The 141,224-nt window shown below is 32.9% G+C and overlaps 2 protein-coding genes and 2 long non-coding RNA genes across 16 annotated transcripts; 2 read left to right on the forward strand and 2 right to left on the reverse strand.

Annotated features, from left to right (window-relative positions):
- Positions 1 to 26,150: 26,150 nt before the first annotated feature.
- LOC127702905 (ankyrin repeat domain-containing protein 12-like) lies at positions 26,151 to 78,046 on the reverse strand. Its single transcript, XM_052207208.1, has 14 exons — positions 77,991 to 78,046; positions 68,566 to 68,728; positions 64,905 to 64,998; positions 63,579 to 63,755; positions 60,939 to 61,133; positions 60,104 to 60,246; positions 52,505 to 52,736; positions 47,660 to 49,198; positions 41,158 to 41,375; positions 39,727 to 39,858; positions 38,942 to 39,040; positions 36,193 to 36,336; positions 34,411 to 34,506; positions 26,151 to 30,491 (listed from the first exon to the last, which is right to left on the reverse strand). Exons 2-14 carry the CDS (start codon positions 68,632 to 68,634, stop codon positions 30,312 to 30,314), a joined length of 3,318 nt encoding a protein of 1,105 aa, XP_052063168.1. The 5' UTR covers positions 68,635 to 68,728; positions 77,991 to 78,046; the 3' UTR covers positions 26,151 to 30,311.
- On the forward strand, positions 30,571 to 43,664 carry LOC127702906 (uncharacterized). The gene is made up of 2 exons (XR_007982567.1): positions 30,571 to 30,624; positions 42,069 to 43,664. It is a non-coding gene; the product is annotated as an uncharacterized LOC127702906 (long non-coding RNA).
- A 1,486-nt stretch (positions 78,047 to 79,532) lies between the features above and the next one.
- LOC127702555 (uncharacterized) lies at positions 79,533 to 85,062 on the forward strand. Of its 2 annotated transcripts, none has more exons than XR_007982487.1 (2): positions 79,533 to 79,608; positions 82,882 to 85,062. It is a non-coding gene; the product is annotated as an uncharacterized LOC127702555 (long non-coding RNA). The 2 variants fall into 2 exon arrangements; XR_007982486.1 differs by lacking the exon at positions 79,533 to 79,608 and adding an exon at positions 79,622 to 79,801.
- A 20,038-nt stretch (positions 85,063 to 105,100) lies between these two features.
- LOC127702554 (toll-like receptor 8) lies at positions 105,101 to 118,618 on the reverse strand. Of its 12 annotated transcripts, none has more exons than XM_052206807.1 (4): positions 118,546 to 118,618; positions 112,180 to 115,013; positions 111,860 to 111,923; positions 105,101 to 111,663 (listed from the first exon to the last, which is right to left on the reverse strand). In XM_052206807.1, exon 2 carries the CDS (start codon positions 114,982 to 114,984, stop codon positions 113,452 to 113,454), a length of 1,533 nt encoding a protein of 510 aa, XP_052062767.1. In that variant the 5' UTR covers positions 114,985 to 115,013; positions 118,546 to 118,618; the 3' UTR covers positions 105,101 to 111,663; positions 111,860 to 111,923; positions 112,180 to 113,451. The 12 variants fall into 12 exon arrangements, with proteins under 12 accessions (XP_052062767.1, XP_052062769.1, XP_052062763.1 ...); XM_052206809.1 differs by lacking the exon at positions 111,860 to 111,923 and adding an exon at positions 112,052 to 112,115 and having other exon boundaries at positions 105,101 to 111,729; XM_052206803.1 differs by having other exon boundaries at positions 111,860 to 112,115.
- Between the last annotated feature and the right edge of the window lie 22,606 nt (positions 118,619 to 141,224).

The raw sequence follows: 141,224 nt of genomic DNA on the forward strand, positions 1-141,224 counted from the left end.
TATGTATTTATATATATATATTTTAATCTAGCACATTTTACAGAAATTTTGAAATTTTCGAATTAGATTACTTTTGCGTTCTTTCACATGTCTGTTTACTTCAAAGTATAATTCAAATTCGTTTTTAAAGATATTGTATATATCAGCGGATTTTGTTCTTTGTTCCGATGTGTAAAATGATTTGTAAATTGAGAAACCTATCAAAGTTATAATAAGGTTTATGTCATTATAATGTCGGTCTCCGATTTTATATCCAAAGACTATATCTATTAGGGTTATTTTCTTACAAAAGTTTATGTTTTTCATTTTTTCTGTTATTTTATTCCAAAAGTCTTTTACAAATCTACAGTATAAATAAAATGAGAATAAAATTATTAATACTGTTGATATTCGTATATCTCATTTTGAAAACAATTCTGAAATTAATAATAGGGTCCATGATATGCCCATTTCTAGAATAAAAAATAAACTCCAAGTACTCGCAAAGCGGTTTGAGTTCGTACCGGCAGACAAAGCAGCCAATAATGTAGTGGTGGTGTGACGCATATACTACACGGAAGTTCTCCAAAACGAAACTATCAATTCGTTTACATTCAGGTACGTACGCTCCACAGAGAGTCAAATAGTAAACAAGCATATCACTGCCACTACCCAGCTTAAAGCCTCTTCCGAACATTTGAAAGTCCCGACTATGTACTGGTTACCTAAATTACACAAACAACTATTTAAATTCCGTTTCATCTCCGCATCTAGTAAGTGTTCTACTACTCATCTGTCAGTGCTTCTAACTACCCCCCTTACTACTATCAAAGAACTTGTTATTAACTTTTGTAATATAGCTTATGAAAATAATGGTAATAATTATTTTTGGAGTGTTAAAAATTCTGTAGAGGTTTTAGATAAAATACGTGCTTTTGATGGTCCTTTTAATTCTGTTTATGATTTTTCTACTCTATACACTACGTTTCCACACAATCTTATCAAGAAAAAGTGTTCATATTTGATTAAATGGTCTTTTGAAAAATCTCATGGCAAATTCATTTGCTGTAACTCGTTTAAAGCCTTTTTCTGTAACGAAAAAGATAAGTATGCTAGATACACTTACTGGAAATGTGAAGATATGATTAAAGTTTTAAATTTTCTCCTGGACAACATATATGTACCTTTCGGCGAGAAAATGTATCGACAGGTAGTAGGTATTCCTATGGGCGCTAACTGCGCCCCTCTAATAGCAGATTTATTCCTGTATTGCTATGAATCTCAGTTTATGACCAAACTCAGTAAAGACACGTCATTGTTACATTTGGTTGATACATTCAACAATACCTACCGTTATCTTGATGATATTTTTTCGTTAAATAATTCAGAGTTTTCTAAATATACTACCGAAATTTACCCAAAGGAACGTACTTTAAATAAATCTAACATAAACAGCAGTAGTTGTCCTTTTCTAGATTTAGACATTTCAATTTTTAAAGGGAAATTCCATACTAAAATTTACGACAAAAGAGACGATTTTTCATTCCCTATTGTTAATTTTCCATTTTTAGACGGCGATGTGCCTTTGGCTCCATCATACGGTGTTTATATATCTCAACTCGTTCGTTATGCCCGTGTGTGTAGTGATGTCATAGATTTTAACGAACGTAATCAATGCATCACTGGTAAATTATTAAGTCAGGGATTAATTTTCATAAATTACTTAAAACTGTTACTTAATTCTTTCATAGAACATTAACTCCTGATCCGAGACCGGTACAATTCATGAAATTGTACTATAGAGTGCACTTAAGCCGGTGTCAATTTCAACACAAAGTTTATCTGCAAAATTATTCCGTTGATTAAACGGAATAAAAGGTGCAAAGGTATATCAGGCGAGAAGAAATTGTTTAAAGAACCACACTATTTAAGTCGGATAGGGAGCAGTTGCGGATACAAAAGTATAATTGTGTAAAAGATTGACGCCACCCAGCATTAATATTTCAAAAGCATTGCGCAGCAGTGTGTTTGATAATTACATTGTGTAACATGTTTATCGCATTTTCCCGTGTTTTCAAGTGTACCAATTGTAGAGTATCCCTTGATTTTTTTTTTTTGCTGATTTTGCTATTTATAAATAAGATGAGACACATATTTAGAACCATAACATAAAAAGAAGTACTATGTTTCTCGGGGAGAGCGCATTGTTCTCTGCTGTTTTTGGTTGGCGACAAAATATGGCCGAACAAACAATATTGGCACATTTATAAGACAACAAATTTTTCAAATACCCAAGAGTATGAATAGGAAATGTAAAACATTAAATAGACTTATTACACCTGTAGATGATTAGAGATTGAGAGGTTGAACTCGCCATCTGAGGATAAACAAAATACAAATTTATGGGGACTTTGTGATGACATACAAATCTGCTGTGATCATATGCACCGCATCAGTGTGTCGTCGAAAAGACTTATTTACACCATAAAAAAAAATGGTTAGACTTTGTATTTCTTTTGGTTTTTATTTTTATTTTGAGATGACCCTTTTGTTTATCGCCGACTGTAATGGTAAGTCTAAGTGTAATCTTAGGTATAGACCTACCTTACGCAAATTTCAAGTAGTCTACATTCTAATGTGTCTGTCCAAAGTCAGGAGCCTGTAGTTCAGTGGTTCTTGTCTGTCATATTTCTTTTTCATAAATTGTGTTTTTTTTATAAATGAAGTCGTTAGTTTTCTTTATTGAAATGTTTCATATTTTTCATTTTGGGGCCTTTTATAGCCGACTATATGGTATGAGTTTTCTCATTGTTTATAGACCGTACAGTTGCCTATAGCTGCTTACATCCACCTCAATTGGAACTTTGGTGGAAAGTTGTCTTATTGACAATCATACCACATCTCCTTATTCTTATATAGGTACTGCAAGATGTATAGGTGTATTGTTTGTCATTTGTCTATACGACAATCAGGTGTTGATTGAAGAATTAAACCAAACAAAATAATCTTGTGGTACATGAAGCGTTACTAAACGAAGTTGTAAAGGACACATTAACTAACAAAAGTAAATTATAGTCCATTATCAGTCCAGTGGTTATGTTTGTAGTCTTTCTATACGACAACAATGAAGACTGGTCATGCTAACTTTAGAACGACTGTATTTCAGTCTTAAAGCATTTACTTAGAGCGTGATAAGATATCTTAATGCGACTATTTATTTTCCTGAAATATGTAGCTCTGACTTTGGACCTAAATTACTCTTCAATCTTTTAAATCTCTTTGGCAAATTTCAAACAAAAAATAAGTATGTAAAACACTTAGGCTTAAATCAGCATGTCAAAAAAAAATTACAGGTCTACACATCAGAAACTTTACACACAACAACAAAAAAATTACAGTCACAATACAAGTACATGTAACTTACTCAAACAGAAGGTACAAAAAACCTATCTTTCAAAAAACCGGGAGAGAAAGATCTGAACAAAAGATATAATTAACATAGGGCTGTGATTGCGGGTATTTCAAGAATATAGATTTAAGTCGATCGTCGCGTCAACTTGATAAAAATATGACCTGCTTAGAGAAAATTGATTGGAAGAATGACCATACGAATATAGTGATTTGAAAGGAAAACTTTACTGAGTAGAAATTACAAACAGGACAAATTGAAATGGAACAGCTAAGTAAAATGTAAAATTCACTGAACCAATGAGAAGAAAATGTATCACTCTAATCGTGCATGCGGATTTAGTGAACCAGCACTAAGGAAAAGTAAATGATAATAGTTATAGAAAACAAATAATAGATAAATGAATTTTAATTATGCACTTTTGGAATAAAAATTTTACAACTATAAAAAGATCGTGACCACTGCAGACAACAACATCGATATTTACATAGAAGTGTTAGCATTTATCAGCAAAAATGTTCAGATTATGACAATTAAACAAGAAAAAAACAAGATAGCACAGCGATTCGTATTACCATACAAAACAAGTGAAAAGGAACAAAAAAAAGACGCAATCAAGATTTCATTCCAAATCCATAACTATGAAACATCTTCTGAGAGTGTTACTGCATCTGGAAAATTTATGATAATGACTCTTTTCCTGTTTTATCAATTGATCTTTTTATAAGAAAAGAGGAGATAAAATATTTATTTATCACTTCAATGTAAATCAGATGAAGTCGTCTCATATCTTCGTGGCTAACGTCCCTCGGATATGAGAAGCCTACATCATAAAGCCCGGCTGTCACTATCAAAGTTTTGGTCAAAGTTTTCTTTGAGTTCGTATACTTGCTCCAAGTCATCAGTTATCACTATCAAAAGTTTCTTCAAAAACAAAGAAAAAACTGCACTGTGATTGGGTAATTCCCGTCCAAGTCTATCCAAGTTTTAAGGAAAATAGTCCGTCAAAGGTTTTGATCAAAGTTTTGTTTTACGGTTGTCACTATAAAAAAATCCATCAAAATATTTGAGCAAGAACACATTTTGGATGAAATTTTGTTTTCTTCCTTCCAATGATATGAAATACAGCGGTGTGTTATTTCGTTAACCCAAATCGATCAAATTTGTTGACTTGATTCCCTACTAATACATGATTAAAAAAATAATAATTAAGAAACTTTTCGAAATAAGATTTAAATTTAAATATATAGAAAGTGAATCAGATTCAATACACTCTTGAACAAATCTTGTATATATATATATATATATATATATAACAATAAATTCACGAACAAAATGTTTTTTACTTTATTTTTTGTTTTGTTTTTTAGTTTATTTATGTATGTATGTTTATTTATTTGTTTGTTTGTTTGTCTTATTTCATATATAGAACAACAAAATTTTGCAAGTTCTACAACACAAAAGTGTTCTTTTGTATTATTTTTGTCTATTTTTTCAAATTTCATATTTACTATAACATAATTTTGCAAGTATTTCAAATTTATTCCTAATTCTAAAGGAATAATTTATAATGCTTAAAAATAATAAAATTGAGAATGGAAATGGGGAATATGTCAAAGAGACAACAACCCGACCAAAGAGCAGAAAACAGCCGAACGCCACCAATGAGATTAACAAGGGCCAGGGGCTTCTGACTTGGGACAGGTGCAAAAATGCGGCGGGGTTAAACATGTTTTGTGAGATCTCAACCCTACCCCTATACCTCTAGCCAATGTAACATAAAAAAACACACATCAATACACACAGTAAAACTCAGTTTAAAAGAAGTCCGAGTCCGATGTCAGAATAAGTAACAAAAAGTAAAATCACAAAAATACTGAACTCCGAGGAAAAATCAAAAAGGAAAGTCCCTAATCAAAAGACACTAAGCAAAATGACAATGATACATAAATTAACAAAGGAATACTAGCAGTTACTGACATGCTAGCTCCAGACTTCAATTAAACTGATTGAAAGATTATGTCTTCATTATATGAAAATCAAGCACAATCCCTCCCGTTAAGGGTTTAGTATCATATCATCATAAAATATATGAGAAGAACATAACCCGTATCATGCCAACAAGTGGTTTTAGAACAAATGTGTTTATTTCCGATGCAAAGACCCTATGAGTGAATCAATATTAATACCAAAATATGCCATCTTCAATGACCTGACAACAGTATAGTAACTATATCCCTTCTGAATAAGTCTGTTTAAAGGTTTGGTTAGCTTTGGAGGTGAATGCCGACATTTTTGTGCTTTGTAAAGAAAAAGATTGGATATGAAATACCTGAACGTATAAGATGTCTGCACATTGATTTATATTTACGAATGATGTCCCTGTACCGATGATAAAATTTAGTAAATGTTTTGACTAGTTTGTGATATCGAAAACCCTTGTGTAATAATTTTTCAGTAATACAGATATTTCTTTCGTTAAAATCAAATACGTTGTTACATACGCGAGCGAATCGAACAAGTTGAGATATATAAACACCATAAGATGACAAGGGAACGTCACCATCTAAAAATGGATAATTAACAATAGGAAATGAAAAATCATTTCTTTTATCATAAATTTTGGTATTAAGCTTCCCGTTAAAGATATAGATATCAAGATCCAGGAAAGGGCAGTGTTCATTGTAAGTATTAGCTTTATTTATTTTTTAAAGTAAGTTCAGCAGGATAAATCTCTTTAGTGCACATACTGAAGTCGTCATTATTGAGAGCTAATGACTGTGTTTTACCTAAAATTAATTAGAAGTTGTTATAACAACACCTATTGATTTTTGTGTGTTAGCATAGTTTGGGATATTTATTTTTCAAATGTTGGCATAGTTTGGGATATTTATTTTTCAGTTGGCATATGTTGGGATATTTATTTTTCAAATGTTGGCATATGTTGTCATATTTATTTTTTAAAAGTTGGCATAGGTTGGTATATTTATTTTTCAAATGTTGGCATAATTTTGTATTTATATTGTGTCAAAGATCAAACTTATTCGTTCAGTGTATGTTTACTTGTTTTTGTTTATATGTCTTTTTGATCGAGTTAAGCCATTTCAATTGATATCTTATAATGTGTCTTTTTATGTTGTAATGTTACACTACTGTTTCAGGTTAGGGTGAATGTTGGTGCCTGTTAAAACGTTTAAACCCGCTGCATTTGTATGCACCTGTCCTAGGTCAGGAGCCTGTTGTTCAGTGGTTGTCGTTTGTTGGTGTGGTTCATAAGTGTTTTTCGTTTCTCTTTTTTTATATAGATTAGATAGTTGGTTTTCCTATTTAATTTAGGCCGTACTTTGACCTATATTTGTTTACTTTCATACATTGTACTTTTGGATGGAAAGTTGTCTCATTGGCACTCATACCAAATCTTCTTATTTATATATAGGTTGGGATAATTATTTTTCAAATGTTGGCATATGTTGGAATATTTATTTTTTTAAAGTTGGCATAGTTTGGGATATTTATTTTTCAGTTGGCATAGGTTGGGATATTTATTTTTCAAATGTTGGCATATGTTGGCATATTTATTTTTTAAAAGTTGGCATAGTTTGGGATATTTATTTTTCAGTTGGCATAGGTTGGGATATTTATTTTTCAAATATTTGCATAGGTTTGAATAATTTTTTTCAAATGTTGACATTGGTTGGAATATCTATTTTTCAAATGTTGGCATAGGTTGAAGATAGGGGGTAGTGATAATCTTTGATCAATGAGACACCAAGGCCAAATGAAAATGAAAACAAATTATACACAACGAACTATTAACGGATAATAGCAGCCTGGGCTATTTTATAAATGTTATTTAAAAAAAATCACGCATCGCTTTTTTTTTTATTAAAAAACCATATACTGAAACTAAATACAAAATAAATATACCTGCTATTGCACTGTAATTATTGACATAAATTTGTGTCTTTAAAGTATTTCTATCTCTGAAATCACTGATAGAGATCAATTTATGTAATTAGAGAAAATAATCACAAGAGTAATTCTAAGGGAATGCGTTTTCAACATCCTAATTTTTGCAAGGAGATATTTTATAAAAGTAAATGTCCATATTGAATTTTTAACAACAAAACAACTTTAACAGATATATGCACGTGTGTGTGCGACTATTTGTCGGTTTTATATATTTCTTGTTTTCTCATACAGCTGATAATCTGCGATGAAGATTACTTTTATCTTATTCAGTTACATAAAATAATAGAAAATTGTTTTGTAAAAAACAGACTTGCGTGAGACATTTAAAAAAAGTTACTTGATTACAAACAAAAAACAAATAGGAACAAAATAATTTGGTAAAATATTATTGTTTCTTTTGTGTAAAAATGCTAAAAATGAAGCTGGACAAAATATCTAATAGTTTTCTGGTCGTCTTTTTATGTCATTGGACCAATATATCTACAACATCAACATATGTACTTGGATCACCGTTTAACCATGTGTTTGAACTATTTTTGTAACATCATGGTCTGAATTGTTTTTATACGACCGTTATCGTTGTGGCGATCTATTGCTGAAAATGTTCAAGATGGTTGTCGTTGAAATCGGTTACCTAATATTTAAAAGTTCTGAGATTCAACATAAAAGGTAAAATTTACTAAACGTCATAGCGCAACATTTGAAGCATATTCCGAGGCCGAGAACAAATTGACATTAAATGAAGCAAAATGACGATTATCACAAAATTTAGGATTTTCAAATATTATCTTGATGAAATAATATATAGACAGAAACTGTAAACAGAAAAAGTTATCAGCAATACAAGATTTTTAAAAGGGCTGAATGATTTAAGCCATCTATTGGCTCATTATAGGAGTTATTGGCCTTAATGTTAAGTTTTAGGTGTGTTTGATTATTGTCTTGAAAAGGATAATAATAAGAAAGAAAATGTAATTAGCAAAAGAGTCCCGCAGTATAAGAAATCCTGTTATTTGATTGAATTCATCAATTGACTCCTTCTATAAGTTATTTCCTTTAATTGACATGTTTTGTGTTTTTGCTTATTACCTTGAAAAGTATTGTGTGCCGACTGAAACTGTAAACAGTAAAAAGTAAAATAAACAAAAATACCAATCTCCAAGGAAAATTCAAAACGGAATATCCCTTATCAAATGACAAAATCAAAAGCTCAAACACATCAACAAATGGATAACAACTGTCATATTCCTGACTTGGTACAGGTATTTCCTAATATAGACAATGGTAGATTAAACCTGGTTTTATAGCTAGCTAAACCTCTGACTTGTATGACAGTTGCATAAAATTCTATTATATTGACAACAATGTGTGAACAAAACAAACAGACATAATAGGTAAAAATGTCAAATCAAAAATAGGAGTAACGCAGTCAACATTGTGTTATAATTTTAATCACTATAAAAATAAACAAATATGTGAAACAAAGAAAAACAAAATGTTATATAGACAAAGCACATAAGCAAAAATGAAAGACAAGAATACAAAAAATGATTATAGCACAATAACACAATGGCGGAATGTATAAGTACCGAGCCACGCCAAAAGGATCTATTATATCTAACGTGATAGAATTTAAAAATTGTGTCAAATAGAAACTAGCAGCTTAACTAATCATTCCTACCATGTTAAAATTCAAATAAACAAGCAACTAGATTAGTTATACCTATCATGTAAAAATTCTCTGAATGATCTCTGAATCACAACCCGGGACAACCAACGCGCTTTAAATCATATCATTCAAAAGTTAATTTGTCAAGGTCTATTGCCTTTAGTTGATTCACTTAATTGTAATTTTTCAAAAGACAAATTACCGCATTTTAAAATTTATGGAGCAAATAAAACTAGAGGATTTAAAGACCGGGGCTAGGGTATAAAAGGGAGACAATTCATGAAAATTTGATTTTATTCAAATATTGGGAAGGGTTAAGAAGTTTGAAGCATTTTTTCAAAATTAATTAAAAAAATGCTACCTTCTTTACTTTTAAATTTGTACAGTTGTCATAACATAAATAATGGTCAGTTTAGGCTAAAAAGTGAGAAAATAAAATAACTCACAATAATGACATTTTAAATTAAAATCCTGAAGCACAGCTATTTTTGTGATGAACAAGTAGGAGGAGATAACTCAACAACTTTCTGTTTTGGTTTACAACGGAATTTACATGACAAGCAAATTCACTAAAAATAATCTGTTTCTTATCTTAGCACCGCCCATATCCAAATAGGCTTAATTGCTGTAAGGGTGTACAGTTTTCTAGGTCATCCCCGGTCTTTAATGAACCTGTGTCACTCACATGTCTATTCAACAACGGCCACTTTTTAGTAAAAAATCATCATTAAAAAGGAATACCTCTATGAAGAGTTAACTGACAATTTCAGTCATGCTGATTATTTCTCCTTTTTTAATTTCTATCTATCTATAATAGTGTTCAAGAAAAAAAGGAAAATCGAAATATATGTCTGTATTAAGTTCGCCTTACAGTTTTCCTTATATATTTTATTTATAATCCATAATTGGTAATAAATACAAAATACTAGTAGATCGTTAAGACATGCAGTAGTGTGGCGTTTTCTTATTTGATAAAGAAATTACGGGTCCTTTCTATCTAACGGGAAAAGGAGATTTCTATAGAGTAACAGTCTCGAATTTGATCAAAGTAGACAGTTCACTTACAAAGTAGTAAACTAGTTTTAATTGTAGAAGCTTGTTTGGATTACTGTGGATTTTTTTATTTTCATGGAAACCAATTTTCGTGGATTAAGGAAAACTTACATGTTCGTGGATCTTTGATTTCGTGGTTTTACCGAAGTCTGCATACAAGCATATATGAACTGTGTCATTCGTTGAATATTTGATTTCGTGGTTCACCTATACCCACGAAATCCGTGAAAATTAGTATCCAACGAAGAATAATGAAACCACAGTAATATTCGGAGCCTATAAGGTTTGTCAAGAGAACACAAAACTAAACAAAGAAACCGGGTTTTAATTTACTCCTTAAGCAAATTTGACCTAAACTGATGGATCCGAAAAATCTTTTTATGTCCTTTTTGGTCATATTGATGTTCATGGTTTCAGGTATTTATACAGGCTTATACCCCCATCATGATATTTCATGTTAGCACTGAAGAGTTGACTTCTTGGCTAGAACGGGAACGAAAAGTAGACTGATAAAATCATATTTCATTTTTACCGGGGATGTCAATTTTCTGATATTCTTGTAGTAATTATGACAAGTATATGCTTTAAACAGTTTTTCATGCATTTCTATGCAATAAAAGGGAAGTTGCCCGTTAAAAATCTAGTTAACGTGAAGGTTTAATGTAGACTGGCTATGGTAGATTTTTTGTTTTAGAATGTCATTTAAATGTTACCTATTTATCATAATAACTCTGATAAAATTATTGCGGAAAACTTTTACAACTGTTTGTGTAATATGTTTAAGTAAATGATAGTACACGGTTCCGAAAATTTTTCATTTATCATTATTTCAAGTTTGTTCCCACCATAATTATCCTTTTTTGTTATAAGTTATTTGCAAACTTTGTGCATTTGTTATGTAGAAAACAAACGAATTGAAGAATTCTATTTGCTGAAAATATTCAAGTCGTTCTTCTTATCTAGTCCATAAGGATCTAGACTACATCCATAATTCCATATACATAGTAATATCATTCGTGCCAACGGTTCAGGTTGAAAACTTATCTCACATTCCTTAATATTTATCCTTTGCTTGGACTTGACCTAGCATTAAATATCTTTCCCGGTACAACTGAAAGGAATAATGATTTGGTGGCAAAACAACAGCAGATGAATAATTCCGTAGACACATTCAACAATTTTTTCGATGTTGTGAATGAGTTTGAAGGCCTGGAGAACTGGAGTAGCCTATGTAATATATCACAAACTCGTCACACTGACTTTAACGTTGTGTGTATCATTAAAGGTAATTCCAGTATAAAGTTATCAGAATTTAGAAATTTTACCGATAAAGTATCATCAAATATCAGATTTGACTTATCCGTCAAGTGTGAAGATGGTATCATACACTTTCCCTGGCCATTCAGAGCAGACAAACTACATAGAATTTATATCAAAGACTGCAGAATTAAGGATTACAACACTGATTACAAGAATCCATTGATAGACCGCATTCTCGACACAATCAAATATCTACAAAAGAGGGACGAAAGATACCAGAGGGACAGTCAAACTCATAGATCGAAAACAAACTGACAACGTCATGGCCAAAAATAAAAAGACAATCAGACAAATAATAGTACAGATGACACAACATAGAAAACTAAAGACTAAGCAACACGAACCCCACCAAAAACTGGGGGTGATCTCAGGTGCTCCGGAAGGGTAAGCAGATCCTGCTCCACATGTGGCACCCGTCGAGTTGCTTATGTTATTACAAATCCGGTAAATCGTCTAATTCGGTAAGTCACATTCGTGAAAAGGGAAGGGTATTGTAGTTACGACATAAGGAACATATCCGATATCATCTGTGAAACGGTTATTCCATAACGGTCAACCAACTCGTGATGGCGTCCGTAAAATTTACGAAGGGATGACTTCAACTTCACCATTTGGAACTCTTGGTTTAATAGCTTCCTCATAATAATAAAGAAACAAGTCGGCAAGAAGAGGGGCACAATTGGTTCCTATTGGAATTCCGACAGTCTGTTGAAAAACACGTCCTCCAAACGTAACAAATATGTTGTCAATCAAGAAATCAAGCATCTTGATAATGTCAGTTACAGAGAATTTTTTGTTTGAATCAGAGTGATTCTTTACAAAGTAGGATTTAAAGGTAATTCCAATATAAAGTTATCAGAATTTAGAAATTTTACCGATAAAGTATCATCAAATATCAGATTTGATTTACAGATACAGTTAAGTCTGCCTCATATCTTGACTTACAGTACAAATGGATAACGTAACAACTATTCTAAGATTTGAAGAAGTATATGACTCACTGTCAAAAGCTAACTCCCCTATAACAAGAGCTGCAGAATGTGGACCGGAATATGCTTTTTCCATAATTCGGACAGGGACAAAGGCGAAATATGAAGATATACAAAACTATAGTTTGTTTAAATTCAGCACTGCAATAATGCATCATAGTCATTACTTTAACATTCAGAAGAGAACCTGTTTGTACAACAACCTGGAGGTTTTTGAAATAAGCGGAATGACAGATATAACGAAAAATGCGGCCAATAAGATAGTTCATACAGACATAGCAGATAATCTCAAAATTAAATTTTTTTCTGGTAATGGTATGTATGACACTATTTATAAACTACAAGGCTAGCGACTACAATTCCCAGTGATGGAATATATAGACTTTTCCAATGAGACGAGATTACGGAATGACCGTGAAAGAGACAAAATCAGTTGGAATAATAAATATGAGGCGTAATAAAAGAGGGACGAAAGACACAAGAGGGACAGTCAAACTCATAGATCGAAAACAAACTGACAACGACATGGCCAAAAATAAAAAGACAAACAGACAAATAATAGTACATATGACACAACATAGAAAACCAAAGACTAAGCAACACGAACCCCACCAAAAACTGGGGGTGATAATTATAAGATAACTTCAATAACAAAAGGTATGATAGACTCGTTCTCAACTCACGAATTTGTTAAAGTCGACAAACTGAAAATCCGTTCGTATGTGACTGTGGAATAATTGACGTAATGGATTATCTATCTTCAAAGACTATGACAAAAACTTATGATTACCTAGGGTCGCTAGAGTGTGCAAATCCCTCAAACCTCCGTGGACGTCAGCTGATACGTCTGTCTCCTACAGAACAAAACTGTAACAAAGAAACTGTCCTAAATTTATCTATTTAATTATTTCAGAAATATGATCAAGGTAAATTTATTTTCTAGACTAAATAAAAATGTGGCACTGGTTACGATAAGGAACCGATTTATGACGAAAGTAACAATAATATTTGTGTCTAAGGTAACGATGTGTTATTGTTAAGTTAATGCATTTCAATGTATGCTAGGAATAGTAATATAGTGTGTCCCGTATGTATGTAATAAAATAAAATACAACTTGAAAACTTGTATTCTTAAAAAAATCAATGATACAATATTGCATACAGGTTATATATTTAATTTACAATGGCAGCGTCTGCACATCCAGTATGTGCTTTTGAGTACATGTTTAAGTCACATTTTTTGTGGTACCGTCACATACGAATGACGCCGAAATGTGCACGTCGATTTTGCAAAATAAATAGTTCGACTCTGCAATTTCCCTTTTTAAAGTTATACCAGCATTCAATGCCTGCCATGCTTCAAGAGAAAAGCATTTCTTAATTCTTGAAATATTTAAATTTTTGTCCAAAACTGTTGTGGGAAACATGTGATGTTGTTTTATGTTGTCTTTTAATATTATCTTTTTTCCGTCCATTATGTTATGTTCAACTCGGCTTTTCATATCCAAATTAGCATGGCTGAATTGGAAAAAAGTAAAACATAAGTAAGAAGGCAATTGATTTTGACATTTGCCGACAGGTGTCAACAATATTCAGCTGAAGATAAACCGATTTTCATTTTCATCGTCTAGATGTTTTGTGATCATAATTTCATTCTTATTGGCGATAGTACGTGCTATTTAAAACATGTCATCAAGTATCAAGTACCTAGTCACTGCATTCTGTTTCAACATCATATTGAATTCCATGATGTCTACATTAAATCATTAATTAATAGTGCCACCAAAATAATACTTTTTTTTACTCTGTTTTTTTTTTATTCATTATTTTTTTCTGTTAGCTCTCATCAATAAATACTCCCTCATATTGTTGTAATCAAGTTATTTACCTTCCTCTTTTTCCTTTTGTCTTTTGAGAAACGGCAAGACTCTCTTCATTCTTCGGGGCAATCCAACGACTGCCGTTTTTGCACCTTTCGGTCTTCCTGACCTCTGCGTGTCATTTTAGGAGGAAAATTAAAAACGGCACTGCTATTGGCGGGAAATTATCTGAAATAATGTAACGTCAATTCAAATGTAACGTCAATATTAAATTATAGTTAATTATGACTCATCATGACAATGGAAAATATATCGATATAAATACCAGACGAAGGGATGCCATTATCGTCGATCAATTCAGTGTTTGATTCGTCATCTTTGGATAATGATTCTTCCCCTCGTCATCCCCCCCCCCCTCTTTCCGCTCCCGTCATGAAGGTAGATTAAAGCAAGCATGCAAGATCATACAGATATTTATAACGAAAATGTGCAGTAAAATTTACCCCCAGTTAAAGGTCTTGAAAACACTTAAAAAAACACACAAAAATGGATTCCTTCGAATATCAACCGTTAGTTTATCAAAAATGCTACGGAATCATCTCCTTGATTCATGTAATCTGATATATTTTATGTTATTATAACGTAAATCTAAAAATCCTTTAGTGCAATCACCGTTGTATTGATCATGACAAATTATAGGAAACACATCTTCGATTAAGTTGTGACTGAGATCTAAAGTTTTAAGTCTTTTGATTCTAGCCTCCAGTCCTGTAAATGTTTTGGTGTTTCTATCATATAGGCTGCACTTTAGTTGAGCATTTCAATATTAGGATATATGGATTTATCAATCTGCCGAGTAAACGGTTGTATTATTGAAAAACTTTTCTGCAGATGTCGAAGATATTTATAGGTGCAGGTGCGGTCATGAAAATCCGGTCGCGTTTGATAGGTTTCTAATCGTGCAAGTTTACTCACATTACCAATCAAGCAAGAACTGTTGTATTCAATTGTTTTAACAGCGTTTACATTAAAGCATTGAAATGCTTCATTCAAATGTTTTGCTACTTGAACCTGACCTAAATCATTGAGACATATATAATATGTATATATAATACCTGTCATGATGACTTTATTTCAATAGTTGAAGTTTATTATATGAATGTCATGTAAAATACTGTATGTTGTATCAATTATATATGTTATGTGCATATGCCCCCCCCCCCCCCTGGGGACCTAATTTGGAAAATAAAACTTATCTTATCTTATCTTATATATCGCTGAATTGACCTAAGTAAAATATTTCATGCGATCAGGTATTGAATCAATGACATCAGATGTTGCTTCGGGTGTAAATCCATTCAAAACACAGTTTTAGATTCGTAATGAATAAGGGAGACGTGAATGTCAAGGGTTGGGGAAAAAACAATTCCATTATGGCCACACGTTATTAAAACGGAAAATAAAATATTTTCCTGAGTTCTTGATGTGAAGTGACGAAAATTGAAAAAAAGAAATCAAAACATTGCTGTTGAGATTGCAGATAATCTCGATATGGTATTCAACAGGTTTGTCTTGTTTTGGTAACTCATTTATATAACAAAACTGTTGCCATGGTTGTAAGATAGAAAACGAAATAGTATTCAGTACATAACCTGACAGTTGAGGTGATTCCTTTGATGCTTAAATCTTGTTTAAAAGTATACACAGTAGGACAGTAACACGGAATCGGCATGATTGAAATGAACAAAAACACATAATATCGTATTCTCTGAGTGCAGTCACTTCAATAACTGTATCTCTATCTGTATTGTTACGCATATTGTTATCTTCGTGCTGGAAGGACTTAGTCCAACTGTTGAAGGGTGTCTCGACTTCACAAAGAATGCATGATGGTCTTGAAGTATAGATTCTAGGTACTGACCTTGGTTATTATCTTAATTACGTGTTATAGTGTTCTTTTAATTTTTCCTTGAACATTTTTAACCTTTACCGTTTAGTCCATTTTTAGTCTGAAAACATCGATTTAGGGGAATACTAATAAAATTTAATCTTAAAGAAATGTTAACAAGAATGTGTCCATAGTACACGGATGCCCCACTCGCACTATCATTTTCTATGTTCAGTGGACCGTTAAATTGGGGTCAAAACTCTAATTTGGCATTAAGATTAGAAAGTCATATCATAGGGAACATTTGTACTAAGTTACAAGTTGATTGGACTCCAAATTCATCAAAAACTACCTATACCAAAAACTTTAACCTGAAGCGGAACAGACGGACGGACGAACGGACGGATGAACGGACGGACGAACGAACGAACGAATGAACGAACGGACGCAAAGACCGAAAAACATAATGCCCCTAGGTGGGGCATAATAATTCCAAATTGAATTGTATTAACATTACTGTGCTTTTAAATTATTCGTGTTACTGGAAGCGATTTGTTCAATCATTTTGCTCGTTATAACTTTTTTGTGTTTCAACTCTGCACCGTTGGTTTATGATTTCGGGTTCCTGAATGTTTTGGCTTCGAGAATCACTGTATTATGAGGTCGAAATACGAATCTTGTGTATACTATTCAATGTTATTAGTTGCCTTACACTTTTATTCTTAGCAGATCAATCACCATTAAGTATTTATCTATTTAGTTTTATTGATAAAGAAGGATTGCAATTAAAAGATATACTAGTGTTAAAAAAATATATCAAATGTAAGAGCTTTACAAATTTCATAAAATATACAGCAACTAGGCTTATTATACATAATATGTTGAAATTTTAAAATAGCATAAAAAAAACTAGTAGCTAAACTTATCATTCCAACTATGTTAAAATTTAAATAAACAAGCAACTAGATTTATTATACCTATCATGTTAAAATTCTTTGAATCATCTGTATTAAAATTCGGGATAACTCACGCATTGTAAATTATATTACAACAGTTCATTTGTCAAGGTCTATTGTCTCCCTCTTTCGTAGAATAACTTAATGACTAAAAGACAAATAAAAGAAAAAGCACCTTGCGCAATTTTTTTAATTTTACTTTCAGATATATTGATGATGTCCTATCACTGAATAACCCGTATTTCAGTCAGTAATTACATCTCATATATCCCAGTGAACTTGAAATTAAGGATACTACTGATACTAGAAGGACTGCTTCATACCTTGATCTTTTCCACAATATTGACACAGATGGACGACTTCACACTAAAATCTATGACAAACGGGACGATTTCAACTTCCCAATTATCAATTTCCCATTTCTCAGCAGTAACATACCCTCTGCACCATCTGTATGGTGTTTACATATCTCAGTTGATACGTTATGCTCGTGCATGTTCACACTATACGGACTTCATATACAGGAGTGTGCTCCTTACACAGAAACTTCTCCAACAGAGTTATGAGGAGGACAGATTAAAAATGACACTCCGTAAATTTTGTGGACACCATCACGAATTGGTTGATCTATACAATGTGTCTGTGTCTAAACTAACTAATGATTTTTTTACCACGGCTAGATGGTGGTTTACCATCTACGTCGTCTGGTCTGCTATGTACCGAATGTGACATATTCCCGCATATGACTGTTTTGCCGAGTGTGAATTCGCATTGCTATTAGATGTGTCTCGGTATTTATACATCCAACATTCATGTATTTAGTTATGATGTTTCGTTTGTAATTATGGTTTGTATATTATGTTATGTCTTATCGTTTGTGGTTTGAATTCTATTTTTATTTTCTATATGTATGTAAAAGTAAAGATAATTAATCAGTTATTTCATTTTTATGATTTTTAGTTGAAAAAAACTATATGCACAGGATTTATTTGTTTTTACACAGTTTGATTTAGAAGAAAACCCGACATGGTTAGAAAATACAAATAATTACACCGTTTCTAACACAGTTCTATATTAATATTCTTGTAACGGTTAGGAAATACATAAAATAACACCATTACAAACTTAATCCCAATTTTATATTCCAGTTTTAAAAATTTCCCTGTGACGTCACTTTTTGTGGCGTTGATACTTTCGTGTGACTTACAGTTCATAATTCTATTGTGCTGTAATTATGTACTGTCGTAAATTAATTTGTGGTGTTCGTTGTTATTCTGTGGTTTACATGTTGTAATGTACTATTATATTATTTATTTATGTATTTTCCTTTCCTGAGTGTTCTTGCGTTTATTTGTACTGTATTCCTGTCACGTTATGTAGTCATTTCAGCGGTATTTTTAACATTCCCATATAAGCGGGAGGTTTGGCTAGCCATAAAACAAGGTTCAACCAACCATTTTTTTCTTAAAATGGGCTGTACCAAGTCAGGAATATGGCAGTTGTTATCAAATAGTCCGTTTATATGTAAGTTGGCGTTTGTTTTTGTAGCAGTTCAGTGTTTCTGTTGTTCCGTTGTTTTCCTCTTATAGTTCATGTGTTTCCCTTGGTTTTGGTTTGTGACCCGAATTTGTTTCAGTTAAATAGATTTATGACTATTGATCAGGGGTATACTACTATTGCCTTTATTTAATTGTAATTATTTAGAAAACAAATTACTGCACTTTTAAGGAGCAAATAAAAAAAGGTCGAAGACGATCATAAAGCAATCCAATTTCTGAAAATTGAACGAAATTGACATGGTACAGTTCTTCACGTCAATTCAAATCAGTCTAATTTGGGTATTGGATATTTTTCTGTCAGAAGTTTTCCCATGGAGCAGGCTTATACGGCTTGTATAGCAAATTTCCACATTTATTGTTTTATATTTCCACCATTTAGTGACCCTGACAAGCAGACTCAGTATTGATAATAATTTCGTTCTTCCATCATTCAGGAATATAATTATAGCTATCCACACTATTATGTCGTACTTTTAGAAAATAATCGGTCTGTTATGTACTTGCTTGCATACTGTAAATGAAAATAACGTTGCAGTTTGAAATCTCTTCTGAGGTATTAACCGCCGATATTTACATTGAATAATTTGCATAGTAGCAGCGAAGTACTATGAACTCGATTTCTTACAATGCGAGTATTGTCTAATATGGTTTTATTTTAAAGATTTAACAAAAATTGTTATTAAGCGACGACCAATGTTCCTTGAACTCACTCTTGATACGAAGATGCTAGAACTAGTATTCTAGATTTTTAAACATTTAATTTGAAATTGTTTTTTCTCCATATGGTCAAATTGTGCTGATAATTCTAATAACATCCAACATTAACATTTTCCATTTAAAACACATCGTTTATTGAGATAACATAATGTGGCCTTGTCTTTTTTCCCTGTAGGTTTCTATATAGGTTGTTGTAGAATGAGGCAATGATCTTAATCCGGTAAAATATAAAATATATTCCCTGTACTACCCCGTTCACCTGGCATTGCTGATAACTCAGTCTGGTTCCGCCTTTGAATTATTCCCTACAAACAAAAAGTTCCGTGACTGAAACGCAGTAAATTTGTGTGACTATAGTATTGGTGATGATCATTTCTGTTTTGATGCATGATTGAATATCAGAATACTTAGTAATACGACGTTAAATGTAATTACAGCTGCACCAAGAGCGCATGATACGCCCTTACTGTGCATATTGAAATTGTTGCAAGAATAATATGAGATATTTAGAAAATATATACTAGTAATCATAAGCAAATAAAATGACTCTGTAGAAAAACATGTATGAGTAAGTACCCGTAGGCATATAAATATTGCGTCAAATATGACTGCTAAAAGTTTCATAACTTTAATAAAACAAACTGGAAAATTTTCAAAATCAAAAGCGAATCTACATTCACCAATCTTAACAATAGTGTTAAGTTTGTAGTAATTTGATCCAAGTATATTCGAGCTAGTGCATGATATATAAAAATGCCTTTTCTTTTTCTGACGGTCGAAGTCTCATATACCTCTGGAATGACATATCAGAACTTATTTTAAATCCAACGGTTTGTTATGTTTACCAAATCTGACAATTCAAGTCTTGTATACAGTTCATGATGGGTTGTATATACAAAATACTAGTAGATCGTAAAGACATTATTGTGCCGTTTTCTTATTTGAAAAGGAAATTAAGGATTCCTGCTATCTAATGGAAAAGGGAGCTTTCTATAGAGTTACAGTCTCGAATTTAATCAAGGTAGACAGGTCACTTACACATTACTAAAATAGTTTTGATTGTAGTACCTTGTTTTGATAAATGTTCGAAGCCTATAAGGTTTGTCAAGAAATTACAAAACCTATCAAAGAAACCGAGTTTTAATTTTCAACTGAGGCAAATTTGACCTAAATAGTTGGATTTCAGAACAATCTTTTTATGTCCTTTTTCGTCATATAGACTTTCACGTTTTCAGGTATTTATACAGGCTTTCAAATTGTAGGTTTGAGCGTTCCTGATAAAGGTACACATAGAAAAATGCGTCGGACGCACCAATTTTTTAAAGGATTATTTCAGTTGTGAGTACTGCAGGGGTGCGTTTTGTTTAAATAAGACTTATATGTGGCACTCAAAACAAACCAGTTGAAGGCTTCATGAAATACAAAGTTGAAAAGTATTAAAAATCAAAAAATTCTAAATACTGTCCTCAATCTTGTTTAGGATACTACATTGTTAAATTTTTCTCTGGCTAGCTGCATGTACAGATGAACAAATATCATATAATTGTATTGCATATCATATTGATACCGAACGTTGAAAAAACATTTGCGTGCAATTATATATCATATGGAACTAGTGAAAATAAAACTTCAAATTAGTGACGTAATTAATGCTTTAAAAATTTCATAATTGGCTATGCAATAAAAGTGAAATCGCCCGGTAAAATGTAGAATAAATCCAGATAAAATTTAATTTGCGGAAAACATTTATAACTGTCTGTAATATGTAGTAGTAAATGATAGTACACAGTTCCGTAAACTTTTCATTTATCATTATTTCAAGTTTGTTTACACCATCATTATCCTTTTTTTTATAAGTTAATTTTATACTTTAAGTATTTGTTATGCAGGAAACAAACGAATTACAGAATGCTATTCGCTGAAAAATATTAAAGTTGTTCTTCTTGTTTAGTTCATAAGGATCTAGATTACCTCCGGGATCATATATACATAGTAATATCAGTCGTGGACAACAGTTCAGAATGAAAAATGATCTCACATTTCTTAACATTTGTCATTTGCTTGGAATTGGACTTGCATTAAATATCTTTACCAAGACAACTGAAAGGAATAATAATTTGGTGACAAAACAGCAGCAGAAGAATAGTTTCTTTGAAACATTTACCAATTTTTCTGATGTTATGAATGAGTTTGAAAGCCTAAAGAACTGGAGAAGGCTTTGTAATATATCACAAACAGGTCACACTGACTTTGATATTGTGTGTATTATAATAGGTAATTCTAGTATAAAGTTATTAGAATTTAGAAGTTTTACCGATACAATATCATCCAATATCAGATTTGAAAAAGAGGGACGAAAGATACCAGAGGGACAGTCAAACTCACAGATCGAAAACATACTGACAACGCCATGGCCAAAAATAAAAAGACAAACAGACAAATAATAGTACAGATGACACAACATAGAAAACTAAAGACTAAACAACACGAACCCCACAAAAAACACATGTGAAGATGGTATCATACACTTTCCTTGGCCACTCAGAGCAGACAAACTACATACAATTTATATCAAAGACTGCAGAATTAAGGATTACAGAACTGAATACAAGAATCCATTGATAGACAGCATTCCCGACACATTAAATTATCTACAAATGGAAAACATTACAACTATTCTAAGTATTAAAGAAACATATGACTCAATATCAAAAGCTGACTTGCCTATAACAAGAGCTGAAGAATGTGGACCGGAAAATGCTTTTTCCATAATTCGAAGGGGGAAAAAGGTGCAATTTGAAGATGTCCAAAACTATCAGTTGTATGACTTCAGCACTGCACTGACGAATTTTAATAAATACTTTAACATTCAGAAGAGAACCTGTTTGTACAACAACCTTGAGGTTTTTGAAATAAGCGGAGTGATGGATATGACGAGAAATACTATCAATAAGATAGTTCATACAGACGTAGCAGAAAATCTCAATATTTTTAATTTCTCTGGAAATGGTATGTATAACACTATTTATAAACTACAAGGCTGGCGACTACGATTCACAAAGATGGAATATATGGACTTTTCCAATAATAAAAGTTATTCCAATGATACGAGATTACGGAATGACCATGAAAGAGACAAAAATCAGTCGGAATAATAGATATGAGGCGTAATAAGATAATTTCATTAACAAAAGGTATGATTGACTCGTTCTCAACTCAGGAATTTGCTAAAGTCGACATCACTGAAAATCCATTCTTATGTGACTGTGGAATAATTGAAGTAATGGAATATCTATCTTCAAAGACTATGCCAAAAGCTTATGACTACCTAGGGTCGCTAGAGTGTGTAAATCCCTCAAACGTCCGTGGACGTCAGCTGCTAAGTATGTCTCCTACAGAACTAAACTGTAATAAGGAAACTTTCATAAATTTTCCAATAGTCGTTTTGAGCATCATAACAATAACATTGTTTATCATAACTTTGTTGACAGTAATCTTTTCAGAAATATAATCAAGATAAATATATTTTCTAGACTAAATACAAACGTAGCAACGTAACAATTGCTACGTTGGACCCTTATTGCCGGAATGTTAGTTGTATTATGAACACCGATTTCTTACGAACGTAACAATAATATTTGTGTCTAATTAAGGTAACGATGTGTTATTTTTACGTTAATGCATTTAAATGTATGCTGGGAATAGTAATATAGTATGTCCCGTATTTATGTAATAAATTGAAATACAACTTGAAAAATTTTATTTTAAAAAAAATCAATGATACAATATTGCATACAGATTATATATTTAATTTACAATGGCAGCTTCTGCACATCCAGAATGTGCTTAAGTCCGACGCATGTTTGGTGGAGCCATCACAAACGAGTGACGCCGCAATATGCACGTCGGTTTTGCAAAATAAACAGTTGGACTCTCAGTTTCTCTTTGTGAAGTTATATCAGCATTCAATGCCTGCCATGTTTCAGGTGAAAAGTGTTTTTTGATTCTTGTTTTATTTATATGTTTGTCCAAACTTTTTGTCGGAAACATGTGGTGTTGTTTTATGTTGTCTTTTTATATTATCTCTATTCCGTCCATCACTGCTGTTATGTTTAACTCGGCTTTTCATGTCCTACTTAGCATGGCTGAAACGGAAAAAATAAAACAATAGTCCAGGACTATTTGTGAAGGCAATTGATTTAGACATTTGCCGACAGGTGTCAACAATATTCAGCTGAAGATGAACCGATTTTCATTTTCATCGTCCAGATGTTTTGTGATCATAATTTCATTCTTATTGGCGATAGTACGTGCTCTTATCTTATAAAGGTCTGTAATCCCTCTCAGTTCGGAAAGATTTCACGGTTTTCATCAAATCATCGAAAAATGGGACGATATTCGTGATATTGGAAAATTTGGATATCAGTCCTTTTAATTTTTGATTGATAGATTCATCACGATTGTTTGTATTGTTTATTAAGCTCGTAGTATTATCTTTAAGTCCTATCCATTCCGTTCTAATTGGGTGCCAGTCGATTTACCTAATAACCGATTCGAACTTTGTGTCTTTCAGTTCTTGGTAAAATTCTGAATAGCTGTCTTCTGACCTAGTATATGCCATTTTCTGAAAAAATTCAAGAATACGTTCGTCTTTTGGTATTCCTGGCTTCTCAGTAGTATATATTCGTCAGAAGCTATCCAAAATGCTATAACCTCGCTCTCGCCGTTTCCATCGACAGACATTAGCACAAAATGAGGCAGACGAAGCTCATTCAGTTTATAAGTGGCATCAATGAGTAGAACTTCGGGAAACTTTTCAATAAGCGCCTCATTGGCTCGTCTTGGCAAAATACGATTCCGGTGATATTGGTGACGAGTTTCATTATATTTTGGAATGTTCGGCAAGTATTGAATGCCAAGAATTCCCTGTGTAACCACTTAATGTATCTACTTTACATGAATACTTATATTTTATACTGTGTATGTTAATTTATTTGTATATAAATAAACTCATCATATTTCTTCATGCCATTGTACTTTGGTTTACCATTAAGCAATTGATTAATTAACCAAGAAAATAAGGTCAAGTTCAAATGAACCTTGTCACACGGACATGTACACTATACAACTATTCAATTCACCAAATATAGATGACCTAATGCTTATGGCATCTATGAACCAGACGCAACCACAAAACATAACATTGACGTAAGATAAACCTTGCTAGAGACACATGTACACCTTACAATAAGTCAATTCACCAAATTTAATTGACCATATCCTTACAGTATCTGTGAAACGCTCCTGACAACGAAATTATAACATTGACCAATCAATCATCAACATGAAAATGTGAGATAACCCCTGCTAGACAGACATGTACAACTTGCAATCATTCCATGCACTAAACATTGTTGATATATTGCTTTAGTAGCCTAGAACAGGACATAGCCACAAAAACTTACGGTTAACAAATGAACCGTGAAAATGAGGTCAAAGTCAGATGAACCCTGCAGCAGACATTTACTCCTTACATTCATTCAATATACCAAATATATTTGACCTATTGCTTATAGTATTTGAGATATGCACTTGACAACAAAAATTAAACCTCGGTCAGATTCATGACATGAAGTCAAGGTCAGGTGAGACCTGTCTGACAGAAATGTAGACCTTGCAAGGATCCCATATACCGAATCTAGTTATCCTAAAACTCATAAGTGATAAATTCAAACAAGAAACAAGTTTTTTAAGAAGTTGCTTTACCATGTAAATGAGGTCAAGGACATTTGACATATGACAACATGAAGCTTCAGAACATGAGGTATCCGTTTAGAAGGTCTGAAGAATCCAGGTCATCCACCTTCTAAAATATAGAGTTTTTCACAAATAGTTTATGCCCTCGCTATATTAGCATCCTTATGTCTCGCAAAATGAAATTTCATTAAAACTAGGCAAGCCAAAATGGCCTTCTTGGTTGACTAGCAACAACGAAGAGTATAGCCCTACTCATCATTATACATTGATGAAAATGTCTATTCTCATTGGGTATAATAAAGTTCAAAGTATTAAACATGAAATAACTGCTTGGCAGAGGATGATCTGAAAAATAGCTTACATCGAACATCTCATCATTTAAAAATAATCCGGGTACCAAATTATTCCATAAAACAGAAACTATGAATAATGTAGCAAACAATGTGGATATTACAAACATTCAAAGTATAGTTAAACAGAAAGTAACTGTTCAACAGATCCTAAACTTGCTTATCCGGAACATCTCAACATTAAAAATGTCCTTATAAAATATCCCATCATTCCATTGTACAGGACTGGAGAATGATGTAAGGGCTATCCCAAACTTGATTGTAATGGGGGGATGGGAAGCACTCAACATATATTAATTGTGGGTGGTTGGTTTTTCCTAAGAATATTGTAAGAGTATATTCCAAGCTCAGTCTGTATATCAAAAATTTGTCAAAAGAACTGTACTTCCTGATGATCTGAAATACAGGGTATAATACAACATAAAGAAGTACTAGACCAAATATCAAATCTTTCCTTTATATATATTTTGATTAATATGCAACGAAAATTTTGAGACCAAAGGACATCACAAAGAACCATTCAATACACAAGTGGGATATAATTACCAACAAATTAACAATAGTACCCATTTTGAAATCATTTTTGTAATACTCGGTGTCAGTATCAAGACCTATTCTTTTAACAGAACTATGATGGACACAAAGTGGTGCAAATATCTCCTTAATATTTGTCTCTTAAATTAGGTATGACGGGCTAAGAAAACACATATACTAAGGTTTTTATCTATTTATTTACCATTCGGTTTGTTCACAAGTACAATAGATTTACAGAAGTTCCTAGAACAAATAGTCACATGATCATAATATGAAGGAAGCATATGATCTGTGTAGTCACATGATAAGATAATACAATACAAGTCATTTAAGAAATGGTTGATCAGCTGCTACCAACAAAAGTCGAGTCAATTCTTTTTGCTCTTATTTTTGTTACAAATTATCACCTGTACATGAGAAAACATTTGCAAAATTTCAAAATGCTTATGAACTGAATTGTCTACCTTGACAAAGGATGACACTTAATATTTAGTTTGGAACTGTTGTTTAGTACACAGTTTCCTTCTTTTTGATTCTTTTGTCCCCAAAGACACTAAATCGGGACTCATTTGATCTTTTATTCCTTTTTAAGAATCAGTCAAATTTTCTTCAAGTGACAGGAAAAATGTTAAGACAAGAGGTCATCTTCCCTTCTAGTAAACATAGATATTCAGAACTAAAGACAGAGCTGCTAATTGTAAATATATATATATTTGGATCTGTGTTTTTTTCAAATAACTATTGTGGTAATTTAGAAAGTGTTGATACTTACTTAAAACAAAACAAATCATATCATATTCATGCATTCTTTAACTTGATCTACATTTTATGGATTAATTTTGTTGCAATCAAATAAATAGGCAAAGTAACCAGACATAGCTGTAGTATGTTTTTTAAAGAAGGATAAATTTTTACATAATTGTCTTAAATTTTTAACATTTTCCTGAAAAGTCTTCAATCAACTAATACTGAAAATAATCATATGAAAGGGGCTAGAATTTCGATATTTTCAAAAAAATAAAGCCATGTTCTAATAGAGGCAATGAACCAAAAATCAAAAGTGGAACCTTACATGTAAAAAATATATTAATTAGTTTTGAAATAGAAATACTAATTTCATGTGCAATCAAAACACTACCATTATATATCATATGTGGAAAATGTCTAAAGACAGATTAAAGTTGGTCCAAATAGCTTCAAGGAAAGCATAATATCTACAAGCAAAATTAACTTGTCTGTTTGATATGTGACTATTTATAAACCTTATGCAATATGACAATGATGAGACTGTACAAGGATGAGATGCAAGCAAAATATATACATAACATTACCATGACCCATACAGCATGAGACAATGGCCTTGCACTTTGAAGATTAGTGACCTTGGGTCATAGGTATAATTCTTTTTACAACACTAGATTATTTACATAAAATGAAGTTTTATACAACAATAATTATAGATGTCTTTGTTACATGATTTACAACAGATTGTCAATATATTACACCACTCAATCCGTTATTATATTAAAAATAATGTTTCTCATCAGAGGTTTTTAAAAATCTAGCACTGAAAAAATAATCTTTATATGAGGAATTAAATGATTGCTGTTGAAATTGCTTTCCCAAATGAAAATGTACTTGACATTTACTAAAAAAATCCTTCTATAAAAGATTTTGGCCTAGAAGCTTTATTTCGTAATGAAGATGGTAAAAAATGAAAATTTGTGCAATGCCATGAAGCTTGTGATTGAAATCAAAATTGGATTCTTTTAATAGAATTAGATTAAATGGCTGCATCCTGAAAGTTTCAAGGATCAACATGTGCACTTTCACAAAGACGTTGCTATTTAATAGAGGATCAGCCTAAATACTCAATTGAGACAAAAACATACATAAGAGGCAAAAGGACATTAAACAAATGAAGACACTCTTAACAACTAAAATATACCAAACAAAATTAAACAACAGAAAATTAGGAAAAGAGATAAACCTGTGCATGTAAAAAATTCCTATTTGCTTGTAAATATTCAAAAATATTGTAAATAGCATGGACAAAACACCATTAAACCAACAACAGCAAAAATACCTAGCAGTGCAAAAACTCCCATTCAATTTAAAGGCATCAGCAATATTTTTTTATTGAAAAAATTTTGTGTTATCTTTAATATTTATACAATATATGACTTTTACACCTTTGAATCTAATGTACTTTTCTTTTGTAATTCTGCATACTGATGCAAGTACAAAGTGTGAGCAGTAATGTCTTACAGAAACATTAGTAGACAACGTTTTCTTTGTCTTAAATTTATAACAATGTATATCATTATCAAACATTTAACGTTACATTTGATCACTCTTTGTTACAAAAAAATAGCTGATTTTCACTGTAAATATTGGTAATGGCTACTACAACTTAATACTTTTCCAGTGTGGCAGAAAACTGCATATTTGTCCCTTAAACTTCATACAAAGAAATTGTGTGAATACAATACAATAAAGCATTTTACTTACTGATGTCACAAACAATTTTTCCTATTTTCATGTTTTCTAAATGTTTTGTGAAGCTATATAGAATTGAAACAATATTTTTTTTTACTTGCATAAAGAGAAATAGTGCAATATTTCATGTAAAATTTAGTATTTAGGAACAAGATGTTTTACATGGTCTTGTCATCATAAAATATAAGTTGAGGGTTCAAATAATCACAACTATAATATAATGCAAGTCTATAAAGCCACTCACACGGTGTAGGTACTTCACAAGTACAAATATGATTTTAAATTATCCAAACTATTTCCTTCAAATACAACCTTTGTTTTATTTAAGTATTAATGGGGCATACACATAAAATATAAAGTTTTAAGACATATGTAGTACATAGAATGGAGAAAGGAGAAGGTATTATAAATTGGACCCCGAGATTGCCAAAATAGTAAAAATTCTAAAATCTTTTCAAATCTGTGTAATTTTATTAACAAATGAAAAGGCTGATGTAGTCTGGTCACTTTAGTTCAGAAATGCCATTTGTGATGTCACTGTGACTTCATTCATATGTCAAAATGGACATATTTAACTTAACCTAAACTAGTAGCAGGGTCCACAATTTTTGGTAAAATGTGAGCAACAGCTTTACACAAAAGTATATTTTATTTACTCTAACATCTTGTATAAAATATCGTGCAACAAATGATCATTTTAGGTAACATTGTTACTCACATCTAATTATTAAAGATCTCAAATGGAGGCTAATAAGGAAAATTTTGCATTCTTTCATTCAATAAAGACGTACGAAGGCCTAAAAGCAAAAAATGTACAGGATCTAAGACAAATAGGTAAATTTAAAATTGTGTTTTCTTTTATATTTATGAATATTTAGGACAAAGATAGTATTTTTATACCTTCTCCTTTATCTTAGTAACTGGTTTTCAGAAATAAGCATGTGCATCAAATAATACCATATATTGGTAAATATATATATGTATCTTAACTAACAAATGTTTTATTTCAAGTGTTCATGGCTCACAAAATGAGTAACTTTTACAAGCAAAAATGCACATAAAATTAAAACATGTGAAATAAATAAAACTCTGTAAAGATATAGCACTGAGAGAGAAGTAAGTTATTACAATAGGCCCTATAGACGCATTCAGTAAATGTTTTTTTTTCCTCAAAGGATTGAGTTTTACATCCTTTCCGAGTGGTTATTAAAAGTGTCTGTAGGGGTGTACAAAAATAAAATTGATGTAAAAAAATGGCATTGATTTTTCAAGTGCTTGGTTTACTGATGGTATTAACAGTTACATGAAACGATCCACCATTTAACTTTCAGAATGAGTATTAAAAATTCTCATCTTAATGAAACTTGAAACATCTTATTTTCTAATCATATATGTACTGGAAGAAAATTTCCAATTAAAAAGTTTGAAAAAATCAAAGTACTTGTGAGAACTGAGGGTGTAAAGATTGCCTTTAAATTTGCAATGTGAGCTTCATTTTTATTTTTAAGTTATCTCCCTTTGTCACAATTGCAGGTAAAACCATTTCTATTTTCTGCAACTTTTGTAATTTTTAATATCATGGTTAACTTCACAAGTATGCTGAATATCTAAGTATCTATTAATAATTAATTGCTTGATAGGGGTATGGATTGGATCTAAAGACAGTTCACTTCATGTATTATGAAGGTAAGGCAGATGGCTTAAATTATCTAACAATTCAATTACAGGCATTTTATTGCACTTGTGCAATCTTTATCTTGATAAAACAGAGATTAAAAATCAAACTCTCAAAAAACATTTACTGAATGTTCAATGTATTACACTAACAAGTAACATAACACTATGAAGGCAACAATTCAAAATCATCATTAACTTGGACCATGGGAACATGAAGTTCTTCTACAACAGGCAATCGATTTTTGTCACAAAGTCCAAACTCTTTCATTTTACATTCCCAGTCCATTTTTTGTACAGCAAATAAAGATTCTGCCTCGTTATGATGTCGTAGTAATAATGCGTTCTGAAATAATCAAATTTTCGACATTTTATTAATGCTAGATTAGTAATAATTATATTTTATTGTGACATGTTGGGCTACCATCACACTCCATAATAAAATGCTCCGCAGGGCGCAGCTTGATACGACCGCAGAGGTCGAACCCTGAACAGTTGGGGCAAGTATGGACACAACATTCAAGCTTTGAATTTGGATTGTGATTAAATATTTGACACAGCATAGGTTTCTGACACAGAATGAATGTGGTCTAAGAATTAAAAAATTTTAAATTGGACATTCATCTATTATGGTCCAATATCCAAAATCTAAATGGTTAGATTCAGCATATCAAAGAACCCCAAGAATTCAATTTTTAATGAAATCAAACAAAGTTTAATTTTGGACCCTTTTGACCTCAATGTGGACAAAGTTGAAAATGGGGCCCAAAAATCAAAAATCTAAATACATGGTTAGATTCAGCATATCAAAGAACCCCATATATTCAATTTTTGTTGAAATCAAACAAAGTTTAATTTTGGACCCCGAGTTGGACCAACTTGAAAACTAGGCCCATAATCAAAAATCTAAATACATGTTTAGATTCAGCATATCAAAGAACCCTAAGAATTCAATTTTTGTTAAAATCAAACTAAGTTTAATTTTGGACCCTTTGGACCTTAATGTAGACCAATTTGAAAACGGAACCTAAAATTAAGAATCTAAATACACGGTTAGATTCAGCATATCAAAGAACCCCAATAATTCAATTTTTGATGGATTCAAACTAAGTTTAATTTGGACCCTTTGGACCTCAATGTGGACCAATTTAAAAAGGGGCCCAAAATCCAAAAACTTAATACACGGTTAGAATCAGCATATTAAAGAACCCCAAGAATTCAAGAATAAAACCCCATTGAAATTGGTCAAGAAATAAGCAATTTATAAGAAGTATCTTCTTTTGCACAATATTGTGCAATTGAATATTTCTTGCTATTGCGCAATACTGTACAATTGACAATTTCTTGCTATTGCGCAATATTGTGCTATTGGATATTTCTTGCTATTGCACAATACTGTGCAATTGAAGATGTCTTGCTATTGCGCAATACTGTGCAAATTGAAGATTTCTGGCTATTGTGCAATACTGTGCAATTGAAAATTTCTTGCTATTGCACAATACTTATTATATAATAATTTACACATCCTGTTTGGTGTGTATCTCCTACCATATCATTATTATTTGCTTTTAAATATAAAACAGAAATAACCAACTTAAAATGGAAAATTTTAAAAGGAAAAAAAAAGGAAAAAAAGAAAGAAAAAAAATCCCTCCCCCCCCAAATTTTTTGAACCCCCTTATGATTCATCACCCCCAAACTCAATCCCAGCCTTCCCTTTATGGTATGGTACCTTGCAGTACAATTTCAGAGAGATCCATACACTTGAACACAAGTTACTGTCTGGAAACTAGAAAAAATGCTTATTTTTGGCCCCTTTTTGGCCTCTTATTCATAAACGTTTTGGGCAATTACCCCCAAACTCAATTCCAGCTTTCCCTTTGTGATATGGAACCTTGTAGTACAATTTCAGAAAGATCCATACACTTACACACAAGTTATTATCATGAAACTAGAAAAATGCTTGTTTTTTGCCCCTTTTTTGGCCCCTAATTCCTAATATTTTGAGGCAATTACCCCCAAAATCAATCCCAGCATTCCCTGTGTGATATGGAACCTTGTGGTACAATTTCAGAGAGATCCATACACTTGAACACAAGTTATTGTCTGGAAACTAGAAAAATGCTTATTTTTGGCCCCTTATTCCTAAACGTTTAGGGCAATTACCCGCAAACTCAATTCCAGCTTTCCCTTTGTGATATGGAACCTTGTAGTACAATTTCAGAAAGATCCATACACTTACAAACAAGTTATTGTCATGAAACTAGAAAAATGCTTGTTTTTTGCCCCTTTTTTGGCCCCTAATTCCTAATATTTTGAGGCAATTACCCCCAAAATCAATCCCAGTATTCCCTGTGTGATATGGAACCTTGTGGTACAATTTCAGAGAGATCCATACACTAACACACAAGTTATGTCTAGAAGTTACAAAAATGCTTATTTTTGGCCCCTTTTTGGCCCCTAATTCCTTAACTGTTGGTACCATAACCCCTAAAATCAATCCCAACCTTCCTTTTGTGGTATTGAACCGTATGGTAAAATTTCATAGAGATCCATTCCCTTAAACTAAAGTTAGAGTGCGAAAACCAATGTGTCATCGGACGACGACGACGACGCCAACGTCATACCAATATACGACCGCAAAATTTTTTTGCGGTCGTATAAAAAGCAAAATTCCTGAATAACTCATTCCAAAGCACAACTTGATGACAATAAATGCACTGAATCACGTTTTAGAATTAAATACAAAGGTACACAGCTGTTATAATTCTTCATGTAGATGCTAATATATTATCATACCATAATGCTAAAATTTATACATGTACCTACATGTTTTGATAAACCATCATAATTTTCATTGCTTGGTAAATACTTTTATAGGTAATACATACAAGATTCCACCACTGCAACAAGTTTGTAACGTTATTTCTCCACTCGAGACAGTTAAATTTTAATATTTAAAGTATGAGGCTTGGTGAGCTTTTTAAATAATTAAAATTTAACTGTTGAGAGTTGAAAAATATCATAATACACAAGTTATAGTGGTGGAAACTGTTTCTCTTATGATTTTTATCCATCCTTTTCAAAGATTTGCAGAGAGTTGTGTTCTTTATATGTGATGTCATCAGGCATGGTCACCTTTTTTCATGACATCACAATAGGAAATTCAGAAGAAACCAAGTAAATTTGACGTCGTAATTAAATTTCAACCAATCATTTGCCGAGAACAGATATTTCACTAGGGAGGAGAACACTTTTTTCACAATCGGTTGGGAATTGTGAAAATAGTGAAAAAATTAGAGAAATACATTTTTCATTTAATTTACTGGTACTTTTTTGTTCCATTATTATCGTTTATAAAGTTTTTTGGTGAACTGAAAGTTTTCGTACCATATGATTGAAAATGACAATGCACATTTCCAAGGAGGAACAAAGCATTACTTGCTTTGAAGAGTCATTCAGCCTGCTTTCCTATTGCTTAAAACTCATGAAAATGACAATCTATTTTTATAGTAGATGTAACTTAATTCATTAGATACAAGATACTAGTAGGAAATACACATAGATTTAATAGGTAATACAATCAATGGCAATCGTTCTGTATCAGCCATACATGATGATATCGATATCAGACAAGATTGCAAAGGCTTTGTAAAACCCCTGGTCTTTCAAGTCACATGAAATCATCTATTTTAGGTGTATGATATAGTGAATATAATATGGCTTTCAATATATATCACACACACCGCATCAACCCTAAACCAATGTAATCCAGTGAACAGAGGTCTTTGGAAATTGCTAATGTCTCTGGTTAATACCGGTGTAATACTGAAAGAGTCATATAATATTATCTATTCATCATCTTGTCTTTGATGAAATAGTATTGATATAGTTTTGAAAGTTTTACCTTTTGTTTTATACCAAATTTCATTAGTAGCACTTGCATCAATAAGGTTACCCATTTTCAAATGATATGAAAGTTTGCAACAGCACCATGTGGTGTGTATTTCAGTCACTTTTTATTGTAAAACAGAAAGAAGGTGTCAGATCTGAAAAGCGCACACATGTTACAACTAATCACTGTTAAGCTGCTGACAAAATAAGTTTCTGAGGAAAGTGTGACGAAAAATATTTGTTGGACAAAGGACAGACAGATAATGTGATTGCAATATAGCCCCCACTTTTAGAGTGGGGATATAATATATTATCATTTAAACACAGAATCACTTAAAATATATTAACATGGAATCAGTTTTTGACTTTACCTTAATTTTTTCGAATTTGTCCTCGACATCTTTAATCCATGACAAAAACTGTCTGCCATTATATCTTGAGCGTGATGTCTTTTCCTTTTCATCAGACTGTAATAAAGTTACATTTTTGTGAGTAAATAGTGCAGTGTGTGTTACTTTTATGTCAAAAAATTACATAGTATATGTATAAAGCAAATGAAATATTATTTTCTACTGGTTGCCTACCATATCATGTTACATTCTAAATTGAGTACCAGTAACAGCAAGCAACACTTTCTTGAAAACCAAACAGTAATGTAATTCAGAAAAATATCAGCACAAGGACAAGTTATCAATTTAGCAATAGGCAGAAATCCCTATAAACTATTGACTGTAAAACATTCTTTTGTGGCCTATCAATATACATGTGTGAAAAATAAATATCATGTAATATATAAAATAAGGAGATATGGTATGATTGAGACATCAATCTACCAAAGAGAAATAGGAAAAGGATGTAAACAACTACGGGTCAATCCTCTAATTTTGACCTCACATTGATTATGGTTGCATTTTTGTCTCATTGAGGTATACCCACATCTTCATTAGTCATATGCAGGCATGGGGTAATGCAAATTTGTAATTGTAATTACATTTTTCCAAGTAATTGCATGTAATGTGTAATGCAGCAATTTGTGCATTACATGTAATTGTAATATAATGCATTACTTTAGCAAAAAGTTGTGTAATTTCATGCATTACATGGCATTACATGTCATTACTTTTTTCACATACTACAACATATTGTTGGAGTTTTAACTAAACCAAATTTTAGATTTCTTGATTAACTAAGAATATGTTAATCATTAGAATATATTCTTTATTTCATCTTATTTCATACATTTTCCTGCATAAAAAGATTGATATTTGAAAAGCATAACTGTATTGTTGTCATAAGATCAAAGAATATCTTGTCTTGTTTAAATAAAAGATAATTAAACTTTGTTATAAAACACTAATTAGTTTGTTTTACAATCAATATTTTCACCATTTAGACAATTGTTCATTAATTAAGGTCTATGTTTATTTTATAATTAGGGAAGTAATTCGCAGTAATTAAATATTTCTTTTAAAATTAAAAAAACAACAAAAAGTATATTTTTAAAAGTAAAGTCAACATTAAGTTAAAATAATTAAAATTGTAAAAGTCGAATTAAATAGATTTTTTACATGTATACTTATATTCAATTCATGGAACATTTACTGCATATGCTAGAATCTTTTGTGACTTCTAGTTGTTTTTCAAAATGTTTAGTTTTTCTATTCACTTAATAACATTTTCAAATGTAATGTGTAATTCAAGGCATTACTTTTCAAAAGTAATTGTAATATAATGCATTACTTTGATAAATTCATGTAATTGTAATTGTAATATAATGCATGGTTTGGTCAAAGTAATTGTAATATAATGCATTACATTGCAATGTAATTCGCCCCATGCCTGGTCATATGTAACTTTTTTTGTCTCATTGAGCTATACCCACATCTTCATTAGTCAAATGTAACTATTTCTGTCTCATTGAGGTATACCCACATCTTCATTAGTCAAATGTAACTATTTCTGTCTCATTGAGGTATACCCACATCTTCATTAGTCAAATGTAACTATTTCTGTCTCATTGAGGTATACCCACATCTTCATTAGTCATATGTAACTATTTTTTGTCTCATTGATGTATACCCACATCTTCATTAGTCATATGTAACTATTTATGGTACAAACATTTAACATTCAATATATTTTTCTAAACAAACCTGATCGAAGTCATTGATGTTACAAGTGTCATCGTATTTCATCAATGTACATACACTAAGTGGTAAATTTTGATTACTAGATGCTCGTGCTGCACGACCATGTTCTCTAATCTTCTCTTGTTCTAAGGCCAACCTTAGTTTCTCCTAAAATATAAAATCAACATGTTGTACAGTGATTTTTCTCCTCTCAAAGGTCATGTCAAGTTTCACTGCATTTAAAAACATATATTAAGCATATGTAGCAGTTATTGTCATATGAGCTTATTTTAATAAAAAACAAATCAACCTTATCAGAAAACTTAGTATCAAAAAAGAATCAAAGCCTTAAAGGCTGTAAAAGCAATTGCTGCCATGTTAATGTTTTGGGGACTTTTATTTTTCATCCACATATATATATGAATTAAACCTGACAGGAGTGTTGTCTAGTGAGAAGTAAGAAGGTTTAAACTTTATATCAATAAAAGACTTTAGCAGAAAGTCATTTTTGATATGTTTTATATTTAACAAGGAGACAACACGTTTACCAGGCTAAAGTTGGGGTCAAATTTACATGTGCTGAAACATATAACTCAAAAAGAAATTATCCCCTGGTAGTGTTTGTAACTGGGTAATAATTTCCTTTATTGATTTAATTTTAACAATTATCATAATTAATTTAAATTTAACCATTCAATAAAAACATTTCAACTTTCCAGACGCAAATGTTGAAAAACGGGAAAGAAATAAAATATCTTACAAGACATAAATATGTAAAAAATAAATATATATTTCAGCTTACTAAAAATATTTTCATAATGTTACTTTCTCTTCATTTCTTAAAACTAAGTCCCAAACATTATTGCTCAGTTGATATGTGTCATCCTCATGCGGTACGAGATAACTATAATTCTCATGCAATCCCGAAAAGGGGGGTCATCACTGACAAACATGACATTAAATCGTCATTATACAAACAAGAACAAACAGCTCTTCGTTGCTTTGATATTTATCAATTTTCAGGAAACATTGCCAAAAATGATCTTCAATATTTCGAAAACATGTGAAATAAAATTGCAAACACTGTGGACCGTCGAGTGTCAACACACGTGTAGACTCGTCCACTGGAAAGACGAGGATTATGGTTTCATCATTTGTCATGCATACCCAGTTTTGATTATGATATCCAAAAGGACGTACTTTTTTTCAATCTATGAAACTAGAAAATTCCAAATTGTAAATATCTCTTCATCTGGACTTGGCATCTATCACGTTTTGACGAGTCCATTTCATTAGTAAGGTGATCGATAAATCTTACGGAGTTATGACAAAAAAGGAAAACGAACTTATTGTTATGTGTTTTTAACAAGGGTTTCGTTCTGCTAAATTATTTGCGCAAACAAATCAACAAAATAGGTCAGTTAAGTTTGTCTATTTTTAGATTACAGGTAATCATTTGACACTACATATAACCTGTGAAGTGATTTTGATTTTACGATAAATTTATGAATGAACGATAATTTAATGAATGAACAAGAGCACCTGGCCTCTTTCTTAGAGAAACACCAATTAAACATATAAAACCGTATTTAATAAGAGATAACTTTCAGTAAAATTTTCAATACTAAATCAACAACAGAAATGATTCCATATTTTGTTGAAACATCGTACGAACAGAGAACGGAATCGCAGGTATAAAAATGCACTTTTTTTCACTCGGACTTCTATGTTTTTTTTATAGTCAAACGGTTGTCCCCTAAATACAAAAATACATCTACAAGAACATATGCTGAAACCTCTTAAATCCACTAATGTTTTTCAAAAGTTTCAAGCTATGTATTATATTAGAAAACATATATAGGTGTTTCAGAATGACAGACCAGGAGCCTGTTTAACAAAATACTATGGCTTGATCTGGGCGGAGTCTCTGATTTGCATCACAAAGATGGCCATACGCGATGGCATAAAAGCAATTGCTTTAAAAAACAACATCAATGTTTGTCTCCAACAAAAAATAACTAAGTCACATCTAAGTCCATTTGCATTAATATATTTGAATTACAAGAAAATCATAACCATGACAATATGCATACTTTAATCATGTGTGCAAATATTTCACAACCTAAAAAAAAACATCTAGCTGGAAAACTGTTTAAGTTTGGACATTAAACAGAACATCTTACATGCAAAACTGAGCAAAATTTGATTTAGTTCAATCATCATTTTGTTAATAATTCTCTAACCTCAAACATCTTTGCATACAGTTTTACATCCCATTTATTTCAAACAAGGCAAAATTATCTAATCAAAAACAGTCTTTTTATTCCTCATCAGTTAATATAGATTTACACCATTTCTAAAGTCCAAGGAGGTCACAGCAGATTCAATCATTGAAACAGGCTTGTAATTTCTATGAATGTGCTTACTGTAACTTTGTTATATTTCTCATTCAAAATATTTTTAAAAAGTAGACAAAAGTGGATTTACTAAAATGCCTTCCTTGATTACTTTGTATCAGGAAAACATAAAATCAGAAAATGGGGTCAAGGTCAGATGACTTGTTAAGACATGAAACACTCAAAATGAATCTCTAGTCAGAATATAGTTAACCTTTTACTTGTTATAACCAAAAGTGTAAAATCACTATGGCCTCACATGATCAATTAACCATGAAAATCAGCCTAATGAGGTCAAGGTCAGGTGTTTCCTTTCCGTGTACACCCTACAATTATGTCTATATTATCAATCTATTGTGCACTTTCTAAATACAAACCCTTTCTGTCAGATGCTGCAACCTAAGTTTGTAGCGTGCCTTTTCTTGTTCTATAAATAAATCACGCATCTTCTCAGTAACAGAATTAGGAGGTGAAAGCTGAAAATATGTAAAAAAGTCTGATTAAAAACAAAATCCTCATTTAATCAATACAATATACTTTCAAATTTTTATTTATTCTTTTCCGATTTTGTTATTTAGTCAACAAAATAGAGGGGTCAGATCATTGTTTGTGTTAAGATAAATTGTATGAGAAAATCTAAAACAACAAAGTGGCTATCAAAAATATAAATATCTTCACTGCTTACACTGATTTAAATGTAAGAGAATTAAATTTACTCATGATCTTGATAACAGTCTTAAGTTTGTTAGAAATGTTACATAGTTAATATAACACATGTACAAATTACAATTCAAAATGTATTACAATTTAGATCTATAATTGTGCTAGAAAAAATCTGCTTCCCCAATTTTGTCATGAAAAAGAAAACATTTATAAGTTTGAACAACTATTTTCTTCAAACACTGTAACCGTATTAAACTGTGTAAATTTATTAAGAACGTCCAGGAGAAGGTCATTTCTCCAGGTTAGAATGACTAGTGTTTGTTGTACATAAATTTAATTCACACATGCACTACATATTTGTATATTAATATGTATATGGTCTCTGTAACATTTTGTTTTATGAGAATATTCATTCATTCATTCATTCATTCATTCATTTTAAAACATCCTGAAACTATTAAATAGATGTTTGGAACTTTTGGTAATAAGATATACCCACCATTGGTACAGAAAGAGTACTGGCTGAATTCCCCTGAAGAACGTAACTACAGTTCACTAAAAGATAATCTTTAAAACCTTGTGGTGGCTTTGGTTGTACAACTGATAAACTCTTCTGTTGAAATATAATCTTCTGTAAGAAATAATAATACACAATCATAATGATAAAGTCAGAATGGTTGTTTTATACATTTATGTAAGTCTTTGTAAGAATCAGGCAATTTTGTAAAAATTCAAAACATGGCCGAAAAAAACCCACCGACCTAACCATCCTATTTTGAAGTTACCCTCATCCTGAGTTAGAAATGGTAGGTCTTTTGTTTCTGTGTGTCTGGTAATTTGAGAAATCTTTAGATAAATTTTGGTTAGAATGATAGCAAATTACGGAGTCAGCTCCCCTTAATTGTTAATTTCTAATGCATTTCAACCAAATTATATCTTGAATTACCAGAACAGGAAAAGGAAACGAAAGCTATATTTGCGCACCATAATACATTTTGAACAAAAAACAATGTAAACTTGAGTGGGTTTTTGTTTGTCATATTTTCACCACTGCCTGATTCTTAGGCAGATTGGCACTTAATGTAAGTCTGCAAAGAACAAGTTGAACTGTGAGCTATTGCTCACTACTGATACCTATGCTATAAGTATTATGTAAATAGGAAGTTGATGAGTGATGGATGTATAAAAGCATGCTCACATGAAGGTTGATTCCCAATTTTGGAAAACCCCGAATTGTACTTAATAATCTGTAAGAATATACAAGTATTCAGAAGACAGGAAGTTGATTATTTATATGAATGTGAAAGTGTCACACAACATGCTCATATGAAGCTTACTACTTAATTTCAGGAAGCTCTGCCTTGCAGTTCCAGAGAAAAGTGTAATAAAAGTTTCATCGGTTGGATGGAGATACACACATGTACGTAAATCAGAATACTCCCCTTCCTCTCAGAGCAGGGGCACAGAGATTAACAGAATTGCTGCAACCTGGAACTTTCAGTGATATTAACTGTGAATTCCTTTGATAAGTTTACATTGCTGCAATTGGTCGATGCAAACTAAAACCTCAAGTACAACAAAAATTCAACCAAGCTTAATTTTGATAAAAGCAACTGACGATGAAAGATGTATCTTAAATCTGTAGGCTATAGTGCATGTGTAGTGTAGGAATTTTCTTCCAAACATGACTACTGGTACAACCTTGTTAAAAGGAATGTGCCTGATATGCAGGATATAGCCAAGTATGTTTCATATGGATTAGGTGGTTTTTCGGGCATGACCTTAATATTTACCTGTCTTCTGATAGCCAGGTATGTTTCATATGGATTAGGTGTTTTTTTTATGCATGACCCTAATTTTTACGTCTTCTGATAGCCAGATATGTTTCACATGTATCAGGTAGTTTTTCAGGCATGACCCCAATATTTACCTGTCTTCTGATAGCCAGGTATGTTTCATATGGATTAGGTGGTTTTTCATAAGTAACTGGAGGTAAAGTTGGAACAGGAGGTTCTGTTGGTTCAATTTTCGGTCGCAAATTACGTTTCCGCAGCTGCACTGAAGACTGTGTATCATCCTCATCACCTTTTGCCGTCTTTGATGAAACTGATACATCGTCTCTCATGGACTGATCTGAATTTATAATTGCTGAAAGAAAGCAAATTTTAAGATTATAGAATGTATGTGTGTAAAACATGAAAGATTGTTGATTAAACCCAAATAGACAGTAGGTAGATATCAACATTCTAAACATGCTGAATATTTCTGGCTGTCATATTTTCTCCATGTACATGTATGCAGTTTTCAAAATAATAGACAAAACTTTCATTTTACCATGTTTACCCCTATGTTCTAATTTTAGCCATGTTGATTGGCCATTTCAGGGCTTTTTATAGCTATAAATACTATCCAGTATGTGGGTTGCACTTTGTTGAAGGCCATACATGTACAATGACCCATAAATGTTAACTTCTAAGTCATTTGGTGTCTGGTGGAGAGTTGTCTCAATGGCAATCTTACCACATCTTCTTATTTTTATATTGATAATAGATTCTACAAACAAGCCTCCTTATTTTTTTACTGTTTAAGAATAACTGATTGAAGGATAATTTGGATAGTACTGTTTGCCTGCCTGGCAAGTAAGAGCAGTAACAAATCAACTGCTGAAACGTTCACTGTATGTTAGGCTTGTCTGGCAGCATGAATTCTCTAATCATTTAATATCTTGCCCTTTTTATACACTTATCTGACCTGTATTGAACTCCCAAAAACCAACTTAAAGAACTTTACAGTAACAACAATAAAATGCTCCGCAGGGCGCAGCTTGATACGACCGCAGAGGTCGAACCCTGAACAGTTGGGGGAAGTATGGACACAACATTCAAGCTTGATACAGCTTTGGATTTGGATTGTGATTAAATATTTGACACAGCATAGGTTTCTAACACAGATTGAATGTGGTCTAAGAACTTAAAAATTTTAAATTGGACATTCACCTATTATGGTCCAATATCCAAAATCTAAATACATGGTTAGATTCAGCATATCAAAGAACCCCAAGAATTCAATTTTTGATGAAATCAAACAAAGTTTAATTTTGGACCCTTTTGACCTCAATGTGGACAAAGTTGATAACGGGGCCCAAAAATCAAAAATCTAAATACATGGTTAGATTCAGCATATCAAAGAACCCCATATATTCAATTTTTGTTGAAATCAAACAAAGTTTAATTTTGGACCCCGATTTGGACCAACTTGAAAACTGGGCCCATAATCAAAAATCTAAATACATGTTTAGATTCAGCATATCAAAGAACCCTAAGAATTCAATTTTTGTTAAAATCAAACTAAGTTTAATTTTGGACCTTTTGGACCTTAATGTAGACCAATTTGAAAACGGAACCAAAAATTAAGAATCTAAATACACAGTTAGATTCAGCATATCAAAGAAACCCAATAATTCAATTTTTGATGAAATCAAACAAAGTTTAATTTTGGACCCTTTTGACCTCAATGTGGACAAAGTTTATAACGGGGCCCAAAAATAAAAAATCTAAATACATGGTTAGATTCAGCATATCAAAGAACCCCATATATTCAATTTTTGTTGAAATCAAACAAAGTTTAATTTTGGACCCCGATTTGGACCAACTTGAAAACTGGGCCCATAATCAAAAATCTAAATACATGTTTAGATTCAGCATATCAAAGAACCCTAAGAATTCAATTTTTGTTAAAATCAAACTAAGTTTAATTTTGGACCCTTTGGACCTTAATGTAGACCAATTTGAAAACGGAACCAAAATTTAAGAATCTAAATACACAGTTAGATTCGGCATATCAAAGAACCCCAATAATTCAATTTTTGATGAAATCAAACAAAAAAGTTTAATTTTGGACCCTTTGGACCTCAATGTGGACCAATTTAAAAACGGGGCCCAAAATCCAAAAACTAAATACACGGTTAGATTCAGCATATTAAAGAACCCCATGAAATCAAGAATAAAACCCCATTGAAATTGGTCAAGAAATAAGCAATTTATAGGAAGTATCTTCTTTTGCACAATCCTGTGCTATTATATATTTCTTGCTATTGCGCAATACTGTACAATTGACAATTTCTTGCTATTGCGCAATATTGTGCTATTGGATATTTCTTGCTATTGCGCAATACTGTGCAATTGAAGATTTCTTGCTATTGCGCAATACTGTGCAATTGAAGATTTCTTGCTATTGTGCAATACTGTGCAATTGAAAATTTCTTGCTATTGCACAATACTTATTATATAATAATTTACACATCCTGTTTGGTGTGTATCTCCTACCATATCATTATTATTTGATTTTAAATATAAATCAGAAATAACCAACTTAAAATGGAAAATTTTAAAAGAAACAAAAAAGGAAAAAAAGAAAAAAAAGGAAAAAAAAAATAAATCCCCCCCCAAAATTTTTTGAACCCCCATTATGATTCATCACCCCCAAACTCAATCCCAGCCTTCCCTTTGTGGTATGGTACCTTGCAGTACAATTTCAGAGAGATCCATACACTTGAACACAAGTTATTGTCTGGAAACTAGAAAAAAATGTGTTTTTTGGCCCCTTTTTGGCCCCAAATTCCTATACGTTTAGGGCAATTACCCCCAAACTCAAACCCAGCTTTCCCTTTGTGATATGGAACCTTTTGTACAATTTCAGAAAGATCCATACACTTACACACAAGTTATTGTCATGAAACTAGAAAAATGCTTGTTTTTTGCCCCTTTTTTGGCCCCTAATTCCTAAAATTTGGAGGCAATTATCCCCAAAATCAATCCCAGCATTCCTTTAGTGATATGGAACCTTGTGGTACAATGTCAGAGAGATCCATACACTAACACACAAGTTATGTCAGGAAGTTACAAAAATGCTTATTTTTGGCCCCTTTTTGGCCCCTAATTCCTTTACTGTTATTACCATAACCCCCAAAATCAATCCCAACCTTCCTTTTGTGGTATTGAACCTTGTGGTAAAATTTCATAAAGATCCATTCACTTAAACTAAAGTTAGAGTGCGAAAACCAATGTGTCTTCGGACGACGCCAGACGACGCCGGACGACGACGACGACGCCGGACGACGACGACGCCGGACGACGACGACGCCAACGTCATACCAATATACGACCACAAAAATTTTTTTGCGGTCGTATAAAAATGAAGAAAATGAACAGCATATTAATTTACTGTCAATTCAGAAATTATTGTCATGATTGTGTGCATTTATTATTGCGATGTTTGAAGAATGGACAAAAATGAGAGATTAATTATTGCAATTTCATGAAAATCTGCATACAGATATATGTATCATATATTATTGTGATACTCTATAAGTCACATGACTCGCATTAATAAAAACCTCACAATAGTTTCTGAATTTACAGTATTGATATAATTCCTATTTGTCAATCATTCCATTTTTGTGTGAAGAGGATCACCATCAAAATGTGCTCCCCTCTATAAGGTTATTATTACATACATGTACAATACCTATGAATAAAAAAGCTGATTGAAGCCTCAAAATCTGACTGACATATTACATTGTACATGTTGTACTACTAGAAATCCTACATTTTATATATATATACATTGTATTATTTTTTATTATAAAACTTGTAATGCTTGTTCTTCATGTTCTTGGGATCTTATTCTTTACTACTCTTTAATCTATATTTTGTGTATATTTATGAAATAAGAATACACAGGTTTTAACTCGGTCAGATGGTTTCTCTTTCCAATGGTTTACATTTTGTCATGTGATTTCCTTTTATACATGTAGCTTTCTCATTTTTAAAGACCATATCCATATGGTGACCTATAGCTGCTAACATCTACGTCATTTGGACCCTGGTGGATAATTGTCTCATAGGCAATCATAACACATCTTCTTATCTTTATAGCAAAATGTATAGTGAATGTTTTCTATAGATTTAGACAGAAAAAATACAGAAGTCATCATATTTTGTCTTTAATAAGGGTAAACAATACAATAACAAGGGCAGATAATAACATGCCAAGCTTAATGCTTTTTTTGAGGCGCCTTTGTTAAAAATATAGATCCATCTAAATTACTTAGGAAAATATACAAGACGTCATCAAATCAGTTGCATGAATTTGAATGCAGTCTCAAAGGAATACAGATATGCTGCTTATGGAAGTACATGTACAATGTATGTAAAATCTACTGTGTAACATACATGTAAAGCTTGATTTAACTAAACACCTGGCTACCTTTTTGCCATAAACATTCAACAAATGTCAGAGATTTGTATAATGTTATGGTATATGGTGGAAATGCTTACACAATGATGTGAACCCCCATTTAATTTCTTTTTGATTCAATAGTGTACTGCTTTGAGAATGTTTTGTCATAATTGCGGTTTATTTTTTTGGCATGCACTTGTAATGGCAAGCAAGCTGTGTGGTTTTCTGTAGCCTATAAATGAATAATTTCACAACAATTTTATCTTATTTGACCTTCAACTTGGAAACAACATTGAAAGGTAATGCACAACGGAACAGTTTACAAAAACCGGTGAAAATATCTCTTTTCATACATGTCATATATGAGAGTTTTGCTATTTTTTCAACTAGGCATTCATATAGGAAAATTTGTGTTTTTACATCAAACAGGCTAAAATCAAGCAGTAATACCTCAAAAAGTGAGTCATAGAGGTATATATTTCAATAATGCATATGAAAATTGATTGTGTCAAATAAAGGTAAAATCAGCAATATATCTCTCCTGAATTGTTTGGCCTTAAGATGATATAAGCTGTAATAACAATATATACATGATATAATAATAATAATAAGTGCTGCCAAATTTGCCATTTCTCAGTCCATGATTTAGCTATTTGTTGTTTCAGTGTGAGTACACCATTGAAATCTTCACCATTACACACATGTTAGTTTGGTTGTTTTTACCATGTTTACAGAAATAATACATATTTTAACAGTCATGACAGTTACCATGGTTACATGCTGAAGTTGAGGGCTGTTTCTTTGAGGAATTTTGTATAACACAAATTTTTAAGAAGACATGCCCAATGCTGACAAGGTTCCTTGGATATTAATTATATACATGATATATAAAGAATTGACTAGTGAAAGCAAAAATACATGTACATTGTATTTAAGAAAAAATTAGTAGTCTCTGAGGAAATCTCATGAAACAATGCGGGATCAAAACCAAATAAAGAAAACAAATGATCATGGAGATGAAAGTCTAATATACTGTGGATTCATTAATATTATTTGATGGGTACCAACTTTTGTGGATTTTCGGGTATAATAAACCATGAATTTAAATTAAACTCCATCTGGTGAACCAACGCCTGTGTGAATTCTTTCGGTAGAGTTCATGAAGTGGATACCTTGGCTTGGTATGCCAAGTTGTCAAATAATGCAAGTGAATGCAACACTTAAATAATAATCAAATTGCAGACCAGTTGAAGTGTTGTTGTCAATTTTGATTATCATGCATGAATTTAAATGTTTTAAGAAGTATCAATTTACTTATTGTAGACTTAAGCTTGTATCCTTGTATCCTTGTATGTAGAGTTGGGCAAATCTACACAATCAAATATACACAAATACATACTTCCTCAATCCATGAAAATTGGAACCCGCGAAAATCAATGAATCCTCATGATCAGTAACAAGTACATTTTTCATTGTAATATATATAAACCAGACTTACATAAATTTGTTAGTTGACCCTTCATCATTTATTGAGAACATTTACACTGACTTATTTTGAAAGTGTTATTAACAACGAATTTTTATGACGGTTATAGTGACAGACATGTAATATTGCAGTTTAGCAAAAAACAACAACAAGCAGATGAAATGTCTATTTCTTCCATAATAACCATGATAACAATTGTCTGATATTTTATATAATCAACTCTACAAGTATGTACATGTATGCACTCTACTCATGCTACTATTTGTGCAGAAAACATTCTACTATTAAATCTATTTAGATAGTTAAGCATCGTTGTGCCATGTTGGTTAATGGCCTTGGAGGGAACACTGCCTCATGTGCTAATTAGTTTTTTCTTTAACAGCATTGACGTCATGTGTGCTCTTTAAAAAATACTGCTAAAAAGGTTGTCATAAATTCTGTCTGTTCATGGGGACTGATAATCATGATATTAAACCAAATTCCAAATCAGATAAATATTTTAGTATACACTAAAACCTTTACATTTTGTTTGTTGTGTAGCTCTATAAATAAAGGTGTTGCCCTTACTTTGGCGCTAAGAACAACAGAATGTATGTTAATGAATGTGTAGAATCTTGTTGATCCACCAAACCAACACTTTTTTATACATTTCTATCATGTCTATAGCTTATTGGTTTGTTAAATCAAACCTACATAAGATACTTACAGAGTTTTTCTTTCTCTCTTTCTTTATCCTTTTCTTTGTCAACTTTTTCCTTCTCCTTCTCTTTTGGTTTTTCCTGTTGCTTCTGTATTTCTTTTGTATGTGACCTCAAGGTCCGTGTAGACTTTTGATTTGCTTCATCTTTTTTCTCCTCTTCCTTACATTTTGCTGATTCCTTTTCCTCTTCTGTCATTTCTACTTTTCCAAGTGTATCATCTGTCAGTCTGTCTTCTTCCTCTTTTATAACTTTTTCATTTTCTTTTGATACAGAGGCTGTGTTACTTGCCCTTGAGGATGGTCGTGATGATGCTGGGCTGGATGGTCGCAGTGATTCCTGTGCTAAAAGTGAAGACACAGGGGCACCAGCAGCAGTCGACACTTGAGTTGTTTCCCCTGGATTTAACACATATGGCAAAGCTGCCTTTGACACATGAATTTTTAATGATTCTGATTCACTAGAAGATGAGGATGAACTTTTTTGTGGAATAATAATTTTTAATGGTGGAACTTTTGGTGAGCAAGAGCGACTGTCTTTCTCTTTATCACTTCTTGGTGAATTTCTTATGTCTTTGTCTAACCGTACAGGTGACGACACCCTATCACTTTCAGACTTCCCAGATAAATTACTATCGTCTTCAACACGAGGTGAAGAAGCAGACCTCAATTCCCACTTCAATCCACTGGTTGTCACTAATGATTCAGAGCTATTATCACCAGAAGCCCCATTACTAGGTCCAACATTTGAGGAGACAACATTACTAGAAATACTATTTCGTCGAGGAAAATTTGAGAAACATTGTAAATTGTTACTTGTACTAGTCCGTTCTGTTGAAGAAAAAGGTACAACTGAAGTTAAACTATTCACCGAATTAGTTGTAACAGACTGAGATATTGATGAAGACAACGTTCTATGATTTGATGAATTTTGACTGTATAATTTATCTTCTTTTAATCGAGTATGAGTTGAATCAACAACACTTGGAATGTAATCCCATTTATCACTATTACTTTTAACGTCTGAATCACTCATATTTCCTTGCGCAGTAAATGACTCCAAGTCCTCTTTTGGCATCTCTGATGTAAAAAACTTCCTAGAGGAATCCATGCTTTGACTGTCTGGTTCTAAATTATCAAGCCGTTCAAAATTTTGAAATTCCATATTAGGGTTAATCACAGATGACGTCACATTATTTTTTGTTAGCACATTTGTTGATGAAATATCACTTTCATTTTCAACTTGACATGTTTTTGTATTGTTACTTTTTGCCTCCAGATGAGGGTCATAAAGGTCACTATCCACACTTGACACATTACTATCAGCTGGAGAAAAAGATCTCTTGTCACTCATTCCCATAATAACACTGTATGATGTCACTTCCTTTTGTTTGTCACTTACTTCATCCCCTGTTTCTCTGTGAAATTTTAAAAATAGTCTTGGGGATTCCTGTGTCTTTGGAATTAACATCCTGCGACTGCTTGGTCCCTGTGAACTTCCAAAACCAAAAGTGCCATCAGATTTAGCTAGCCTTGATGTGATCAGATCTGTCAGATATAAGAGTTTTATTTTTAATAGTGTTACTATGAAAACTCAAATTATGATTATATTCACAAACAAACATAATGGCTGTTTCATAAAAACATAAATGGGACTTCAAAATCTGAACTATTGGAGGGTGTCTAATACCCTTTTATTAAGTTAATATGTGTGTTAAATACTATACTGCCTCTTAGGGTGGAGTTTTGTATTATTTATACATTTTCTTTTTCCTTTAGTTTATCATTAAAATTTCTTGTGCACACATGTATTGCATAAATCATGAGTGTACACACAGTTATCATTTTATATTAATTAATTGACTTCCAAGTTGGAGGGGCAGTAATTCAATTTTATCGCACCGCAGGTAAATTTTCACGTTGTGATTGGTTTAACGCCGTCACGTGGTGACCCCCTATGGATCCGTAGGGGGTTAGTAAATTTCATAGGGGGTTCATGACGTCACGTCTACTGTTAATGGTGACGTCATCTATTAATGTTGTCGTGTTTCATTGTTTATGTTTCTACAAAACGCAGCAGAAAAAGTCCCATGTGATAAATTCGTTATGGGGTTCACTACTGACCCCCTACGGACCATAGAGGGTGAATAAAATCCATAGATTCGGCCTTCTGCCTCACCCCCTATGGATTTTACTAACCTCTATGGATCCGTAGGGGGTCAGTAGCGAACCATATAACTTATAATAGTATTCAAAAACAAACATACAACATCAAGTTTGCACCAATTGGAAATCTATAAGAATGCAGGAAAAAAAGACCTTTGGAACTCCATTCAGATAAAACAAAAATTAGCTCAAGAGTCCCTTCACACAGACTATCTGAAGGAGATTCTCAAATAAAGATTAAAGAAATAGTGTTGATTAACATAGATGGACATTTAATTTATCACTTTCAAACTTTACATCCTAAAACTGTAATAAAACCTAAAGATTCAGAAATGACATTTAAAAAATGACGGTACACCATCAGTGCTGAGCTGTCAAGAGTTGTGATCTTTATGATGGATTTGTAATTTCCAAAAAAAACAGATTTTTGTGTCTGCTTCTTTTTTTTTTTTTTTGATTTTGGTGATGAAGACCATAAAGTCTGCTATCATTTTGATCCATAATCTTAGAAAAAAAATTTGTTGTCTGTCAGATTTACCTTTTCTAGGTCTATTTATAGTAAAAGAAGCCATGTTAGTTGGTTGGCATGAAAATTACATATAAAATATTGAACTAGATACCATAAGGATAATTGTGAACCTAATTGATTCCACTTGTCCTGTCATATCAGAGAAGATTTTGGAAAAAGTGAAATGACAGAAAAAGCTCACAACTTCTCTTTTTGCCATGTAACCTAAAAATACTCTTTCAACATTTCAAAATTTGACATTCTCTAATCAATTAAAGATTAAATAAAACAGTGTAGCTTCTTTATTTCTATGCTACACTTTCAGTCAGGGGTACTACTTGTACAAGTAATTTTTATTTACTTGAAGAAGTAAATATCAATATACTTATATAAGTAAATTTGTAGGATACTTTAAATATACAAGTGTATTTTATTTACTTGTACATGTTGTATAGGTAAACCAAATTTGGGCTTAGTTATGTCCCTTACACATTCAGAATTTTTTACTTATACAAGTAAAAAAGTCATCCTTTCTTCTTTTCTTGAATTCTTAGGACTTCTTTGCTCTAATAGAATTTTTAATTGTCTGTCCTTTGCAGATGTCTTTACTAATCATTTAAGTGTACTTTCATGGACAATGAAAATCTCATTTGTCTGTTATCTTCAGAACACTGCTCATTTACAAGCCCCCAAGGGGCAATTTTTTAAGCCCTTGCGCAAATACTTAAGATCTTTGTGCAATCAGTTTCTTTCTTGAATTAATGAGATGAAACATTGGACTCTAATCAAAAATTATGAGCTAAACTGAGAAAAATTGTTAAAGACATGTTATTACATCTCAAAACTTGAGAATACTTGTGGGATTGTAAAAAAAAATTACTTATACAAGTAAATTTTTGAGAAAATTAAGGGGAGATTATTCAAACATTATAATTAACTTATATAAGTATATTTTATTTACTTCTTCAAGTAAATAAACATTACTTGTACAAGTAGTACCCCTGACTGACTTTTCTTCAAATTCCTTGAATAGTTTCCAATTAAATGTATAAGATAACTGACATAGTTTCCTCTAATTCAGCAATGTTTTTAAATAATTCAAAATTCTTACCATTTTGTCTTTGCTTTATTTTTTAAAATCTTTAAAAAAATGATTGTGAGGAATGTTCACTTATAATTATAATATAACATATATTATTATAACATTAATGGAAAAATAATGAAAAAAAAATCTTTCATAAATGTTACTAGGGCTACTTTGATCATTTTTCATCTTTAAAATCTAAGACATCTGGGCTCTCGGTCATAAAACTTTACTCAGTACTCGGAGTACAAAATTTGTGCTCGAAACACCAAATACAGGAATTTGATTGGTTGATTTCTGAGTCTGAGTACGAAAATCGTGCTCGAAAGTTTAATGACCGCAAGGCCTTTTCACAAATTCTCGAAATAATTCTATATAGGCAAAAGTGTAATAAACGTGTGCAAGACTGTGATAACTTGTAAATTTTCACTAGGCAGGTGTCACAACAGTAGTTACGCAAATAACCTTTAAAACATTAAAAACCCAAAGGTCAGGTAAAATATTTATAATTTTCTTTTCCTTTCTGGTATTAAATATATTAACAAATTTATAATGTAACTTTCTCACTTTGATTATTAATAAAGCCTCTAGATCTGATGATGTCAGACATGTCTTATATTATTTCTATTCTTCATAAAGTGTTATTGATACTGGCCCGTACCATCCTCATTGTCAACATCATCATCAACACTCAACACCTAAGTCATCATCACAGAATTATATTACTTCTCAATCTTTGCTTCTTCCCTTTTTTTTAATATATATAGCTTGTACAAGATCCAATAAACTGTTTACTTTACATGCATATAATATCTATTAAACTGCTTGCTTTTATACATGCATGCTCGTAATATTATCAGATATTTAAATTATTCATATTGTATTATGGAGAAGACTTAATAAGTATGATTTACTTGTGTCTCATCCATTTTTCTTTAATTTAGCAAATAAAATATGTTTAAACTAAACATGTGTTTTGATATATTTATTGTTTCATGAGCATTTTACCCATATCCAATCTTTTAAATGAAGGAATTACTTGAATATGTTTTTTTTCTGTGTTCTTACATTAAACATAAAAGTATAAATCTTATACCTCTTTCTTCATTATCAGAGTTCCTGAAATCCTCCTCTTTTAACGAGGAAATACTTTCAGGTGAGGCAGGTGATCGCATATCATCCAAACTGGAACTATCACTACTTGATGTAATAATCTCCTTCCTCAGTAACTTGCCCATATCAACAGAGCTAGCCAAGTCAACCGGAGACTTCCCTGTACTGTTCTGTTGAAGTGGATTAGCTCCATGTTTCAACAGTAATTCCACAAGCTATAAAAAGAAAATATTACTTATTTTTTATACAAAAACTATATAGCAGTTTGAAACCTATTCATTTGACAAGGCTTGAGATAGACCCAAAAAATTAACTGTCAGATACTTTTTTAGCAATCATCTATCAATGTTTTCAATCAATTTAATTTCAACCTGAAGCATGGTTGGCAAAAAAGCAGTCATTACTAGTATTGACAAGGCTGGCAATAAATAACAGTAAACATGGTTAATACTGGCAAATACTGGTCAACTGAAATTTTGATTGGATAATACTATAAAAACCAAAGCCTACCTGGGTAAATGGACAGATATAGTCACAGGACAGAAAGTCACTTGTTAACTACACTGTACTCGGACAACTTTTTGATGAAGGCAATACCAATGGTATCTTTATCAACAAAATTGCTGACAATCTTTGACAATTTTCTAGTGAAGGTAGAAATAATTGTATCTTTTATAACTAAATCACTGATAGTCTAGTCTGTCTACAGATTCAATCTAAACAAATTGCAACAGAAAAGATTTTTTGAATATCATATGAGATTATTATAGCACATTAACATTAAAAAAGTCTAACAAAATCGTACGGTCGGAAATCGGTGAAAATTGAAAATAAAAATAACGGTGATGTGCCTACCGATTCATGTCAGAAATGGTCCGCCATATCGACAAGGGGAGAAGACTCTTACATATGTCAATTTATAGAAACCTACTGAGTAGATGATATCACTGAAAGAATCGCTAACATAAATTTATGTTATTATACAAATATGCTGGTAAGTGTTTTTTTAACATACCCTAATGTTTTACGTGTATTTATATATTCGGAAATGCGTCTAGAAATGAATTAGACGTACAAAAGTTCTTGACGCAGGTCAAACGACAAAGATCGCTATATGTTTGTTTATTTCAAAGAAAATAAATACAATCAACTACCTTTACGTAAAATCAACTAAATTTAAACTAAAAAAGTCCAAAATGTAGCAATAAAAATAATTTAAAGTAACATAGTAAGAATCGTCCCTAACGAAAACAAAAAAGTATGGAACGCCAAATTAACAAAAATGGATAGTCATAATTACAATTTCGTGGATTTTGCACTTATTACTATAGCCAAAGCCTTTATTCTTAACTAATATTGCATTTTCTTCCTATAACGAATTGTAAATAATTATTTTCTTCCTTTTTTAATGAATTATTGCCGAAAATAAACTATTTTGTAACTTTATTTCAGCTATCACTTGAAGTGACCTATGTTCGATTCAGCGTCATTATTTTATTGGACCTAACCACAGTCACTGTGCTAATTGTTTAGCGCAAGGATCATTTCTATATCAGGTACTATATTATATTATTCTGAATTTCTTATTTCCATGAAAATAATTTATCACAATGGAGTCAAAAATATTTGATTGCGTATCTTGCTCTATCAATAAGTCAATTCAAAATGAATGGTTAACAAAACAAATGTACGAAATATGCTACAGTAAAACACAATCGAAAGTTTTCAAGTAGGGAAAACATCGAACAAAGTATACTTTTAAATGCTTTATGTTAAATATTGTGCTTAGTTCAAGCTGCTCGTTTCTGTGTGTACTTTGTATATTTTGTCTTGTTTGTTTTTATGTCCTTTTTCGTTTTCTCGGACGCGATTTAAGCCCATTGATTCAACTTCTCTTGTCATCCTTTTTGACACTTCGGTATTCTCGCTTTTCAAATAATTCATTATCTTCAGTAGTGTTAGAATTCCTAAGAAATTGAGAAATGGACAAATGAATTACAGTGTATAGACACACTAAAAAAGAAACATCACACGAACAAGAAAACATTATTATTTAGAGTCAACGTTGTTAATTCTTCTTGTTCCGAATAATATTATAATGTGTATTGTTATATGACATATAATGATTAAAGTATGCATCAACAAATAATTTGTGTTCTTACTCTTTTCAGCTACAACTATACCATGGAGAAATGCATTGTGTGCCTAAAAGATGACCACCCAACAACGCTGATCAAATTGCGACAAAAAGGTTGTCTTGGAATCATCAGAGCTAGCCAGGAAAGAGGAGACTGTTTGTCCGCATTAGAGGGTAATTTTGTCCATCAACTCTGCAGGAAAACATATACCAATCCAAATGATATAAAGAAATACAAAAAAGAAAAACTTGTTCTACGAGAAACAAATACAAACACTCCAAAATTACGATCAAAGTCTTATTTTGATTTTAAACATCATTGTTTATTCTGTGGAAATGAAGCAACAGACTCCAAGAAAAAAGACAAAAATGTATTTCCAGTTCGTACTGATGATTTTGAGAGTAGCATACAAGATGCTTGTGATCTTCGAAATGATGATTGGGCAGCCGAGGTTCGCGGAAGACTTGAGAGCATGAGCGACCTCCATGCAGCGGATGCTGTTTATCACCAGGCATGTAGTGTAAACTTCCGCACGTGCAAAAATATTCCTGTATTTCGTTCTCCAATATCACCGGACGCAAAGCCTGAAAACAAAAGAGGAAGGCCAGCTTTGCAAGAAGACGGCTTCTACAAAATAGTCGACTTCCTTAAACATCATGACGACGAACAGATTTCGATATCAGATCTTGTTGAAAAAATGGACGAGATGTGTGATGGGAATGCTTATAGCCAGATATATTTGAAGAAAAGATTGAAGCAACATTTTGGAGACGAAATCATTATTACCGATATACCAGGTAAAAAAAGTGTTGTAACTCTACGAGAAACCGTGAGTTGTATTCTTCAGGACTATTACCAGAGGCCAAGTAATCTAAGTCCAGATGACGAAAAGAGAGCTTTGATCAAAGCAGCTGCCAAACTGATAAAAAGCGACATCCGATCTGTAGATACCACAAAGTCTATTTATCCAACTCCAGCCAACATTGCATCAGTTGATACAAATTTATCATACTTACCCGAAAGCCTGCTGTTATTCCTTTCTATTATATTTTCTGAGAAGGACCCATTAGTGAAAATAGCTTCCATAGGACAAGCAGTAATGCAAGCTTCACGACCTCGAGCACTTATTACACCGCTTCAACTCGGTCTAGGAGTACAAGTGCATCACAACTTCGCTTCACGATTTCTTGTGTCCACATTGAACAGCTTAGGATTTTGTTCGTCATACTATGAAGTCCAGAAGTTTGAATCAAGTGCTGCAGCTGTACAAGGAGTTGACCTTCCAGGCGATGTAAGCAACAGCTTTGTACAATTTGTAGCAGATAACGTTGACCACAACACAAGAACGATAGACGGCCTCAACACTTTTCATGGCATGGGCATAATAGCTGGAATTACGCCTGGTACGAAGAGAACACAACCCATTCCTAGAATAGCTTTTTCTACTGATGAAATAAAGGCATTAGCAAAGATAGAGATCAAATATTACAAACCTCAATCAGATCGCATGGCTGAATTAAGTTATGCTGAGTTGAAAAACTTAAACACACTGGATAAGACTTTTCGTCTTGATCTGCTGTCGGTTATTGTTTGGCCTTTCAAGTATCCAATACCAATGTGGTCTGGCTTCATGCAGATGGTTCAGACAGGAGACTACCCAGGAAAATCATCGGTTTCATTCCTGCCTATGATAGATTTAAATGCTTCGGACATGACCTGTATTTATTCCACATTGAACTTCGTCGCCAAACAAGCAAAGCGTTATGACATAACAGCAATCTTGACTTTTGATCAACCTCTGTATTGGAAAGCCTTCTCAATTATTGAAAACGAAAATCCAGGAAGCACCTTGAAGTCTATGGTTTTACGATTAGGACCATTCCACACAGAGATGAGCTTCCTCGGCTCAATAGGGAATCTTATGAGTAATACTGGTTTGAAAGAGATGTTAGAACTCATATACGCTCTGAATGCCGTCACGCATATCCTTAGCGGAAAAGCTGTAGCTAGAGCTTTTAGAGGTCACATGTTGGTGGATACAGCACTGTATTGTTTGTTGATTGCAGAGATATTCAATATTGACGTATCTAAACTTTTGGAAGAACCCAATTCAACCCTTGAAACAACTGAAATGAAGGAAATTGATGAATTATATTCCCAATTATCCTCTGGAGAGCTGTCAGCTTCAGAAGCGGGTGAATCGGACGTCTTGAAAAACCTAGAAACAACGGTCCGGAGAAAAACTGAAATTTTAAAGCAAAGTCGTACAGCAAAGTTGTGGCTGCAATATTCAGAAATGCTTCAGGTTTTAAGACAATTTATCAAAGCAGAGAGAACCGGTAACTGGCCTCTTCATTTGCAAAGCATCCAAGCAATGTTGCCCTTTTTGGCTGCATCTGGACATAATCTGTACACGAAAACAGCATACGTTTACTTAATGACAATGCAATCTTTAGACAAAGACCATCCTGATGTGTATGCTAATTTTATCAATGGGAATCATGTCATAAGACGCAGCAATAGGTACTGGGCTGGAATATCTTCAGATTTATTTATAGAACAAGTCCTAATGAGAAGTGTGAAAACAGCGGGTGGATTGACGAGAGGTCGAGGAATGACCGAAAGCCAGCGTTCCCTTTGGCTTATGTCCATGCCAGCATGTGCTGAGATTAATCAAGCTATGCAGGATTTGTCCTGGGTAGGATACTTTTCTAGTGAACAACACAAAGACGAAACACATGCAAGACAAAAAAAGGACACTAACGACATTCAAACTCTTCTCACGTTCTTCAAAAGTCGGAATCCATTCACTGATTCAGAGGTAGACCGTTCACTACGAAACATTGAGACAGGAGTAGTAGCTGATAAAACCGTGAATGTAGATGATGCCAAAAAGGTTGGGACTTCCATTCTACAAGAACTAGTAGGAAAGAATATAGCTGATCACACGTTTAGGAGAAAGAAACAAGCCATTACGCTTGGAAACAAAGTTCAGGCAAAACTTGACGGCGAACCTATCAGAATAGATTCATAGCTCCTTTTTCAGAGATGCACCACTGCTGCGCATGGTATTTTCGAAGATATTTCAGAGATATTTCAATTTGAATTATGCGGAGTTCCTTCATCAATATTTGAAACCACGGGCCTTCCAAGAGAACCCCAAAAATCAACCCTTGCCGAATATATGTGGAATTTGATTGAACTTAAACCAAAAGCACCAACAGAAACCCACTTTGTACTTGATGGTGGTTCTCTTATACACCGTTTACCATGGACAAAAGGAGCTACAGTTGACACCATATGTATGACTTACGTCAATTATGTTAGCAATCACTATAAAGATGCAACTGTTGTGTTTGACGGATATCCATCAGTTCCAACTACAAAAGATGTAACTCATTTCAGACGTACTAAAGGAATCATATCTCCAAAAGTCAATTTTAACAATGACACACCAATTAAAACAAAAAAAGATGAATTTCTTTCAAATTCAGAAAATAAACAGCACTTTATCAATACCCTTGGAGAAAAACTTAAGGACGGACATGTTCAAGTTATCCATGCAGAAGACGATGCCGATCTAAAGATTGTGCTTACAGCAATAGAAAAGTCGGCACAACATACAACTACCGTCATAGGAGAAGACACTGACCTACTCATACTGCTCTGTTATCATTCAAAAGATACTATAAACAAGATTTACTTCAAATCAGAAGCCAAGCAAAACACTCACAAAATAAAGATTTGGGACATAACAGAGACAAGGAGAAAAATTGGACCACTTGTTTGCAATATTTTGCCATTCATTCACGCCTTTAGCGGATGCGACACAACATCTCGAATTTTTGGTCAAGGCAAGGGCACGGTTTTCAAGAAAATTAGTACAAACATTAAATTACAAGATCATGCAGCTGTCTTTTGCCAGGAGTCTAATGTCGAGAGCCTTCATAATGCAGGAGAACAAATCTTTGTTGCATTATATGGAGGGTTACAAGATGTTGAAACATTAGATATGCTGCGCTACAGAATATTCGCCTCCAAAGTTTGCGTTGGAAATATATATGTACAAGTGCACACCCTCCCACCAACATCTGACGCTGCTAAGCTACATTGCATGAGAGTTTATCATCAAACTCAAGTTTGGATTGGGAAAGGTGATAAATTAGATCCAAAGGACTGGGGTTGGCATGTTGAGGACAATAAATTGCTTCCAATTAGAACAATACTACCACCGGCTCCCGAAAAGCTTCTAAGGATAATCAGATGTAATTGCAAATTGAACTGTGACACAAAACGATGCTCCTGTCGTAAACACGGAATAGACTGTTCCCCAGCATGTGGGGAATGTCGGGGAATGAATTGTTCAAATACAAGTAACATTACAGAAGCCGATGAACTTGACGACATGTGAAGGCATCAATATGCATGTACATTGCAGAGACATATAACTATACATTAAGAAGACTTATATCAAAATTGTCTGTTTTTTGTTAAATTAAAACAAAATCAAATATTTTCAAAGATAAATTTTTCAGAAATTATATTTATCATCCTAATACTTTTAGGTGAAAACAAAAGTAACCAAGTAAAAATCAAAGTAATCAATTATTGAACAGTTTAGGCCATTTATTATATTAATTCAATGAATGTTATAACAAATCTAACATTAATACATTTTTTGTAGAAATTTATTTCATTTTTTTTGGGGGGTAATTTTGGACTAATTTCGTTGATAGATAAATAGATTTTCCTTAAAACAACCGTTTGCTTTCTTTTTTCACTTCGTAAATAATTGTAAATAAATGTGTTAAATGTTGTCCTTCAAAGCTGCCTTCAAAATAAAACGTTTGAAAACAGCCATATATGAATCTCAAATATATGGGTTTTTTTTGCATTTTTTTTGTGATTTTATCATTAAAAGGGATAATTTTACCAATAAATTCTAACTCTGGATTGTAAATTTTACATCGGAAATGTTCTTTGTAGTTGTTTTTGTCATCTGAATTCGTTTTTGACGTTTGATTGGCTAACATAGTGCCATAATTTCGATTTTCAAAATTTTTTCACAATTTTCATCGATTTTTGGTTAAAATCAATGTTTTTAGCCCAAAATGGTGATTTCCGATCGTACGATTTTTCTAGACTTTTCATATATGATTGTGTCATGCTTTGGTATTGTAAAACCGTTGAAACCATTTTTGTTGCAATTTGTTTAGATTTATGCAATATTTGCCGTAGACAGACTAGACTATGACAACTGTTGGATAATTTTCTGGTTATTAATCAATACTATTTAATTTTATCAACTGCTACATAAAATCGTTTCATTCTTATCAAATATTTTTGAATTTATGTTAATTGATCTCAAGTTCAGCAACAAGAACCAGCTATCTACAAAAATATTCAGTTTGAATAATTTGCAATACCACGACCAGGACACTTACTTTACTATGAGCATTTATAACAGCATCATGTAATGGTGTGTCATTTTCTAGACCCTGAACATTAACATTTGCACCGGCTTTCAACAGCTGCTTTGCAACTTGTACCCATCCTCGATTACAAGCTTCATGTAATGGGGTCCAACCTGAATTGTAAAATTGTACATGTAATTTCAAATGATGAGCATGATAATAACCAATGCAACTTTCTCATATCTTAAGTATGATGTTACAAAAAAATTACACATAAAAAGAGGAAATCAGAGAAATTCACCATACAAAGGGGTAGAGTTGAGATCTAAAAAGACTAGGGTTTTTCTCATTGTTGAAGGCCGTACAATTGCCTATAATTGCTTACATCCACTTCATTTGAACTTTGGTGGATAGTTGCCTCATTGGCAATCACACCACATCTACTTGTTCATGTGCCTGTCCAAAGTCAGGAGCTTCTAAGTTGGTTGTCTGTTATTTCTTAATCTTTTGGTTAATCAGAGAATTTGGTGTTGATGGCATAACTTTGATACTTTCTCCTTAATTTGTTAACAACTTTTATAGACTTGTGAAAAATTTAAAAAATTAGCATTTTGTATTTTATCCATTTGAGAATTTAAAACCGAATTTTAGCAATATAAAAAAAAATGCTTGCTGGTCATAAGTAGTCAATATAAGCATGATAAAATAGTGTATTAAGCATGTTTAAAGTGACAAAAACAAAATTCATAACTACATCTATTAAATGTGACATCTAAATTTCTCCACTCTTCATAATACTTGAATCAAAAAAACAAATCTTATGCATATTATACATGTTAGGTCCCTTGTTACACAAGCCCTTTACCTGCAAAATCAGCAACATTAACATCAGCCCCAGCCTTGATAAGTTTCTTTATCTGTTTAACATCTCCTTTAATAGCTGCGATATGTAGAGGTGTCTCTCCTCTCTCATTTCGTTTGTGTACTTTCTTATCTATAGGCGTTCTTTTTGGTATAGGGATGTTTGGCTGTGGAGAGGCTGGTTTATTTGTTGTTGAATCTAAAATTCAATATCAGATAATGAATACTACATGCTGGTTGCGCTAAGAATACCCAACTCATATTTTTTGTTAAGCTTTTCTTTATTCAAAGCATTGACATAAACACCCCAAATAGGCCAATAACAGTGAAAGTTGACAAAATGGTCTGGATTTCAACCACATTTATGCCTAGGAAACAAAAAACCCAGGGTTTGGCCATCTTAATATTCAAGTCACATATTTTATTTGTTATAACAAACTTCATGTCAACAGATTGAACGAGTGAGTGCTTTCTCATGTATAGACTGGATGAGAAAGTGATTTTTCATGTATATATTGGATGAGTAAGTGTGTCAAAAAATCTTATTTGTCCGGTCCTAAAAACCAATGGAAATTGACCTGTTTTCCAATCTAGTCATTGTTTTAGCTATGATTCATTTATAAGAAAATAGTCAATAAATCTTTTTTTTAAATTTTAGCAAGAAAAAAAAGGTGAAATTGGGACTTTATTGAACCTATTCCTTTTGAAAAGGGCAAAAACCTATGTGACTGATTGTAATGGTCCAGTTTATTACATACCAAGAAATCTTTAATATTAATATGTCTGAATTATGTGAGGAAGTTCATATCAATGTTAATGTTGTTGCAACTATCTTAGAATAAACAACAATTTCTTTATACAAGACATATGTATGAACAATAGTACATGTATATGTCATCACTAGCAGAGGCAGGGTTTTCAACAACAACATCACTTATTAGCATCATACTTTAAGATTAAAATAACTTATTGGGACATCACTACATGTACTTGAAGCATGACAATAAGTGGTCGCTTCTTCTTATTATACCTCTGTGTTATAAAAGTAGCTAATCCAGCAGTCTTTGCAATTAAACAGTAGGCCTATGCCCAGGCCAGTAAAATTTTCATGAAAAGAGGCCTTACAAGCCATATTTATTCAAATAAAAATAATGTGACACTGAATTTCGTAAGTCAAAAAGTTTTCAGTGGAACTGCTCCTTTGTACGGTTTGTCTCATAGCCCAAAAGATCAATTCAGAAAATGATTTTGAAATAACAGAACAGCATTGTTCAAGACCATGGTGTTGTATGGCTTTCCTTGACTGAACAGTTTATGATTGCCCCCTTGGTATCTTTTGACCATGGTGTTGTATGGCTTTCCTTGACTGAACAGTTTATGATTGCCCCCTTGGTGTCTATTGACCATGGTGTTGTATGGCTTTCCTTGACTGAACAGTTTATGATTGCCCCCTTGGTATCTATTGACCATGGTGTTGTATGGCTTTCCTTGACTGAACAGTTTATGATTGCCCCCTTGGTATCTTTTGACCATGGTGTTGTATGGCTTTCCTTGACTGAACAGTTTATGATTGCCCCCTTGGGTATCTATTGACCATGGTGTTGTATGGCTTTCCTTGACTGAACAGTTTATGATTGCCCCCTTGGTATCTTTTGACCATGGTGTTGTATGGCTTTCCTTGACTGAACAGTTTATGATTGCCCCCTTGGGTATCTATTGACCAAGGTGTTGTATGGCTTTCCTTGACTGAACAGTTTATGATTGCCCCCTTGGGTATCTATTGACCATGGTGTTGTATGGCTTTCCTTGACTGAACAGTTTATGATTGCCCCCTTGGTATCTTTTGACCATGGTGTTGTATGGCTTTCCTTGACTGAACAGTTTATGATTGCCCCCTTGGGTATCTATTGACCATGGTGTTGTATGGCTTTCCTTGACTGAACAGTTTATGATTGCCCCCTTGGTATCTTTTGACCATGGTGTTGTATGGCTTTCCTTGACTGAACAGTTTTTGATTGCCCCCTTGGGTATCTATTGACCATGGTGTTGTATGGCTTTCCTTGACTGAACAGTTTATGATTGCCCCCTTGGGTATCTATTGACCATGGTGTTGTATGGCTTTCCTTGACTGAACAGTTTATGATTGCCCCCTTGGGTATCTATTGACCATGGTGTTGTATGGCTTTCCTTGACTGAACAGTTTATGATTGCCCCCTTGGTATCTATTGACCATGGTGTTGTATGGCTTTCCTTGACTGAACAGTTTATGATTGCCCCCTTGGGTATCTTTTGACCATGGTGTTGTATGGCTTTCCTTGACTGAACAGTTTATGATTGCCCCCTTGGTATCTTTTGACCATGGTGTTGTATGGCTTTCCATGACTGAACAGTTTATGATTGCCCCCTTGGTATCTTTTGACCATGGTGTTGTATGGCTTTCCTTGACTGAACAGTTTATGATTGCCCCCTTGGTATCTATTGACCATGGCGTTGTATGGCTTTCCTTGACTGAACAGTTTATGATTGCCCCTTGGTATCTATTGACCATGGTGTTGTATGGCTTTCCTTGACTGAACAGTTTATGATTGCCCCCTTGGTACCTTTAGTTAGTTTTTTGTTGGCTAACCTAGAAATCTGTTTTTACCTTGTGAGTTTTCATCTGTCATACGCATTAGTATCAACATCTGTTGCCTCTCTGACAGAGGGCCTGTACGAGGTGATGTTATCCCACTGGTGGGGGTTTTTGGTAGCTGGACAATCCCCTGGGGAGGTGAGATGTCAGAGTTAAAAGTCTTCTTTCTCTTTGGTGTAACTTTTTTATCTGAAATAAAAATGTACAAGAGTATTTAAATGATAGAAATTACCAAAACAACAAGAGGTTCTGTAATTTCCCCTTTAAAAGATTATCAAGTCCAAAAGTCTGATATTTTAACTCCAAAATCCATGTATCATAATGTAACTCTGATCTACATAAATTTGATTTAACATCATATCTTTGTATTTTTAACAATTAGACAGGCCTGCATCACATATAGTTATATTCAACATTTAGTGTTGAATTTTAATCTTTATAGAAACTATTTTCAATGAATAACAAATGTAATCATAAAATCTAAGGTCAACCAAAGCAATGATCAGAACAGGCTGACTGACAACATATATTTAATTACTTTAGGTACTGACAACATACAATTACTTAGATTAGGTACTGACAACATACAATTACTTAGATTAGGTACTGACAACATATATTTACTAAGTTTAGGTACTGACAACATATTTTTACTTAGTTAAGGTACTGACAATATATATTTACAAAGTTAAGGTACTGACAACATATATTTACTTAGTTCAGGTACTGGCAATATATATTTACAAAGTTAAAAGTACTGACAACATATATTTTTCTTAGCTAAGGAACTGACAACATATAATTACTTTGTTTAGATACTGACAATATCAATGAATATGTATTTACTTAAGTTGAGCTTCTGACAACATATATTTACTAATTTAAGTACTGACAACATATATCTACTTAGTTTAGGTACTGACAACATGTATTAACTAATTTAAGTACTGCCAACATATATTTACTCAGTTTAGGTGCTGAAAACATATATTTATAAAGTTTAAGAACTGGCAACATATATTTACTAAGTGTAGGTACTGACAACATATATTTACTAAGTGTAGGTACTGACAACATATTTTTACTAAGTGTAGGTACTGACAACATATATTTACTAAGTGTAGGTACTGACAACATATTTTTAACTAGTTTAGTTTCTAACAACATATATATTTACTTCAGTTTAAGTACTGACAACATATATTTACAAATTATATTTAAATCTGACTATCAAATGTGATAACTTGTTCTGGTTAATTACCCTAAAAAGTCATAGTCATCAGCAGAAAGAAGTGCAAGAATTGATGATTTTGGACAGACTTTCCCAGCAAAACCTACCTTCTTCGTCGTGTGGGGGTGATTCTGATGATAAGATCTTTCTCTTCAGCGATTTGTTTTCTGACTGTGGTGTCCGTACAAAAATAGGCTTCTCCTTCAAGAAAAAATTTGTAAACTTCATAAACATTTTGTAAACTTAAGATTTCAGTTATTATTAAAACCTTTAAACAAAACAAACTTCTTGAACAAATGAAATCTAAACGGACATCTTTAATTCATTTGAACAATTATATGATTTGTCTCGTCAAAAAATTGTGTTGGCTGAAAAGTACTCTTAGCAAACTGTGTAATACAGATTAACACTTTCAAACAGTTGTCAAGTGTGAAGTTAGTTCTAATGAACACCTGCAACATACAGACAAAATAAAGGTTATTTCACAGATAAAAATCTTCTAATCCATGAACTCATTTGACACTTTTCATTAATTACACAGATAGTTTAAATAATGCTATATCTACATGATCTATACTACTAAATAATAAGGTCCAATTTGTTAGCCAGCATGATGTAAAAACAACATATCAAAGAATTCAACTTTACATATAACTAATATAGGACAACAGTGTTTAAAATTTAAACCATTCCAGGCCCTTTTGTTTTCCACATAATTAATATTTACAATAATTAACAAGTTCTGGGTTGAATCCAATACCAATGCCAATAGTATATGTCACATGTAGTTTCCGGTTGTAGTTACCTGTTACCTTCTGGAGATCTCTCCTCTATCAGGAGAACCTGGAATTCTTCCAGTAGTTGTTTTATATCTATGTTACACTATAGTACACTATTCAACATGTCTGTTTACTTGCACCTCAATACCATTATTAATTTTGGTTAATTAGTTAAATAAATAAATTTAGTTTATACTAGTAAGTTTATTGTAGCAAGAAAACCAGGACAGTTCAAACAAAAAGATTTTGAAAGCAAGAGAAAACTGTGCACCTTACAATCAGCATGACTTTATCAGATGACAATACAAATACTAAAAATCCAGGCTAAAAATAAGGCATAAGTACTTCAATTCAGTCACGGACCCATGATGTCGCGGGTTTGTTCTAGTATCTATATTTATATATTAATGAGATTTATTTTTCAGAAGTTTCTCAATGTGTACATGTAAACCTGGTCTTGTATAGTCCTAACACTTCTGTATTGTTGGACTTAATATCTATATAACTGGTATGACAATATAAGAGATTTTAATTCAATCATGAAATTCTACCAGCCCTAAACAGACTCTCAACTGGTGGGACTAGAAAAATCTGAGGTGGTCAATTTACTAATTTGAACCTCTCATCAGGTATACTGTATATCAGTTATTTTTCACATCACCTTTTTTCACGATTTGATGACAAAATGGGCAAGTTAAATTTTCACTGTGTATTATATTCGCTGATTAAGAAAATAACTGTAATGTATTAAGATGTAACCAGCATGAACTTTACGGACGGACAGAGAATCGATAGCAAATTAATACGAGTACTACAAACTAAGATATACAAAATTCAGAGATCATTCAAAGAAAGTTAATTAGGAACAATGCTGCAAGCTAAAAACTAACGTTTTGATCATTTTTGTGATTGTATAACAGAGTATTTTAAAGGGTGTTAGTGGGGTAATTAGTGGGGTAATTAAAATAATAATACTTAAAGGGGCACTAGCTGTCAAATTCATGTTCACCCATTTGACTCAAATTCTAATATTTGATTTATATCACTGTAAAACATTTATCCAAATTATAAAAAGTCTAAAATAAACAATTTACAGGGCATGGGCTCGAGAATATGTAGCATCGTTTCGTGTGTATTTTAGTCTAGACGCCATCTAATTAACTATCGAGTTGACCTCTGATTACCTCCGATGACCATATAAGTGATATTAACATAAATAAAGATATAAATAGACAAAGTGAACTCGTGTAATTGGATTTTTCTATGTCTGTTTAATTTCATATTATAGATTAAAAATATATGTTAATCATCGTTTTTACCTGTATAAGAATGATTTTTTGTGGATCGAAATAGTCAATTAAATGATTTACCTTTATTTCACTTTCAATGTTGACATTCCTTTCCTTTAAATAATTATACACACACAATTCATCTCTATCTAAGGGGTTAAATTGAAGTTCACATGAATACGGATTTAATGAGGTCGAATTATTCACTTATTCACTTGCAAGTGAATAATACATTATCAATGTTTCTTCGCTTATTTTGACAAAATTGAACCATACTGGCTGCTAAAAGCGAATTAATTTTTCACTATTTCACTTTCATTATTGATTGAACAAAAAAAAATATTTTAGATTTTTTATATACAATGTATCTCGTAGCTTGTGCCCCTTTCAAGACGTGATTTTTTGGAAGAAAATAGAGGTATGATACTTAAACAAGTGATTTTCATGTCATTATCCCAGATTCAGTACAAGGTCATCACCTGACATGACCGGTCATCCTATCAACACAGATGTTGGTTCTGATAATTTTAGCAACATAATTAGTCCCTGGATCATTAGTATTGTATATTTAAAGCTACAATAAAATTCAATCACTTAGTCTAGTGATTTATTTGTACTACTTAAATAGTTACTTGAATCAGTGATTTAGAAATCATTCATTTAAGTAAGTTCCCTGTCCCTGACTGCTGATATACAGTATCATATGATACTTTTAATACCACAATGCTATTTTTCATATTCCTAACATAGCTGGCATGGCTTCACCATTCTTTATTCCCTTTCATATTTTTTTTTCAAATTTATCCTTTCACTTTTGTGAAATGAGATTTTTCTCCAAGTTGTTTCTATCAGAAAGCTGACAAAAAGCAGAATTGAAGATAACTTTTCCTTCAGTGATTTCTCTTGATATTTTTTCAACCTGAACAATGCACTTTCATACAAATCTGATATTCACAGTTCAGTTCATGCATTGTAAAGTTATGAACAATATACTGATATACAGAATAATCAGAGCATCCTTCTTCCTTGGTAGATAAAAACCTGACAAAAAACAACTCATCTAGAAAACTTAAAAATTTAAAAGAAAAAATAATATATAGATTTAGAATAATTAATTTAAATAAATATCTGAATAGAAATATATTCTTTTTTGTTGTTGTAAGTAATTATAAGCAGTACAGGGAACCAAACTTTAAAAGTTAATTTTGCTTTTTGATGTGCAGACCTTATAGAGGGAATTATATGTAAACATGCTTTATTTCAAAACACCTGTCATTATTCCACACTGTCACACACCTGTATTTACTGAGAATTTGACTCAGGTGTGACAATGGGTCAACAACATGTGCAAATCATAAACATGTAAATAATACTTAGGTTTGCTTGTATATAAACATGCATTGTTCAAACACAAAACAATCCTATCAATATCCTGTTAAGGATAGGTTTGATAATAAACAGATGGTTACACACATATCATTAATAAACTAATAACCTGGCCATTCACATTTACCATGTTTACTTCTCTTGAATTTGAAAATACCAAAATAACTGTTATATAAAAATAAGGAGGTGTGGCATGATTGCCTATGAGACAACTATCCAGCAAAGTTCAAATGAAGTGGATGTAATCAATTATAGGCCACTGTACAGCCTTCGTCAATGAGAAACACTTTCAGAAAATCTTCATAAATACAAACCTTTCTAGGAGGCGATTTTTTGTCAGACATATCCAAGAATGGCAACACTGTGTATTGTAGAGACGGCATGCAGACCCCTTGATTCGTCGTATTAGGTTTTTATACATTGATACGTTGACAGTAAACAATCTCCAACTCTTTTCTTGTTTCTTGTATATTTCATCTGAAATAAAACAATTAACTTTGAACATGTTGAATATACTACTTAAACATAGATGGCTTTCAAAATTGGGGATTTGAGCTTACCTGAAGATCCATTTGTATCAAGGTTTATCATGGTGTTTAGAAAAAATCCATTCAATATAAAAATAAGGAGAAGTGGTATGATTGCCAATGAGACAACTATCCACCCAAGTTCAAATGAAGAGGATGTAAGCAATTATAGGCAACCGTAATGCCATTTGGGATAGTTTTTAACATAAAATAAGGGAATAAAAGTTAGTGGGATCATCATCTTGACTTGAAAGTTTCTCACTGAGAATGGGTCTTTTTTACAGGACTATGAAGAATGCTACATGTAGTAAACTTTTTCAAAGTACATCATGCACATTTGAGGTGTTTGTATATCATTTATTTTTAATCTTCTAGGAAGTAACATTAATCTCCATAATTTCTGTCTTAATTACAGTTAATACTTGGAAAGCTTATAAAGGATCAAAATACTATATAGGTCTCTATATTTATAATGTTGTAATGCATTGAAACCATGTGACATGTCAACTTAAATGAACATATCTAATGTGAGGTAGTAAAATATCGACAAATATAATGCCTACCCATGTTAAAATGAGCATAGAGCATGACATGAAGGAATTATTTCTTAAGTATTCCTCGTGGTTTAAATATATATATATCAGATAGGAATATATAAAATTCATGAGAAAAAATCTAAAAGTAGCTTTTTAAGAAACACCTATTTCAGTAATTCTTAAGGTACATGATGATTTAATCAATGACATGATTAATCTACCTTAGATATTATTTTAATTTACAAATAAAAAATGTACTTAAATGGTTACTTGTTGTTATCTTTGTAGTTTTACAATGCAATAATCAATATGTTATGTAACATGTCAAAACGGTACATTGTGTCCTATTGTAATTAATACACCCCTTATTTGCAAATATCTTTCTTTGTTGAAGTAAACATTTTATACAAAATTTATTCAAATGTGAAAGAATATAATATTTCAAATATTTACAAAACAACATATTTTAAGAATGATTGATAACAGAATTATGTATATCTGAAGATAAATAGCAAAAAAAGCAACATTAAACTCAAATGACCTAGGCAATAAGAGTACACTAGCTCTAACCTAAAGCTGTTTACCACTAGTCTATATTTAGAAGGAGATAAAAAATCAATACTTTTTCTATCTTAGTTATTCATGCATTAGAGACATAGATCTTTTCAAAAGAACATTGATTTTTATTAAAATAGGATGTGTGAGGCACAAAGGCAAAAAAAATTTGAAAAATTCCCCTGCTTTTCATTAACTTTTCAAAACAGAATATGTTAAATAAAATTAGTTTTTGGCATATGGATTTATATCATGTATATCTTGTATACTTCCGTCCCCCCTTCTTCTTCAATTGAAACCTACATGTATAAGTGATACTTGAGAAAATCAGTCAAGAACAAATCATATATGTGTTAACATTTTGGTACATTGTATTTCTTACAAACAAAGGCATTAATCTGACCAAAGTAATTAGACAGAAACCTTCTTAGTTCACTCTGTCCATTTCAATATGAAAGCAGTAATCTTCTGTAATTGTTTCTTTATAACAGTTGATCATGAGGATAAAGATTTTAAGCATACACTTACAAGTAATTTATAACAAAAACGGAAAATTTCCTTTTAACCCCTCCCTCTGTTGAATCAACAGTGTTGATGGAGTAATGCGTGGGGGGAGTCGTCATAAGGAGGTTTTACAAACTGTGTTGTCATTAGACCACTCAGCATGAAAAGTTAAATTCAAATCCAAGTGAAATATTTATAGGCCAGGTCTGTTGGGGTTATAGTTTAAAAACATGAGAGAAATACATTTACAAATTCTATTACTGTAGGTACAGTTGACAGAAGAATGCAGTGTTCTCACTATACATGTAGCATGTTTACATGCAATCATTTTTCTTTATTCTGACCCTACGAGATAGGAATTTCTGTAAGGTATTGCTATCAATTAGAATGACCTGTTGTTTGAAAATTACATCTTTGTTAGAATGCTTCTTTTTCTGGGGAAAACACTGAATCAAGGTTTAATAGTATATACTGCCCTGGTCAATACTCAAGTGGTCACCAATTCTGCCAAATACTAGCTAGTAGATTAATTTTTTATTATTTTCATTTTTGTTAAAAATTGGTAGATGGGAGAAATTATCTAAACTATATTCCTTTTGTAAGATTTATTTTATATAGAAATACTATTGGTATGCTATATTAATAATTTCAACATGTATAAATCAAGTAATATTTTCTTGAAAACGTTTGATATTTTATACACAAATAGAATTATAAGTGACTAGATTACCAATGTCTTGTAACAGGTGTCAACAGTTTAATTATTATAACAAAGGGTGCTTTGCATTTTTGCCAATTGGCATTTCATTTGTGCCAGAAAAAAACTTTCATTTGTGACACAAACCATATTACATTTGCACAAAAAAAATGTAATTTGTGCCAATGATACAGGTAAAAGAATAAATATAAAAAAAGAATGTGCCAGAGGACACGAATGACCTCCCTCAAGCTTCAAAAAAATGAAAATGGGTCCGATGGACGGAAAAACGCATGGTCAAGGGTAACACTTAATGGCCCGTCGCCATTTTAGAAATTTTGACTATTCAGTTAATCATATCAAACTCTGTCGAAATGAGATGGGGAATTAATACTGATTCACTCATCATGCTCATAGGTTCTTTGCATTGGAAATAAACACATTTATTCTAAAATCAGTTGTTGGCACGATACAGGTTATTTCCAGTGTTATGTTCCTGTATATATTTTATAATGGCATGAGACTAAACCCCTAACGGGAGGGAATGTCGATGATTTTTATATGATAAAGACATAATCTTTAAATCAGCTTAATTGAAGTCTGGAGCTTGCATGTCAGTAACTGCCAGTAGTCCTTTGTTAATTTATGTTCATCATTGTCATTTTGCTTAGTTTCTTCTGTAACTCAATCTTCTAACATTGGACTCAGACTTCTTTTAAACTGAGTTTTACTGTCCTTTTGCTGTGTGTTTGTTTATTCCACATTGGCTAGAGGTATAGGAGAGGGTTGAGATCTCACAAAACATGTTTAACCCAGCCACATTTTTTGTGTCTGTCCCAAGTCAGGAACCTGTAGCCTTTGTTAGTCTTGTGTGTTTTTTAATTTTGGTTCTTTTACATGTTTCCGAGTTCAGTGTGCGTCTATTTCGCTGAACTAAGTATACATTATTGTTTAGGCCACCCTTAAAAAATTGTTTGTTTGGCATTGCTGACCCACACTATCAGCAGGTGGGTAGGTAGGTAGGGATTTTTTTTTTTTTACTTTTGAAAGCTTTATATATTGAAACCATGATGACTCTAGATCACTGTCCAAACCAAAGCAGTGCAGCATTGTTGTGTGTACAAACTGATGGTTTCTTTGATAGGGGTTAATGTCACATTCTACACCATATGGGTAATTTCATGTCAGACCGTCAGTTTTATTGGTGTAGTAAACCAAAGTACCCAGCGGAAACCACAGACCTGTGGAAGGAAACTGACATTAACCATATAACATGTCCAATATGAAAATATAACCTTAGTTTTGCAACTGCCCAACCAAGGCTCAAACCCATATATAGCTAGAGGTGATAGGTTAGTATTCATTCACATGTATGTAAGTTTTGAAGAACTACCATACGATCACAGCCACCGCAGCCTGATAAGCTTTGAGGATAGAGGATCCGTACCAAATTAGGATAGCAAAATATTACAAATTTGGAAGGTTGGCCCAAATACAGACATGAATGCCTGACAGGGCGTTTATTATAATAATCGCAGTGAAAGTTTTTCAAGGGCTAGGTTTTACATGTATGATAAATTCAAAATGGAAATATGCCGCAGGGCAGACAATTTTTACAGATAAATAAATTATGGGTTGTAATGATTGTTTGATTAACAGGATTCTGGACATGCATGACATAAATACAGATAAATTCACGAGCCTTTAAAACAATGAGGGGGGGGAGGGGGGGGGAATTTATTCATCACTGGTACACTAGATACATTTATAAATATGTTGCTGTCAGATTTCTTTTCTGTTTTAAGAATTATCTTAAACTTATTCTGCCAGCCTCTTTGACATTATTTACTTTTGGCAGACGTTTTTCTATTCTATGTCATTCAAAGTTTGTTCTCAATACAGTGTACAGGTGCACAAGTAGTGCTTTTACGATCATGCTTTGAAATAAATAAAAACCGGAACAAACTCCGTGATTACAATCAAAATTACGGCACTATTCCGATTTATTTTAATGCAAAAAAAAAATCAAAGAGCATGATTGCTCTGAGGGATACGATTGCCATTGTTTTCATTGATATTAGTCAGTATAATGACAAAGTTCAGGTGTGACAGCCGGAAAGTACAGATTATGCAACAGGTAACAGGTACTATTGGGCCTGGAATGTCGTAATTTTCAATCAACACCATTGTCCTATATAAGTTAGATTTCGTGTGCAGTACGTCGATTGAGCATGCTTGATAGTGTATAAGACAAAGATCGATAACAGTCTCCGAAATTTGGATATTTTCTCAATGTGGAAAAACAAGTGTTTCAAAGACAAATTTAGGAAGAACAAAACACTAGATTTATACATGATATCACAAATATTTCGGACTTGTATGGTTTCAGAGGATTTGGGGCTCAATGAAATCAGTCTCTTCCTTTAGTAGTATAGATTTCTTCTAAATGTTATCAATCCCACATACTAAGTGTCAAAAATATACATTTGTACAAGCACACAAAAGTCAATCGGTTCTTTCTTTGGGTTTAGGATTCATATGGCCCAAAATGTTAAAATCCTAGACGTCTTCCAAAATTGCACATTTAAATGATGATCGCGGGCAAGATTGTAAATTCTATCATGAAAGAAAAGCTTTTTGGAAAACGGTATCTCAATTTAACAAAAAAAACTAATGGATTAAACTAAACCCTGTTTTTTATGTTCTTCAACTTTGTATTTGATTCGACTTTCTTACTGTTTTGATTCATGTGCCACTGATGAGTTTTGTGTAGCATTTCTAGCGTACCAAATTATTTATAAGTTCCATACATTTTTTGTACATGAGATTTTGCTACTCATGCTTCTGTATCTTCTGTCAGTATGAAATAATCAACCTTTTTCTTCTGATGCATTTCTTGATTATGTCCACTGCTCATTTAATACATTAAACATGTTTAAAGAAATTTTGATGACTAAGATATAAATACTAGCTATTCATTGATGTCTTGTTAAAAAAAAAGCTATTCATCATGTTCATTGATGTCTAAATTACTTTGCCCCATTACAAATAACTGACTACATTTTAATTTCTCAGTAAAATACTAAAAAAAATACATTAAAATTTGTTTTTTCCTTCACAATTTTGCCCTTTTGATCAAATTTACCCAATCCGAAAAGTACAATAAAATTCTATGAAATTTGGAAAATTCAAATTAATGGAGTGAACGAAGTGATCGTAATATAAAGACTGGATTATTCGGGATGCCCTGTATGGATGTATGACATTATGGCACTTCTAAACAAAACATTCTTGTTCAAAACCATCATGTAGTTCAACACCATGGTAAATTGATTTCAAAATTTCTAATAGTTAAATCGATTTCACCGTGCACGTGAATCTTCTGATTTCATCTGCATTCCTTCGCTAAATTCTTCTGTTCAAACACGTGTGTACATTGAAAACACGTTTCGTGCTCCATTGCACGTTGACAAACAATTTTAAACTCCTCCTTTTTTCGCGTCATACGTCAGCATACATTGTTCCCATGATGCAGCTTATTTTTAATTTCCGGTTGACCGGCGTTAATGGAGTGATCGAAGTGATCATAAAATGGAGATTGTTTTTCTCACTGTCAACTACCCTGTAGCAGTACAGAAGTGTTAAATTTAATTGAGAAGTCAAACCTGGTTCAATGATTTGTAGCATGAACAAGAAGAAATCTTGAATCCGTTTTTGTATAATGTGGAATACAGATTTGTGGAGGGCAGAAGTTTAAAACTGGAATGGTTTTAATAACTTAAAATTGCAAATTCCACACTAACAGACCATGCAACATGAATCTTTCGATTCTGAATGTAAACCGGATGTATTAATATGATTGTAAACTATGAAAGGAATTCAGAATTACAATACGAAATTTCTTCACATTATCATGTTGTAGTTATAAATATTCGAGTATTTACTTTTAAACTACTAAAGTGATTCATTATGATCGATAAGTTATTGTTATTTGGCATGAAGTTATGTTTTGTTTTATGATTAAGATTATAGCCTTGTACTTGTTTATAAAGGGGGATGCTGATTGAGTAAATCAATAAACACACTTGTATGACATGTATGACTAGTCAAACTTTTTTCTTTGTAATTGAATTTAAATTTTATTTTTTTATTTAAATATTCATAAGCATTTGCTTAAAAGTAATAAAATAATTCAATTAATCATCTCTCTTGTTGATCAAGTGTTCTCCTGTCAGGTCAGGTGTCTCAATCTACCTGTACAATTGATTAGCGATTGTCAGCCGCATATCCCTTAGGGCTTTAAAACAGTAATCAGGAACACCCTTTGGATTATAATACAAATGGGGCAATGCTATTACATGCAATTGATTATACTTGCTAACAAAATGTTGATGGCTAGCAAAACGAAACCAAATTATGACTACACCTTTCAATTAAAGTGCAGTTACATAATTATTCAACAATGGCTGGGATCATTTGACATTGGCGGAAGATGATTTAACTATGGCATGGGACGATTTGATGATAGGGAAGATAATTTAATGTTGGACAACTAAGTTTTCGATAGGAAGTCACGATTTGACATATACCCTGTCTCTAAACAGGTGTTCCCATCTCTCTTTTAAAGCTTCTATGATTATTTCATTATTTTTTAGTGTTGTAAAGAGATGTGGTATGATTGCCAATAAGACAACTATCCACCAAGTTCAAATGAAGAGGATGTAATCAATTAAAGGCAACAATACAACCTTGTACAATGAGAAAAACCCATTCTGTATAGTCCGCTTTTAAAGACCCTGACATAAAAAAATGTGAAACAATTCAAACGAGAAAAACTAACACCCTAATTTATAACAAAACAATTTACGACAATTTCTCAGTCTTGAAATTTCCTTATTACATGTATTATATCAAAACAGAAAATCCTTCATGTGGCTGTTTCTTCAAAACAAAAACAAGAGGATAGTGATGGGAGCAATCACAGAGGGCCCTGCAGTATATGTATGTAAATAAATATGTGATGCAATTAGGTTTATTCCATACATGTATATATGCAAAGGTGTGCACATGTCAAAGTGCAATTCACTTTTTGATCACGAACATCAATACAGTTTTATTCCATGTTTTCAAAAAAGCAGTGTTGAATAATTAGGTCAAATTTCATCTGGTAACTCAATAGAGTTGAAAAGTCAGAGAGCAGAAAGGATTTTTGTCACAGGCATGACAGGGATGGCTACATTTGTAAGATGAACTAGGTTTTTGATCCAGACTTTCAATGTAAGGTTTTCTTCAGTGTACCAGACACACCTTCTAGTACAGAATATTCATACTAACTGTGACTTTGAGATGAAGTATAGCAATAAAAGGCTGTTCCTTTGCTTTTTGTGGTGTTTTTTTTTTTTTTGCTGTGCATGTACGTATTTTTGACATGGATGGATACCCCATATCCTTTTTTTTTAAGTTTAATCCTTGAACACAGACAAACTTTAAAGTTAAAAGTCAGAAGCCGTCTTTGCTCTCAACCACTGGCTCACAAGCCCAATAACAAGGCAACTGTTGGAATCCATGGCAACATGATATTGCTTTTAATAACTTTAGTCCTAGCTAAAGAGCGGCGAAAGATACCAACAATGACCAAAATAACAGTGGCATACTCATTTAACTCAGTTGGTAGAGCGTTGGCTTACTGTGCCAGAGGTCGCGGTTTGAATCCTGGCTGGTACTTAAAATTAATTTTGGAAAGCAAATCATGCTCTCTAGTTACATGTACAAAATTGGTGCCCAACAAAAAAAAAAAAACATGGTATAGGTACAACATGTAGAAGCAATAATACCAAGCCAGGAGAGGGGATCAAGATCTTATCATTATAGTATAATGACTCTTGAGGTGGAGGAAGTGTAGTGGTGCTTCCCTTTACCTACTAGATATATAACTGCCCTCCATTAGCTGTTTTAGTGGTGTACTTATTTAGCTGATAGACATGGTAGAGTGGTGGTTAAATATGCCAGGGATCCCGGGTTAGAATCTGGGCTGGTGCAGTAATTGTTTTTGGAAGGCAAATCATGCTCTCTGCTTACATTCCCTTTATCTTGTGTAATTTTACTGACAGTTTACAATTTATACATGAAAATTAAGATAGACATCAGTTCATCTTATTGCCGTCAATGGAATGTCACCAGAGGTTTGCATACAATAAGACAGAGTATTTACAGATTTGGTGATAAAATATTCATGACTAACTTTTTATTAAATTCTAATGTTCATGATGTCAGGATGGCATTTGAAGTCCACAGTGTCTGATTTGATGGTCTTCAGTAAAGAGACTGTTTTCTATACTCTTTTAAACATATCTTACCTGAACAGGAGAGAAGTAGACATTAGGATAAGATATGTTATCATAGAAGACATGGTGAACACTAAAATCTAAAAAAAATTAAAAAAGAAATACTCTACTTGTAATTTGTTGAAGCGGTTGTCTAGTATATGGATACATTTGATAACATTTTTGAGAAAAGTGAAAACTTCATGTTTTCCATGACCTGAATACAGCACATATTTGTAAGCAATGGCAATATATAGGTCAACTGAAAAAAACATGCAAAGAACACTCTATTCCAAAAATTCATCGTGGAAAAATGATTAACCACTAAAATTGTGTATTGAAGTTACATATGATATTATGGGATTTTATTTTACAGCATGGAAAATGTAAAATATAACGAAAACAATGGCAGGGAGCGTGGGATGGAGGCCTCATTTCGATGATTTTCATGGATCTTTTCCCGCAGCACAGAAGATAAAATTACAAAACTATAGATGACCCCTTCCTTAAAATTCATCGAAGATTACGAATATGGGGATGTTTTATTTCTAGGTGCCACCGATTTTTCTATAATTGGGATTTTTGGAGGATACTCACCTTTGGAGGTCGTGTGGCTTTGATTCTACGCGGGCAAAAGCTTCTCTCTGATTGGATGAAAATACCAGACACCGAAAGCGAAAATGTTACATGCTTTTCGATTGGATAAATATCTAGTTCTCGATTAAACGAGAACAAGAATATTAAGGTCTTGTAATGCAATTGCCTTGAAATAACACATAAATATTTTTAAGATGCGTATCTAAACGATTTCAAATGAAAAAAGACTTTTTTTTCGGTAAAAAAATAATGACATACTAAATTTTTATGAACAACATGGCCGCAAACTTAGGGGACGACCATTTGATATTCTGGGGGGGGCCAGGAGGATTTTGAAAATAAATAACTCAGCCTTGATAATCACAAAAATAAATGGTTTGTTCTGTGGTAGTTTGAAAATAAATTACCTGACTTGCAATGTATTGAAAATAAATAACTCAGCAGGTCTAATCGAAAGTATGAGATGGCACCAGATTCTTCTTTTCCAAAAAAAAAAATCGGGAAACACTTCCCATATCTTTTAATAATAAAAGTATAAATATTATTTAAATATACTTGAAATGTCAGAAAATTGGTTTCATTTAACTTGAGGTTAATTGTCTCAGGAACACTTACCTCACTTTTATTAAATCAGGACCGTAACTACATTGAGACAAATGCCTCATGTAGGAAATTTCAAAACCAAACGCTTGTCTCCATATCAAATTGTGTTCACCGTGAGTGCCTTGCAAGAAACAAGTTCTGTTCTCCCTCAGACGTAGCCCCTGATTTTTCGGGATCAATGTTTCTTATTTATTTGTCTTTTGTTCATTGATTGCCCTTCTGTATTCTGTTAGTGTTGCATTCATTTTGTAATTTAGTAATTTTATTATTAACTTGATCATGAGTTTAAAAAAACACAGCAGCCACAGACTTAACTATGTGAATTACATTTTTGCTTTATCATGCATATTTGTCTTTTGATGTTGTCCCTAGAAACTTAAGTCTTACACTGAATCTAAAACGTGATTTTGCTTTGAGACCAAAAAATTGTCATAAAATTATAAAAACAGAACTTGCATTTTCAGTTTAAGAAAGGGTCTGGGGAACACCCAGAAGGCATGATTTTGCATTATTTGTTCTATAGCTTCTTGGGCCTTCAGCGGTTCAAAAACCCTTCAAAAAAGTTTTGCCTCGCTCCGCTCGGCAAAACATGTTTGCCAATACTTTTAAAAGAGCCTTAGTTACAACCAAACTTTAATACTGTGAATTTATGCAATACATGTATATGCATTGGGGAATATAGAAGATTCATTTCTGCAGAGGATAATAATTAATTCTGATTAAATGGTACATAATGACTTAATAAACAAATAATTTAAAAATTGTATGTTTTCGAATATTATAAATATAGTTGTGAAAATAAATAATCAGTCCCTTGCTTTAATGAAAATGAAAAATCTTGCTTCAATAGTGCAGAAAATAGATAATCTGTCCTCTTAGTTTACAAAAATAAATAACCGATCCAAAACAAATCCTCCTGGCCCCCCCCAGAATATCAAATGGTCGTCCCCTTAGGAAACATCTCTAATTTTGGGATCAATATTTTGTGCCGATTTTGAGGGTTACAGTGATCATTGTACGCTCAATAATTATTTGAAGAGAAGTCTTGTTATGTATATGCCCTCTGTAGTTTGTTTTTATTTGCAGAAAAATATTATAATATATTTGGGAAATGCATATGCTTGCTAAAACCATCGGTTATCCCCCCTTTGGCCTTTGTTTACATTTACCTTGAGCTCTTACCTTACCGGAACACCAGAGCTGGAAAAGTAATATTCTTTTGTATTGAATTTTCTTTTGGAGTAACATATGACGATATTTTTACATTAAGGTTCATCATAACAAATGGACAAACATGGCCGTATTTTCACCTCAAAAACTACTCTGTGTACAGACTTACCTGTGCAGTTTGGAAAGTTTTAAGGCCTGGCATCCACTAGATATATAAAAGTTAAATTTATTTTGCATATCAGAAAGATAAAATCGTTTTTGGATTTTGATGGGCATTTTTTTTCCTTTCTGCAGAAGATGTAAAAATAAACAAACACCTGAGTTGCATTTGATATGGTCCACTCAATTCCTACCTTTAACTCGCCTATAGATGTGTAGATATCTATTGTCCATGCCAATCAAGGATAATTAATACAATACAAACCAGTTGTTACCTGAGAGGGAGCATCTCAAAATTGTTTCCCAACTTAGTTAATTTTAACACCTTCTGCAGGAACGAAAAAAAAATGCCCATCATAATCCAAACAAGATACCATCTTTCTGATATGCAAAATAATTTTAACTTTTATATATCTAGTGGATGCCAGGCCTTAAAACTTTTCAAACTGTACAGGTAAGTCTGTACACAGAGTAGTTTTTGAGGTGAAAATACGGCCATATTTGTCCATTTGTTATGATGAACCTTAACCGTACAACAACATTCTTTTAAAAGTAATGATGTTCTGTAAAAGGAGTGAGACACTATTAATATTATTATGTAGGGGGTACAAGTCAATTCGGCACCGGGTCAATTTCATGAATTTGGCATCTAAGGAAAGAGTCAAATCGGCACCTGGTCAGACCTCTAGTCAAATCGACACCTGTTTAAAGTCATTTTGGCATTTGATAATTCAACTGGCATCTAATATTATTTTTACCGTTTTCTGTCCTTATTATTTGATTTCGTTTTTTATTACATACGATGCAGTCCGGTTAATCCACCCGCATAAGGCTTTGATCGTATGTATTTCTGCTTTAATATATAAAAATTATATCAAATTTAATATAAATAGTTTTACTGAAATATTAAATTTGAGGATATGCAGTTTATCTCATTCTCCCAAAAATATCTGAAATAAATTTTAAAATCAACAAAACAAGTGGCCCTGGGTCATCTGTGTTTATATTGGAAATGTGTTTGTGCGGTAAATCCGCCCATGCGTAGTAAATATGTATGGAGGGCCAGTTTATCACATATTTATGAAAGGAAAAGGCGATCTATTGATAGACCTCTTACATAAAAATGTATAAAGCTAGTACAGTCAGGGGTACTACTTGTACAAGTAATCTTTATTTACTTGAAGAAGTAGATAAAATAAACTTATATAAGTTAATTATAATGTTTGAATAATCTTCCCTTAATTTTCTCAAATATTTACTGGTATAAGTAAATTTTTTTTACAATCCTACAAAAATTCTCAAGTTTTGAGATGTAAAAACATGCCTTTAACAATTTTTCTCAGGTTAGCTCATAGTTTTTGATTAGAGTTCAATGTTTCATCTCATTAATTCAACAAAAAACTGATTGAGCAAATATCTTAAGTATTTGCACAAGGCCTTCAAAAATTGCCCCTTGGGGGCTTGTAAATGAGCAGTGTTCTGAAGATAACAGACAAATGAGATTTTCATTGTCCATGAAATTACACTTAAATGATTAGTAAAGACATCTGCAAAGGACAGACAATCAAAAATTCTATTAGAGCAAAGAAGTCCTAAGAATTCAAGAAAAGAAGATAGAATGACTTTTTTACTTGTAGAAGTAAAAAAATCTGAATGTCTAAGGGACATAACTAAGCCCAATTTTTTTTTACCTATACAAGTAAATAAAATACACTTGTATAAGTATCCTACAAATTTACTTATATAAGTATACTAATATTTACTTCTTCAAGTAAATAAAAATTACTTGTACAAGTAGTACCCCTGACTGTAGTATAAAGGATTCCAGACAATCGAAAAAAAAAAAATTTCAAGTCAGAAACGAGTTTTGTAATAGTGTGATTATCGTTAGCTTTAGGAACTGTATTCTATATATCACTAGATATTTTGGTAATAAAGGATTTTTCTTTAAAATTTGACATGCAGTGATGATAAGTACAGTTCCTATGAATAAAATAGCAGACGAAAATCAAATATTCATGGAAGTGACAATAAAGAAAGTAAATGGGAGTGGGCAGGTTTACTGGACAGGCAGAATTACGGAACACTATTGTATGTATCTTTTTTTTGTGTTCAAAACTTCATTTCGCAGATCATGTAGATCGTTAAAAACATGAGCATGTGTAGTCATGGTAGTTAAGCAGGAAGAATACACAATAAAAAATAATCAGTCGGCTTTCTGTTTGAATATTTTTCAATATTCTATTAATAATGTTTTGATTGGTTATCACTTTATAAACTTATGAACTTATATCAATTACAAACAATAACCCGTGTGTTGTTTTAATAATTTTATGGTAGTTCTTTGTTTCCATTGGTACTTTCTGTTCAGTGCAGTAAATATACGTTGACACCTCTAGTGAAAATATTAAAAAAATGCATGAAGAACAGTCCAATAGTTTACTTGCAAAACATAATGTTAATTGTGGGTGCTGAAATAATAGCCTACAATGGCCAAGGGTGCCGAAAAAACCAGGTCCCGATTTGACTAGGTACCGAATTGACTAAAATGGGTGCCGATTTAACCAGGTGCCAAAGTGACTAGAATTCTGATGTGGGTTCTTTTTGTCTTTCACTAGGTTTTTTTTGTGTGCTTGGTGCAAATATGATGAATTTCGTGATCCCTAAAATGTATGACAATTGTGATGACTTTCCATTTCTTTCTGTAAATTTTCATGTTTATACTTGTGTATAATTTCAAAATCTTTATATTACTTGCAAATAGAGTTAAACCAATTTTTCAGATAGACGGACCAGTAGCCCTGTTCTCTCTTCCACTCTCTGTTACATTGTAGATCAATCATCTTTCACAATTTACCATGATATAGTCACTTGTAAGTCCAGCTACTGAACATGGAAGGTTAAATATGTCTGAATATAAAAATCATTGCATTCACAAGTTTTCTTTTGTCTTTTTCAGTGCCATACAAACTGCTATGAGAAAAATTTAAATCATGAGCATGATGATTTAAAAGTACATGTAGGAATAGACTTGATATGAAAGTAAAAGATACCTACATGTACTTATGAAGAAGATATACAAGTTGCAGAAAAAAGATCAGAGAAGAAGTTAAATTCTTTTGCAGAAAAACTGATGAAAAAAGCTAGAGAAAGCAAAAAGGACAGTTCATATCATCATTTCAGAGAAAGTTGTGTTTCCTCTTCATCATTGTTTTACGCTTGATTCTGCAATATAATTAATCATTTGAATCAAATTCGGCAAGATACAAAAGATCTCCTTATATTTACTTTGTTTGCAATCAGTATGTTAAATAAAACAAGAATGTATAGAAAAAGGAAAAGTAAAAGAAATACTTCAGATGGGACAAAACAGATCAAAGGGCAAGACAGTTTACAGACAAAGAATGGCAAGAACAAACTTTCCAGAAAAAGGAAAGAAGACATTCGGAAAGAAAAAACTATTAATATAAATTTTAGAAAATCTGCAAATGAAACATTGAAGTGTGATACCTGTAATAAGACGTTTAAAACAAAAGGATCTCTTTCAAAACATGCTAAAATACACATGGGTGTAAAGGCGTACATCTGTGTTAGATGTGGAAAAGCGTTTGGCCGTCTAGATGTTTTACGACGCCACTTATTGATTCACACATCTGTTAAACCTTACCTTTGCCATACATGTGGCAAAGGGTTCTGTGAAAGTGGGGCACTTGTAAAACATGAGCGAATACATTTAAATGAGAAGCCTTATTCGTGTGATGTATGTCAAAAAAGTTTTAGTCAGCGAAGTAATTTAAATTCACACAAACGAATTCATACTGGAGAGAAACCATTTGGATGTGATGTATGTGGTAAATGTTTTAATAAGAGTAATACCTTGAGTCAACATATAAAGACGCACACTGGAGACAAGCAGTTCATATGTTCTTTTTGTAGTAAACGTTTTGTGCAACGGATTCAGTTACAGATGCATGAAAGAATTCATAAAAAGGAAAAACCGCATGCATGCTCCCTATGTCATCGACAATTTTGTCAGATGAATCAGCTACAAAGACACGAAAGGTCAAAGTGCAAGAAAATAAAATTATCTGTTGGTACTCAAACGGTCAAAACAGAACAAACTGCGGAAAACCTAGATATAACCAGCATTGATGATGATGATGATGATGATGATGAAACAATGTCTTATTCAGATATGTAATAAAACCAGATATGATATCAATTATTTTTATAACACCATAGATAAGTTAGATTCATGATAATTGTAATGATTGACCAATGGTCTTTTGATGAGAATGCAATAGGATATGTATTTTTATTCATGTTATACAAAAGAAAAAAAAATGTAGAATCATTGTACCAGTAAGAGATTTTCGAAAAGGGCATTAAAATTTGAAATGACAGGAATAAATTGTGCCAATTTCAGAAAGCAGACAGAGTTGATAATATTGATAATGTGAACACAGGTTATGGTCTAACACTATTCCTATAATTTGTTGTTTAAACTCAAAACAATGTGAGTTTAAATGCTTTTGAAAGGATTCTCTTCTGTTTGTTGCTTAAATTTTACTGTCAATATGTACATATATACGAGATGTACCAAACGAAGACAATATTTTTTTTAGTACTCAAAAGTTTTGCACCTGGTTCCCGATTGTCTTCTGTCGTAACTTGACATGAGTTAAACCTTGGCAAATTGAAAAAAAATAAATCAAACAAAACACAGTATTATTGAAGGTCATATATACATGTATGTTGACCTCTATAGATGTCTTTTGATTATAAAAAAAAATTGTAATGAATTGTGTTTCTTTCTTGTTGGCGTAAACCAAAAAATCTCCTTCTAGTTTAAGCAGTGGGATGTTCAGGCCTTATGCCTATTATAATTCTGTGCAATTTTCAATTATTATAGCTATTAAGATACAAATATACCAATGGACTACAAATAAACATTTTCAATAGCTATCTTCACCAATGAGTAACAATGAAACCTACAGGTAAAATGTAAAGGGTAGTCTCAAAACCAGCAATTGTATTTACTACTTCTGTCTGATTTGTCATGATTATTTCTGTAATATATACTTAGTAACTATACCTATATGTTGTAAAACCTTTGTTTAATAAGAATTACATGTCTGTTTATTTTGACCTCAGATGCCTCCAAAATGTACCCTTTACTTTATAGTTTAATAATTCACCAATGACATTGAGATGTTTAACTAGAACTATATCACGAGCATTCCGTTAGATTTCTTCATTTTCATTTCAAATTATATGGCTAACAGTTGATCTGAGGTGTTGTAAATGATGTTACCACATGATTGGGATTATGATTTGGGTACTTTATTTCCAAAGACAGTTGTTTTGGAAACATAGCAATATCTCTTCTATTTGATGCATCAATGTGAATTGCTCTGCATCTTTCTGATGACCACTTAACCCACAATCTACTCAGCAAATATACCTTGAGGCGTATATAACCTCTTGTGTGTGTATGCCTATAACGAGTCGATGCCCAGAATGATACTTGTGACTTAAATTCCTGACAAATGGCCTTGTGACCTTGACCTCTGACCATGGAAATAAACAAATATTTCTACCCGGTAGCCTTCCCTTTACTGAAATGTAAAAACCAGTTTGATGACCGTATAATTGTAGAAAAAGATGGAATTGGCTGTGAATTGATTGCATTATGTATTTATATTTTTTAAACCTGAAGGTTTTAAGAGGCCACTCATGGGGGTGTCCAGGTTATCACATAATCACAAATTTTTTGCCAATATACGCTTGTAATTACATAATATCATTCATTATTTTTTTAAACAAGATAATCAAATAATCAAATAATCATGAAATATTTGGTCTGGTAATCAAATAATCACTAAAAACGGCCAAGTAATCACATAATCAAAAACCCAACGAGGAGGCTCTTTTAAAAATAAACGTCATACATATTATATGAGAAGAGAGGGCCACAATAAATAATAATAATAAATTCTTTATTTAACTAAGGTAACTCATTTAACATACAATTGTTAATCTCACACGAGGCCTTCACACGTTAAAATGAACAATTAATACATATATCAATCAATGCATATAACACAATAATCAATAGAGATGTACACAATTACAAATTTATATACACAAGCATGAAAACAGACTGTAGAACTAGCATGGCAAGAATGTCCTAAGAAAAAAAAAAGTTTGTCTACTCATTTTGTTTTGTGAAAAAAAGATTAGCACATTTCACCTTAAAGCTTTCGATATGACTTGAATCCTTTATAACATTTGGCAAACTATTCCAAATAATTAGACCGGAATATTGAAAAGTCTTTTTGAAGTATTCAGACTTTGGCCTTGGTAAATGAAGATGTCCAGATGTTGTTGACCTAAGAGAATAACTATATAGATCACTGCACGCAGTAAATTTACTAGTAAGATAATCTGGCGCTAGTCCATTCATACATTTAAACATTAAAATGGCTTCAAAATATTTTATCCGTGTAAAAATGGTCATCTTGCAGACGAATTTATGGATTAATCCATGTACACATGTCCCTAAAAGTTTTTATATGCCTGTTTACGGGACATATTATGGTATTCCTTTGTCCATGTTGTCTGTCCGTCTGTCCATCCATCGTCAACATGTCGGACAATAACTCAAAAACTCTTTAACCAATTTGCATTAAAATTGGTGAATTGTTTATACCTGTTGTATGAGCTCCCTTTCAATTTTTATACGCCTGTTTACTGAACGTATTATGGTATACCGTTGTCCGTCTGTCCGTCCGTCCATCTTCAACATGTCGGACATTAACTCAAAAACACTAGAACCAATTTGCATAAAACTTGGGTGAATTGTTTATATCTATTGACACGAGCTCCCTTTCGTTTTTTATAAATTTCAGATTTTACATTGGTGAATTGTTTATATCTTTTGACATGAGCTCCCTTTCCATTTTCATAAATTTTAGATTTTACGTTTCTGAGTTATGGGGTTTTATTCATTAGAAAAAGGGGCAGTTTACAGTTTGCGGACAATAACTTTCAGCAGTTCTCATGAAACTTTGGTGAATTGTTTAAATCTATTGACAAAAGCTCCCTTTCGATTTTCTGATATGACATTGAGAAGTGATTGAACTTTATTCTTTGAAAATAAGACGGGCGTATTATGCGCTCATGGCGCAGCTGTATATTATAAATTTTAGATTTGACGTTACTGAGTTTTGGGATTTTATTCGTTAAAAAATTGGGATTTTTCAGTTTTCGGACAATTACTCAAAAATGCTTAGAGCAGTTTTAGTTAAACTTTGGTGAATTGTTAATATCTATTGACATAAGCTCCCTTTCGATTTTTATAAATTTTAGATTCTACATTTCCAAGTTATGGGATTTTATTCATAAAAAAAGGGGTGATTTTCCAGTTTTCGGACAATAACTCAAAAGTACTTTGAGCAGTTTTCATGAAACTTTGGTGAATGGTTTACATCTATTAGAATAACCGCCCATTAGTTGTTTTTTTTTTATAAATTTCTGATATTGAGGAGTTATGGAACTTTATTCTTCGAAAAAGTGACGGGCATATCATGTGCTCATGGGGCAGCTCTTTATTAAAAATAATAGACCCTTCCCAATTCATTAACAGACAATGGATGTGTACGGATTGATAATTTAGTCTTAGATGCCTGATTTTTTTTATTAGTTGTTAGTGGCTTTGAACTATAGCTTTCAGTAACTGCGAGTACTCTCAGATCTGTACTGCTCTATGGTCTGGTTGTCTCTGACACATTCCCCATTTCCATTCTCAATTTTATTAGTGTCTTTTTGTTGTTTGGATGTACAAATACCCGGCCACTGTCTTTTTGTTGTTTGGATGTACAAGTACCCGGCCACGTCCACTTGTATTTGTAGTATTTGTATTTTATCCATCTGATGAGTTAAGCCTCTTTCAACTGATTTTTATAGTTCGTTCTTATGTTGTACTGTTACACCACTGTCCCAGGTTAGGGGAGGGTTGGGATCCCGCTAACATGTTTAACCCCGCCACATTCTGTATGTATGTGCCTGTCCCAAGTCAGGAGCCTGTAATTCAGTGGTTGTCGTTTGTTTATGTGTTACATATTTGTTTTTCGTTCATTTTTTGTACATAAATTAGGCTGTTAGTTTTCTCGTTTGAATTGTTTTACATTGTCATTTCGGGGCCTTTTATAGCTGACTGTCTGGTATGGGCTTTGCTCATTGTTGAAGGCCGTACGGTGACCTATAGTTGTTAATTTCTGTGTCATTTGGTCTCTTGTGAGAGTTGTCTCATTGGCAATCATACCACATCTTCTTTTTTATATATACCCGGTAGTAAAAAACAATATTCAACTTGAGGGCGTCATAATCAGAACAAATAACTTGGATATCGACTTGTAGTGTCATTTTTAAAGGCAGTGCTTTAATGCCTTTCTAGTTGCCGGGTTAATCCTTCCTTCCGCGATATCCAACTTATCTACGTGGGGGGTCATTAGACTCCAAGTAGTTCCGGAAATGTTGAATTCTCTCCTCTTCTTATTGCGATATAAAATGTTTTTTGTTTCATTTCATTTACATTGGGAAATAGAGAAACGATCATTGTGTTTTGTTAGTTTTAAAAACTTTTGATATATTAGTATTTTGCATTATAAGCAGTCAACCGATTGACAAACTAGAATTATTTGAATTCCGTGTGGAAAGAGCTCGGGTTAATTTCGAGTGTTATCTGCAATCTAGATGTTTATTAATCATTTCAGTCGTTGATATAATAATTAAAGGTCGACTGAACATGAATTATATTATACAATTTAAAGCGCATTTCTGTTTATGCACGTGAACCCGTCTAACGTTATTTTCGCAGTTATATAAAGTAGCAAATTATCGTTCCTGAATAGATGGCGCCGTGGTAGCGGATCCTGTTCCTCTACTTCCGGTTTCTGCACTGTGCACCTATTTCAGTTATATTTTTAATTAACGATGCCAAGTACTTGTTGTTGTGTACCTGGATGTCATTTAAGAGGAGGACATGCATTTCCAAATGACTTAAAAAGAAGGAAAAGTTGGATCAACGCCATGACCCATACGCAGATTGGACGAGAACACAATGATATCGTGGAGTCAATCTCAATCAGCTGTTGTTTGCAAGGCACGTTTTACTGAAAAAGACTACGTGCAGGAAACTATTCATGGTAAAACTCTATTTTCTTTGTGAAATATATAGTTATATATGTAATCGCCATGCGAATAAACCAAAGTCTGTTTACAACCGCAATTATCGTTTTAGAATAAAAGGGGGTGGGTAATTCAAGACGTCATAATTTTTTGGATTACGATTCAATGTGATCTGTTTGAGATTTTTTGGTGATTGCTACAATTATAATGATTTCTTACAAGAGGTATATCATACTGAGAATTATTTTAGCAGTAATTATGCTAATGTAGTTATGACAGGAATGCATAAGCTATGCCTCATAGACTTTCTTGAAAAATATCAATGACAATGTTAACAGGAACAAAACAATGACATGCTCTCATCTATAGTATAGTTATTTATGTACAAACAATGTACGTTTGTTGCATAAGTCTCTCATTGTTTGTCCTTTGGATTTACATAACATACATGGAATCAGGCAAACATAGTTTTATCCAGATACCATCCAGATTGTAATGAATAAATCTAGTTAATATTTCGCCAGGTAGTACAAAGGAATTATAGTTATCTCGTACCATTATAAACTCGTACCAATGTCAACTCGTACCACTAAAAAAAAACTCGTACCAATGCAAACTCGTACCACTGCTAACTCGTACCATGGTAAATTCATACCATTGTAAACTCGTACCAACTTATTTAAATGCATTCAAATGGTGTTTAATGATGAATATATACTTTAATTTCCCTCAATACCTCGTAAATCTGTAAAATGTATATAATTTGAAATTACAAAGACCAATTTGTAGCTAATTTTCCTTGTCTAATTGGATAGAGAAAACCGTGGCAGATTGGCTTTGTTGTCTCCCTTGAGTAGACTCTTTTTTAAACTTTTACTGACAACTATTTGATTTAATTTTTAATCATTCCACAGAAGTGCTGACTACTGGGCTGGATATACCAAAACAAAATCATAAAACATTCGTATTTTTTAATATATTTTTAATGGTACGAGTTTGCAGTGGTACGAGTTCTGATTGGTACGACTTCCCAGTGGTACGAGTTTACGTTGGTACCAGTTAACTTTTTTGGTACGAGTTTACGTGGTACGAGTTTACAATGGTACGAGTTAACTTGCTTCCGTACAAAGTATACATTGCTAATGGAAGTTCATTTAATTATAAAAAAACTAATGTTTTATAAACTTTTTCAGGGCGCAAACCCACCATACAGAGACTTAAGTCTACTGCAATTCCCAGCCTATTTTCCTGGACCAAGCAAGAGACTGAATCGTCCGCAAAAAGAAAAATCAGGGCAGTTTCCTGTGAAAACAAAAGAACTAAACTTGATGAATATTGTAGTAGAAATCTAGAGGAAAGTTTTGATTGTAAAGTTGGTTTTCCTGAAGAAGTCATTCATACTGCAGAAAGGATTTATGACTGTCCACCACCAACTGCCGAGCTAATGTTGAGCTTCACAGATGGAATTACGCAAACACCATCAATGCCTATGTTTTCAGCAGAGAATTTTGAAATGAAGACACGTGACACAGCCATGCATTTTTATACCGGTTTAGAGTTGTATACTAAATTTTTATTTGTTTTGACCACACTTGGTCCAGCAGCACATTGTTTGAGATACATATATTTTCAAATTGATAGGGTGTCAGTTGAAAATCAGTTTTTTTTATGACTTTGATGAAATTGAGGCATCATACAACCAACTTTGAACTGTCTAGATTCTAGATTGAATCTAGTGTTAAGAATATTGTGTATACATGGATTGTTTTTATGTCTAAACAGTGGTGTAAGGCTAACACTTGGCCATCTAGTGGTTTAGTCAGGTATTTTTCACCATCCAACTTCAAATTAAAGTTTCCTACGACTTGGATTATTATTGACAGCACAGAATATCCCGTGATAAAACCTAAAGCTCCTAGAGCTCAGGCAACCTTTTTATCAAATAAAAACAGAAACACTGAAAATTCTTGAATGTTCGACACCTGGTGGTTTAGTCAACTATGTCTCTATATCACATGGAGCGAATTATTGGACTTGGCAAAACATACAAAATTCTAATGAATCCTATGAATGGAACTGAAACAAAACTTTCATCTGAAATAACATTTAGTTGTTTTATGTGTGTGTAATTTTAGAACTTGTATTGTGCCAAAGGATGCATAAATAAAAGTGACGCAATGAATTTTGTTCTGATATATATATATATATTTACAATTACATGCACATGTAAATTGTAATGCATATAAAAATAAGGAGATGTGATATGATATTCAGTGAGTTTATCAAACTAAAGTGCATAAGAAATGGGTTTAAGCAGTTACAGGTGTTACTGTCACCGTACAATCTCCAACAATGAGAAAAACTCGTAACCTGTAAAAAATTTCAGAGATCTTACAACTAAGTTTTGTTGTCTCACCTTGACTTTGGTGAATTTTTTATATCTGTTGATGTAAATATAAAAAAGAAGATGTGGTATGATTGCCAATGAGACAACTCTCCACACATGTACAAGAGACCAAATGACACAGAAATTAACAGCTATAGGTCACAGTACGGCCTTCAACAATGAGCAAAGCCCATACCGCACAGTCAGCTATAAAAGGCCCAGAAATGACAATGTAAAACAATTTAAACAAGAAAACTAACTGCCTATTTTATGTAAAAAAATGAACAAATATAACAAATATGCAACACATAAACAAACGACAACCACTGAATTACACTTTTATAGGCTCCTGACTTGGGACAGGCACATACATGTACATACAGAATGTGGCGGGCTTAAACATGTTAGCGGGATCCCAACCCTCCCCCTAACCTGGGACAGTGGTGTAACAGTACAATATAAGAAAGAACTATAAAAATCAGTTGAAAGAGGCTAAACTCATCAGATGGATAAATACAAATACAAGTGGACGTGGTCGGGTAGTTGTACATCCAAACAACAAAAAGACACTAAGTACAAATCTGAGAGTACTCGCAGTTACTGACAGCTAGTTCAAAGCCACTAACAACTGATAAAAAAATCTTGCATCTAAGACTAAATTATCAATCCGTAAGCTCCCTTTAGAATTTTATAAATTTTAGATTTTACATTTCTGAGTTATGGGGTTTTATTCATTAAAAAAGGGGGGATTTTCCAGTTTTTGGACAACAACTCAAAAATGCTTTAAGCAGTTCACATGAAACTTTGGTGAATTATTTATAGCTATTGATGTAATCTCCCTATTGATTTTCATAAATTTCAAATATGACATTGAGAAGAAATTGAACTTTATTTGTTTATAGTCTGGCAACAGATTTATTAAGTATTGCACAACAGCACAGTGTATTGCACAACAGCAAGAAATCTTTAATTGAATATAAATTCAATTCATATAACCGATTTCAAGTTCATTGACTACATTTATTCAGAAACTATAATATGTCAAATAGAAGTATCAAGCTTGAATATTGTGTCCATTTTTGCCCCAGCTGTTCAGGGTAGTACCTCTGCGGGTGTATCCAGCTGCGCTCAGCGAATCAGTTTATTTCTTAATTAAGAACTCCTTTTTATACGACCTCAAAAAAATTTTTGTGGTCGTATATTGGTATGACGTTGGCGTCGTCGTCGTCGTCCGAAGACCCATTAGTTTTTAGCACTAACTTTAGTTTAAGTGAATGGATCTCAATGAAATTTTAAAATAAGGTTCAATACCACAAAAGGAAAGTGGGGATTGATTTTGGGGGTTATGGTACCAACAGTTAAGGAATTAGGGGCCAAAAATAAGCATTTTTGTAACTTCCAGACATAACTTGTGTGTAAGTGTATGGATCTCTCTGACATTGTATACGTACCACAAGGTTCCATATCACAAAGGGAATGCTGGGATTGATTTTTGGGGGTAATTGCCTCCAAATTTTAGGAATTAGGGGGCAAAAAACAAGCATTTTTCTAGTTTCATGACAATAACTTGTGTGCAAGTCTATGGATCTCTCTGACATTGTATCACAAGGTTCCATATCACAAAGGGAATGCTGGGATTGATTTTGGGGGTAATTGCCTCCAAATTTTAGGAATTAGGGGCCAAAAAGGGGCAAAAAACAAGCATTTTTCTAGTTTCATGGCAATAACTTGTGTGTAAGTGTATGGATCTTTATGAAATTGTACTACAAGGTTCCATATCACAAAGGGAAAGCTGGAATTGAGTTTGGGGGTAATTGCCCAAAAAGTTTAGGAATAAGGGGCCAAAAATAAGCATTTTTCTAGTTTCCAGACAATAACGTGTGTTCAAGTGTATGGATCTCTCTGAAATTGTACTGCAAGGTACCATACCACAAAGGGAATGCTGGGATTGATTTTGGGGGTAATTGCCTCCAAATTTTAGGAATTAGGGGCAAAAAAGGGGCAAAAAACAAGCATTTTTCTAGTTTCATGACAATAACTTGTGTGTAAGTCTATGGATCTCTCTGACATTGTATCACATGGTTCCATATCCCAAAGGGAATGCTGGGATTGATTTTGGGGGTAATTGCCTCCAAATTTTAGGAATTAGGGGCCAAAAAGGGGCAAAAAACAAGCATTTTTCTAGTTTCATGGCAATAACTTGTGTGTAAGTGTATGGATCTTTATGAAATTGTACTACAAGGTTCCATATCACAAAGGGAAAGCTGGGTTTGAGTTTGGGGGTAATTGCCTTAAACGTTTCGGAATTTGGGACCAAAAAGGGGCCAAAAAACAAGCATTTTTCTAGTTTCCAGACAATAACATGTGTTCAAGTGTATGGATCTCTCTGAAATTGTACTGCAAGGTACCATACCACAAAGGGAAGGCTGGGATTGAGTTTTGGGGTGATGAATCATAAGGGGGTTCAAAAAATTTTGGGGGGGGGGGATTCTTTTTCCTTTTTTTTCTTTAAAATTTTCCATTTTAAATTGGTTATTTCTGATTTATAATGATATGGTTTGAATAGGTAAATTAAATTTTTTTAAGTATCTTAGACCACTTTCATTCTGTGTCAGAAACCTATGCTGTGTCAAATATTTAATTACAATCCAAATTCAGTGCTGCATCAAGCTTGAATGTTGTGTTCATACTTGCCCCAACTGTTCAGGGTTCGACCTCTGCGGTCGTATCAAGCTGCGCCCCAGTGGAGCATTTTATTTCATTCATAAATTACTTTATGCTTGGAAATATAATTTTGCTTGGAGTTGAAAGAGTTGACATGTTGCAATGTACATTTACTCTACATAGTTCTATGGTACCAAATCAAAAGTTTATATAAAGAAAGAAGTCAAAGGTTTCCCATCATAGTTTAGTTACATACATTTTTTTTGTACCTGAGGTCGTTGAATATAGATCATTATATAAATAAGGAGATGTGTTATGATTGCCAATGAAAAAACTAAGGATTTTCTTATCCAAGGAATAGATTACCTTTTTGGAATTTTGGGTCCTCAATGCTCTTCAACTTTGTACTTGTTTGGCTTTGTTACTATTTTGATCTGAACGTCACTGATGAGTCTTATGTAGACGATACACACGTCTGGCGTCTTAAATTATAATCCTGGTACCTTTGATAACTAATTTGACTATAAACATAGATAAAAAAGGTACAAACTGGACATAATGCACAAGTTCATAAACAAGCGAGAACAATCGCCTTCATATAGTGCTCAGAATATGACATTCATAAAACTTATTCAATATCATTAGAGAACTCTAAATCATAAATACTGAAAGCCACCTCTGATAATTATAAGTACACTGTACTATGCAAGATAATGATATAACTGGACTTAAAATACACACAACCTGTAATTAACTGCCTTTACAGCGCTTTCACGCTTTGATTGTTTTTAGGAATGTATAGATACTATGCCACGTCCGGTCAGTGTTTTGTTACTTTTTTTCTGCTTTGTGTAAACCTTTTTTTCAACTGATTTTTGTTCATATGATATGCTGTTACACCACTATCCAAGGTTATGGGAGGATAGTACCACCGCAAACATGTTTAACCCCGCCACATTCTGTGTGTGCCTGTCCCAAGTCATGAGTAATTCAGTGGTTGTCGTTTGTTGCTGTATCATATTTATTTTTCGTTCATTGTTTTGTTCATAAATCAGGCCGTTAGTTTTCTCGTTTTAACTGTTTTACTTTTGCCATTTCGGGGCCTTTTATAGCTGACTATGCTGTATGGATTTTGCTCATTTTTGAAGACCATACGGTGACCTTTCTATGTCATTTGTCATATCTGTCATATTCCTGACTTGGTACAGACATTTTCTTATGTAGGAAATGGTGGATTAAACCTGGTTTTATAGGAGTTATTGCCTTCAAATGTCGATTTTTTTGGACTCAATTTAGTGATTTATCTTACATATAAACTATAAAAAATACAGAGAACTTTGAACAGCAAATAAGCATTGTATGTCATGTATGTAAAATTATTATTTTTCTCTTTCTGTACCTTTGTCTATTGGTATTAGAGAATAAAGTATCTACCTAATAAATCAATATGAATTATGTCGATTCTTTACAGGAGTTGTTACCCCTAAATCACAGTTCGAACCATTTATTTTTTCCTTATTATCTTGAAAACTCTTATTAACACAGAAATTCGTTGCAGCAAAAATGATCTTGAAGACGAGGTTTTAGCTGGCACATTATTAATCTCAAATGATCTATGTTCATTGTAAAGTAAACTCATCATAGATAGTAAAAGTTTTCTGAAAAAAATGACAGGTGATTGATACAGTCTCCATGGAGTCCCTAGACATTTAAGAACCAAATTACAAGACATGAAAAATCTTGTCAAATTTTTGATAGCATGCCAGGCTCATTGGAAATTTCAAACATATACGAAAGAAGGGACCAAATAAACTGAGTTATTTTTTGTCACTTAGCATTCATAAAAAAAAGTTACTGATATAAGAGTTAAATGTCCGTTCCCTTATCAAAGACGCAGAAAACTTGGTTAACGTTCAATCTTTCGATCGACTGTGGCTGCGAATCTATACACCCACACATCCAAATGTACCCTGACGGATAAGAAAAGTTTAGGTGACGATTATTAATGTATATGCTATATAAATTATGTAAAGTTGTAATTTGGAAATTATTACAATATAAAGTTAGCAAGTTTTCGACTTATGAGTTCGAATATCCCTTTGGTATCTTTTGCCTCTCTTTTACCAAATTCATATTGAAACTTAGTTTAATTATTAAACTCTTGCAAAGTATTTTTTACAAGGGATTTTTATCCTTTTTAGCTGACCTGTCCAAAAGGGCCAAGTGAGCTTTCCTCATCACTTGGCATCCGTCGTCGTCGTCGTCTGTTAACTTTTAGAAAAATATTCTCCTCTGAAACTACTGGGCCAAATAAAACCAAACTTAGTCTAAATCATCCTTAGGGCATCTAGTTTAAAAAAATGTAACCGATGACCCCGCCTATCAACCAAGATGGCCGCCATGACTAAAAATAGAACATAGGGGTAAAATGCAGTTTTTGGATTATCTATACTATTAAACGAGAAGACCTCATTTTGTGTGTCGCTTCTCTTCCTTCCCCAATAAATTAATCATCATGCCTCTGTGTCCTATAGGTACCATGCATAGTCGCATTTGTCATCTATTCTTATGATTATTCAGTTTGGGTTATTATGGGAGAAAAACGAAGAAAAAGGCGTCCGGATATTGTTTCCGTCATCAGACCGAGTTTTAAGTCATAGCCAAGACTTCCGATTTTAAACTTTAAGGGGGTAAAGGGTTATTATCGTGCAACGTGTTTTGCAAGTTTTTATTTCACGTGCAGTCGTGAAAAAGGTTCGTTATTCATCGTGTTTCTTGAAATCGATAAAAAGATCAATGTGCAAGAAATTTTTAATTGTTCGCTCATCCTGAAATGGCAATTTTATTTCGCGTTCTTCCGTGCAGATACCCACCCCCTTTACTCCCCTCTTTAAACACAATTTTCATAATTACGCGGGGACAGGACAATTATTTTCGCCTTATTCTGCATGTTAACTATGTTTATAATCCTAAAATATATAGAGAATCTCTATATAATATAGACCGTGGAGAAGAAACTTGGAAATGATAGTAAATAGCAAACACACTTTATTTATATTATATGTATGTTCATAGTATACAGAAACGCGAAAATCATGGAATTTACCAGAGAGCAAAAAAATAACGGACTTAGGAAAAAAGGAAGATGGCTTAAAATAATTGTCCTGTGTCCAAGTGCCTATGACTCAGTTTGATACCTTTTCTGAAATTCTCCAGACATAAAATCTTTCACAAAAATTCATCCTACAACAGTTTACATACTTTCAACCAAGCTCTAAATACCCGCGATTTCGCGGGTGTGTTCTAGTATCTCTGAAACTAAAGCATTTAGAGCAAATCTGACATAGGGGTAAAACTGTTCATCAGGTCACGATTTATCTGCCCTGAAATTTTCAAACGCATCAGACAAGCCGTTGTTGGGTTGTTGCCCCTGGATTGGTAATTTTAAGAAAATTTGCAGTTTTTGGTTATTATTTTGAATATTATAATAGAGAGAGATAAACTGTAAACAGCAATTTTGTTCATCAAAGTCAGATCTACAAATAAGTCAACATGACCAAAATTGTTAATTGACCCTATAAGGAGTTATTGCCCTTTAAAGTCAATTTTTCACAATTTTTCGTCAATTTTTGTAATCTTTTACAAAAATCTCCTCTGAAACTACTGGGCAAATGAAACCAAACTTGGCCTAAATCATCCTTAGGGTATCTAGTTTAAAAACAGTATCCGATGATCCCGCCCATTAACCAAGATGGCCGCCATGGCTAAAATAGAACATAGGGGTTTACTATAGAAGTCTATGGGAAAATTGTAAAAACAATACTATTTATTATGATTTTAACCTTATTTTACATGATTTCCAAAACCACAGTAGATACAGGTGAGCGACACAGGCTCTTTAGAGTCTCTAGTTTTATTTGATTTCGTATACAATATACGTAATTTGTACTCATACATATTAATGGTGTTTAAACTCAACTTCTGTTTGGATTGGTTACTGTTTATTAGTGTTTTATTTTATTGGTTCTCCGCCGGTAGAATTTTCCTGGACACTGAACTACAGAAACGTCCATGGCATGTGAGACTGTCCTTTATTACATTAAGAAAGCCTGATTTGCAGATTATTTATATAGATTACTGTAAGTTCCTGTTTACTGGATAACGCGTTCTACAAGTGAATTATTTATACTCTGGTAATAACCCATTGAATCTAAGAAATTCCCAGTTATTATACTTCCCCAAAGAGACACCCTTTACAGAAGGCAAGACATACACATTCAACCCAACAAAGATATAGTACTTCAAGGTTACACGGACCATGCTATACCGTGACATACCGTACGCTCCGGTTTGTTGTTTAATTCAACCTTCTGAAAGACCTGCCATATCAACCGATTTAGACCTTGCTCCATCATTGGTTTCCTATAACTTCAAAGGTAATCGACTAGTACCAGTACACAACTAGAACCATGCATCTAACGCCATCTTGTGTGAAATACAGCAAGTATCAGTTACTAACACAGAAACATCAGATACTAACAGCCGCGATGTACTGTATGACGATAACCTGCAAATAGATCTACCAGACGACGAACACCTGGAACAGGGAAAGCGTCTACTTCGTTAGTTTAGAGATGTCTTCAGTAATTCAGACATATATATTGGTTACTGTTATAGAGTTCGCCACCGAATATATTTGAAGGACGACAGACCATTCCAACAGCAACATTGACGCACGCCACCTGCAATGTTCGAATAAGTTCGTAACCTTCTTCAACAACTTCATCGATCACATTATTGATAGTCATCGTACATTATTCTTTGTATGAAGAAATGTGGAAAGCTGAAAATGTGCATAGATTACAGACAATTAAACAACCAGACGTTTCGTGATTCGTATACGCTTCCAAGAAGCGAAGAGATGTAAGACGCCTTTGGGGGAAACAGCTTTTGCACCGTTCTTGATATGAAGTCTTTATATCATCAAGTAGAGCTTGGGGAATCATATAACAGAGAAAAGCTTTCACAGTTGGATTTCTAGAATTCTTTAATTTATTCGCATTCCATTTAGACTTGTCAACAGCCCAACAACATACAAGAGACTAATGGAAGAAATCCTAAGCGACCAATATCGTAGCATATGTTTCATATACTTATATTCTCAGACAGCTACGTGGAACATTTAGATCGGTTTGACAAAGTCATACAGTGATTAAGAGAAAGTGGACTGAAGTTGTTACCCAATAAATTCGTCTTCTTCCTAGAGAGATTTAAATACGTAGGCCACATAGTCTCCCAGAATGGTATTTAGCCTGATCCAGCTATTTAGAGAAAGTGAAGAATTTGCCCAAACTAACATCACCAGAAGAGATCAGACAGTTCCTCGGCTTTTTGGCTATTACAGAAAGTTTGTGAAAGACTTCAGCAATATCACAAGACATTTTAAAGATCTAATACCAGACACATACGTCTACAAATATAAGCAACAATTGAACTGGATTTTGGGTAAAAACAAGAAAGAACAGTTAATAACTTGAAGATTCAAATACACAAGCCACCTGCACTTGATTTTCATGGTTACAACCAACTTTTTCAGCTGCATATTGACTTGGTGCTGTACTCTACAAAAAAAAACAACAACAAAAAACAAGACAAAAAGAAAAGAGTCATAGCGAACGCCAGTCGTGGACTTAGTAAATCAGAACGGAATTTCCTAGTGCACAAGCTTGCGTTCCTTGATTTGAAATTTGCAATCACCGAAGTTTAAAGACCATCTTTACATGAATTGTGCTCACATTCAACAAACCGTTAGCATATGTAATTACAACGACCAAGTTACATGCAACTGGTCATAGATGGATTGCATCACTTACAGCATATGACTTATAAAAGAGAGGCGTAAGATACCAAGAGGACATTCAAAACTCATTGAATGAAAACTGACAACACCATGCCCCCTCCTCCCCCAAGAAAAACGACGATAAAAAACAAGTCCACGAAACACTACAAAAAAAAAACTAATGACTGAACAACACGAAGCCCATCAAAAACCAAGGGAGAACTCAGGAGCTCAGGTGTTAAACATCGTCTACAGACCGGGTAATGCCAACCTTTTCTCTGATGTTGATGGTTTGTCAAGGTTACCAGGACTGCTCGAAAAAAAACCACACTTCTAGTATGTGTATAAGGAATCTATGAAGGTCACCTGCAACTTGCAACACGTTCAGTCATACTTACAATGTTTGTCATTTTCAACGACACCAGCTGAAGATGCATCCTTGCCACCTAAATCTATGGTCATCATCAAATTAAGCACAGAAGAACGACATGGCAATGAAAGAATGATTATACTCAGTCCATGAACACAGAAAGCAAGCATGTGTACTAGCTAGATAGAACACCATAGAAAATCTAGTTCATCGACAACTTTGACAAACTTAGAATAATAGATGGCACACTATACTGAGACCAACATCGACCAAGAGCCAATGTCCTACCAGAAGCCTGTATTACAACAGTCCTAACAGCTCTTCGTGATGACATGGGACATCAGGGTCGTAATAACTCACTTTACTATTCAGAGATCGCTTTGTACGTTTATATTTTTTTAAGTTATTAAGAAACTATGGTTCAACTCCCTTACGATAAGTTGACCTTGGATGGCATTGGATATTATTTTTAGGTCCTTTTTGGTCATATAGCTCTTCAACTGTTTCAGATCTTATACATCATTTTCTTTGAAATATTCGGCTTTGATCGTTTTTATGAAGGTAAATCCAGAAAAGCGCGTGGGACGCGTGTAATTTATAAAGTGTTGTTTTCCTTTTTTTTATGGTATGATATTAAAACACCACTCATCGAGTCTTGTTAACCATTTGAACTTGTACGCATGGACTACCTGTCATTAGAGAAAATATAAGGTGGCTAGTTGACCAGAGACACACAATTGCTCTACAATATTTATCATACCGTCGGGCATATTTCGTATGTGATACGGTCATCACCCGGTGTTGTTGTCTTCTTGGTATTGAGAGCTTTATCTAGTTCGTGTTTGTTTAATACTTTTAGTATGTTAATCTTGCACCTGTTATGTTGTTCGTCATCGTTCCTATTAATGGGAATTTTTTATTTCGAATTTTATTGTATGTGTTCCGAAAGACAGATCTAAGTTATCATCATTTGGGAGCTTTGGCAAATGTTCCAGCGAACATGTTACCTTTATTTCTATTTTTATATTGCTTGACTGGAGTCATACATAAGTATTGAGGCGATTTTCAAAACCTTTCTCGAGTTTCGAACATTCGAAATTCTTTAGTGTTGCTGCAATAGTTACATTTTTGCAAATCTTATTCGATGCATTGATAAACTTAAAGGAAATTGATAACTTTCGTCTGTATTCAATTAACTGGCCATTAGGAGATCTGTTTTTTTTTCACATAGTTACTTAAGTTTTAAATACCTGTCAGTTTCAGTGTTTCTAAATAATAAAAATGCCAAGGAACTGTTGTAATCCGACTTATTTCAATTCTCCAATTGTAGGTTCCATATATAAAAATATGAAGATGTGGTATGATTGCCAATGAGACAACTCTCCACAAGAGATCAAATGACACAGACAGTTACAACTATATGTCATCGTACGGCCTTCAACAATGAGTAAAACCCATATAGCATAGTCAGCTACAAAAGGCCCCGAAATGACAAATGTAAAACAATTCAAACGAGAAAACTAACGGCCTGATTTAAGTACAAAATAATGAACGAAAAACAAATATGATATACAGCAACAAAGACAACCACTGTATTACAGGTTTCTGACTTGGGACAGGCATATACAGAATGTGGCGGAGTTAAATTAGTTTGAAGGCGACAACCGTCCCCTAACCTGGGACAGTGGTGTAACAGTACAACATAAGAACAATCTGTAAAAATCAGTTGAAAAGGGCTTAACTCATCAGATGGATACAAAGCAGAAATACATCTAACAAAAACACAGAGTGGACGTGGCAGGGTACCTATACATCCCCACAACAAAAAGACACTAATTACAAATCTGAGAGTACTCGCAGTTACTGACAGCTAGTTCAAAGTCAATAACAACTAATAAAAAAAAATCATGCATCTAAGACCAAAATATCAATCGGTACACATCCAACATTCAATGGATTTAGTGTAAAGACGTCATTAACAGTCAGGGAAAAAAAACATGACCTTGTGCAATGCTAAGATACAGGTATCGACAGATTGTAGAGCCATGCATGTGCATATGTATATAAAAATAATGTTCATTTAAATTATAAAGGGGATACTAGAAGGTCTACTTTGAATTGGATCAACTCAACTCACTTAAAGAGTACACAACATTTAATAGAAGGAAGCATATCCTTCTTAATCCTCACTATTTTGAACATCGGTCACCAAAGTAAGACTGCTAAATAAACTATCCCTTATTTGAATGTTCACATTTGAATATCCAATAAGTTATGGTACCTAAATGAATGGGTTTTAATCAATTTTGAATAGGGTTAAATTATTCAATGATACCTTAGGAAAGTTCAGTGAAACTAACATTTTTTTGCTATTGGAATATTTACAGAGCAAATAATAACGTTTAACTGTGATCTCTAAATGTTGAAACATTTATTGTAACTTTTGTGTGTTTTGACCAGTTTGTTCTGCATCTGTCGGGTAATAGCCTCCAAGAAGTCGACGATACTGCTATATGCTAAGCAATTGTTTTCTAACAGGGTCTCACACACTTTCTGATCAACTACTTTCCATTCACACTCAGTCGAGTTGTTTTACCATAATTATTGGTTTTGTCTACAAGTTTGATATCTGGTTTGGAATTATTTTCACAAAGAAGCTATTCAGTTTGGCAACTCTTCAAACATTTCTATTAGGTTTTGGTATTCCAATATTTTGGCCTAAAGACTTGTCAACAGCCAACAAAACAACATAAAAGAGCCCATGCCGTCACCTTTTCTTCGTCTGTGATTATTTTCCCTTTTGAATATGGGTTGTCTGGCTTTCTTTGGCTTATGGTTTAAGATAAAACCCTTGATATCTTATCCCCCACTTTATTCATTATGTCTTTATTTATTATTCCCATTCATGTCTATTGTGTGCACGGAAATAATATAATTTGAGTTTTATTTATTTGTGAAACCTTTTATAAAACTACATACTTATTTGACCATTGTTTTGTATTATCCTTATTATTTCCTTTTCCGAGTTTTTCATTGTTGGTGTATTTGCTTATCTACTTGATGTCCTTAGTAAAAGCCTTCATTTCCGGACAGAACCCAACACTTCTAATATAAACAATATCATGAGGAAATTTAAATTGACTTTGCCCTTTTGATCTGAAACAATAAATAATTGTGATGTTTTCCAAAATTTGTCATCGAGCGAACCTGATGACTGGTATTTATAAAATGCGTAAATCAAAATTTTAACATCTGCCGTGCCGCCACTTATATATATATATATATATATATATATACTGTTTGCTGATAGTTTGAATTTTTTTAAACTCATTGTTCAAGGAAAATTTTCGTCAAAGTTTTCTGGTTTTCAATGAAAATGTATGATCAGTTACGCTTCAGTATACATACAACCTCAATCAATTAATGCAGCGATTCAGGTCAAGAACCAGTATGTTTTAACTGTGGTAAATCCAAAACTAGCTTTACTTCGCTTGATGTCCTAGAACTGTTAATTTTTTTCTGATTTTTAGTAGCTGTTGTTTACCAGTCCTGTGCTAAACGATAAATATTGAAGTGTCTGGAAAGTAATTTTGCAGACAGGAGTGATGACTTACCATCAATTATGATGTGTTTTGTTTACTTCTGGAAGATTAAAAACAAGAACGTTACAAATTGCCAATAAAACCGATGACAAGGTTTCACAAAATTGGCCAATATTGATGATGGAGGTGAATTTGAGCTGTCACTAGAATAAAGAGGAAAACTCAAAATTGGTTTATATTGATGATTGAGGTGAATTTGAACTGTCACTAGAATAAAGAGGAAAACTATGTTGGATATGGGTAGAAATTTTAACTTGAAACGCGCCACCTACAGATTTATCAAAAAGTTGTTAAGTTTTCTTTAACTTGCAGAGAGCGTGGCACTCAGATTAAAATAATTTACGTTCTCGTTCTGACCTAACATGACTGCGTATTTATGCATTCTACACAACCAATCGAACGCTCCTCATAATCATGGGTTTTACTGTCGCTTCTGGGGAAGTGCAGATGACCATATCTCTCTACCCCAATCAACACTACGACAATTGCTCGAAGTATTGCTCGTTGTGAAAATGTTTGTTTTATCAAACAGCACTAAAGATTAAAATAGTGAAAGTTCTTTTAAAAAATATAAATAACATCGGAGGTTGGTTGACTCATCTAGAGTTCCACTAATTCTTTTTTTTTTTAAATATAAAACAATCTTTAACAAAACTAGATCAACTTTCTGTATATGAGTTACAAATTAAAGGGAAGTCACAAGTAGACAAATCAATTTCAGAATTGCTTAAAATATATAAGACGGGTTTTTATCTTCAATTTTGAAATTCCTTATACGTTATTTGATATCTTAGGATTATCAAATCTTAATGTTTGTTAGAGCTATACCGGCGTTTACATACGATGGAGTATTATTGAAATTGTTAAATGATCCAATGATAATGTATGACCTTTGTGTGCCATGCATTATGCTCATGCTGGTATTTTCAAGTATATGGTCTTTAGTTATAGATAGAAGCCAGTTTTGGCTGGTAGGGTTCTAAATCTTGTACTATGTTTTTAAATGTATCGAAATGGCATATGATGATCTTGACGTTATATGACAAAATGATAGCAGGATAACTTAAATGACAACGCAGCACAGTTTCATGTAAGATTAGCATATGGTCTTCACCGACGAGCAAGTGCCAATAGAATATACTTTATTCCAAATTACTGGGCTCACAAGGGACAACAAATCTTAACAATAAACAAGTACAAAAGAACAATACTTGAGGGAAAGAATTACTGGATTAATAGAATATAAATGCGACAAATAAAAAAAAAAAAACCATACATTATTTTTCTTGTACATAATTATTGAAAAAGTCAATATCATTTACACAAAGCAATACAGATATCTTGGGTAAGAATTTAAAAGAAGTTTAAAGCGTTTGATAACATAAAGATTTACTCAGAAACATGAGAAAATATAAAATACATTTGTCCTCATTATTGAATATATAAAAGAACTTTTCCACCTCGTTTAACTGGCTAAAATTTTCCCCTTTATTGGATATGATAGTAAAAACTTGTTTTCGCTCCCTGTGGTATTTGTCACATTTAATTAATAAATGAGCTGCGTTGGATAGAAATCGACCTTATGCAAGTTCATGCATACATGTACATGTATAAACCTTTGATTAATTTTGGAACATTCAAATACGAAATAAAAGATGAATTTTGGTCTGTTCTGTAGGGTTCTTTATATAACAACTCAATTTTCACAGTTACAGACTTTCCGTAGAGATTTAATCAACCCAAAATAGGTTAACAGATGTATTGATATTTATTTGCATAAGATCGATTTCTATCCGACGCAGCTCATATGTTAATAATTTTTCAGCAGTTTACATCAAATTCTATTTTCTTTCGATTTATTTTTATAATTTAATTTTGGATGTAACACGTCTTCTGATTGGTTGAAAGTTTTTTGTCTATCATATGTAATATTCACGGCAAATATAAAATGCATCATTTCTCTAATAGTAAGCTTAGGCATATATGCAAAAAGTTTCTTAAAATTGCCACACATTATACAAATATAGATAACTGTTTTGAAAAATTAAGACACATTTTAAAAAGGGATGTCCAGCAAGATTAAGATACCGAATATAACATGCTAAGGGAAGAAATGCATATTTTACCGTTTACAGACTCAATCTAGATATATAGAGATAGAACTGAGTAGCGAAGATTTCAATAAATATATATACTGGACCTGTTTCATTTCAAAATTATCTATTTCCTTTCAACAGGAAGAAACTTAACTTTTTTTTAATTTGATTGAATATGCGATTAATAGGTTATTGATTGCTTAACGTCTTGTGGGAAATATTTCAGGCATATTAAGGACGAATGTTTAATTTGATTAAACAATCTATGACTGAAAATCGATGTAAAAAAAGGAAAGATATTGAAACATATTGTTTTCGTATTTACCAAAATGTTAACAAGGAAACTGACGTTTCTCGTTTTTTTTTATATAGATTAGACCGTTGGTTTTCCCGTTTGAATGGTTTTACACTAGTAATTTTTGGAGCCCTTTATAGCTTGCTGTTCGGTGAGAGCCAAGGCTCCGTGTTGAAGACCTTACTTTGACCTATAATGGTTTACTTTTATAAATTTTGACTTGGATGGAGAGTTGTCTCATTGGTACTCATACCACATCTTCTTATATCCAATTACAAGACGTTATGACTTTTGCACCTGACCTTTGCAGTTAAGGTACATGATAATTTTCAACATCTCAAGGTTATCACATGCGCAATATGTAAAGTGTTCGCCAGGCCGGTTCTTTTTTTTTTCTTGTGTTTTGATCGGGTTTTCTTTTTTCGAGTAGGTCCACTTGTTTGCGTGAATAGGGAATATGATGTGAAATGTGCACAAACAGATTTCTATTCTGGTAAGACATGAAACCGATGATTTGGATAAATATATTAATAATGTGCTTTGTGTCTTGATTTTGATACTTTGAGCCGATCTGACGAGTCAAGTCCTTTTCCAATCTATTACTGATTGTTCTTATTTAGTGCTGTAAACCACTGTCCAAGGTAAACACAAGGGACGGGGTTGAGCAGTTACAACCATGTTTAACCCAAACGTTTTATTAAGGGCCCAGTGATTTCTATTGTACGTACCATAATACTGCGAGGTTAAGGTAAAATGTACGGAACAGAACATTCCCTTTAAATCGACAAGGGTTGAATTTGATCACGTAGTTATATATTTGTTTTTGGTCTTTTATGAATATGTATTCATGTCAGTCACTTTCATAGAGTAATTAAAAAAAGTTTGTTTTCAAGGCCACAAATGCTTTTGATTTTTGTTTCTATTTTCCTTGTCAAACCCGGATTAGTTCTGAAAAAAATTGCCGTTTTAATTGTAGTACTCGAAAAAACTTTGACAATGTAAAAAAGCTGAATTTTAGGTGAAATAGTAGAATTAGTCTGACTATGGTGAATTAAAGTGATAAACTTGCGATATAAGAGGAAATCGATTTGATTGCTTCTTTTTTGAATCAAAACATTGCTTCTTTTTTGAATCAAAACAGAATTTGGTCTGCACTCAAAAAAACTGGACCGATTCACGTAAGAAAACACAGTCCCAACCAGAAAATATACCTACTTTGATATTATCTATATTTTTTGCAATATGATTACAAAAAATATTATGAAAAATTAGTTTCCTGGGGCCTGGTTTTCGAAACTATCCTAAGATATGTAATAAGATATATCTTAGGACAAATTTTATGACCATCTTATGACTATCATATGATATATCATAGAATGTAAATCAAAGGTGTCCTAAGATAGTCATACCTATGATGCTCTTATGACTGTCATAAGTGAACATATTTTATTTTAGTTTAAATAATGATTAAAAAATGATAAAAATATCTATAAAGATAAAAAGTATAAAAATAATAATCATTAGATCTACTATTATTATTATTTACGAATATTTTATTGTTTGATTATACTGCATATGATATTATAATTCAAAAGGAATTACAATCTGAGTTGATAATTTGTTTAAATTTAGTTTGTATATATATGATAGAATTCTATAACTTGTAGAATAACTATGCAATACTATATACTATATGTATACTACACAATGCAATATTATTGTGGAAGAGATTCTTTCACATTACAATACAATTTTATTTTTTAAGAGATTATTTCAAATCACAATACACTATTATTGTTAAAGAGATTATTGCACATCCCAATACCATTTTATTGTTTAAGAGATTCTTTCATCTAATTGTTCAATAGATTCTTTAAAGTCATCAATCAGAGATTCTTTAAAGTCATCAATCAGATAAGGTAATTTAGTAATCTGAAATCAATCAATAGTATGTCACGGAACCAAACAAGGAAATAGAATGTAATTATTGGACAAGGAAGAATATATACACGTATTTCTGTCACAAATATTTAAAGAACTGTAGTACTCATTTGAAATACGTACATTGTTTAATGTTTAGGTAACTTATTTCTACAATCTTTTTCATGTAATTTCTTTCTTTATACCATGTATACGTAAGATAAATATTTGACTGGTTTCCAGAGAAATTTTTAAAAACATACTGGTAATGAAGAGCATTCCCCTCATTCATTTAGCATCTGATGCTGCTACATAGGACTAAATAAAACAAAACAAGAAAAAGTGCTAAAATTATCTACAGAAAAATTCTTTCTCGAAATAACGATGTAGAAAGACCGAATATTGTCCCCTGCGCCCAAAAAAGGCAACATGTTCAAAAATATAATTTAGAAGAAACGCTGTTAAGTCTTGAGATTTATAACGTATATTTTGGTTGATAAATTCGCATTTTTTATTCTTTAAAATTACCATTTTTATTTGAGTTATGGAACGTTGACCATTTTGTGGACTAAAATTATACTCGTGAACGCAACTCCTTTGATACCATTTGCCCAAAAAGCTTTCATACTTGGTAGGATTGTTAGCCATCAGATGTAGTTGACCCTATTATACTGTTGACCCTTTTTATTAGAGTTCTGGGACTTCGACTTTTTTTTACGACTTTTGTACCACAATGGTCTACCTAAAAGCTCATAGAAATCTTGTTTTGATAGTTTTGAAGCTGCCTCATTAACTATTCTCCTCATGTCCTTCCATTGATCTCATATTATTTAACTCTATAACATCTCATTGAAAGTATTTTGTCAGTAATAAAACTGCACACACATCTTCGCTAGCCAAGGGTTACGATCCACTTCCCTCCTCTCCACCCTTGGCGGATTGAGATAGAATTTCGGAGACACAAGGTAATGATTTTCATTGGTTGCAGTCGAAACTCACTGCATTCAATCAAAAAGCGTCTATAACATGATCACGTGTAAATGTAGAAAGTGTATGTAAACAATTACCACGTGCTTATTGTGCAACAAGTCTTTACATCCCTAAACATACGACTATATTTAGTGACAACTTGAATGTTTTTAATCAACTAATAGAAGTTCCTGTGTATGTTTCTTGCACAAATGCATTAATGTCAACGTATATTTTCGTTTCCTGCTTTACCAAGTGTGTAGAATCTAGACGCTACCGTGTTTTTACCTCCAAATTGAAGAGTTCAAGTGCTACCATTGGCCAAGAATAATGTATTAGGAATGGGCGTGACTTTAATCTACCGATAGATGGCGCAACATTGTTACCACAAATGTTGGCTTAATCTGCCAAGGGTGGAGAGGAGGGAAGTGGATCGTAACCCTTGGTTAGCGAAGATGCTGCACACAGTGCATGCGCAGTTTTTGTTTAAACGCTTTTAGTTATTGTATCTAATTATACAATTAACTTATTACTGGACGACTTTCTTTTGGAGAGGGACTAGTCAAGATATATTACTAATAATTCCTATAAATTAAATAGCGCCTTCATTTCGCCTTCCAAATTTGATATACATTTCAGCTCATCAAAACATTGCGCGAGTTCGATTGAAGCAGAGGGGAATGTTCGATTTAAGCAGAGGGGAATCATACCTATGCAAGCATTACTCAAAATGATATAGGCCCCTAACAGTTTAATCTTTCTTCCGCTTACTAAAAAATACATAGCCAAAATAACTGACGTAAAGTTGATAAGAAAAACAAATATAGGAGGAAATAAAAAATGTTGATATTATTTATTCACCGTGCTTATTATCAGTTCGCTAATAAAATATTTTTGTACAAAAACAAAACTATTAACCAATCAAATGCATTAAACATCGTACTTCTTGTTTTTTTTTACTTTGACCCTTGGAACACCGATTACAAGTACATTTCTCTATCATGTTGTAAAGAGAATAACAAATAAATAATTTCACTTTCCTTGATGTATTTGATTAGCGACTAAATGTAGACATCTTGGATTGTAAAATAGCAGCATATAATCGGTCTAGTTCTTTGCTTAATTTTAAGCCTGCAAATTTTGAGACAGTTTTGAAATTTATGTGTATTTTTCTTTATTTAAACAAAGAAAAAATAATGGTTTATTGTATTATTAGGAGTATATTTTTACAAATGCCAAATATTGTTTTTATTCGATTCAATTTTTCAACGGGGAGATACCTCTTATAGTAAAATTTTATAAAGGAATGTTATTGAAATTTTATATTTTAATTGGAGCAAGAAAATAACGTCGGGGATATCATTTTTTCTTTTTATTTTCCGAAAGCATTTCAAAAACCTATTTTCTCATATCTTATTTCAAAATTCTCTCTGATATATTTCTTTTTTCCCCCAAAAAAGTGTTTTTTCATGGGCAATATTGCACAACTAGTAGCTTGAGAAATTGCACGGTGACCCATACTTTCTATTAAACTATTTTTTGAAAACAGCATGGTAAAATATACATTTTGGCAAAGTATAAAAAAAATTGTATATCAAGAAATATTTATTGATGATCCATCTTAAAAATTTCATTTGAAATGAATATCAGTAGATATGGGGTGTACGTCAATAAGACAGCAACCCAACGTCAGCGATTTTTTTCCCCAAAAGACCTGCAGAGATCAGCATACGGTCTTTCAACAACAGACATAGATGTGTAAAAAATTTCAAGGTCTTAATCGCCCCGTCCGAGTCCCAACACAGTTGTGAATGAATGTTACAGAGTCCATCTGCAATCAACGTCAAGTTCTCCAAAAGGGAGAAAACCAAACATTCTATAATGCTTCATTTTTTCTATATAGGATTTTTTTTTTATTATACAAATCAACTTGTGGCTTTACAGTACTATTCATGCCTACATTGAACTATAGATACCGATATCACAGTATCAGACAACATAGTTCATGACTGTATTATACCTACATTGAACTATAGATCTATACCGATAGCACAGTATCAGACAACGTAGTTCATGACTGTATTATACCTACATTGACCTATAGGTACTGATAGCACAGTATCAGACAACATAGTTCATGACTGTATCGTACCTACATTTAACTATAGATACCGATATCACAGTATCAGACAACATAGTTCATGACTGTATTATACCTACATTGAACTATAGATACCGATATTACAGTATCAGACAATATAGTGCATGACTGTGTTATACCTACATTGAACTATAGGTTCTGATATCACAGTATCAGACAACATAGTTCATGACTGTATTATACCTACATTGAACTATAGATACCGTTAGCACAGTATCAGACAACATAGTTCATGACTGTATTATACCTATACATTGAACTATAGATACCGATATAACAGTATCAGACAACATAGTTCATGACTGTATCATACCTACATTGAACTATAGATAGCGATAGCACAGTATCAGACAACATAGTTCATGACTGTATTATACCTATACATTGAACTATAGATACCGATATAACAGTATCAGACAACATAGTTCATGACTGTATCATACCTACATTGAACTATAGATACCGATATCACAGTATCAGACAACATAGTTCATGACTGTATTATACCTACATTGAACTATAGATACCGATATAACAGTATCAGACAACATAGTTCATGACTGTATTATACCTACATTGAACTATAGATACCGATATCACAGTATCAGACAACATAGTTCATGACTGTATTATACCTACATTGAACTATAGATACCGATATCACAGTATCAGACAACATAGTTCATGACTGTATTATACCTACATTGAACTATAGATACCGATATAACAGTATCAGACAACATAGTTCATGACTGTATTATACCTACATTGAACTATAGATACCGATATCACAGTATCAGACAACATAGTTCATGACTGTATTATACCTACATTGAACTATAGATACCGATATCACAGTATCAGACAACATAGTTCATGACTGTATTATACCTACATTGAACTATAGGTTCCGATATCACAGTATCAGACAACATAGTTCATGACTGTATTATACCTACATTGAACTATAGATACCGACATAACAGTATCAGACAACATAGTTCATGACTGTATTATACCTATACAATGAACTATAGATGCCGATATTAAACTATCAGACAACATATTTTCTATATCAACGGAATTAGTCTTTGTGCGAGTTTACAGTTACTGCAACACAGGCACTTGTCTCTGAAAAAAAATTACCTGTATACTTTAGTATAATACAGTTTATACGTTTTTTATTCAGTTACAAGTGCCTGTGAACTACAAGCGTTCTTTCTTTCCTCGTTATTAAGTATTTGTTTACTTGCACCTGTGTTGGGTTGTTTATTATGTCAATATAATTGAATGAAGTACCTGCTATCAAAGTTTCTTATGCATTTCGGTTCCTTCTATCAAACTATGAACAAGATAAAAGCCTAGTTATTACCCCGACAATGGATGTTTATATTTATAATTTGGTGTTGGATGTTCGTCTTTGGTGTTCAGATTAATTCATTTTTTAACTTGTATGGAAATGGGCCGATTTAGGATTTGACATATAATATAATAAACATGTATTCGAGAACTTGCGTTTCCTTACATGATTCCTTAATAGAAGGGTGCTTCTTACAAGTAAACTATTAAACCAAGGGTTCCAAGTGGTAAAGTTGAAAGTCGACCCTATTTTTGTTTAAAAGGTGTTTGTGTTGCTCTTGGTTGAGTTTTCAGATTTTTACTTTGCTTCTTTATTATTTTTGAATGTCTGTTTTATTTTACTGTTAACCAGTATAGCCTATCCTTTGTCCTGAAAACGTGTTTTAATTTCAAAATTTCTCATTCGTTCAGATTTACATGATGGTTTACGAATTTGATGATGTCTTACGGTTAGATATGAGACACCAGCTTTATAATCTTTTTTTTTAACACGACGAAAAATGGAGTAAAACAACTTTTGACTAGAAGCGAATCCGTTTGCAATTTTTGTTTTGTTTTATGATTCAATGCGTAATGTTTCACAGGCATTAACATTGTTTTTGCTTTTGTTTAAGAAAAATCCCTCTCCGTATTCTTTGCATCAGTTTTTAAAAAAACATCCAATAGTAACGAATTATTAAAGTTTCACCATGGAAAATTCGCCAATTTCTTCGTAACCTTTTCTGTAGTTGAATTTTATCAAAGCGTTCAGCGTTAGTATCAATACAAAACAAAATCCTGATATAGATAGAGATAGCAACTCAGCTATAGACAAGCCGTGACACTCTTCATATGTTGGATCAAAATCAACAAGCAGTGTCCCATTGTTTTGAGGTGAATGACATTCGTAAAATACGAAAGCAGTAGAGTTGTCCTTAGAAAGCGCATCAAGTATCCCATAATGATCTCTCATCCAAGAACGAAACCAATGGGTTGAGCAATCACATTTAAAGAGGTTGCCACTTAAATGAAGATGTATAAGCTGTTTCACAAACTGCTGCGGAAATGAGGTTTCATTTATTGTAATAATACGATTTTGGCTTAGATAAAGCTTTTTGAATGTTTCTGGCATATCAATGAAACATGTTTTATTCCAACCCGCAATGTAATTTTTCGACAAATCTATAAATTCCAAGGATTTTATAGCTCTAAGAAGATTACAAGGAACTTGCGTTAATGATGTGTTATATAAATTCAAGCTTTTTAGTTCTGACAAAGGATTTAACAATTGCAGGAGATCATTTTCCGTCCAGTTTACTAGGTCAGTTCCACTTAAAAATAGAAATGATATGTTCCTTGAGATATTAAAAACGTTTATTACTTCTTCCACTGGATTAAAAGAGAACGAATTGCTAATGTCAAGTAGATCCAGCCGTGAACATTTTATTCCTGGAAATGTTGTATTGAAAGCTTGAAAGTTTGCAATCCAAAGTTTTCTTAGCTTTTGCAATCTGGAGAACACATTTCGATTGAAGTTTTTAACCGGATTTAAAGAAAGTACTAAACTATTTAGCATTGGGTACTGTTCGCCATGATCATAAAATGCTTCTAAAGACGTTTCATTTATCAGATTACGTCGCAGTGATAACGATTTAAGACTGTTATTAGTTTCGTTTGTTTGCAATATTTGATGTAAGTTATTAATTTTACAGGCATCTGCTCGAAACCTTTTTAGTTTATGAAGGAAAGAAAATGAAACATTTTCGCTTAAATTGTTTCCAGAAATGGATAGACTGAGTTTAGATAATTTTGACGCCTGTTCAACACTCGTGAATATGTCTATAAAGGCATTTGTTTCCAATTCATTATATCCAATATCGAAAACCATAAGGTTTGTTAAATTCTCGAAAAGATTTTCGCATTGAATTGACTTTATTTTGCAGTTTCTAAAATATAAACGTTTTACGCTGTTTGGTATAGGAGAAAAATCGTCGCATGTCAATTCCGGTATGTTGTTATCGTTAAAATTAATACAAGTTGTGTTGTTCCTGTAACTTAATTTGCGCAAATCACGTACATGACTACCACTTCTATTTGAGAGGTTATAACTATTTTCATCACATTTACACGCATCGTTTTTTGGATTACAATCTTTTAAGCCGCCAAGTATCTGAACGATCAACAGAAAAAACAAAGCTTTGAAAAGAAATAAACCGTGTCTTCTATCCATACTGACTATCTGAATACATCATTAAAGTACTGAAATAAGAAAAATAGCTTAAATGTTAAGCATAATTATAGATTTTATAGATTATTTAAACATAAAATACACTAATTCCATTAAGCTATTATAACTAACCAGTGGCGTAGCTACCTAAGGCTCGACTAGGCACGTGTGTATACATAAATTTGCCAATTAGAGGTTCCCGATCCAACACTTTAACATTCTACACAGAAGACAGGCGCTAGGTTTTCAATATGATGGGCATTTTATTCTAAACAATAAGTATTTTTCATACTGTATTAAACTGCTCACAAAATTTAACCTGCACACAGAATATGAATATGCGTCGATTAAGTCGATTAAAATGAAAACATTTTTTTTCTTAATTAATGTGCAGCAAAACTCTGCTTGTTATTTTCTTTAGAAATCCGTTTAGTTGCACATATTTCTCAAACAACCATTAACTAGACTTACTAGTATCACCTGGTTTGTATTAACATGAGCAACACGACGGGTGCCACATGTGGAGCAGGATCTGCTTACCCTTCCAGAGCACCTGAGATCACCCCCAGTTTTTGTTGGGGTTCGTGTTGCTCAGTCTTTAGTTTTCAATGTTGTGTTTTATGTACTGTTTTTTGTCTGTTGTTGTTTTTTTTTTCTTGCCATAGCCTTGTCAGTTTTTTTAAGACTTTTTCGAATATGAATGTCCCTTTGGTATCTTTCGCCTCTCTTTTATCATAATGACAAACAAAAAATTGAAGAATGTCTAGGGCCTTTTACGTCTTCAATCATTTGTCCATTGCTGTTATATATGTGATCATTGCAACTGTCCAACAGACAACTTTGTGTGTATGCGTGTAGTCTATTTAACGTATACAAAACTCGCTTAACCCCGCCAAATTCTACACATATACCTGTCGAAAATAAATAATAATAAATAATTAAAGATTTATTTAATGTCGGGTATACATATAATCAAGGAATTGTATATTTAAAAGGAATGGAAACGCGACCGACTTCAAAGAGAATTGTATGATGCATCTTTGTTTCGGGCGATGTGTCAATCCTTGCATTAATTATGAAACTTGGCCATTTAGTCTGATGCCATTTATCAAACTTTACTAGCAGTCACTGGTATAATATACACTAAAAGAGTGATCTACAAATGTATGCCTTCTGAGTGGCAGACTTTCAATTTGGGTATAAATGTTTTTCCCCAAAAAATGGTAATTGCGTTGTTTTCAAAAGGTCATATTGCAAAAACGCAGTTGCGTACTCATCTCATCGAAAATTATTTTTCTGCATAAAATGGTCCGATAATTTTTCGCCTAGCTCCGCTCGGCAAATAGTGCCTACACTTTAATCCCAGTTTAGCTACGCCCCTGCTAAACATATGCTTATATGCCTGTCCCAAGTAAGGGACCTGTTGAGTAGTTGTCATCTTAATGCGTGTTTGGTGGGTTGTTTTGGGAATTCGGTGTTGATTGCAGATCTTTTAAAGTCTCTATCAATTTTATCCACTGCTCTTTTTGATTCGAGGGAGATTTATAGCTTGGCATACTGTATAAACACTGTCCCGTTCATGACCTTACTATTTTTTACCTATATATGTGTTTTTAGTTTTTCGTGCTGTTGGATTGTTTTTGTCTGCGCATCATTTTTTTAAAAATCAAACAAACAACGTTTTTATTATTTTATCGTCACAGTTTCCTAATCATAAGGAATTACAAATTTATTAAACTGAAAAGAACATACTTTTTGTGTATGTAACATTGGCAAAATTGTCCTCAACAACAATATGTGGCACCGCATATCATTTTGATTTTATGGAGATATGATATTTTGCTGACACATGTTAAATTTAAGTATATCATTAGTTACACAGTGTGCTAGTGACCTAATACGATATATATGGGGTAAGTAAATAAATAGTACACTGTGTAACGAATTTATCTTACCGACTATCTTAAAATGTGCATTTAGACTAGTGGACTATCAAAGTGATCAATACAAAAACAAATGCCAACAATAACAACTTGTTAGCTTTTAAAATGTGTTTTCTGCATTTACTTCAATCGTTCATCATCAATACCTCCATATGTTGTCCGGGTTAAACGTTTCAGATTTTTCCTCAACGCCGTTATAAAGGGACGTAACACCACTACTAACCATGTAATAAAATAGACCACGCCTACTAACCCCATATGAAATATAACACGGTCTCCACGTGGTCGCTTTTAACCAATGATGTTCCGAGAAATGTATAGGAGGTAAGATATAAAATATTAGATATCACGGATAACATGAATCACCAAAAGTTCTGGACAGTACGTTCAATCACATAAACACAACGACTCTTTCGAAAAATAAAATAAGGCACACAAAAAGAAAAACAATGAAGCAAATGTAGAATGTCTGTGATCTTTAATATTCTAATTCCAGTAGGTCTTAACTACTCTTTGATTATGATACTGAGTGAAACTCATACAGGGAAAATTGGCTCTAACTAGTTTTTAATCGATGCTCCGTTTCATACGCTTCATTTTAACAGTGCGATTTGTTAAGATACATTCTTGAACAGATATGTCATGTTATGAAGGGGTATTTGCGAAAAATACCAGTCAAGGGGCTGTAAAATTTCCCGAACCGCCAGTCGAGGGAAATTCGGTCCCAAGACTGGTATTTTTCGCAAATACCCCTCCATAACATGATATATCTGTTTAATTACACCGAATAGATTTGGATTGAATCTAATTCATAAACATGTTTATGCATAATTTTGAGGATAAGAGGATATTATCATAGAACCGCGGGAATTATACACGTAGTAATACGCGTTAGCTCACTTTTTTATGTAACGTCATATCCGAATTTTTGGCGGGAAAATGCTCGAGAGGGTAAAAAAAGGGATATCCAAAATGGCAAATACAATGGTATTTGAGTCAAATTCACCGGCATTGGTGAAAAACAGGCAAATTCGTTTGAAATGAGGAAAAAATATTAGAATATGTGAAAAATACACTGACTATCAACCAATCAAAATCTGGCTTTCTTATATAAGGTGTAATTATGTCCAAAATCTATCTACTTTTTTGTTGCTTTAACACACTGACTTTAGCATGAGTAACACGACGGTCGTCATTAGGGAAGCATTAATGGCTTACCCTACCGTTGTATTTGAATTTCACAGCGATTTTTTGTTGAAGTTTAAGTTGGTTTTTTTTAGTTTGTGCTGTGCCTTTTTTAACATGGTATGCGTGTTCATTGTCCTCTTTGTATCTTCCTCCTTTTTTCTATAATACTACTTGCTAAATGGTAAATACTAACTCGCAAATAAGTACAATCGTTGTTCAATTCATATAGCTTGTGTTTTTACACAGTAATCTTTTGAGAAAATGTCTGTAGCAAGTCAGGAATATGACAGTTGTTTTCCATTTGTTTCATAGTTGTTATAGTCTAACTTTTGATTTTGCCAGTTTTTAAAGGACTTTCCCCTTTTTGAATTTACCTTGGAGGTTGATTTTGTGTTAATACTGTTTTTGAGACCTAGAAAATAAACAGACTTACCTACAGATACTAAGGACATTGATGTGTAAAACGAGGAAGTAACATCCTTATATCGATATACACATGACATGAATTATTTGAATTTAAATGTAATCAAGTTACAATGAGCTACTAGTATATAATTATCTACTTAAATTCTCAATGTATATACATTTAAATTCATACGATTAGTGACAAAATATATCTTCCTTCATATAATGATTTTATTTTGTTTCCCTTTTGACAATAAATAAATACGAGTAAAACAATAAATGTTCACTGTTGATAATTTTCGATACCTTTACCCGGGGCGAACAAGGACTGTTTTGTATATTCAAAAGATATCTACCTGGTAAGGTATGTCTTGAAAAACGATACGACTTTTCATCCTCGTCAGGGTTACCGTAATTTTATTGCATTTTCTAAAAGACAACCACAAAGTTTTTCATTTAAACCCCATTTTACCAAGTAAAGAAGTTTTTTTTATTAATATGTAACTGGTTTTTCTTTACTTGATCATTTTAAACCTCAAGAAAAATGATTAAATAAAACAGGATTTATCTTTATATAACTGTTATTTTTAGTTTAATACTTTTAAAGTGGTATACGTTAATTTCAGCTTCGTTATTACTGAATTTTAGTTTCACTTTCTAAACAGATATACTGAAAAAGTATTCTATTCTTTCAAATGTAGTTATCCAGTATGAAGGTAAAAAGCATAGAAAAGGCGAGAAGAAAAAAATAATAATAAAAAACGAATGATTCGGCTGTAAATTTAGGCAACAGTATTTCAAATGTCATAAATCGTGTAAGAAGGTGCGTCGACTAGGTAAGCGTCTACTGCTATGCACACATTATCCTGCATACGAATCCACGCTCAGTCAAAATGTCACAGTCGAGAAATTTTCATATCAGATAACTATACTGGTACCTTAAGATCTAGGACCGCAAAACACGTTGCTAGTGAGTTGAGACACCGACACATCTTACCGTTCAAACAATTCGTAATGGTGACCGTAACACTAATGTAGTGCCGATTTCTTCCTCATAAATCTGTTGTGACAGTTTATGTATTGTGAACACACCCCTTTTAATGAAGTCCGTATAGTGTGATCCTGCACGAGCGTATGTAACGTATATATTTAATAACTGAGATGTGTAAACACTATATGATGGAGGACAGAGTATGTTACTGGTGACAAAATAAATGAAAAGTTGATAATTTTTAAGTTGTGATCTCTAATTAACTTAAAAAAATAATTTGGTATGTAATCATATTTCTGTTTCAACACTATAGATACAATTTGAATTACTGCTTTATAAGTTTTAATGATAAAGATATTATATTTATAATTATATCTTGTAAATGATAAAAGAATCCCACTAAACTACTTCCTTCCTTTTATTTCAAAACAAAATCACTTCCTTCGGTAGGTAAAACAATTAAATGTATAAAATGATAAAAAGTGTACATTCGTAAGGTACTATTTAAAAATATTGATTTTTTTTTATTAGTAAATAAAATCAGAAATTTTAGATAAATGTTTTACAAGAATTATTTTTAAAAAAATACAAGTAAAAACCGCTACACAGAAAATTAAAAACTGAGCAATTAAAAACCCTACCATAAACCATTTTAAGTTGACCTTAAAATTTAAAATCCGACAAAAATGTCAATAAAACTGACGTTATTGTTGTTGGTATTTAAATAACAATGAATCAATATTTATAATTATATCCTGTTAATGATATAAGAATTCACAAAACAAATCCTTTCCTTTTATATCTAAACAAAATCACTTCCTTGCATAGATAAAAACAATCAAATGTTTAAAATGATAAAAGTGTACATTCGTGAGGTAATATTTAAAGATATTATTTTGTTTATTAGTAAATAAAATCAGAAATTTTACCTAAATGTTTTACCAGAATTATTTTTATAACAGTACAAGAAGAAAAAAACAATACACAGAAAATCAGAAACTGAGCAACACGAACCCTTCCATAAACCTTTTTAAATTAACCTTAAAATTTAAGATTCGGAAAAAATATTTCAATAAAGCTGACGTTTTTTTGAATATTTAAAAAACAGTGAATCAACAATCACGTCCACATATTTTGGAGGTACCAACACAAAATATGGTTTAAAAAAATAGCCAAATGGTTTAGGGCTACGTTTGCATAAAGAAGACCAAAGGGATATTTAAACTCACAAGACGAAAACAAACTGCCAATGCCATGGCAAAAAAAAAAGAAAAAAAAAAACGATCGAAAGACAAACACAACATAGAAAAAATAGATTGAGCAACACAAACCCCACCAAAAACCGGAGGTGATCTCAGGTGCTCCCGTAGGGTAATCAGATCTTGCTCCACATGAGGCTCCCGTTGTCTCTTTCTCGTATGAGTACAAACCCGGTTATTATTCTAATTCGGTACGTCATATTTGATGAAAAGAGGATGGGATTGTGGTTATGACAATTGAAACATATCTGTCGTCATCTTTGAAACAGATATTTCATAACGGTCAACCAACAGATGATGGCGTCCGTAAAATTATCAACTAGGAAGACACATACTCCATATGCAGGCACTGCTGGAATGTTGTTGCAAAGAAATTGAAATTTTACAAAAACGACAAAATAACAAATAAGTCTACAAAACACAAACCAATACATAGAAAACTAAAGACTTAGCAACATGAATCTCAAAAGTTCTTTCCTTTCATAATTTGTCACAGTGTGTTAATAAACCATTACAATTTTTTTCAGTCAATTAAAGATGACAGGAAACAGCAAATTACTTTTTGTAACTCGTGTCTACGATAAGAAAAAATACGGTTCGATTGTTCAGATTTATTTAATTACAAACGTAGTATCTGTATCTATTGTTAAGGTATTTTAGACATTTTTAAAATTTTGATAACTGTTATTTTAAAAATATATGTGCTGTTAACTGTTATTGACTAATTAGCTGTTTTCTTAAAATTGACATAGTTGTTAACTGTTAACTATGAAAAAAATTACCCCTGTTAGCTGTTAATCGTGTGTACACCGTTAACTGTTTTTATTTTAAAATCAGTCGGGTCCAGGACCAATCCAGTAAATCTTATTATAATCCTTTGTAATGATTCCCATTTTCAATGTATGTATCTAGAGTTATCTAGAATTGGTTTACTCAATCTATGATAATAATTTTTTGTCATGGAATACTTTTCTTAGCATAATTTTTGTACTTTCAAAGAAACTCGCACGTGCTTGTAATTTAAATAGTGTGTGTATTCTAGAAAAGAATTTAAGAGCTGAGTCTGTGTTCCTTATAATATAAAGGTGTTTCGGTTAATGTCCTATGGACGTGAATCAGATGTGGATACTAAAAAATTCCAAAGATCTTTTAGAGTACATATAATCTAAGACTCTCTCATCTTGCAATAGTATTAATACATTTGACTTTTCTACACTTTACACAAGTATTCCCCATTCCAAACAAAAAGACAAATTGAAAGAGTTGGTATTACTTTGTTTCATTAAAAAGAATGGCGAACGTAGATACAAGTATCTTGTCTTGGGGAAGGATAAATCCTACTTTGTAAAGAATCACTCTGATTCAAACAAAACATTCTCTGAAACTGACATTATCAAGATGCTTGAATTCTTGATTGACAACATATTTGTTACGTTTTGAGGACGTGTTTTTCAACAGACTGTCGGAATTCCAATGGGAACCAAGTGTGCCCCTCTTCTTGCCGACTTGTTTCTTTATTCGTATGAGGCCGACTTCATACAGGAACTTCTTAGGAAGAAAGATAAGAAGTTAGCAATATCTTTTAACTCTACGTTCCGCTATATAGATGATGTTCTCTCACTAAATAATACAAAATTTGGTGACTATGTTGAAAGAATCTATCCCATCGAACTAGAGATAAAGGATACTACAGATACAGTTAAGTCTGCCTCATATCTTGACTTACATCTAGAAATTGACAATGAGGGTCGGTTGAAAACAAAACTTTACGACAAAAGAGATAATTTCACCTTCCCAATTGTGAACTTTCCAGCAGCGCTTGCATACGGAGTATATATCTCCCAATTGATACGATATTCCCGGGCTTGTATTTCCGATCATGATTTCCTTGATAGAGGATTGCTGCTTACAAGGAAGCTATTAAACCAAGAGTTCCAAATGGTGAAGTTGAAATCATCCCTTCGTAAATTTTACGGACGCCATCACGAGTTGGTTGACCGTTATGGAATAACCGTTTCACAGATGATATCGGATATGTTCCTTATGTCGTAACTTCAATACCCTTCCCTTTTCATGAATGTGACCTACCGAATTAGACTATTTACCGGATTTGTAATAACATAAGCAACACGACGGGTGCCTACATGTGGAGCAGGATCTGCTTACTCTTCCGGAGCACCTGAGATCATCCCCAGTTTTTGGTGGGGTTCGTGTTGCTTAGTCTTTAGTTTTCTATGTTGTGTCATCTGTACTATTATTTGTCTGTTTGTCTTTTTATTTTTGGCCATGGCGTTGTCAGTTTGTTTTCGATCTGTGAGTTTGACTGTCCCTCTCGTATCTTTCGTCCCTCTTCTAAAAGTATCCAATTTTTATAACTGTCTTCAAAGGTGAACTATTTGAAAAAAATCTAATTTTAAAAATTAAACTATATAGAAAACCAACTGATAATTTTCAATATTTTGAACGAACATCAGCCCATCCTACGTCAGTATTCAAAGTCTTCATAACTGCAGAAATTATTCGCTTTATTAGGTCTTGCAATAAATCTAAAGACTTATATGAAGAAGTTCAACTTGTTAAGTCTAAACTTCTTAAAAGAGGACATTGCGAAAATGAGTTTGACAATACTTATAACATACACACAAAAAAGCAAGAAAAGAATCTTTAAAATATTATTATAAAATTTGATAAAGAAATTGGCTCCACCTCTCATCTTTGCAACAAGATTTGATCCGGTATAAAGGAATTTGCAGAGCTTTATACAACATTAGAACCTAATCGAACAAAACAGAAATGAATAAATACTATTTCCAAAACATTAGATTATTGCACACAGAAGACATAACAACCTAAAAGAGTATCTAACACATTCAAAAATAAAAAAGGACGTATAGAGATGAAACCAGACAAAAGATAAAATATCATGCATAAAAAAAATAACGGAAAAAGATTAAATCAAAGGAATGTAAAGAAAGAAAGAAATATTTAAAAAAAAAAGTAAGAGAGAAACGAATGTATAAACAGGTGTTGTATCCCCATACATAAAAATAAAATTTGTAGCATTTTTCTATTACAATTAAGGAAAGTCGCATAGAATTCCATTATATTGACAACAATATGTGAGCAGAATAAACAGACACAAAAGGTACAAATGTGAAAAATTGGGGTACAGCAGTCAACATTGTGTTATAATCTTAATCACTATAAAAACAAATAACTACTTCAACAGACAAAAACAAAATGGCATATAGACATTTTATAGACATAGTAAATAAGCGAAAATGAAAGACAATAATACAAAAGTTACCATAGCACAATAACACGATGGCGGGATGTATGAATACCGAACCACGCCAAAAGTATATTACCAAAAATAGACTAACCAGTAAAGGTTAAACATATACAAAGACAAATTAAAAGTCAGGAGCCTGTTGTTCAGTGGTTGCCGTTTGTTGGTGTTGTTCATAGGTGTTTCTCGTTCCTCGTTTTTTATATAGATTAGACCGTTGGTTTTCCTGTTCAAATTGTTTTACACTATTGTTTTGAGGCCCTTTATAGCTTGTTGTTCAGTGTGAGTCAAGGCTCTGTGATGAAGGCCGTACTTTGACCTATAATTGTTTACTTTTTATACATTGTGACTTGGATGGAGAGTTGTCTCATTGGCACTCATACCACATCTTCTTATTTCTATATACGTTGTTAATTAGAAACTCCAGCATACTGATCACTTGTTCCTCTGTGTAGCATGTTTTACTTTTTTGTCCACTATTAACAAAATATTCCGTATGTTATCCCAAAGCAATAAATCTATAGCGTATTCTACCGAATTAGACTATTTACCGGATTTGTAATAACATAAGCAACACGACGGGTGCCTACATGTGGAGCAGGATCTGCTTACTCTTCCGGAGCACCTGAGATCATCCCCAGTTTTTGGTGGGGTTCGTGTTGCTTAGTCTTTAGTTTTCTATGTTGTGTCATCTGTACTATTATTTGTCTGTTTGTCTTTTTATTTTTGGCCATGGCGTTGTCAGTTTGTTTTCGATCTGTGAGTTTGACTGTCCCTCTCGTATCTTTCGTCCCTCTTCTAAAAGTATCCAATTTTTATAACTGTCTTCAAAGGTGAACTATTTGAAAAAAATCTAATTTTAAAAATTAAACTATATAGAAAACCAACTGATAATTTTCAATATTTTGAAATAAAATTTGTAGCATTTTTCTATTACAATTAAGGAAAGTCGCATAGAATTCCATTATATTGACAACAATATGTGAGCAGAATAAACAGACACAAAAGGTACAAATGTGAAAAATTGGGGTACAGCAGTCAACATTGTGTTATAATCTTAATCACTATAAAAACAAATAACTACTTCAACAGACAAAAACAAAATGGCATATAGACATTTTATAGACATAGTAAATAAGCGAAAATGAAAGACAATAATACAAAAGTTACCATAGCACAATAACACGATGGCGGGATGTATGAATACCGAACCACGCCAAAAGTATATTACCAAAAATAGACTAACCAGTAAAGGTTAAACATATACAAAGACAAATTAAAAGTCAGGAGCCTGTTGTTCAGTGGTTGCCGTTTGTTGGTGTTGTTCATAGGTGTTTCTCGTTCCTCGTTTTTTATATAGATTAGACCGTTGGTTTTCCTGTTCAAATTGTTTTACACTATTGTTTTGAGGCCCTTTATAGCTTGTTGTTCAGTGTGAGTCAAGGCTCTGTGATGAAGGCCGTACTTTGACCTATAATTGTTTACTTTTTATACATTGTGACTTGGATGGATAGTTGTCTCATTGGCACTCATACCACATCTTCTTATTTCTATATACGTTGTTAATTAGAAACTCCAGCATACTGATCACTTGTTCCTCTGTGTAGCATGTTTTACTTTTTTGTCCACTATTAACAAAATATTCCGTATGTTATCCCAAAGCAATAAATCTATAGCGTATTCTACCAATTTTATATTGAATAGAAGTGTGAATGATTTCTTTTAGACGATTTTTCAATTTCACATGGGGAATGGTGGTATACAGGGTTGAAAAATCAAAGGTTTTGATAGAATTAAGAGAAAGATCGAGATTTAAAATTATCCAGAAGTTCTTTAGAGTTTGTTAGAATCCACATATGGTGAATACCACTACGTGAGAAAACAGTTTCACAGTATTTCTGAAGATCCTTTTTCACTGCGGATAGAGTTTTTGTCAATCTAATGAACAATTCCTTTGTAGAACAAGCAGATGAGCCGGCAATGTACCGTTGTTTGTACGGAACCTTGTGAAGCTTAGGTATCCAATACAAAAAAGGAAAGTCCTCAGATTTGCTGTTAAATGTAATGTTCATTGAATCCATGAAGGCCTTATGATTCGCCAAAATTTCATCCTTGTCAAACGATATGTTTTTGTATGTGGGATTACCTGAGTGCTCCGTTGTTTCAAATTCTTTTACAAGACACTCGTAGTAGTACAATTTACATACAAAAACAAATATTATTTGAAGTTTTGTCCGCAGGAACAACAACATATTTATTGTGAAGAGATGACAAACATTTCACAGCTTCTTTGTCTCTGAAAACGGACTTTAGTCGATCATTCATACAGTTTTTCAACTTATGAATTCGACGCTTTATCAGAGACCTGATTGTTTTGACCCATTCGACAAAATGTCCAGTTCAACTTCTTCTCGTTTAGCCCATGATCTGGCGTAGTCCTCAATGGAATCCATAATTATTTTGAAGTTATGGTTCCAATTGATGTTTTGGGGTTTTCTGAACTTAGGAACATGAGATATCACCTTTCGGAGGTGTTCATGTTGAATTATGTTTAGTTCCCCAGTAATAACATGGTCAGAGGGGCTGTAAATATAAGGCGAGTGGGAATAGTCACATGTCGGAGGTTTTTTTTTTTTAGGTATTCTTCTAAATCAAGGTCTTGTAATGCTTGCTAATAGTTAGATACTTTGCGTGCAATGGGTCTGGTGCAACTGTAGGATAGAATAGGAACAGACTGATTTTGTAAATAAAGTGGAATTTTAGATGTTACCTCTTTGTCATGGAGAACGTTGTTGATGTTGATAGCATCAATTCCGTTATTAGTAAACTGAATTTGAAGGAATTTCCACTTTTCATCAAGTAATGGTTCTGATCTTACTGGTTGAAAAAGACGGAAAAGGGCTACATCACAAATTATACTGACCAGTCTGTATATTGGAGAAAATATAATTTTATGCATCCCTTGTCAAGTGCATAATCCCTCAAACATTTTAGAAAATTCACAGGCAGTGAAAAAAGAATAGTTCTAATGTAGTGTAATCCTAGCGGATGATGAAGATGTGAAAGAAGGTCATCAAACTCCCAGAGGGCGATCTAGATTTGGAAAACTTATCCAGAAATTTTCTCTATCTTTTCGGAAAGGAGTACTTAGTATAGGGCTATTGGTGTGGTGATAATTTTCTCGATGATGCGTACTTTCATAGATAAAGAAGGATCATGGTCAGGTTGATTAAAATGGTTATATATAAAGAACCCTGAATTGCGGATCTTTATTATCAGACCGGTGCTGATTCATACTTTTAAGCAAAGTTTGTCGAGTTTCATCATCATAAAATAGCCCACACAAAGTGCATTCAAATCCGTAAACGACGAGGAGTTGATTACACAAAACTTGTACTCTCTTTCATTAATTATGCTGAAACATGACTCAATTCTTAATTCTGGAAAAATGAGGAAATATCCCTCAATTACTTCCATAAAAGCAGGTTCACAACTCATTATATGTGCAATCTTCCTGTGGAGTTTCTGAAATGTTGGTTGAAAACAGTAGGAGGAGTTTATTACACAAATTAAATACATACTTTTCAACTCCCGCCCGCCCATCCGACTGACATCACCATACTATAAGCCGGTTTTCGACTAAGTCCAACCCGGTCAAAAATTAATGAGCCAGAGTTTTGTACAGAACGTGTCTCGTCTTTTTTCTCAAACAATCATCGGAAAGTGCAAAGACCTAATGGATACATATTCAGTGTCTACTTCACAAATAATACAAGATGGTCTTGCGTTGTAGATTCTATATGCTGAAGTTGTGTATCTTTTTATCTACATTACAGTTTTTTCTTTATTTGTTTTTGAGCTATTGTGTTCCTTTTGGTCGTATGACTATTGACGTGACTCGGTATTTCAGCATCCAGCTATCGGGTTTTTGGCTTTCGACGTTGCTGGTGTAGGTGGGTCCAGAGGTGCAATTCGAACCAAGAGATTCTTGCAATGTTGTTTTCATTTTCTTTACCCTTGTATTTATATTTTACTTAATTTGTTCTTCATCTGGAAATTATATACTAGTACGGTTTTATTTACTGTATGTATTATTTAACTAAAAAGACGATTTTGTTAGTGTCTTTGTCAGAATAAATATCAACTGCAATAACGTTTTTGTTGGTGTCTGTGTCATATTTATTTGTTTGAATTTTCAATTAGTTAGTTTTGTTGTATGTCTGTAATGTATGTTAACACAGTTTTGGCGGCTGTATTCCATTATTGTCACATTAACCAATTATGTCTATTTAGGTAACTCACCAAATTCTGTTAATATATTGGAGATAGAAACAACTATCATACAAGTTTAGCTATCTAGCAATAAAACTATTCATTAAGTTGTTATTAACCAATCGTTTCTTCGGAAAATGTCTGTACCAAGTCTTGTATATAACAATTGTTTTCCATTCGTTCCGTTGGTTGATATGGTCTAACGTTTGATTTTGTCATGTTTTATGGACTTCCCCTGTTTTGAATTTACCTTGGAGTTCGGTATTTTTGTTAACATTTTTTTTATGTAACCGTTAAGTAATTCTTTTATTTCAGAACAAAATATTATATATATATATATATATATGACCAACAAAATATTATATATGACCAACAAAATTTGAGAATTAATTAATAGTTATTTTAACTTCCTTCTCCTTAATTCAAAAGCAAAACGGATATTGGGATTTATTTGATTCAGGTTCAAACCCACATCTTCTGACACAGATACATTTTGGTGGTTGTGCTCAGCTTTTAATTTGATCAACTTTGAAAGAAAAACAATCCTCGAACAAGGCCATTTCCTTTAATTGGTACTTAAGCCAGATCAAAATTTCTTAAAAATTCAAGAGTGGGAGAAATGTGCGAAAATGAACGTTAAAAGAATTATATTCATGGTTTTTTTCTATCAAGTTTTGGGCTTTGGTCAAATAAATAAAGATAAGAAGATGTGGTATGATTGTCATTGAGACAACTCTCACAAGAGACCAAATGACGTAGAAGTTACCATCTATAGCTCACCGTACGGCATTAAAAAATTAGCAAAACCAATACTGCATAGTTGGCTATAAAAAGTCCCGAAATGACAAATGTAAAACAATTCAAACGAGAAAACTAACATGTACAAAACAATGAACGAAAAACAAATATGATATACAGCATCAAACGATAACCACTGAACTACAGGCTCCTGACTTGGGACAAGCACATACAGAACGTGGCAGGGTTAAACATGTTTCTCGCGTCTAACCCTCCCCTAACTTGGGACATTGGTATAACAGTACAACATATGAACAACCTATAAAAATTAGTTGAAAAGGGCTTAACTCATCAGATCGATACAAAGCAGAAAAATAGGTAACAAAAACACAGACCGGACGTGGCAGGGTATTTATACATCTTAACAACAACAACAAAAAACACTAATTACAGATCCGAGAGTACTCGCAGTGACTGACAGCTAGTTCAAAGCCAATAACAACGTTAACTAATAAAAAATCATGTATCTAAGACAAAGCCTTGTTTTTGGTCTTTGGTAAATATTTAGTTATGTTTTGATTTATTGATAAGAAAACAGATCAGTATGGATAGTACATGTATGTCTGACAAAAAAGGTTTTCTGTGTTTTCTCTCATAGTGTTCTATGTTAAACTGTGTCGTTTATTCAATACATGGTTTTATGTTCAAGACTGTCATGGAGGAGACACTATGGTTTTTTGTATGGATTACCAAATGATTCTGTTAAAATATATGTTCCACAACTTTGCTTTAGGATAACAGCAAAAACACATTAGGTGCATTTCTGCATGATGTGATTTTAATATGGAAGGTGGTTTCTTAGAACCTGTATGTATGGTATTCTCATATGGTTCTATCATCCCAGTATCATTAATGAAAGATTTCGTTTAAATGTTCGAAATTGCTTCTTAAAAGATGTATAATAGTTCTAAGAAATGATAATACATGGCATACACATGGGGCTAGATGAGCAAGAAAGTACACTTCTGTTGTATTAAACACATTAGGTGCATTTCTGCATGATGTGATTTTAATATGGAAGATGGTTTCTGAGAAGCTGTATGTATGGACGTCTCATATGGTTCTATTTATGTCCGTTGTGGTGGTCATTTCTTACATGGAATTGTAAATTAGTTAAGGATCATCCAAGTATCATTAGTGAAAGAAATTCGAAATTATATCTTAAAAAATGTCTAATAGTTCTAAGAAATGATAATACATGGCATGCACATGGGGCTAGATGAGCTAGAAAGTACACTTCTATTGTATTAAACATGTATTTAATTCTTTCTTTGATAATAGCTTCTTCTTAGATTCGCAAAGGCCTGGTTGAAGTTATATAAAAGAAATATTTTACCAGTATGAAATAATTTTGATAACATGGTATATCCAATTTATTTGTTTATGATTCTTAATTTCCAGAAATATATGACAAATAGTGTAGACTAAAAGAAATATAAACTATTATTCTGTTGAATTTGAAATGGAAAAGGTATTGCATAATTATTCTTGTTTATGGCATCGTTTGTGGATAAAAATATGAATAAAACATATAGGATACAGTTTTGTTGTGGTATAAAAATGAACATTTCTGTAATCTTGTAATAAACATTCATACAAATAAAAAATAATTAACGAATGATTGATAAAATTTGAACAATGAATGAATGAATGAATGATAATTTTAGAAACTGACTAGGCATTTTGAGTTTCATCCATATATATAAATGAATGACCAGTTGCACTCACTCAGGACGCTTCAGTAGGCAGCACAGATGGTTAAAATAGTGTTACAAAACCCCAAAGCATCATAATGCAAGTAGCAATATTTGGTATATTTCAATACACTTTTTTTATTTGACTATCTGGATGAAAAAATGTTTGGTTCAACTGTTTATAAAATGATCCAATCTCCCTTTAACTATTTATGTTCCGTGAATGCTGCTTCAATATCCTATTAACTATTTATGTTCCGAGGATGCTGCTTCATTATCCCTTTAACTATTTATGTTCCGTGGATGCTGCTTCAATCTCCCTTTAACTATTTATGTTCCGTGGATGCTGCTTCATTATCCCTTTAACTATTTATGTTCCGTGGATGCTGCTTCATTATCCCTTTAACTGTTTATGTTCCGTGGATGCTGCTTCATTATCCCTTTAACTATTTATGTTCCGTGGATGCTGCTTCAATCTCCCTTTAACTATTTATGTTCCTTGGATGCTGCTTCAATCTCCCTTTAACTATTTATGTTCCGTGGATGCTGCTTCAATCTCCCTTTAACTATTTATGTTCCGTGGATGCTGCTTCAATAATTCTTTGTGCTGACAGTTTCAATCATCTTACCTTACGGTTCATATGTAGATATTGGTTGTCTGTTCACGAATCTCAATTTCACAAAGAATGCATTTGCATAACCATAAACTAAGCTGAATGCAAAGCAATTAAAAATATACTTAGACAGAGAGCTCAATCCAGTTATATACTTTGTTATACCAGGCGGCTTACAAACATGCCAAACAATATAGATCCACTGCTTACAAACATGCCAAACAATATAGATCGGAGGTCTTTGAAATAGACATGTCAATAATTTATATTATATAATTTATATTTATATTATATAATTTATATTATATGCAAATAAAATGTATATGTATATAAAACTTAAGACTTTGCTGTCTACCCTTTCTTTCGTGACATATAATGTAGTGGTGTAGCTACCCTTGTTCCTACAACGCACCTGCATGCTTCTTTCATGACATATAATGTAGTGGTGTAGCTACCCTTGTTCCTACAACGCACCTGCATGCTTCTTTCATGACATATAATGTAGTGGTGTAGCTACCCTTGTTCCAACAACGCACCTGCATGCTTCTTTCATGACATATAATGTAGTGGTGTAGCTACCCTTGTTCGTACAACGCACCTGCATGCTTCTTTCATGACATATAATGTAGCGGTGTAGCTACCCTTGTTCCTACAATGCACCTGCATGCTTCTTTCATGACATATAATGTAGTGGTGTAGCTTCCCTTGTTCCTACAACGCACCTGCATGCTTCTTTCATGACATATAATGTAGTGATGTAGCTACCCTTGTTCCTACAACGCACCTGCATGCTTCTTTCATGACATATAATGTAGCGGTGTAGCTACCCTTGTTCCTACAACGCACCTGCATGCTTCTTTCATGACATATAATGTAGCGGTGTATCTACCCTTGTTCCTACAACGCACCTGCATGCATGCTTCTTGTGGTGTAGCTACCCTTGTTCCTACAACGCACCTGCATGCTTCTTTCATGGCATATAATGTAGTGGTGTAGCTACCCTTGTTCCTACAACGCACCTGCATGCTTCTTTCATGACATATAATGTAGTGGTGTAGCTACCCTTGTTCCTACAACGCACCTGCATGCTTCTTTCATGACATATAATGTAGTGGTGTAGTACCCTTGTTCCTACAACGCACCTGCATGCTTCTTTCATGACATATTATGTAGTGGTGTAGCTACCCTTGTTACTACAACGCACCTGCATGCTTCTTTCATGACATATAATGTAGTGGTGTAGCTACCCTTGTTACTACAACGCACCTGCATGCTTCTTTCATGACATATAATGTAGTGGTGTAGCTACCCTTGTTCCTACAATGCACCTGCATGCTTCTTTCGTGACATATAATGTAGTGGTGTAGCTACCCTTGTTCCTACAACGCACCTGCATGCTTCTTTCAAGACATATAATGTAGTGGTGTAGCTACCCTTGTTCCTACAATGCACCTGCATGCTTCTTTCATGACATATAATGTAGCGGTGTAGCTACCCTTGTTCCTACAACGCACCTGCATGCTTCTTTCATGACATATAATGTAGTGGTGTAGCTACCCTTGTTCCTACAACGCACCTGCATGCTTCTTTCATGACATATAATGTAGTGGTGTAGCTACCCTTGTTCCTACAATGCACCTGCATGCTTCTTTCAAGACATATAATGTAGTGGTGTAGCTACCCTTGTTTCTACAACGCACCTGCATGCATAAACAAAAAAGCCGCAAAAAATCAAGATAGATGAAGAGAGAGAGATTGGGTTTTGATAATTTTATCCTGACTTTTCTGTATTTTACGTTCAGTGAAAAATGTTGTTGTTTCAATATATGCATTCTTATTTTCGGAAAGAGATATTCCAACGAAATTGATGCTTCAGAAGCAGAAGATAATTTGTTTAACTCTCCTAGTATGGAGTCAAAGTCTCTTGACAGTACTCCGATAGAAATTCAACTTTGCCTAGTAATTCACCAGATTCTACAAAAAGTGCAATTTCTGTGAAATGCATTCCAAACTATCCTAATATTGGAAAACCTTCAAAAGAAGACACGATAAGAGACAATTATTCTGAACTTCAATTAATTCAGACAAAATAGCAATCAGATGATTTCTCTTTTGCTGCTTGGTAAATTTTATCTATAAAAAAATTATAATTAGCTGGGGTGAACATACATGTATTGTAATCTGGTAGAGTAAACCCGTGTGAATTAACTGGTCATGTGTACAATAATTTCCTTATCCTGTTTACTAAATACTAGTATAAGAAAAACAACTATCAAACAAATTAATCATTATCTAAACTCATTAGGTGTTTCACAGCCAAAGAAATTAGAACAGTGCAGTCACTCAAGCAAACATGTACATATCTGTCAATACAAAAATAAAATTTACTTGCTTTTATGCTTTTAATAATATCTTGTTTAATGATCGATAAATTTTCAAAAATAACGTCAAAATTACATAAAATGTTAATTATTATGTGAATACATTTTTTTATACTTAGAGGTGGGATATATAGCATTCTCCTTGTCCGTCTGTGGGTTTGTTCGTTCGTCCGAAATATATTTTCGTCACACTTTTCTATGTATGTCGATAGGTTGCTTGTGTATAACAAATATTCTTTTATTAACATTTCAATATATCATTTATTTGTATATTCTTACCAATTTGAATCATTCAGAAAGAGTCATATTAAACTGTATTTTCAAAGGTTGACTGAAAAATGATATTGCAGTAATTCTAAAAATATCTAAAATAGAAATCTAAAAACTTCAATACTTTGTAAAACAGCTGTAACAGCAAATCAAATAAATTCTGTTTTAATTCTGGCGAATTGGCAATAATAATATAACAATTGTAGCCATTGTGTCAGGTGTATATGGGGGTATACTAACTTCAAGAAGTATATCAACTAGGACTTCCTCCTTAGTCAATATTCTTCTTTTAGGTCAACATATCCTCGTAACAGCCTCATATACGTAGACTACAATTGTTATATTATTATCAATTTACATACAATTCTAAAGAAAGAAAAACAGCACAGAGAAATTGTTGAGGAACATATTTTTTTAACATCAAAATTGTTTTTTTAAATTTTCTAAATCCTCAGACCTCCTAAGAGGCTTAACATCTCTATACCCCCTTCTTGGTCCCCTACCAGGGTGCTGCCCTAAACACACTGCTTGGGACCACCGGCCTCAACACCCTCTGCGGTCACATTCTGCGTCACGCTACCCTTTAATAAATTTGTATTGCAATGTGTGTACTTATTGCAAGTAATTGCAAGTCTCCCAATTTATGCATGGTTCAAAATAATCCATGCTTACCTACATGTCGTATATACTTGTTCCCTTTATTTCCAATTAACCCATGCACATAAAATGCAGCAGAGACATAGGTCATCTGAGCAGAAAGTAATACATTTCTATTTCCTATAGCTTCTGTATGTATTTTAAATGTAGATATGTCTCACAGTCTAAATTTACCAATTATAATTCTCAATCGTACATGGCAGAGGACCATCTTATACTCCTGTGGTATGATATTTGTAGCTTTCTTTCTATTCAAAATACATTAAATATATACGGAAGAATTATTTTTAACAAAACAACTTATTTTTTTTTTAAATTGGTGGAAAAAAATACATGTTCATACATTCCCCCCCCCCCCTTTTCAATTGAAAATCTCTATTTACATTTACACAGGTTCATATAAAATTGAATGTTAAATCATTCTAATAAACAATGATAATTCTAATTCATCAAATGAGTGTTCATTTGCTTTAAATGCATTCTTAATGTACATGATATAGTAGGGCATTTAAAAAGCAAATTTTTGCAATATTTAATTTTTTAGGCCCAAATAGTTGAAATTGTTGGTTTAAACATGTTAAAACGTTAACAAATAAACATGGCCTTATTGTCTGTAAAATACATCTTATTGTGATGAAACTTGGTATGTTTGACTAATTTTCAACAAAAAGACAAAATTCCTATTTAGTCATTGTTTCAGCTATGATTCATTGTGATATTGGTCAATAAATCCTAATTTGAAATTTTAGCTAGAAATAAGAGCAATATTTGGGCTTAATCGATTTTAGCTACAAAATAAGAGCCATATTTGGGCCTTATCGATTTTAGCTAGAAATAAGACATATTTGTGCCTTATCGGTTTTAACTAGAAATAAGAGCCATATTTGGGCGTTATCGATTTTAGCTAGAAATAAGAGCCATATTTGGGCCTTATCGATTTTAGCTAGAAATAAGAGCCATATTTGGGCCTTATCGATTTTAACTAGAAATAAGACACATTTGGGCCTTATCGATTTTAACTAGAAATAAGAGCCATATTTGGGCCTTATCGATTTTAAATAGAAATAAGACATATTTGGGCCTTATCGATTTTAACTAGAAATAAGACATATTTGGGCCTTATCGAACCTACTCCTTCAGATTCTATCCATTTAAACTTATTCATCCTGTGAATAAACTTATTCTAAAAGATTATCAATTTAATGTGGATGCTAAGGGATGCCAAAGATCTTTTAGAGTACATGCGATCTAAGACTCTTTCATCAATAGTATCAAAACATTTGACTTTTCTACACTTTACACAAGTATTCCCAATCCCCGACGAAAAGACAGATTGAAAGAGTTGGTCTTGCTTTGTTTCATAAAAAATATAATGGTCAACGTAGATACATGTATCTTGTCTTAGGGAGGGATAAATCGTACTTTGTAAAAAATCACTCTGATTCAAACAAAAAAAATCTCTGAAACTGACATTATCAAGATGCTTGATTTCTTGATTGATAACATATTTGTTACGTTTGGAGGACGTGTTTTTCAACAAACAATCAGCATTCCCATGGGACCGACTGTGCTCCTCTTCTCGCCGACTTGTTCCTTTATTCGTATGAGGCTGACTTCATACAGGAACTTCTCGGGAAGAAAGAAAAGAATTTAGCAGTATCCTTTAACTTCACTTTCCGCTATAAAGATGATGTTCTCTCATTAAAAAATTCAAGATTTGGTGACAATGTTGAACGCATTTATCACATCGAACTTAAGATAAAGGATACAACAGATACAGTTGCCTCATATCTTGACTTACATCTAGAAATTGACAAGGAGGGTCGGTTAAAATAAAACTTTACGACAAAAGAGATGATTTCAGCTTCCAAATTGTGAACATTCCATTTCTATGTAGCTACATTCTAACAGCGCCTGCATATGAAGTATATATCTCCCATTTGACATGATATTCCAGGGCTTGTATTTCCAATCATGATTTCCTTGATAGAGAGTTGCTGCTCAAAAAGAAACTATTAAACCAAGAGTTCGAAGAGGTGAAGTTGAAGTAATCCCTGCGTAAATTTCACGGACGCAATCACGAGCTGGTTGAGTACGGAATATCTGTTTCACAGATGACGACGGATATGTTCCAATTGTCGTAACTATAATCCCGTCCCCTTTTACCCGAATGTGACCTACCGAATAAGACTTATCGCCGGGTTTGTACTTACATGAGCAACACGACGGGTGCCACATGCAGGATCTGCTTACCCTTCCGGAGCACCTGAGTTCAGCCCCGGTTTTTGGTGGGGATCGTGTTGCTCAGTCTTTAGTCTTCTATGTTGTGTTTTGTGTACTGTTGTTAGTCTGTTGGTCGTTTTCTTTTTTAGCCATGGCGTTGTCAGTTTATTTTCAACTTATGATTTTGAATGTCCCTTTGGTATCTTTCGCCTCTCTTAAACACTGTAATAAGATCTTTAATATTGATTTTATCGGTACTATCATTGATTTTGTTATCATAAAAAAAAAAAAAACTAACGAAATATGTGTTGCTCAATTACGGTTCTACATTGCATCCTGTCGATATTTATAGTTTGACATCGCACTAGGTCATGTTTATATATGTTGTTTATGAAGTCTATACACTAAATACATTCGATGTGTGATTATTGATATTTTTTCTTTGATATATGATTTTGTTATTACTTGTTATTGGCTTGGAACTAGCTTTCACTACCTGAGAGAAGCTTGGGTCGATACTTTGTGTCTTTAGTGTATTTTTGTTTGTTTAGGAAATAAAACATTTCCTCAGAATTAGTTTTCTTGCATAAAAAGACAACTGTTTCTTTCAATTAAATGATAACGTTTGATCATGTTCATTACTTTTTTGTCATTTAAGATCGTGATTTGAAAAAAAAAGTATTTAGTTCCCTCATTGTCTTCTTTGATCTCTTTTCTCCAACCCCTTTCTCCCTTTTCCACTTTACCCTGTCCTCCGCCTCACAGACCGGAACACACGCACCAAAGAAATACTTACAGATAAAAAGTTTGAACGTTTTAGAATTTCCAACATTTCAAAATCAGATTCTCCTACTGTAATGGAGATTTTGTCCTCCATAAATCAATGGCCCTCTAAAATTTTGATGTTGAGGCCTTACAGATGTTCATTTTTTGTTTCCAAAACCTTTGGCCATTGGTGGCATGCCAGGGAATCAACAGCTCACACACACTCGCCTAGGGTTGGGGTACTGTTTTTTTGGCAACACTTTTCAGAATTAAAAACCGGTTAAAAAGCACAAATAGACTGAATGATTCTGAAAAGATCCAAAGGAGCTTTTGTCCATATATTTAATGTGCTTTTCAAAATTTAAAACAAAAGAATATAAGAAAAGATGACTCTACCCCTCCATAATCAAAACTGTCATCCCTTCAACAACAATGGTTGTAATAGCGGCTACATTGTACGACAAGCTCTTAAATAAAATGAAAATATATGGTAGAAGATATTAAACAACTGTACTATCAAAAATCTTCTTTACAATACACTTAGTGAAGAATAAAATCAACAACAAGCAATGGTAAAGGTGTATGTGCAAACAAGATAAGCATCGACATATCAACGTTCTGCGTGCTTACGAATCGATCGGAAGTTTGGTTTATGAAGCCCCAATTCCCCTACCCCAGAAACTTCGATGATTTCGAAAATACTGAGTTAGCAATTTCAACATTTACCAAAAAGGAAACCTGAACAATCACAGGCCATTCTATGTTCCTTTAAAATTTCAACCAAAGATGAAAAACTGGATATTCCTCCTTCTTCCTTTCAAGTGCTCAACGAAACCTTTCCAAACTATTAACTTCAATTTTATCAGCAATCAAAACCGAGCTTTAGAGTTATTGTGAAACTACCGACTATAGGGGCGATGTGATGCAGGAGGGGATACTAAAAAGTTTCAAAGATCTGTTAGAGTACTTGGATACAATCTAATAAAATTGAGAATGGAAACAAGGAATGTGTCAAAGAGACAACAACCCGACCAAAAAGCAGAAAATAACTCAATGCTACCATTGGGTGTTCAACACAGCGAGAAAATCTCGCACCCGTAAGCGGGCTTTAGCTGGCCCCTAAACAAAAAATGTATACTAGTTCAGAGAAAATGGACGTCATACTAAACTCCGAAACATAGAATTGAACCAAAAAAAAAAAAAAAAAAAAGCATACAAGACATACAAGACATACAAAGGCCAGAGGTTCCTGACTTGGGACAGTCGCAAAAAGGCGGCGGGGTTAAACATGTTTAGAGAGTTCAAAGTCTGTTTCCTTCTACAATTGTTTAAATCATTTGACTTCCCTTTACTTTATTTTTGTTTATAAGGGCTCATGTTGCTCTTGCTTTATGTTTCAGTGTTGTACTTTTATGCCTTTTTAAATTTTTCAACGTTTGTGTTATTTCTACAGGTAACAGTCTGGTCTTTCCTTTGTCCTGAAAAACAAGTTTCACATTCGGTCAAGTTAATAGGTTAGACAATTTGCACGACCGATGGTTTACGATTTGGTGATATCTATATACATATCTAACTGTAAGATAAGCGTCAATTACCAACCCACAATTGCGTGATGCCTATAATCACTGAATACTACGTATCAACGTACTTTATTGGAGTAACTCGACGGGTTCATCATGTGGAAAAGAATCTGCTAACTTTTCCCGGACATGAAAACCTGAGATCACCCCGGTTTTTGGTAGGGTTCGTGTTGCTCAGTCTTTAGTTTTCTATGTTGTGTTTTGTGTCTTTTTGTCGTTTTCGTTGTTACCATGGCATTGTCAGTTTCTTTTCGACTTATGAGTTTTTAATGTACCATTGGCATCTTCCACCGCTTTATTTTGAAAAAGTTTGATAATGACCTACACAGAACACTCGCCCACCGAAGCCCAAACATCATTCTGTAAAACAACATTTAGAGTTTTGCAATCCAGAGTAAACAAGGTAGCAAAAACCTTATATGTATACATATCAAAATGCACAATAAATGTCAACTCATTTAACACTATCAGAAGAATAACAATATCAGAACAGTGGAAGAACACTCAATAAAGGTAGGCAATTGAAAGATCTTTATTCATTTCAGCATACCGATACTTAAAACGACTACTCATAAAAATTTGGAAAAATGGAACAATAATGCCGACATTGTAATATTATGTTTCAAAAGCAGGCACATTGATCAGAGGGTTTAAATAATACCAATTTGGCTATTTCATTGACAAATAAACCAACTTTAGCAACTTTAACAAAAATAAAGCAAAGGGAAGTTAAAATTTTATAAACATTTCAAACGTTGAAGAAGGGGCATTAAGGCCCTCTTTTGACCCAACGTAATAAATGTTTTGAGAACTATTTCAAATCTGCACATAATGTTTGGAAATGCATTCAATCCAGAAATATAAATTTTAATTTACACCAGATTTTTGTGTTATTAAGTCTCAATAACGTTATAATATTCGCCTTCTTATGTAGTTCTCAATCCATATTTCCTATTAGAAACCATCGTGCGCAGCCAAGAAACATAAACATTTTTTTAAGAGAAGCATTTTACAATTAAAAATATACTAAAAAGTTGATGTAAAACAAGGAAAATCCAGAGATTTTACGAAATATACAAATTTCGTCATGGTTTGTAGCCATGGTCTTAAATCAGCAAAGACCCATCGAATCAACATCTGATACAAACAATTTTAGGTATTTGGATGATATAGTTACGATACTGTTGCCAAGACTTCGGGTGCGGGATTTTCTCGCTTCGTTGATTACTCATTGGTGGCCTTGGGCTGTTTTCTGCTCTTTGGTCGGTTTGTTGTCTCTTTGAAATAGCCCCCGTTTCCATTCTCTAATCTCATCGACCGTGCGAGACCCTCGTGTGTAGTCAAGGTTGTTAAGCACCTAGTAATACTAGTCTATCATTTGATGTGAAAGTATTGTTTTTTTGATTATTTACACACCTTGTACCTTAGATAGTTCGGAGTATGAAAGTATTGTTTTTTTATTATTTACATACCTTGTACCTTAGATAGTTCGGAGTGTGAAAGTATTGTTTTTTTTTATCATTTACATACCTTGAACCTTAGTATAGTTCGGAGTGTGAAAGTATTGTTTTTTTTTATTATTTACACACCTTGTACCTTAGATATTATTTACACACCTTGTACCTTAGATATTATTTACACACCTTGTACCTTAGATATTATTTACACACCTTGTACCTTAGATATTATTTACATACCTTGTACCTTAGATATTATTTACACACCTTGTACCTTAGATATTATTTACACACCTTGTACCTTAGATATTATTTACACATCTTGTACCTTAGATATTATTTAGATACCTTGTACCTTAGATATTATTTACACACCTTGTACCTTAGATATTATTTACATACCTTGTACCTTAGATAGTTCGGACACATTAAAGAACATGTATGGTGACTTTATAAT

This window comes from Mytilus californianus, unplaced genomic scaffold, assembly GCF_021869535.1.
Source record: "Mytilus californianus isolate M0D057914Y unplaced genomic scaffold, xbMytCali1.0.p SCAF_5, whole genome shotgun sequence".
Classification (NCBI taxonomy): Eukaryota; Metazoa; Mollusca; class Bivalvia; order Mytilida; family Mytilidae; genus Mytilus; species Mytilus californianus.

What these genes read in the sequence shown, in the direction of transcription:
- LOC127702905 (XM_052207208.1), bottom strand. Translation starts at nt 68,634, where the DNA reads ATGCCGTCTCTACAATACACAGTGTTGCCATTCTTGGATATGTCTGAC. An exon ending in TGCAGCATCTGACAGAAAGG is followed by an intron (nt 36,337 to 38,941) that starts GTTTGTATTTAG and finishes TTTATATTTTAG; the next exon opens with GAGAAACTAAGGTTGGCCTT. An exon ending in ACAAATTCGAAAAAATTAAG is followed by an intron (nt 30,492 to 34,410) that starts GTAAAGTCAAAA and finishes TGATTATTTCAG; the next exon opens with AACGCATTATTACTACGACA.
- LOC127702554 (XM_052206810.1), bottom strand. Translation starts at nt 114,984, where the DNA reads ATGGATAGAAGACACGGTTTATTTCTTTTCAAAGCTTTGTTTTTTCTG.